Here is a 125530-nt window from a genome sequence, read left to right as displayed (position 1 = left end):
GGTTTTCTGTTAGAAATATAAGATAATGTGCTTATTTTCAGTTAATATTTGCTTATCTCAAGTGCAATTGCTGCATGTGCGGTTATAAAAAGGGGCTGAAACCCTAGGTGAAGGTACGCAGTTTCTAAGACTGAAGCTAACATACATTCTTGGTGTTTCTTTGCCCTAATACTGACTTGAGCGTCGGAGTGCAAACGGTCGCTAAGGCACCCCTTTGTCTTTGTAGGTGAGTGGTTTCTTGATCAAGAAAGTACGATTCTCATGCGGAGATAGAAGAGCTAAAGGCTACCGTTGGAGTTAACCGGCGAAGCGAGTCAACCAGCAGGAACAATAATAACAAATAATAAATAATAATAAAACGAAAGCTAATAATACATAAACACAATTACCTCTTAAACCTTTTCAAACTTGAATCAAAAGCACAAAATTGGATACCTGCAAATGAACAGAAGAAAACGAAAGCGAAATATTTGCACAAACAAAGAAAATGCTAAATCATAGTAATAGTAATAATAGACATTTTATATGAATCAGAAAGGTAATTAATGATCTTGGAATTGTAAATTTTTAAAATCTGAAAGAATAAATAAAAATAATTAATAATAATAAATAATATTAATAATAAAATGAAAGTTAATAATACACAAACACAATTACCTCTTAAACCTTTTCAAACTTGAATCAAAAGCACAAAATTGGATACTTGCACTTTACACTAGAGTTTATGGCATTTGAACATGTAAAAGAACGTCTTCTTGGATCCTCTTGGCCATAACTCTAGGGTTGACCCAAATCTACCGTTTGGTGGGCTTGCATGTGGGCTTGTGCTTGGGCCTCTTCCATCATCCCCTCCCTCTTGAAAAGGATTTGTCCTCAAATCCAATGCTTCTTCTTCTTCAATGTTAGGGGGATGAATGTGGCTGGATGGTGTCCATCATCTCCTCCTTCTTGAGAAGATCTATCCTCAGATCTACAGGGTCGATCTCGAATAGCAGCCTCTTGCTTTGACAACTATGCTCGTCCTCCCGGATCAAATGTCCATATATGGGAATCATTAAATAAAGCAAATGAGTTAGTTTGAACAGTTGTATAAAAATCAATTTTATGAAGTTGCCATTTTTGTTTTTCTTTTGTTTTTGGCAACTTTTTACAATATTTCTTTTTTGGTCGTTGTATGAGTTCTCTAATCCTCTTATGCATTTTAAAATTTTCAATTTTTGTTACTTTTTCCTTAGGCACAAATCCTTTAGGAAATGGTAACAACTCAAAAAGAGAAAGAGGATTAAGCCCACATACAACCTCAAATGTAGAAATATAAGTAGTTTTGTGAACTACTTTATTATATGCATGCTCATCTCTAGAGTTGTGTTTGCCTTTTATGATTACTCTAGGCATAGTAGAAAGAGCTATGTTTTCAATTTCATTTTGACCATTCTTTTGAGGATGATAAGAATTTGAAGAGTACAACTTAGTTCCAAGTTTTTCTAAAAGTATCCCCAAAAAATGGTTTTCAAATTTTGGAGCTCTTTTCAATACCATGCTTGGAGATAAACTATGAAGTCCTATTACTTCTCTAGAGAAGAGCTTATCCATAAAAATGGAATCAATACCTTTTGTTGTCCAAGGAAGCTCTAATATAAAATCTAGGCTTATGTCTTCCCATGGATCATTTGCAAAAGGTAAAGGAGTATAGAGTTCATGAAACATTACCTTAGATGTATTTTTAAAACAAGAAATGTATCTAGGGTAATGTCTTTGAACATCTTTTCTCATGGGTGACAAGAATTTTCCTTTTAAAAGCTCTAGAGTTTTATCAACTCTAATTTGGCCCATGAGTTCTTCTTCATGAAGATTTTTCTTTGTTTGTGTGAAGGTAGTCTCATTGCTACAACCATTGTTCTTGAAAATTCTTTGCAATGGTTGTCTCAATAAGACATGACAAGTTTCTTTAGGCACTACCTCACATAAAAATTTATTTTTGTAGATGCCTATAGATAACTTGACCTTCACTTGGTGATTTTTCAGCACATATGAAAAATAATCTACGACATCTTTATCTATGCAAGCCTCTTTTAAGGATTCTTCTTTTTTGACTATGCTTGCAAGTGTTCCTTTACAAAAGGTAAGGCTAGGTTGTTCAACAAAAAGCATATTTTCAAAGGTATTTTTAATTCTTTTGTCTTGTTGAATGACCTTGTGGGAAGGAACACTCTTCTCCCACGCCTTTTGTTCCCTAAGAGTCCTCTCTTTTTCTATTTTTCTTTTCTCTTCATCCCTCTTTTGTTTCATTTGTATTTGATTTCTTACCACTTGGGAATGTGGTAAAGGATTAAGTACAAACTTCTTGTGCTCATGGGTGAAGGAAATCTCGTTAGTTAGACCATCATGCAAGGTTTTCTTATCAAATTACCATGGTCTACCTAATAAGATATGACAAGCTTCCATAGGTACTACATCACATAAAACTTTGTCTTTGTAGTTACCTATAGAAAACTTGATTTCCACTTGTTTATCTACACTTAGTTCCCCATTCTCATTGATCCATTGTAACTTGTAAGGTTTGGGATGAGGAACTACTTGTAGATTTAGTTTCTCAACCATCTTAGTGCTATAGCAATTGCAGCATGATCCACTATCCACAATGAAAGAGCATATATTTTCTAAAACATTGCATCTTGTATAAAAGATGTTCTCTCGTTGTGTTTCTATGGATGCACTAGGTTGATTGTTGAAGGTTCTTTGAATCATCAATAAGTCCCCCTCTAAAGGATTTACCATCTCACCATCCCCCTTCCTCTTCTTTTTCACTAGGCTCATCCTCACCACTAGTATATTCATTTTTACCTTTTAAGAACAAAGATCTTTGGTTTGGACATTGTGCTTGCACATGTCCTCTTCCAAAGCATTTAAAGCATTAGGTGTCCTTAACTCGAATGGGTGAAGTGAAGGTATCCTTTACTAAAGGTTTGGTAGTTTCTTTTGGTTCCTCTTTAGATGAACTACCCTCCCTTTTATAATCTTTCTTGGGATAAGAGTTAGGATATGAACCTACTCTTTGACTTGAAGCTTTTCTTAAATTTTGTTGTTCAACTTTAATGCAAAGTTGAACCAAATCATTCAAGTCTTGATAGGGGAGAAGTTCAACCTTATCCCTTATCTCAAGATTGAGCCCACTTAGGAACCTTTCTATGGTGGTGACCTCTTCCTCTCTAACAGAGGCTCTCATCTTGTAAAGCTCCATTTTTTGCCTATACTCTTCCACACTCATATTTCTTTGTTGGAGTCTTTGGAGCTTGTCCATTAACTCCTTATTGTAGTAGGAAGGTATGTGGCAACGTCTTATGACTCCCCTAAGGTCATTCCAATATTCTATGGGAGGCTCCCTATGAAGACGTCTATCTCTCTCTAGAGAGGTCCACCAATACATGGCATTTCCTTGAAAGCTAAGGGTGGCTAAGGGTACTTTCCTTTCTTCACTCACCCTATGGCAAGCAAAAAGTTGCTCTACCTTCATCTCCCAATCTAGGTATACTTCTACATCTTCTTTACCATAGAAATGAGGTAGATCTACCCTATCCTCCCTTGGGCTTTCTTGCTCTCTTCTTCTACTTCTCCTAGGGGGTGGTTGATAGTAATCATTGATTCTAAGACTTTCCTCCCCTAGAGAATCATGATCTTTGGAGTTAGATGCATGCGTATGTGATTTTTTTGATTTTTGAGAATTCTCATCCTTTGCTTTAGTCAATTCATTGATTTTGGCTTCATTCTCCAATTGTCTATATGAAATTAATTGAACATCCTTGGAAAGTTGTCTAAAAAGAGATTTTAAGGACTTCACATCATTTTCAATAGATTTAGAGGAGTGAGAAGACATGACTAAAACTTTGTGTTTAGAAATGCTTTACTTTAAGAAGGAAGAGGAAAGTTAATGAACGTAGTTTTCCAGGTAAGAGAGGTGAGTCACAAAGGACTACTTAAATACCAAGTCTTGCCTTAGCCAAAAACTATCCCTCAAAATCTTCACACAATTCTTTCTTTAGGTAAATCACTTAGAACACAATGAGGACGGAGAAATCAAATTTTATGCAAGAAAACAATGCAAAGCTATCTAACAACTACAACAATTTATCAAAGCTTTAAAAAAAGATAAGCATAAGCAAATTAAAGCAAGATTAAGCAAAAAAAATGACGTAAGGAAAAACTAGCTAAAACAATTAACAAAGGCTAACCTAGAAAGCTTAAACTAGTCGTTCCTAGGTGAGGCTTCTTAGACACTTTGAGCCTTAGAAGACACACTCACCGTCTAATTCGTGATTAATCCACTAATTAACAAGAGTAAAATGTAATTACAATTCAAGAAATGCAAAGAAATTAAATTGCACAAATTAAATTTCAGCAAGGCACTCCTTTGACTTGTTGTTACTCTTCTTTGTTGTGTCCTTCAAAGTGTATGGTGTATTTTGGTATTTGTGTTTGTTGCTGCCCCTTGCCTTGATCCTCTTATGGTTTAAGCAATTAAATTCTCCAAAACAGTACCTACCAGGTAGAGTTAGACTCTCCTCAAGTCAATTCCCACTCAACAAGCACCAATTGATATTTATCCACCAACAATTTTAGAGGTCAAGAAAAGAAAGCAGGAAACAATTAAAATTTAAAAACATCACCACTGCAATTGGATTTAATAATGTGACACAACTAGAAAGAGTTCAGAATGAAATTGGACAAGCAAATAAAATAGGCACTCAATAAAGGATGGCACACAAAAGGAACCTAAAGATTGGCACTAGATTTGATTTGAAAAACCAAAACAGCACTACTGAAAATATTGTGGTTCAGAAAGCCTGACTTCAATGATTTATGCTGAGCTGGCTATTTTTTATTTTCTTCTGAAAATTTAAACACAAAAAATTCAGTTTCTTAACAAACATTTGGCGTTGGTTTCACTCCAAGAACATGCACCAATTAATTGTGATAATTTTTCTAAAATCAGTGTCCAATTACCGCCAGTTGTAGCGCCAGAATGCATACTTTTTTGTGTGATTTATCTTTTTTTCTTTTTTTTTCTATTTTGCTTTTTCAACTGATTCTTTTTGCCTTCTTTTGCTAACACTTCAATCCATCGAAATCCAGAATCTCATAATTTTCTTTTGACGTATTTAATTTTCATAAAACAAAACAGCCAGAACAGAATTTGTTAAAACAGAGGATTCTAAATTTGGAATTAAAAACAGAATGAGATACTTCAAAAACACAATGGAATAAATGTGATGGAATTTGTATGGATCTAACATACAAATATGAACTCAAACTAAAAGGAAAAATGCACCAAAGGATCAAATCAAAACAGAATTCAGATTAAGCACTCAAATCAAAACAAGAAACAAATGAATCAAGAAAAGTACTACTAAGATTTGTTGACAAATTTGGAATCACATGACTAGACAAAACTTATAGATTCAGAAAATAAAATGACTCAAACACATCAATGAACCAAATAGAAATTCAAGCAAGACTCAAATATCCTAAAATAAAAACAACAACACAATTCACCATAGAATCCTACACAAAATTGAAAATAAGGTGCTCAAGAACAAATTGAACAATTTCTACTGATTGAAATGCTTAGAATAGCATCTAAATCAAATTAAAAATGTAAAAACAACAAGACAACATGAACACAAGATGAACAACATGAAGATAAGAAGAACTCAAGCAGAAAAATACAAAGAGACACTTATCTCTTGAAGACCATAGCTCTAGATACCTAATGATGGCATTGAGCTCTTCTCCTTGCGGTTTTTGTGGTGGTTTTGGCGGAAGCTTCAATGGATTGAGGTGGAACGAGGCTCTCCTAAGAGTTGTGGCAGCCTTGGAGGTGCATGAAGAGTAGGAGAGTGAGAGAGGTTCGGCCAACTCTCTTTGTAGGTGAAAGGTTTGAAGATTAGAGACCTAAATCTAAAGAGATTTTAGGCAAGGGAGTAAGAATGGCACATTTTGGCAGCATTTCATTACTCAAATTAATCTTACAAAATGAGAGCCAAGCACCTCAATTTATAGTGTTTAGAGGGCTGGAAATTCAAAAGAAAGTGGAGGGAAATTCAAATGAATTCCCTCCCAAAAGTGGAGCCTAAATGAGCACATAGGGAGGGGTGTGTCTAGTTTGTATGCTCACCCCCTCCATGGGCTTTCTAGACCGGCCTTGGTAAATTTAGAGGTTTTTTTAGAAACTCTAAGTTTACCTAGGTTGGTGTTTTAGGTGCCAAAATTAATTCTAAGAAAAATTACAAATAAAGTTCCTATGCTAATTTTGACAAGAAATTAAAGTCTACTACACTAGAGTTTATGGCATTTGAACATGTAAAAGAACGTCTTCTTGGATCCTCTTGGCCATAACTCTAGGGTTGGCCCAAATCTACCATTTGGTGGGCTTGCATGTGGGCTTGTACTTGGGCCTCTTCCATCATTACGTACCTAATTAGAATGCTTGTGAGTGGAGGATTGAATCTTTGAAAATTAAATGAGTATAAGTTATTGTCTTTTGTTGGGTTTTGTATAGAGATGAAACTATTGACCATTATGAGACATATAAAACACACTTTAATTAAATAGATGATTCTAACACTATATTCCTAGATTTGCATATGCGCATACTATCACCCCTAACAATAGACACTTGATAAAGCATGAAATTTTTCTCTCCCTTGGGTCATGTTTATGGTTCAAATGCTGTAGGAATTTAAAAATTCTTTATCCTTCAATGGCTTTAGAATGTGCGGTGACATGTTTTTCACAACTCCAAATTTTGGTATCACTATAGTTCGATTCACAACCATTCAAAGTTGTGCGATATTCCAATATAGAGAAAACCCTGGTTGATATTAAACACCTTGCTTTCAATGTCATAATAAGGAGCAAAGTACATTTCAAAGAAAAAGTGTTATTTAAGTCATCCCAAATTTCTTTTGCAAAGGACTAAGACATATAATTTGGACTTACTCAGGAACCACAAAATGCCACATACAATGTGGTATGACCTTGATCATTATTTTAGAATTCCTTAAATGTACTGGCTCCACTGCAAATAATTTTTAGCCATAGGGATGCACCATATTTGAAAGATCAGTAAAATCCACATGACGGATGCAAGCATGCTTGTAGTAGCGATGGTAGCAGATTAATGCCATTGATCAGATTAGGGCATATGAGTTGCATGTGCCAACACCAATACTGGTGCATGATGTTTTTGTAGGTGACACTAGTGCAGAAAGGAAAAAAAAGGGGCCTTATTAAGTGTGGTTTTACAAACAAACGCACTCGTACAAAACGCGGTGACATTTTTTAAATTAAATTCATTTACAAATGCGGCTATTTGTAACAACCGCACTCGTAAATCAAGCGCTTTGATTTATGAGGGCGGCTATAGTAACAACCACACTCGTAAATCAAACCTTTGATTTACAAGGGCGGCTATTACAAATAGCCGCATTTGTAAATCAAAGCAATTGATTTACGAGTGCGGCTTTTATTATAGCCGCACTTGTAAATCAAAGCGCTTGATTTACGAGTGCGGCTGTTACAAATAGCCGCCCTCGTAAATCTTTTTTTACCCTAAACCACTTCAGAAGAGTGCCATTCACTACTCTTTCTTTCTCTAGAAGCGTTTCGCCATTCACTGTGCTCTCATTTGCACTTCGCGTTCCTCTGTTCTTGAAGCTTTTGTGCCTTCATGGTAAGTTTGTGAGCTCTCTTTCTTCTTCACCAATGTATTTTTCAATCATACAACGTTATATATATTGTTCATATTGTTGCATTGCCTTCATTGATACTGTTGCATTGCCTTCGTAGGTTTCTTTCTTCTAGCTTGTGTGCTCCGTCGCTGCTTCCGCGTCCACTGCCTCGTCCGCTGCCACCGCAGTGCCACCTTGGGAACGTTACCTTCACACACAAGGTTGGTTGTATTTTTTGAATTTTTTTTAATGTTATGATTTTTTTTATGTATTATAATTTTTACTTTTTAAAATTTATATTATTTAGTGTTGATTTAAATTTAAATTTAAATTATGTTAGTTGTTAGTATAGAATAGAATTATCGTGCTTGTATTGAGTCTGAGGGTGTTCCACCCTCGACAATTGATACGTGTTGGTATGAGTCAGGGGGTGTTCGACCCTCAGCAAACGCGTTAGGTAGAACATTGATTAAAAATTACTTGCATGACTATTTCAGAATAGAATGGATCGAAATTGGATTAATTATCTTCGCATAAGTGATGAGTACGAAAGAGGGGTAGAAGAATTTATACAATTTGCACAACGTAACGCGATTAATAGTGGTCATGATGGAGCAAAGATCAGGTGTCCGTGCGTTAACTGTTTAAATGGAAGGATACTAGATGTTAAGATAATGAGGGAACACCTTCTATGTGATGGGTTTCTTCGATCTTATAAAACTTGATATGGCATGGTGAATTGTTAAATTTACAACGTGTTTCCGTAATTGAAGAATATTTGGGGTCCACCATGGATGATGTAGTACATGGTGATGTAGATGATGATCGATTGAAGGACATGATTCGTAATGTGGGAGTTGAGTCTTTTGCAGAAGCGCATGGATATGGAAGTATGTCAAGCGATGCAGAGACTTCATTGTATCCTGGATCAACTGACTTCACACGGTTGTCGACGGTGTTAAGATTGATGAATTTGAAGGCAATAAATGGATGGACTGATAAAAGCTTCACGGAATTGCTTCAGTTGTTGAAGGATATGCTTCCAGAGGGAAATACTCTACCTAATAGTAATTATGAGGCCAAAAAGATTCTTTGTCCAATGGGTATGGAGTATAAAAAGATACATGCATGTCCTAATGATTGTATATTATACCGGAAAGATTTTGAATTGTTGAAAAGTTGTCCAAGGTGTGGGTTATCACGTTTTAAGTTGAAACAAAAAGATGATGATACTATTGAAGATATAAAAAAGCATGGACCCCGAATGAAGGTTATGGGGTATCTTCCCATCATTCCAAGGATGAAGCGTTTGTTTGCAAACCTAGACGATGATAAGAATCTTAGATGGCATGTAGATGAGAGGAAATGTGATGGCATGTACCGACATCCAGCTGATTCTATTCAGTGGAAGAAATTTGATGATGAGTTTCCAGAGTTTGGTAAAGAATTAATAAATATCCGACTTGGTTTAGCTACAGACGGAATGAATCCGTTTGGTAATATGAATACAAATCACAGTTCATGGCTTGTTTTACTAGTTATTTACAACTTACCTCCTGGATTATGCATGAAGCGAAAATGCATGATGTTGTCTATGATGATATCCGGTCCGAAACAGTCAGGGAATGATATAGATGTTTATCTAAGTCCCCTAATTGAATATTTGAAGTTAATGTGGGACCAAGGTTTTGAAGTATTTGACGGATTTGCTAATGAAACTTTCAAGCTTCATGCCATGTTATTTTGCACCATCAATGACTTTCCAGCATATGGTAACTTATCAGGTTATAGTGTTAAGGGTCATAAAGCATGTCCAATATGTGAAGAAGACATTGCTTCTCAACAGTTGAAACATGGAAGGAAGATAGTATATCTTCGGCATCGAAGGTTTCTTAGAAGTCATCATCCTTACCGGAGGTTGAATAAAGCCTTTAATGGACACCAAGAGGCTAGTGGTCCACCAATTCCATTAACTGGTGTTGAGGTTTACAAAAAGGTAAATAACATAGACCACACCTTCGGTAAGTCAAACAAAAAGTCATCTGTGACAAACATTTGGAAGAAGAAATCAATCTTCTTTGATCTTCCGTACTGGTCGAGGTTAGAAGTCAGACATTGTATAGATGTAATGCATGTTGAGAAGAATGTGTGTGATAACTTAATTGGTACACTTCTTGATGGAGAAGTGCCTTCATTGTTTGTAGAATTATTTGTGATTGGTGGAAGCTTCATGGAGTGAAAACGAAACAAGATCCTCCTAGGAGCTATGGTGACCTTGAAGGTGCATGAAAGGTAGGGATTGAGAGTGGTGATACCAACTCTCTTTGGTAAGGGGGATTTGTGAAGATCAATAGCCTAACCTAAGAGGTTTTTGGGCAAGAAGTGAAATTGGCACAATTTGGTAGCAATTCACTAAGTATATTAATCTTGTAAAACTAAGAGCCAAGGCACTCCTTAAATAGCATTGGAGGCCGATTTACGCAAGGTGAAATGGGAGGGAAATTCAAAGTTATGCAAAGAGTGAATTGGCGCTTAAAATTCAGCACATGGGAAGTAAGTTCTAGAATCTAGCATGTGCAAATAGATCTAGAACTTACGCTCGACCTTGGGCTAGCTTGGGTCAGTCCTAAGTTTAATTAAGAGTTTAGGAAATTCTAATTAAACTTAGGTTAACATTTTAGGTACCAATTTGAATTTTTAACAAAATTACAAAAGAAATACTCTATGCTAGTTTTGGCAAGAAATTAAAAGTTATTCTACACTAGGAGCTATGGCGTCTTTGAGCATATATAGATAGGTCTCTCTGCCATCAATTGCAGTGTTCCAATCCTCTTCAAGCTTCCTAGCCATGGCCCTAGTGATTGGCCCAAAATGACATGGTGGTGGGCTCTCAGTTGTAGTGGTGCTTGGGCCTCTTCCATCACTTCTTAACATTAACAAGAAAACGAACGATGGTCAAATGCTCGTTTATATTTGATTGAGATGAACATACGAGGCAACTTGGCACCCATAGAAATGGGTAAGCGTACATATTTTCCCCCAACCTGTTATACAATGTCAAAAGATGAAAACAATAGCTTTTGTCAATGTCTAAAGGGTGTGAAAGTGCCATAGGGACATTCCTCAAATGCAAGATTTGAAGTTAATTGGGTTAAAGTCTCATGATTGCCACATCTTGATGCAACAGTTGTTGCCAGTAGCTATTCTTGGGATCTTACCAAAAAATGTTAGACATACCATAACCCGTTTGTGCTCATTCTTCTCTTCCATCTGTTGTAAAGTCATTGATCCATTAAAACTAGATGAACTTCAAAATGAAATTGTTGTTATCTTGTGTGAATTGAAGATTTTTTTCCTCCATCTCTTTTTGACATCATGGTTCATCTAGTGGTGCATCTGGTAAGAGAGGTTAGATTGTGTGGACTAGTGTACTTAAGATGGATGTATCCTGTTGAGTGGTATATGAAAATTTTGAAAGGTTATGTGAAAAATCACTATCGTCCAGAAGCTTCAATGACTGAAAGGTACATACCTGAAGAAAGTATTGAATTTTGTTCAGAGTACATGTCAAAAGCAAATTCAATAGGTCTTCTAGCTAATTCATGGCACCACAGGCGTTCTACAAGTAAATGTTTACGTGGTGTGAATATTGTAAGCAAATCTCGATCAGAAGTCTTGCAAGCACATTTGTATATATTGAATAACACAAATGAAGTTATACCTTACATAGAAGCTCATAAAGCCATTGTGAAGGCAAATAACCCAAGACAAGCAGAGAAATGGGTCTTGATGGAACATAATAGAACTTTCATGCCTTGGTTTAAAGACGAGGTGTTAAAGGATTCAACGACATCAGAGACCTGAAACTGGTTGGCTGTTGGATTGAAGTTTGATGTCATTTCATGTAAAGTGTACAAAGTGAATAATTGTATATTTTACACGAAGTCTGTGGATGAAAAGAGTACATTTCATATTCTGGTGTTACTCTTGAAGCCAAGTCAATGTAGTTTTCGACCTCAAAAGATACAAATCCAGTACTTGGATCAATGGCATACTATGGGTTTATAGAAGAGATATGGGACGTTGACTACACTAAGTTTTTCGTTCTAGTTTTAATTTGGTGATGTTTGTAAGAAAGTATGGCTTTAAACTAGAGGGGGAGGGGGGTGAATGGTTTAAAGAGGGTTTTCGCAAATTTTTTTTTAGTCTAGAATGAAATTCCTTTGAGAAAACTTGATTCAGAATCCAGTTAGCCAAAAACACAAAGCAATTTAATACAGCACCAGAAAAACAATCAGTTGTTTATACCAGTTGAAAAATATGCAAACTGAAATTAAAGAGTTTAAGGGAGAGAGAGATTGCACACACAGTTTATACTTGTTCACTCTTAAACCAAGAGCTACATCCAGTTTTCCCAAAAACCACTGGGGAATCCACTAAGTAACCAAACCTAGATTACTTACACACACCACCAAAGAAGTGACCTTGATCCCCTCAAGAAACACACTTCCTTTGGTTCAGCACATACACCACCAAGAATGTTGATCTTGACAACCTCAAGAGCACACAACACTTCTTGGCCTATCACACTAGAGTTTACACAAAGTACAGAAGGATTACACTTGTTACAGAATGAACTAAAATCAATACAAATGAAATCCTATTCCACTCTCTCTTGATCAAAGCAAGCTCAAAGTAATCTTTAACACTTGAAAGCAAAATCAGTGAAAAACTCAAATCTGTTTTTCTATTATTAAATCTCAGTTCTTGTTTTTTAAAAAAGATGAACAAACTCTTTATAGCTTTCAAAGAATGGTCAAAGCATTTAAAACAGGAATGCATTCAGTTACAAAATCATTTAAAGCTCAGTCAACACATAAAACAGTTTTCTGTTATGATTTGAAAACAAACAATCGGTTGAATGTGCGAATCAATCGGTTGTTTTGGTTTGACAACAAGTCAACCACCAAAAACAGTTTTCAACCTTTTTCAAAACACCTAAGAGTAAAACAATCGGTTGTTTCGACAAAACAACAGGTTGTTTTTCACTTAGTTTGAAAAACACTTTCAATTCAAAAGGTTTGAAAAACACTTTCAATTCAAAAGGTTTGAAAAACACTTTAGCTTTGGATTCAATCAAGAGTGGATTTTACAAAGATAATCTACCCCAGATCCTATTCTAAAGCACCTTAGCAACAACAAGCACATCCAGCTTTCCATCATACTCAAAGGATTTCGATTCTTCAAAGCTTGAACACACTTGATTCAACAATGTTATTTTCCAGGCAAACTTTGAAATTCCTGATGTGGAACCGCTTCGATCAAAGATTATATCCAATATCAGACTTAAATTTCGTCACTTTAAGTCAAGACTGACTTCGAGATATGTTTTTGGCGACCATAAAGACGAAAATCCATGTTTAAAGTACAAACATATTGATGAAGAGACATGACGTCTTTTTAAAGAAAGCCGTGAAAATGAAGCTTGGATGGTAAGTGAAGTAACTTAACTATTTTTATTTATATAACATTAATAAGTTTATCTTATTTAATTCACTTTGTTTATTTCAATTATGACAGGATCGTCAGAAGAAAACTCAAGAGATAGCTTTGAAGAATGTTACCCCGCACGTACTCTCTTGTTCGAGGTATCAGAAACTTGAGCAATCACTGATGGTGGAAAAGGAGCAATCTGGATAGGGAGCATCGTTTGAGAATATGGAAACAGGGGTCACTTCTCCTCCATCACCACCTTTTCGCCATGTAAAATGGAAGAGGGCCCAAATTAAGAAGTCGGGTGCACCAAGTTTTGAGCAATCCGGGGTTATCATCGAAAAAATTGTAAGTTATTTTTAGTTTTTTTTTTCATTTATTTTAAAGCATTAATTATATTAAAAACTTATATGATTTTTGTCTCTTGCAGGATTCCTTAGAATCTCAAGGTAATTTTGTTCCTGAAGGTCGTCATGATATCCTGGTTGAAGCAATTGGATGACTTAAGCCCTGTGGTCGTGTTCGTGCAGCTGGAAAAGGGGTTGGAATTAAACTATATTTTGGAGTTTCACAACGACAGTCATCCTCCCCCAAAGAGAGCGAAGTAGAAATGAAGACTAAGATACGTGAATAATTAATGGAGGAGGTGAGAAAAGAGACTGATCAGATGCGGCTAGAGATGAGAAAGGAGAATGATCGAATGCGACAAGAGTTTCTATCGCAACAACTTTGTGCTAAGCCGATTCAACCCCTTGTTAGTCCCACTCCCAAGATCACAAAGGGGAGTTGTGCGGCTCCTACAACATCAGGGGAGGATATCATTGGGCAGACGAAGGAATGTGAGCTACTGGTAGCGGGCGACAAGCTTCCTCAGGTGGTGGCCCTTGGAAAAGTCTATGAAGAGGCCACCACCTTACATAACGTTCCTCTCTCCCCTGATGTGGCGAAGGTAATAGTTGAAAGAGTACGAGTACCTGATGCTCGTGTTCCACTACCTTCAGATGAGGTAACCACTATGGCCGATGCCTTCTAGCATTCATTGTCTGGCCCAAACACCTCATTCAATTTATGCCAAAATCTCATGTAATAATTTCATTTCATTATATTAATTTATATTTATATATTAAATATAATCGAATACAAATGTTCTTTATTTTGTAGAAACCTCGTCGGAAACCAAGTCCAGAAAAGAAGCATCAGGTTCCGGTTGACGATCCTATAGCTTCCTTAGCTCTAGCTGCTAGACAGATTGGTCATGATCCTTTTGAAGTTCCCTGGGATGATAAGTTTTTTCAAATAAACACTGAACTGCCACTGTACATGTACAACACATATTTATTAGAATTTGTAGCTAGGGATCAGGAGCTCAATATAAATATAATTCAATTTTTTATGATATAAGTATCTTTACGTATATTTCAATTTACTTTATGTTAAATTATTATTGATTATGCTTTAACTAATAACTTGTAGGTTTTTGCATGGAGTCTATCTCACTGAGGAGAAGGAAAATGTGTATGGATTCTTACATCCTGCATATACTAATCCCATTGGACCAAAGGCAATTGAGACCCAATCATACATCACTAACACCCTGGAAAAATAAGGAAAACAAATTTATTTATGCCCTTATATTAATGAGTAAGTTTAATTATATGTCGTCAAGTATCACTATTTCACGTTTTGAATATTTACTAACTCTTTTCATGGATGATATAGGCGTCATTGGTAGTTACTTGTCTTATCAATGGTTGATAAGACTATTGTGTGGTTCTTTTCCATACACAAGAAGATACCCACAAATCTTAAGAATATCATTGATACGTAAGTACACTATAAACTTAACTTTGTATGTTACTAATTGTACCGACCCGTCCTCGGGCGTTGACCAAAGTCAAACATACGATGGGACCCACCAATGGGCTCCAAGGAGGAAAGTTAGTGTGTTGACCGCTTTGGGCATCGCTAGGTATGGGCGTCGCCAGGTGTGGGCGTCGACAGGTTTAAGCGTCTCCCACCTTAAAGGCGTGACTCGTTGTCCTAAGAGTGTGCTTTGGCCCAGATGGTGACACCCTCCGATACCCACGGGTAGGGAAGACCGTGGAGGGGGCGGCACAGTGAGATGCCACGGTACAGACGAGGAGGCCTCGGGCCCCGGTACCTCAGAACAGTAATAAAGAGAAGAGAAAGGTGGCTTCAAGGTCATGTTCCCAGTACCAGCAGGGAGTGACCTGACTCGTGAAGTACCCATGCATGAGGTGTAGGGACGTGGCTACCCACGCCACCTTTGGAGAACCGCTGGGACAGACACGACCCGGGAGAGGGCCACGTCCCAGGGGTAATCTATGTGCATGGTGCGAGAGGAAGGCTGATACACTCCCAGGGCGAGTGACTAGAGGCTGCGGCGCATGAGTTGGCACCCAGGTAGTCACCCCCTGCGCCGGATGCACTTCGAGGAGGGAAGACTTACGCGCTGGGATTTCCCTGAGTTGGGTTACAGCGTCGTAAGGCCTTCCACGTGGAGTTGCGCTTAAGTCATAAGTGACACGTGGCAGTAACACTAAAACCCAAGGTATATAAGCTTTTCTGAAATCTTAGTGAGGTACGTTCTTACACTTTACACACGCTTGAATCATTCGCTAGCTTACACACTATACGCACGAGTGACTTGAGCACGAGAGAGAAGTTCGTTAGAATACAGTTACGCGCCTTCAGAACATCAGAGTTACGGTGTTCCGATACGGAGGTGCATAGTGTTTTCTGCCTACTGACTTGAGCGTCGGAGTGCAAACGGCCGCGAGGGCGCCCTTTGTTCTCTCTGTTTCAGGTACTCACGACGACGAAGGGTGGTGATCTGGAACAAAGAAGAAGGAGTCCCTGATACGCGAAGTCTTAGCTACGCACGAAGCACGATCTTGTCAACCGGTAGGAACACTAATTAACCATCTACTGACGAGGTTTTTTGTATTAACCAGTTCATGGCGTGGATATAACATCCTAAAAGGTCGATCCAGTTCAAAAGAATAAAGGTTTGTAATTTTTTTCTTTCTCTTTTCATTGTTTATCAATAGACTAACTTTTACTTTTGATTGAATTATAGTGTAATAAACAACCAAGAAGCTATGAGTGCGGTTATTACGTTATGCAATGGATGATTACCATTGTAAGACTAGGTGTTAAAACTGGTTGGAAAGAGGTATCTGTTGAATCAAGTGTGTTCAAGCTTTGAAGAATCCAAACCCCTTTAAAGTTGATGAAAGGTTGGATGTGCTTGTTGTTGCTGAGTTGTCTTTAGATAGGATCTGGGGTAGATTTTATGTATAAATCCACTCTTGATTGAATCCAAAGCATAAGCAATCTCAAACCTTTTAATTGAAATGAGTTTTTCAAACTAAATGAAAAACAACCTGTTGTTTTGTCGAAACAACCGATTGTTTTATACTTAGGTGTTTTTCGAATGGTTGAAAACTGTTTTTGATGGTTGACTTGCTGTCAAACCAAAACAACCGATTGAATCGTGAAAACAAGCGATTGTTTGTTTTGGGACCATAACAGAAAACTGTTTTGTGCTTTGACTGAGCATTAAATGATTTTATAACTGAATACGCTCCAGTTTTAAATGCTTTGACCAGTCTTTGAAAGCAATAAATAGTTTGTTATGTTTGTGTAACAAACAACTAAGTTTTAATCAAAGAAAAACATATTTGAGTTTTTCACTGATTTTGCTTTTGAAAGACTTAGAGATTGCTTTGAGATTGCTGGATCAAAGAGAGTGTGATATAGGATTTTCATCTTGTATTGATTTCAGATTTGTTTTGTAACAAGTGTAATCCTCTGTACTTTGAAAGAAACTCTGTGTGTATAGCTGAGAAGTGTTGTGTGTTCTTGAGGTTGTCAAGATCAACATTCTTAGTTGTGTTGTGCTGAAGCCAAAGGAAGTGTGTGTCTTGAGAGGATCAAGGTCACTTCTTTGGTGGTGGTGTAAGTAATCTAGGGTTGATTGCTTAATGGATTCCCCAGTGGTTTCTGGGAAGACTGGATATAGCTTTTGGTTAAGAGTGAACCAGTATAAACCTCTGTGTGCATTCTCTCTATCCTTTAACTCTTTAATTTCAGTTTTATATGTGTAAACTGGTATAAACAACCGATTGTTTCTGCGAAACAACCGATTGTTTTTCTGGTGTTGTGCTTATTTGCTTTGTGTTTTGGAAAACTGATTTCTTAATCAAATTATTCTCAAAGTAATTTCATTCTAGGCTTAAAAGTTTGCGAAAACCCTCTTTAAACCATTCACCCCCCTCTAGTTTAAAGCCATACATTCTAACAGTATCATGATATGTTAAATTATTTTTATAATTCTTGAACATATATGTATCTTAAAACTAATTTATGTCAACTATATTTTGAAATGCAATTATTCACGTAAGAAATACCAATGAGTTTGGAAGCCATAGCATATGTGAGACATTCTTGGTCCACATATTTCATAAATTTTTATAACTCTAGGATAGTTGATAAATAGTGTAGGGATTACATGTAATTTGATTAGTGTTTGTAATGTACATTTTGATCAATATATATTTGATTCTATGAATTTATGTATTTGTCTGGATGGGTATATATAATTGAACAGGTTAATTTATATGGGAATTAGTGATGTAAGAGTGCCTTAATCCTTGGAGGTTTGTTGGTCGAATTTGCAGAAGCTTAATGGAGGTCTACAGTCAAGGCTCTCCTAGGAGACGTGGATGCCTTGGAGGTGCAGGTTAGGTATGAAATGAGAGTGGTGAGGCCATCTCTCTTTGGTAGAATGGAAATTGAAGATTACTAGTCTAACCTTGAGATGTTTTTGACAAATAGTGATATTGGCTCAAATTTGACAGCAATTCACTATTATATTAATCTTCCCAATACATGAGTCAAGCCCTCTTATTTATAGTGTTTAGAGGGCTGGAAATTCAAAAGAAAGTGAAGGGAAATTCAAATGAATTCCCTCCCAAAAGTGGCGCCTAAATGAGCACATGGGGAGGGGTGTATCTAGTTTGTATGCTCACCCCCTCCATGGGCTTTCTAGACCGACCTTGGTAAATTTAGAGTTTTTTTTATAAACTTTAAGTTTACCTAGGTTGGTGTTTTAGGTGCCCACATTTAATTCCAAGAAAATTAAAAATAAAGTTCCTATGCTAATTTTGACAAGAATTTAAAGTCTATTCTACACTAGAGTATATGGCATCTTGAACATGTATAAGAAAGTTTCTCTGCCGTCAGTAGCAGCATTCCAATCTTCTTGGATCTTCTTGGCCATAGTTCTAGTGATCCAAATCTCCTCTTTGGTGGGCTTGCACGTGGATTTGTGCTTGGACCTCTTCCATCAATTAGCACTAAACAAATTGCAGTAAAAAAACCACTATTTACAAGAGCGGTTATTTACCATAGCCACACTTATAAATCCAACTCAGGATTTACAAGTGCGGTTATTACCATGCCGCCCTTGTAAATCACATTTACATTTACGAGTGCGGCTATGGTAATAACCGCACTTATAAATGCATTACCCTAAACCCTGATTCATAAGCATATACAAGGACGACTACCAGAAATAGTTGTCCTTATAAATTGTATTTACAAATGTGACTATATAGTCATTCTTGTATCTCTTCAATTTATGAATGCGTGTTGATCAAATGCGACTATATAGTCACTATTGTAAATGTAAAATAGTTGCTCTTATTTAGTCTTTTTGTACTAGTGTGACATGATTGTCAACATTGTGATCGTTGATGAGACACATCTTTCTGTCCCACCACCATCTTCAAGAATAACGACAACAACTAGCGAAACAACTAGCGAATGACACTGGTAGTAGTAGAAACAAAGTTCCCAAGGTTGGAAGCTCTAATACCAACTTGAGTCATGAGAAGGAATAAAAAAATATTTTATTAATTACAATCATGCTATTTACATTTTTAACTCCTCTATTTCTAACAATTTTGAGCCCTAACTAATGACGTCTTGGTTAAAGTCGTGATGATAATATCATGATCGAAATTGAGTCAAAGTGAAAATATGAAAGATAAATACATGAATTGGAAAATCCTTAATTCATTTTAGGTATAAGTTAAAATCATCTAACTTTAAATAATCAAATAATTTTCATAAATTTCTAAAATTTTAAATTGTTTAAAAGTTCTATACCTAAACTATTTTTTTAACATAAAACATTTCAAAGCATTTTAAAAAAAAAAATCTAAAGATTCTTGTTTATAAACTTTAAAGATCAGAATTCCTAGCGATTCACATGATCGTTTCCCCAATAGGTTCAATTCTCTCCTAGTAATTAAGTTTTATGTGGTTAGGAGCTTAATGTCACATACTAAGTCAGATCTCTCAAAAGACTTCCCGTCCCTCCTATAATATTATGTTGGTCAATAAAAATTGTAAATATTTTATTTATTGTCTTTTAACTTCCTTAAAATGAAAAACAATAATCCTTAATTTCTCTATTGTTTTCGCTAAAATTCAACGAACCACTTCAGTGGAATAATTTTTTCTCCACTACCATGCTTTCTTCATATATTTTCATGAAGCGTTGGAAAAGTCTAAATTGCTTACGATCTAGATTTTGATAGTAAAATTATGTTTAGATAACAAAATTCAAAATATTTTTCAAAATATATTTTTAGATTTAGTATAAGAATTAATAATGAACAAGAGGAAGACATATAATGATTGTATTGAGATTTCTTTATAATTTATTGAAATGTTTATTACAAGATATGAATTGAATGTGGATTGATTAGTGTACTTGCTACTTATAACACATATCATTTTATATTGGCATCTAACATGTTAATATGTTAAATGACTATTTACCCTTGATAAAGTAGAAACAAGGTTACATTTAAGCTGCACCCAACACTTAACATTGCCACGCTGCATTCAGTCCTCTTGATCATTAAGGCTAGGGCGGAACTTAACATATCCGCAATTCCATACACACAACTAGCGTTCCTCGAGACATGACGATAAAGACAGAGAGCGGCAGCGTAGCGAGAAGGAGGTAAGGTATCGTTGACAGAGGAGGATACGTAGTGCAAAACAGTAAAGTTTCATAAATTCTGTGATTTCCGAATTTGTATATTCGGAAGTGTGTTATTGTGTTCTGAAAGTGTATATCTAGAGAACTTCTGCATGGTTATGTTCGGAAGGGTTTTTTTATTAATTGCTTCTGGATTCGTATGGGTTTTAGATGAGAAAATCCTAAAGATAGTGTTTTCGAGTGGTTTTGGATGTGGAAATCCAGAAGTCAGTGTGTGTGCGTTTTTTTGTTATTGATTTGATGGTACTTTATGATTAGGAACATGGTGAGGACTAGAGGAGAAGGATCTTCTAATGTGGACCGTGTGCGACCAACTACATCTGTGAGAAGAAGGGTGGTGGTCCTATTACTTTAGTTCCAAATGAGGACTTTGAAGATTATATTGAACAAGAAGAAATTGAAATTGATGATGAAGACTATCCAAGAGGGCCAATGGATAAGTCATTGCTGATTAATTATGAAGATCATGTGGTCAGACAGTTATGAGATGGTTTGGTAAGTAATGAACATTAATTTAGTTTCTTATAATTGAGTATCTTATGTATCTATGTATGTATGTATTTATTGATGATATATGTTGATTATTGTAGGATCATGATGAGCTGAAGGTCGTTTCTCATAGGAGAAAGATAAATAAGTTAGGAGCACCTCATGAGTGCATAGAGGTTGTAGTAGACTTGTCTGGCTTAGGTGGTCTGGTTCATGCTAGTTATGAGAATTAAGACCGAGGATTGCTTTATGCATTAGTAGAGAGGTGGCTTGTAGAGACAAACGCATTTCATTTACCTATTGGGGAGATGACCATCACTCTTGATGATGAGTCAAAGTTGTTGCATTTGCCCATTTTTTGCCAATTTTACACGCACCAGACCTTAGATGCAGATGAAACGAATGATTTGTTAGTAAAATCCATACGTGTTGACCATGAAGTTGCATCTGAAGAGACAAGACATTTTTTAGGAGCTCATGTACACCTGAGTTATTTGAGAGATGTGTATGAGGACGCATGCTCAAGGAGGCAATGGATTGTAGCAGCCAAAGCTTATTTACTTCACCCTGTTGGTTGCACTATCTTCACCGACAAGAGTGCTACTTCGGTGAATGTGATATATCTTGGATTTTTTGTCGATCTGAGGCTGGCTGGGGGATATGATTGGGTGACAATTGTGTTAACCCACATTTATGAGCAACTGTAAGTACAAATGACGGACGAAGTTAAATGAAGAAAGCAAATGCAAAGTGCAAATGAAAGGTTATCAGTGGTTGGTACCATTGACATGAGATCAACTATAAATGACTTTTCCAATTATTCATATCATTCATCACCACCAAACAGTTCAACATATTTGATGGAAGAGACCAAGCACAATCCCACCAAAGGGTAGATTTGGGCCAACCACTAGAGCCATGGCCAAGAGGATCCAAGAAGACTGGAATGCTGCTACCGATGGTAGAGAAACCTTCTTAGGATTCCTCTGTTTTTGATTTTGTGCTGGCTGTTTTTGCTTATGAAATTAAAATTCGTTGGAGAAAAATTATGAAATTCTGGATTTAAACAGATTGAAGTGTTAGAAAAAAGTGAAAAAAAAATTGAAGCCAAATTCAAAATAGAAAAAAAATGATAAATCAAATACAATCAATGTGAAATTCTGGCGCGAAAAAAATGGTGACATAGCATCAGTTTTAAAAAGTTTATCAAAATTAATTGGTGCATTGTTTTGGTTTGATTCCAGTGCCAAAATTTATCTAAAATCTTGAACTGTTTGTGATTCAAATTTCAAATTAAAATTTGAACTATACAGCTCAGTATAAATATTTTAAGTCACGCATTTTGTGCCTCAAAATTCCAATAGTACTGTTTTGGTTTTATTAATCAGTTCTAGTGCCATTCTTTAGGTTCAATTTGTGTGCCACCTTTTGTTGAGTTCCTTATTTGTTTGATTGTCATATTCATTCAATACTCTTTCAAGTTGTGTCATATAATTAATCCCTTTGTTGTTGTCCAATTCCAAATTGATTTGTTTCTTTGCTTTGAAATTTGTTGACCTCTTTGATTGGTGGTAAAATTTTCAAAAGCGGTGCTAGATTAAGTTGGAGCTAACCTTTGTGGTGAGTCCATTGTCACTTAGTAGGTGCTGTTTTGAAGATCTAAATTGAATATTTGTGGGAGGTTGAACAAGAGTGCTACAACAAGTGAGTTCACAAAATACACAAAGAGTGGGTGCCAATAGCAAGAGTAACAACAAAAAGGAGTGCCAACAAGCAAAAGAAGAACATAAAATAGGATTTCTAATTTTTGTCAATTCAATTTGTCATTGTATTTCTTTGAGTTGTAATTGCATTAAAATTTGATTAATTAGTGGAATAATTACGCATTGAACGACGAGTGTGTCTTCAATGGTTCTAAGTGCCTAGAAGCCTCATGATCCGGTCGGTCATCGGTAGTCGATGACGTCAGCAGCAGATAACCACGTGGACCACTCGCAGGGTGACACGTGGATCAGGTGGCAGAGAAATCAGGGAGGAGATCACCCAGAACGGTGATCGGTGGTCAGTAACCGAGTGGCCACCGACAGATCAGTTCCAAGATAAACACCTGGGGGGAGAACGCGAGAAACAATGGAGCACCGATCAGTCATCGGGTGCATGGTCATCGGGGTTTCGTGTTACACGCAGTTAAACTGGGACTGAGATTCCCAGCGAGAGCGTTACGCATGGACCTCGCATGATCATATCTCAGAGAAAGAGGAGCTGCTCGCCGGTAGAATCGTGCACGAGAGTGGCCTGAGGGAGTTAGTAAACCGGTCAGTGATTGGTGACTCTCTTAACCCATTACGTGCATGACATCGTGAAGGGGAAATCGTTTGTGCAGAGAGCAATGCTTGGTGAGTGTGCCTAGTCCAGCCACACTTGGCGTTCTCCTGGGAGTGTGCGATTCACCCAGATGGAAGAAACGCGCTAAGTTACTCCGCAAGGGAATAACTTAGGCGCACAAAGAGATGCGCTAAAGCCCTTCAGGTAGTGGCACGTGTACGGTTAGATGTGAGTTGCATGCCTCCACGTGTCACCATCTGAGAGAGGCGCGGCCAAGATAAAAGTGCACTCCGCGTCGTGAAAGGTACACACACCCACGTTTTTACTCATTTTGGGGTACGTTTTCGCACCATAGCGTAACAGAATTCTGACACACGCAGAGGATAGCGTAACAGAATTCTGTTAGGCACAGACACAGAGAGAGAGAAAAAAGAGAATCAGAGAGAGATTCAGTGACATTTTTGTTGGTGGTTCTGTGACCTAACTTGAGCGTCGGAGTGCAAACGGCCGCTAGAGGCGCCGTCTGTGTTTTTTGCAGGTTGCGTTTGAAGTTCCCGGAGGAGGTTCTAAGAGCATTCTTGCGGATAGCACAGTTGCATAGGCGGGGTAAGGAAGCGACAAAGCAATTCCTCCACGCTTGAGTTGGCGACAGGATCACCTCACCATAGGATTCGTCTAGCTTAAAAGCTTTCTAGTTAGCTACTTCAATTATGTTTTTGTTAATTGCTTTGCATTGTTTACTTGCTTTGTATTGTTTAATTGCTTTGCATTCTTCTTGCATAAAATTGTGTTTTTCATCCTTAATTGTGATCTAAGTGAATTACTTAGAAAAATATTTGTGAAAAGTCTTGAGGGATAGATTCTGGAAAGGAAAGACTTGGTACTTAAGAGATCCAAGTGATCCACCTCCCTTTCCTGGGAAGCTACCTTCATTACTCTCCTTCTCTTTTTTAGGGTAAATTACTTACAACACATAGCTTTAACCATGTCTTCTCATTCTCGTCATTCTAATGAAAGTGAAGGAGAATTTGTCAAATCTCTTTTGAAAAAAATAGCACAAGATGTTCAAGCACTTTCATATAGACAATTGCAACATGAGACCCTACTCAAAGAAAGGGATGCTCAATTTGCTTTGATACAAGATGAATGGAAAATGGTTAAAGAGAGAGATGAAAATACCAAATCCAAAAATAGTTCTCATGCATCTAGCTCTAAGGGTAATGAATCTTTTAAGGAACTAAGCCTTAGAATTAATGAATACTATCAACCATCCCCTAGGAAAGCTAGAAAGGAAAGAAAAGAGAGCCCAGGAGAGGTTAGGGTAGATCAACCTTATTTCCATGGAAAAGAAAACGTAGAAGCTTACCTAGATTGGGAAATGAAGGTAGAACAATTGTTTGCTTGCCATAGAGTAAGTGAGGATAGAAAAGTACCCTTAGTCACTCTAAGTTTCCAAGGTAATGCAATGTATTGGTGGACGACCCTTGAGAGAGATAGGCGTCTTCATAAGGATCCTCCCATAGAGTATTGGAATGATCTTAGGGGAGCCTTAAGACGCTGCCATATTCCCTCCTACTATAATAGGGAGTTAATGGACAAGCTCCAAAGACTACAACAAAAGACCGTGAGTGTAGAGGAATATAGGCAGAAAATGGAGTTATATATGATGAGAGCCTCAATTAGGGAGTCTAAACCCACCACCATATCAAGATTCTTAAGTGGGCTTAACCTTGAGATTAGAGATAGAGTTGAACTTTTTCCCTACCAAGACTTGAATGATTTAATTCAATTGTGTATCAAAGTTGAACAACAAAATTTGAGGAAAACTTCAAGTCGTAAGGAAGGCTCATACTCTAACTCTTATCCAAAAAGGGAGTATAAGAGAGAGGAAAGTGTACCTAAAGAAAAACCAAGAGAAACTCCCAAGAGTGTAGGAAAAGATGTGCTCACTCCACCCACCCTTAGTAGGGGTGTTAAATGCTTTAAATGTTATGGTAGAGATCATGTTCAAGCTCAATTCCCAAACCAAAGAACTATGTTTTTAAGAGGGGTAGATGAATATAGTAGCCATGATGACGAACCTAGTGGGAAAGAGAAGGAGAATAGTGAGGGAGAATATCCATGTGAGGGGAAGTTAATGATGATTTGAAGAACCCTCAACAATCAATATAGCGTGAACCAAGAGACACAACGAGAGAAAATTTTTCATACAAGATGCAAAGTTTTTGAAAATGTTTGTTCTCTCACTGTGGATAGTGGATCTTGCTGCAATTGTTGTAGTGCTAGAATGGTTGAAAAGCTAAATCTACAATTAATACCTCATCCTAAACCTTACAAACTTCAATGGATCAATGAAGATGGGGAATTAATTGTAGACAAGCAAGTGAAAGTCAAGTTTTCTGTGGGAAACTACAAAGATAAAGTTTTATGTGATGTAGTTCCCATGGAAGCTTGTCATATTTTGTTGGGTAGACCTTGGCAATTTGATAAGAAAACTATGCACAATGGTCTAACCAATGAGATTACCTTCACCCACAAAGAAAAGAAGTTTATACTTTATCCTTTATCACATTCCCAAGTGGTAAAAGATCAACGTACAAATGAAACAAAAGAGGGATGAAGAGAAAAAAAAACAAAAATAGAAAGAAAAAAAAGCCCTTAGGGAGCAAAAGGCGTGGGAGAAGAGTGTTCCTTCCCACAAGGTCATTCAACAAGAAAAAAGAATTGAAAATACATTTGAAAACATGTTTCTTGTTGAAAAACTTTCAAGCCTTTTAATTTGTAAAGGAACACTTACATGCACTGCCACACTTGTTGAGACTTGTATTCTACCTCCTCAAGTAAAAGAACTTTTACAAGAATTTGATGATATATTCTCTAAGAAAGGTCCCATAAGACTTCCTCCTTTTAGAGGTATAGAACATCAAATCGATTTAGTTTCGGGAGCTAGTCTACCCAATAGACCATCTTATAGAACTAATCCCGAGGAAACTAAGGAGATAGAATCATAAGTACAAGATTTGTTGGAGAAGGGTTCGATTCAAAAGAGCTTAAGCCCTTGTGTTGTACCTGTCTTGTTGGTGCCAAAAAAAGATGACAAGTGGAGAATGTGTTGTGATTGTAGAGCCATCAATAACATCACCATCAAGTATAAGCATCCAATTCTAAGACCAGATGACATGCTTGATGAATTGCATGGGTCCATCATATTTTCTAAAATTGATCTTAAAAGTGGATATCACCAAATTCGAATTAAAGAGGGTGATGAGTGGAAAATCACTTTTAAAACCAAATTTGGATTATATGAATGGTTAGGGATGCCTTTTGGTCTCACTAATGCACCTAGCACTTTCATGAGGCTCATGAATCATGTCTTAAGGGATACGTAGTAGTTTATTTTGATGATATATTAGTCTATAGTCAAAGCCTAGAAGACCACCTAAGACACCTTAGGGAAGTTCTCTTAGTGCTTAGAGTTAATAGTTTGTTTGCTAATAGTGATAAATGTACCTTTTGTGTTGATAGTGTAGTGTTTTTGGGTTTTATAGTTAACAAAAATAAATGGGGTACATGTTGACCTCGAGAAAATCAAAGCTACCCAAGAATGGCCAACACCACAAAATGTAAGAGATGTTAGGAGTTTTCATGGTCTAACAAGCTTTTATAAAAGATTTGTGCCGAACTTCTCAAGTCTAGCTTCACCACTCAATGAGTTAGTGAAAAAGGACACTCCATTTTGTTGGACCGAGAAGCAAGATCAAGTCTTCAAGAGGATAAAATCTCAACTCACTAATGCACCCATTCTAGCTTTACCAAACTTTGCAAAATCTTTTGAGCTAGAGTGTGATGCATCGGGAGTAGGCATGGGTGTTGTGTTGTTGCAAGGTGGACATCCAATTGCTTATTTTAGTGAAAAACTTCATGGAGCCACCCTTAACTATCCCACCTATGATAAAGAGCTCTATGCACTTGTGAGGGCCTTAAAGACTTGGGAGCACTATCTAGTTTCTAAGGAATTTGTCATTCATAGTGATCATGAATCTTTAAAATATTTGAAAGGTTAACATAAGACACGCCCTCTTTTCAAAACTTGGAGCCCTAATTCTTGGATTTGACAACATAATTGAACTTTACAAAGAAGATCATGATTTGCATCCATCTTTGCTAAATGTGAACATAGAGCACAAGGAGGATTTTATGTGTCTGAGGGATATCTTTTTAAAGAAGGAAAACTCTGTATACCTCACGACACCCATAGAAAACTCCTTGTAAAAGAATCTCATGAAGGAGGTCTCATGGGCCATTTTGGAGTTGATAAGACTCTTGAGCTTTTAAAAGAAAAGTTATTTTGGCTACATATGAGAAGAGACATCCAAAGACATTGTTTTAGTTGCATATCATGCTTAAAAGCTAAGTCTAAAACAATGCCTCATGAACTTTATACTCCTTTACCTTTTGCAAATGCTCCGTGGGAAGACATTAACATGGATTTTATTCTAAGACTTCCCAGGACCGCAAGAGGTTTTGATTCCATTTTTGTGGTTGTGGATCGATTTAGTAAAATGGCACATTTTATTCCATGCCACAAGGTGGATGATGCTCAAAATGTTTCTAAACTCTTCTTTAGAGAAGTGGTAAGACTTCATGGGTTACCTAGAAGCATAGTTTCGGATAGAGATCCAAAGTTTATCAGTCATTTTTGGAGAACCCTTTGAGAAAAACATGGCACTAAACTACAATTTTCAACGTCTTGTCATCCTCAAACGGATGGCCAAACGGAAGTAGTCAATAGATCTCTTTCTATTATGCTTAGGGCAGTCATGAAGGGTAGCCATAGATCTTGGGATGAGTACCTTCCCCATATTGATTTTGCATACAATAGGGTAGTTCACAAGACTACTAATATTTCTCCATTTGAAGTTGTGTATGGGTTTAATCCTCTTACTCCTTTGGATTTGTTGCCACTTCCTAATCCACACACATTTGTGTATAATGAAGGAGCTACAAAAGCTGGATTTGTTAAGAAAATGCATGAGAGGGTTAAAGAACAAATACAACATCAAAAGAGAGAAATAATTTTTGAAGAAGGAGACCTAGTTTGGCTTCATCTTAGGAAAGATAGATTTCCAACTAAGAGAAAGTCCAAACTTAGTCCCCGAGGTGATAAACCTTTCGAAGTCCTCAAGAGAATAAATAACAATGCATATAAACTTGATTTACCTGTGGAGCATGGGGTACATGATACATTTAATGTCATTGATTTAACTTCTTTTGTTGGTAACAATGAAGAAGACGAAGAAGAAGCATTGGATTTGAGGACAAATCATTTTCAAGAGAGAGAGGATGATGGAAGAGGCCCAAGCAAAGCTCACATAAAAGCCCACCAAAGGGTAGATTTCGGCCAACCACTAGTGCCATGGCCAAGAGGATCCAAGAAGACTGGAATGCTGCTACTGATGGCAAAGAAACCTTCTTATACATGTTCAAAATGCCATAAGCTCTAGTGTAGAGTAGACTTTAATTTCTTGTCAAAATTAGCATAGGAACTGTATTTGTAATTTTTCTTAGAATTAATTTTGGCACCTAAAACACAAACCTAGGTAAAATTAGAGTTTCTAAAAACCTCTAAATTTACCAAGGCCGGTCTAGAAAGCCCATAGAGGGGGTGAGAATGCAAACTAGCCACACCCCTCCCATGTGCTTCTTTGGGCGCTATTTTTGGGAGGGAATTCATTTTAATTTCCCTACACTTTCATTTGAATTTCCAGCCCTCTAAACACTATAAATAAGAGGGCTTGGCTCATGTAATTGCAAGATTAATCATATGAGTGAATTGCTGCCCAATTTGAGCCAATTGCACTCTTGTCTCCTACTCTCCCTAGGATAGACATTTGATCTTCATTCTTCACCCTCCAAGTGATTAGGCCTCACCTATCACTCATCATACATCTTATGCACCTTCAAGGATACCACACCTCTTAGAAGATCCTTGCACGCCTCTTTCATATGCTCCTGCCACCATCATTCTGTTGAAGATGGTTGCTGCCCCTTCAAGATTGTGTTTGATGAAGACTTATATGTACATTTCATTTGTATTTTGCTTTGCTTTAAGTGTGTCTTAAGTAGTGCTTAGAGGTTGTCTAAGAGTGGGCTTTTTGCTGAGTATCTCACCTCATAACCACTGGCCATGTGATAAGAACAAGCATAAGTTTTCTTAAACTGTTTTTCACATGTTTTACAAAAAACACGTTTACTGCATAAAAATAAATCTGTTCTTTTCTAAATAAACAGATTCATTTTTACACTGATGTCTTGGCTAAGTCTTGTAAAAATTAGTTTTTGTGCATCAGGTATTTTGACTAAGTCTTCTTCTTTTCAAAACGACTGAGTTTTAAATAGTTAAACTTTCTCTGTTTTCGTTTTGAAAAATAAATCTGTTCATCTGTAAATGAATAGATTCTTTTTGTCTCTGGTGCCATGTCAAGCTTAAACGTTTTTCAGTTTTATCTCAGCACCAGAATGGTTGACTAAGTCTCCTCACTTAACAAATTCTCTAACTGCTTTTGAAAATAAATCTGTTCATTTTATTTTCAATCTGTTCATTTTATAACAGCTTTAACTGTTTTTCAAAAATCTGTTATAAGTTGGTTTTCTATAAAATGCAAACTTGTTTCTGAGTTTAATACCAATTCATACATTTGCAAAAACAAGTTTTGACAGCAGAGAGTTAAGTGTTTACAAAGGATTAGCATTTGTTCTTCAAAGATTTAAAAAATCACAAAGTGCTTGTTCTTGGTTTGGTTCCAAAAGCTTGGTGTGAGGTGCTGCTACTGTTCTAGCAATCTTGCCTACTGGTTTAAGGCAGATCTTTGTATCCTCAATCAAGTGTAATCGTTTCACTTCTCATTTCTTGTAATTGTTTGGTTGAACACTCTTCTTGATAGGTTTTCTTGGAGAGTGTGTGTGTGAGCTGAAATAGGTTTTTTCAGCAAGAGTACCTAAGTTCTTGTAGGTTTCAAGAACAGTGGGAATTGTACTTGGTTGTACTGTTTTTTAGTGATTTCCACCTGGTTTTGGTGAAGACTGGATGTAGCTCAATTGAGTGAACCAGTATAACTGCTTGTGTTCATTTTCTCTCACTCTTTGCAATTTCGTCTGCATAATTGATAAAACAGCAAAGAAATAAATCTGTTCAATTGAAAATAAATCTGTTCTTTCTGGGCACTGTGCATACTGTTCTTAATTTCTGAAAAGTTGTTTGAATCTGATAAGAACATATAAAATCTGCTAAAAGCCACTGGAACAGATTGACTGGTATAGGTTGCTCAAGAAATTGTCAAAGCTATTAATTGAACCTTAAACAATTGCTTAAAGTTGAAGCTTGCTGTTCTGTGATTCATTGTTCTTAATTCCTAGTAAACTGTCTGATTTCAATAAGAACACTGACAATCTGTTAAAGGCTAATCAAACAGGTTGTGTGTGATAAATTGTCTCACTAATTGTCAAGCCCTTAACTGAACCTAAAACACACGAATTGGAATTAAGGTTTGCTGGTTTTTGTGTTACACTGTTTTTCAATCTGATATCTGTGTGTGTGCATCTGTAAATTCTATCTGCATAATCTTGTAATTAACCTTGCTGAATTAAAAGCTTTTCAAACAAAAACAATGCTGAAATAAATCTGTTCATTTTCACATAAATCGATTTATTTTCTGTAAAACTGTGTTAAACACTGTTTCTGCGAGAAAGTTTTAAAAGGTCAATTCACCCCCCCCCTCTTGAACTTTGGCACTATTAAACCCAACACATTCAAGTTTCGTCAAACATGAAGGCACTTCTTCCATCAATATTGTAATCTTCATTCACTTAGTTCTTTTAAAAAAATCATTCGAACAACAACCCATGACTCCTCTCCCATACCCAATTCGGCAGCAACAACAAGGTACCCATAGTGGCCATCAGCCTTAACGTCGACAACATAAAAAATGTACGGGTGATACCCTATAAGGAACTGATCAAGCAAATGAATGGATTGTGTTGGTAGAATTTGTGGTATCTGTCTTTCACTAGATTTTTTACTCGAACAACTATCATGTTGTGAGTGAATGAAATCCACATGTTCAAAGAAAGAAGGGATTCACTTGGTTGAGCCATCTTTACAACATCTTTTGTTTTGACCTTATCATGTGGTGCATAGATAGATGTCTTCTCTAAAAAGGTAATCTCTTGTAATTTAGTTTTAATGTTAACCTTACCTGCAACGTCCAACTCTTTAAAGCGCTTCGAGATCATCCCAAACTCTTTCTCAAATGACAACTCAAATGAGCATTGTTGAGTTGCAATATCTTCAAAGCTTAATCGAATCCATATAACATGTATTGATTTAAGTGGTATGCTACCCATAACAAATGAAGCCAATTGACACGCACACGAAAGATCATGAGTACATGTAAGAGTACATCCACCACACCTACTTTTATCAAACCCCATAAATTTAACTCTATCAAGCTCTTCAACAACAAGGTTCAAAGCATATTTAGACACAAAACCTAACAATTTTTTGTATGTTGTAACTTTAAACCGATGTCCAACCACATGTAGACTCTTTTGGAATGAAGCTTTGATTGCATTATGTTGTAAAATAATCATCTTGTTGATTAAATTCCAACAAAAACATAAATCCCCCGTGGAGTTTTGAAGAATTCTCTTTAGGCTCCAATGTGTTGCCTAAACCCTATTACTTGTTGTGTTTCCTAAGTGTATCACCTTATTTGTCCACACCTTTACTAATTTTTCTTTATGTGGACATAACCATGTACCCATTACATAATCAACAAATATAGGTTTTGGAGAACAAACAACTTGAAAAGCATTGACAAAATCTTAAAAGGCCTCAACAATATCACAATCCACAACAAATCCTCAAGCTTGCATTACTCGATCCCATGCCTCTCTTGGATGCACCAACATTTTACATTTTGCTTTCACATTTTTATCAATGTGAAATCGACAAAGCAAATTATAAGCTTCAAGAAACACAATTCTGATTGCATTCATTAAGGCAATATCTCTATCACATACTACCACCCTAGGGTATGAATCAACTATAAAAAACAACTCTTTAAGTCTGTCTAGGGCCCACACAAAATTATTTTCCTTTTCAGCTACTAGTAAACAAAATGCAACAGAAAAAGTCAAACCAGTTGATGTAATCCCAACAATCTCAAGTAACGACATCCTATACTTGTTCATTTTGTACGTACTATCCATCAATATGATAATGTTAAAGGAGTTCACTAGCTTTACTAAATTTGGGTGTGTCCAAATCATATCTTGCATGACATTTGAAACCTTTTCACACCTACACCAATACACATACATGTCTCACTCCAATAACAACATGAACTAATGCATTTTTGTTTTGTGACCTCGTTGTGATCTTTGGTGAACATTCATTGCATTATAAACTTATTTTATCGTTGTCACATTCTTCTCATTTCTCTCTTTCATGGTTAGTAAAATATTTCTTGGCTTTACTAAAGTCTTAGTCATATCCTCAACCATAGCCTTTTCCTCAACACTTAACCTTCCAACATAAAAAATGACCCACTAATGTCTCTGCCAAATCATGATTGTGAGAACCACAAATTAATTCTACCCTTGACCACCTTTGACGAGTTCGTCATGCAATCTGAAAGGACACTCACATTTCCTACTTCCAGTTCAACTGGTATCTACATCTTTTTTTATACTGTCTGTATTTACCTCCTCTCTCACAACCTAATAATACGTACGTCATCCTTCCTCGTTGTCTCATTTTAGTATCTCGATTAAGAAATACTTACAATAACATATGTCAAATTTTTTAATCATTTATAAACTACAATTCACACGCATAACATTTACCTTACCTCATTTGTAGTAAACGCCTCACTACACTCAAGTGCCCTATGTTCATTATCTAATGCGTTATAAGTTATTGACTACTCCATATCAACATCATCTAATCCACCTCCACATATCAATCTTTCCTAAAATTCCCATGTATGAGCCCACTGTATCCATTGTCAATGGTGGAAGAAAAACATATCAATTGCCTTTCGGATATTAATATCCATAATCTTCATCAAAGCATTTTGGATATAGCAATCCAAAACTCAGAAAACACTTATGGATATAAATATTTAGAACTCAAAAACCATTTATGGATATGAATATCAAGAACACATACCTCACTTCCGAAATGTGCATTCAAAACCTTAAATTGGAAATCAAAATTACCTCCCAGATTGTTATATCTGGAGATCGTGAAAATGGCTTCCGAATTCATGCATCTGTAAGCATATATCCAAATATCGCATCGAGAATATCTCAACTCAAAAATGACAAAAACGAACATGCATGATGATTTCTTATCTCAGAAAAATGTACACCGCAACTAAAAGTGAAAGCTACCCTCCACACTGCACAACACCAACTCCTCTGTAGCTAAATAAACACCAAGCTTCTCTATAGCTTTTTCCAAAATAAAGGAGACAAGGACAAAGTTGGATTTAAAAAATTATGTAAAATGGATATAAAAAATGATATGATGCAGAGAAAAATTGCCTATAACCAAACCGTCCTATTTTTTTTTATTATTTTACATAGGTTATGGTTAATTTGATGGTTGAAATTGTGCAGTGAGGGTGATTTCGGATTGTGTTGGATGGGGGCTTTAATAGTGAGCAAGGAAGCATAAAGAAGGGATGCAATTTATGAGGGGCTTTAATGAGAGCATGAATGTTGGGATGTTCAATAACTGATTTTAGGAGTTTTGAAATTGCTTTATTGAAAGAAGTTACTTTGCTGTGTTGTTAATGCCTGCCTTCGAGAAAGAAGATTGATGATAACAGAAATGAATTTTGACAAGCAAAGTTGGAGAATATTTTGTGGCTATCAAACACCATCAGAAATTGGAAATTCATGATTCACACTTCGAAGTAAGGTACTACTATAAAATTGATGTTGGTTACATTTCCTGTAGTTAATTAATAACCAAAAGACAAGTCACATTTTTTGAAATGGAGGTAAAAGGTCAATGGTTTTAGGTGGAGAAGCTGAAAATGTACTTATTTACTTTCAGGCAGAAAAGGATATTTATCTCACTGGAATTATAACCTAAATATTTTATTGTTTAAAGTAATTTATAATCAAAACTTTAGCAAGTCTGATGGATATTTAAATTTATTTTGTATTTAAAACTCATCTTGCAAAGATGAGCTGAAAGGAAAAATAAAGAAATAAAAGATTATTTTTCTTCCAAAATTCAAGTTATAGGAAGCTTGGCGATGGATAGAAAGAACTACAGCTGCATCAGAATAATTCGAAGTTATAATTTACGTTCCAATTTGGCAAACAAATCATGCAAGGTATTAAATATCTGATATCTTCAATAGCGATTATAAACGGATATCTAATTAAGATGTACACTATTAGCTAAATATTTTTTACTCTTAATTTTGAAAAAATTATGAAATTATCTGTTCATTCCATGTTTTATTCAACGTTCTTCCCTTTTTTCTCCCACAGTAAGAATAGTATTATCGAGTCTAGTAACAACTGAAGAATTTGGAGTATCGAAAATATCATAATTTTAATTGTTAAAGTAAAAGAATACAAAAAATACAATGCAGTGTAAAGCTTCACCCCTCTCCCTTAATGATGAACTAAGATTTACATTTGATACTTCCAAAATAGGAGCTCACAAGTGGGAGTCATCACAAAAAGTAATTGGAAAAAGAACTACGAAACAGGTTATAGATAGAGGCGTCATCGGGGGATAAAACACACAAAATTGGCATGATGTATTCATAATCACAAACATCTGAAGCATTTGTGAGATGTACAGACCATACAGAGTATTCCTTTTCACCTTCCCATTAAGCAAGATTATCTGCCTTAGAAAGGGGCAAGTCACATGATTTCGTAGTTTAGGCACCAGCTTGTTCCAAAAAAATTCCCTGCCAATAAGATCAGGATCATCAGTGGGCAAGTAAAATAACCTGGTAATAGAAAACCTGCCACCAAAACCTGAATCATGCTTAGTTCTCAAAAAACCAAAACTTTGGATCAGATACTTGCAATCAAAATAATTAGTGATAGATAAAAAAAAATTCAACTTCGATCAAGGTATAGCAATTATCATTATAAATAACCTCAGCTTTAAGAAAGAGCAACAGTCCATGAAGCTCCTGGCTGGTGAGGAATGGAAAGGATAGATGTAAGCCTTATCCCCATAAGGGGACAGACTGTTTCTATGATTTGAACCTGTGACCTTCCCATTCACAAGTCAGAAACCTTCTCATTGTGCCACGGCTTACCCTCTAAATAATGTGGCCACTGAATTGCCAGTCACTTAACAGGGTTGAGCAGTTTGATACAGGCATTTTTCTCTTATTTATAATTTATAGTGTTACCAATATGAAAGTTCCTTTAGGGAAAATTTGAAAGTTTGGGTATTTGTAGATAGGTATACCAATGCAACAAAAAATAAGCAGAGAATTGATATAGGTTGCTCATACCATTCAACTGTTAGTTTTTAAGTGCTTGCAATTTCAGCCTTCTTGTGCATATGAAACCAAGTTTTTTCTAGCAAGTATCATCACTTGTCTCTGCTTGAAAATATTTTGGCTCAGTTTTACGCCTCTCCACTAACCAAACTGCTTTCATCTTTGACAGACCCACTACCAACTGCTTTGTTGCTACTCTTCTTTGTTTTGTCTTTGTTAGTGAAAGGCTTATCCTCGGAAGAGCTGACCAATCTCCTGACAAACTTTTTAGACGGAAGTACTGAATCATCCTCTGAACTCCTTTTAGAAGAGGCTGTGATTTTGGGAGTGCTAGACTTATCCTTAGACTTTTCAGGTGATTTTGATGAAGTTTCTGTGTCGTCAGCTAGTTCACCAGTAGACTGTTTAATATTTGAGTTGTCTGGATTCGTATCAGGAAGCAGTGCCCGGTGACTCAGGCGCAGCTGGCCCTTTTCATTTATCTGCAGTGCATGCTTAAAATCATAAGACAGAATACCTACCTCACAATATGGTAAAATCAAATCAAGAATCATATTTGTCAGATATTTGAAAATCAGAATAGAATATTCTACATTTTCTGTGCAGTAGTTTATCAGCAAGAAGTCTCTAAATTAAAGAAACGATATATCTTGATTTTTAACAAGATAGAGTAAAACGACATAGTTAATACTTCATAAAAGTGGGTCTGGAAGTAATGAAAAGGTGGTTAACTTGACCAATTTTACCAATTTCATAAAAAAAATTCAATCTGTAAAGCAGAATATAGAAAAAAATTAAAAATTAAAAATGAAGAAATTTCAGTTTGTAAGAATGTCTCTCACGTGTAATAGCTGACAGATAATTCTTCCATAATTGAGCCGATTGTCAGAATCCATTACAACAAATCAACAACTCACAGGATTGTCTGTTACAACAGACTTGCCAATAGCGTTGGTTATGATTCTTAGCCAAATGCATAAAAACATAAGAACTGTATTCACTGATCAGAGTTCATAACAGTAAAATGGATTACTACAGACATCACTAAACAATGTCTGATAGTCTTTAGGCTTTCCTTAATATTCTTACTGAAACTGAAACTGCCATCCACAAAGGCATGGATATGGTTAAGGCAAAGAACTGACTGTATCTATTATTCTATCAAGTACTGTTTAGCTCAGCTTCACTTCCACTTCAGAGAATGGGAAAGGAGATGTATAAGATGTCTTGTATTGGCTACAAATATGGAAAAAATACTGACTCAGAAAATGCTCTCCCTTGGAGCTAGATGCTGGGATGAATTAGGTTCAGTTCCTTTCTAATGGGTAAGTTGAAAGCTAAACATGTATTGCAGGAATTTAAGGGATAGAAACCCAAGATCTGATCATTCATATAAAGCAAATAACATTAAATATAGTGACATTAACCACTGCTCTAAGTTCAATTAAAACAACCACTTTTCTCTACCAGTTCCTCCCTTTGTTTTCTAGTCATGGAGGCAGAACGAGCAAATTAGAGAGCAGAGCAGAAAGAATGAGGTAAGACAATTCGTACACATTACAGTAAAATTGTACTTTACATAACCTATTCTGACAGACTTCGTATGTAATTAAATCTCGTAAATATTTTAATTAGGATAAATTTAAGTTTCCGTATTGTTTGGTATATTTTAGTAAAGCAGACATGCAGATTTTTATACATTGTAAAACCTTGAACAGTTGGATATTCAGAAATTTCAATACTATCCTTTCAAGTCCCTGATCATCAAATTATACTAAATTACATGAACAAAATAATATGATTACCATATGTTTCTCGAAGGAAATAAAGCACAAATCATGCAGTCAATTATCAATAGAATATTACAAACACCCTCAACTCAAAACATGTATGTAACTCACTAAAATAACCCACTAAATTTGACAAACACCAAATGAAGGCATAGCTTGGCTTAATTATAGCACCATTAAGAAAAAAGAGTTACTACAACATTGCATATTGAGCGATTGGTAAATTTGAGCATGATTCATAACTAACATCTAGTAACATGATATACCTCTATAAGCTTTACATCAATGTGATCTCCCACTTTGAACACCTGCAGGGATGCAAGTCAAATATTATTCCCGCATTATTTGCTTATGCTGTTAATTTTATTTGGAAAATGTAATCAAAAGAAAATGCTTACATCTTCTGCCTTTGGTAGCCAACTTGAACTCAGTTCACTGATATGACAAAGTCCCTACATAAAATAAGAAATGTTGGATATGGTTAGAAATATGAAAATTTTCTGATGATATTATTTTAGAATATTTTAGCGTGCTTAGATTATGTCTTAGGATTTACTTTCTTTTATAATTCATGATTTGTTTTCTTATTTAATTATCACTTTTTCATTGTATAAATTATAGTTGTTGTTTACTACCATAAGCTTTTTTGTTGACAACCCTAGCTCTATCTTTGTCTCGGGTGCATATATTGGCTCTGTTGGAGATTTCACATTAACTAGAGATGTGATCATATCTCAATATATAAGTGGGCCTTGTGTCACCTACTATTGAGTTATGCCTAAATGCCATGCTTGAGATGTCCAGTCTTCAGCATGAGGAGATGTTGAAGAACTCACATTGATTAGAAATAAGGTTAAATTATAATATATAATTTGGTTCCAAATCACACCTTATAAACCAATTTTATGAGGATGAGTTAGGCTTAAACTCGCTTCTTAATATGATAACAGAGCTTATTCTAGTAAAGTTCATTGAGGCTATTGTGGCAGTTATCGAGCTCCTATTGAACAACCTACAATCTTATGCTATGCTTGATATGTTCATTCTTCAGTGTGAGGAGGTATGTTGGAAATCCCATATCAAGTACGAACAAGATTATCAAACTCGAGAGTCTAAGTAAACTCGTGGGAGCTCCATAGACTCAACTCATATATGAAAAAAATTATTTAAATAATATAATTAATCAAAGTAGTTAAAGCAAATAAGTCCATAACTAACTAAAATAACTATAAGTGAATGAGAATTATATAACTTCAAAAGTATCCCAAATAAATAGGTTTACACAAATATTACAAAAGTTAGGTTGTTAAAGTCATAGAAATTAAATAATTACAAAATGAAAAAAATGTCAAGTTTATGTCCAATTCTCTAATGATACTTGAATCTAAATATTCCTACACTCACAATCTTTAAACAATAATTATCTTTCACCCTTTTACCAATCCCATTAATTTCTATTTCGTGCTTCTATCCAAAATCTGATTTATTGCATGGAACAATTTTACTTATACTTTCAATAGATGAAAATATGGATTGTCCCCAGTTGAATTTGATTCACTCCCAGACACATACCTTAAAAAATCATGAATTTAAAAAATAAAATATTCTGAAATTAAAAATACAATTCAATTGCAAAATAAATTCAAAATTTTCATAGTCTGTAATATGGAGATATGCACTGCTCAAAACTCCCTAATTAATTGCAGTTTTGGCTCAAATATCCCTAAGTAATTGCAATGTCTGCTCAAATCTCCTTAATTGTAGTGTTTGCTCAAATCTCCCTAATTAATTACAGTGTCTGCCCTAATCTCCCCACTTAGAAAGAAATATCTTGCACCAAGCAAAGAAAACACAAACCAACAACACCACGTCTTCTCTTACCTAATAAGAGAGACCACCGCAGATTGAAACCCCGACGACATGATCATTGTGCCAGATGAACGTGACAACCACCACCACCACACCAAATGAACACGACCACCACACAATCACGAATGCAATCATCGCACAACTGAGACGAACACGATCACAGAAAGAGACGAGGCGAGCGATAAAGGAAACCATAAATAGGATGAACCCTAACGCGGGAACCCTAACACGACATTGTTTTAGGTTTAAATCTGGACTTGCCAACTAGAAAACAGACTCGCGAGTTCAACCGAGTTTACGACAAGTCTACCGATTTTGGTCCAAAAACGAGTTTGCTTTCGAGTTAACTCGGCTAGGGTGAGTGGGAACGTAAACTCGGACGAGTTAACTCGCGAGTTTGATAACCATGAGTAAGAATAAGGCCAGTTTATAAGACACACACACACACACACATATATATATATATATATATATTTATTTATAAGCTAAACCTCAACTTAAAAGTTGGTTTTGTGAGGTTAAGTTAGGCATAAACCCACTTGCTAAGAGCCTTTTCTATGTCCTAGATGCAAATAGGGCGTGTGAACTGCACATACCAATACCGATAGTAGTGCGTGCCATTTTTATCGGTGACCCAATTGTTGGTGTTGTGATCACTAATGAGATGCACACTTTTGTCCCACCACTAACAGCAACAACTAACGGATGATGGTGGCAGCAGCAGAAACAAGGTCCCAAAAGTCGGAAGCTCTAACACCAACTTGAATCATGGGAAGGAATAAAAAAGTATTTTATTAATTACAATCATGCTAGTTACATTCTCAAGTCCTCTATTTGTAACCTTCTCTAAAAAGAGGAATAAAATCAACTGGAACAAATGTGTAGATTCTAGGGATATTTTTCCTTATTACTACAGATATTAGGATAATTTTATCCTAATAGTCCCCTATTTACAACAGTATATTATAGCTAAGGTCAGGGGATTTATTTTTAATACATTCAACTCTTCTAATTATAGGGGTACAGATTTGTTCCATTTTAGTATATAATTTGATTTTTTCTTTCAATTCTTAGGATCCTGATTAATGCATATACTTCTCTAATTTAAACCTGCGTTGTATCCAAATAGTGGTGATAGAGTTTGAGATTTCCGATCAACAGAAGCAAACCCCATTTTCTTTCAAAACTTTTTAAAGCATTTACTAAAAATTTGCAAACATCAAAAAGGAAATGCTTTCTGATCATCTGATAGTTATTAACATAATAACATGAAGTATAACTTCAAAACATTTACAAGGTTTAAGAAACAAAACACAAATGACACAACTTCACTAGAAAACCCAAAATTGAATTAAGTGTAAGAAGCAATCAAATGATATCTGCTTCTAATTATCTATGTTTATGTTTTTGGCAACAACTAGGTGGAATTATGTACCTCTCGTCCAGGTGCTATCTCTACAAAAACTCCATATGAAGCTATTGATTTGATTTCACAGTTCCTGAAGTATAGAAGGCAGCACAATTATACATACAATTTATCAATAGTTCTCTTTTGCAAACAAATTAGAAAATAATTAAGGAAAAGAAAGAGGAATATTTTTTGGCTAAATTATGTTTTGAAAAGCTTTAATATTATGAATTTTTATTAGATCCCTCATTTTTAAAAGGTTGTAATTTAGACCTCATTTTGCTTATTTTCTAACCTCTCTAAATATCACTCATTTTCTGTTTGGTCCCAAAATAGAACCCAAACAAAGAGACTAAATGGGTACAAAAAAAGTAAAACTAAGGAATTCCGGGGAACAGTTGTGAGAATCATAATAAGAAAGAAATTTGTGAGAAAAAGAAAAATAAATGAGGAAACACATATAATCAGAAAAAGAAGTGATAGCTACCTATATATGTCACCAATAGTTGGAACCATCATCAAACTACTAATAATAGCTTTAGACCTCTCTAAACTTAGCAAATCTTTTGCAAATATTTTCACCTGCAAAAGCCCAAGAAGACTTATTGTATACCAATAGAATAGTTAACTGTAATAAATAATATTGTAAGAGCATGTCAACAAGCTGATTGTTCTCGTACAGTGCCATTATCGTCTGCATCAATAGCTTCTACTCCAGATTCCTCGATAATGCTCTTGATTTTTTTCCCACCAGAACCAATTATAAGATTTACTCTATCTGGATTTACCTATAAAAAATGAGCACGTGATAACCCATAGATGATAGAGTGATAGCCAATGAAGGAGAAAAAGGAAAGCAAGAAACAGACCTTCATAACGTATATCAAAGGAGCAAATTTGGAAAGCCTATTTGCTGGAGGAGGTGAGCAATTCATCATTGCTTCTAAATTAGGTAACAAAAGGGAGAAAGATATTTAAGATGTCAACAATAATCAAAGAAAATTAATTTAAAACTTCAAAAATATAAAAAAGTTTTTTTTTCTTCTGTATTCACACACATATTATACAAGTTTCAACGTTTGATTGATCTGACTAACTGCTGAGTACAGAGATGCCTGTTTACAGGCTATTTTGCTGAGTACATAAAAATTACATTCTCTTCCCAGAACTCTTCCCAAATGACACTCAACCTCCATTTAGTTTTTAGTTAGACACTTACCTATCTAGTGTTTATTATCAAGTTACATTCACATCCCTATTATTTAAATCAAAGCAATAAATTTAAGCATAATGTTGAAATATGGTGTAAATATGATGCATTTACTGTACAATAAATATAGATTGATTGGATAATAAATATAGATTTGTTTGTAAGAAATCCCTAAAATTAAGAGATTGAGATTAGGAGTTTATTTGGTAAAGTTTCTGTAGATTTAGAGTCTTTATGTCTAGAGATTTATTTCCTTTTATTAGGATTTCATTTTTCCTTTACGTACAAATATATTGTTTTTTTAGATCAAGAATAATAATTCCATAATTATTGCTTAATGCCAACACTTTTTTTAACATGGTATCAGAGCCCTAGGTTATTCCTGGAGTTCTGGTTTCTAATTTTACCACTTATGACCATCATTGCCTTTATATCTTCAAGAGGGTGCAGCCTTACTTGCTGCAGTTTCATTGCATTGTTGTTTCCTCCTATTTGTAAAATCACCCATTAGACAACCAGTTGCTGATTTGCATCAACATGATGTCTGAGCCAAAATCATAGAGTGAGGACTCAATATTGAGAAGATAGAAAGACTGAAAGACCTATTGGGAACACTTGATAAACTCTCTGAATTGTACTCTCTTACTCTTTCAAGTAATGTTTCTTATATGAGTGTCTCATAGTGCTAACTCTTGAATTGTAGATTCGGGAGCTACAGATCATATGACATACTCACCTCAACTCTTTCCTTCTTATACCCCATCTCCAAGCTGTAGGAAAATTATTATTGCCAATAGCCTTTTAGCTACATTTGCAGGATATGGAGATATCTATTTATCTTCCAACTTATTCTTAAAAATCTTCTACATATCCGAAAATTTTCAACAAGTCTTATCTTTGTCAAAAGGCTAACATATGACCTCTTTTGCCTTGCAATGTGTTCTCCATCTTTGTGTGTTTTACAGGAGCAGGATTTGGGAGGAGGATTAGACTTGCTAAGGAAAGAAATGGACTTTACAACTCAGAACCATCTCAAGAATCCAAACCTAACCAATCCATGTCTCTACTCAACATATAAAATAAAGACACTCTTTAGTTATACCACTATCGCTTAGAACATCCTTCATTTTCTATTTTAAAAATTATGTTTCCCCATTTATTCGAATGTCTAGATACAACAAAGCTGCATTGTGAGACTTGCGAATTAGCAATAATAGAAATCACAACCTTTCCAATTAATATAATGATATATGGAGACCATCTACTATACCAAAGATCTCAGGGGTGCATTGGTTTGTAATTATTATTGATAATTGCAATAGGGTTATTCGGCTCTATTTCCTTAAACAAAAATCTAATGTGAGCACTATTGCTCCCTGTTTTAATTAATGATTCAAAATCAAGTTGGGGTCAACATAAAAAGATTTAAGTCTGACAATGCTAGGGACTATTTCAACCAAATTGTGTCTACTAAATTTCAATCCAAGAATGATTGCGTTTCAAATAATACTTGGTTGTTTAGGAGTGACTAAGATCCAAAGCATAGTCGTCTTGTATTTTGCAGCTAAAGTTTACCTAGTGAAACACAATCAAATCGATAATCTTTGTTAACAGACAAACCAATATAAAAATATAAAGTGTAAATCCACCTTTACTCTTAACACTGAGATGGGATATTATTGAACTATAATCTAACCTTGAAGAAGAAGAGTCTTAACTAGATTTGAGAAAACATCTTGACAATGAGTTTGTCCAATTAAACTTTATCTAACTATTTTTAATCAGACGAAGATTTTGCGAAAAACTACAATTCAACCCTCCCTTGTGTATATCACCTGTTTTTCTCAACTTAGAAGTAATGTTTACGGTAGAATAATAACAACGCAAGTGAAAATTGGAAGTTCCAATAGTGCCTTTAAAAGTAATAATTGTAATCTTGTTTAATCAAACAAAAAGATGGGTGAAATTCAAAAAGAATACAGTTGAAAGAAATAGATGAAATATATTTTTGAGATTTTTTACAAATGTGATTACAGTCTCCAAGAGAAAGACACTTGCAGACAGTAGATAGAATTATTCAGTACTTACAAGCCTCTCCAGGAAAAGGATTGTTATTCAAAAAGGGGGAAAACTTATCCATGAAAGTATATACTGATGCTGACTATGCAGGATCAATTGTTGATAGGAGATCCACCACAAGGTAATGCATGTTCTTGGGTGGAAATCTGGTGACATGGAGGAGCAAGAAGCAAAATGTAGTTACAAGATCAAGTACAGAGGCAGAATTTAGAGTCATGGCTCAAGGGGTGTGTGAACTATTATGGATGAAGATCATACTTGATGACCTAAAAATAAAATATGAAGCTCCTATGGGCTTGGCGTGTTATAATAAGTCCGCTATCAGTATTGCACACAATCCGGTTCAACATGATCGAACAAAGCACATAGAGATAGATCGACACTTTATTAAGGAGAAGTTGAATAATGGTCTTATAGCCACTGAGTACATCCCTTCAAGACTCCAATCGGCAAATATGTTTACTAAGGGACTTCTCACAAAATAATTCGAAGGTCTTACTTGCAAGTTGGGAATGATAGATATACATTCACCAACTTGGGGGGAGTGTTGCATAATCAGAAGAATTATGTTATAATTAAGTGCAGATTCCATTCTATATTTATTATGAAAGATTTGTTAGTGATTTGATTTTATTTGATTTGTACAACTTTAAACACCCATTATTTCTTGCTTTCATTACCTATTATTTCTTTCCTTAATTAGGTTGTAAAACAATCTATAAATAGAGACTGTAATCACATTTGTAAAATATATCAGAAATACATTCCATTTATTTCTTTCAACTGTTACGAAATGTACAAATTCATTAATTGCAACATATAAAACTCAAGTTTTAACTTTACCAAGTATATGCTTCCTGCCCTCTCTTGCTTGTTGGAGTGCCTTTCTCATTATGGGCAAAGTGATTCCAGCCACCTGCAACAATTAGCAAACAATAACATAAAAAATATAGACACTAACTAAAATAACTTATTCAGGACAAGAAATGAATAAATAATAAGTAAAAGGTAGTTAATCAATACATAAATGTTCTCCCTTGAAAAACGTAGGCTTTCAAAATCCAAAACAAACATAAAAAGAGGAAGTGAGCATATCAAGATATATAATTAAAATGTTCATAATATTTACCTTAATGTCCATTTGAAATGCTGTTATGCCATCTTCATTTCCAGCAACCTGCATTTTATCATTGTTGTTATAAAATAAGAGAAATATCTAATGATATACTTTTTATATTTAGAATATTTTAGAGTATGCTATACATGATTTCTAGAGAATTATTCTTCTTTTATATATTATGAATTCTTTTCTTCTTTGTATTTATAGGCTCATTCATAAGAATCAGATTTGTTAGAGTTTGATACATAGGTATATCATATCACATATAGGTAGGAATAAAATTTCCAAATTATGAATATAATTTCCAAATTATTTACAAGTTATTGCGAACATCCTATATAAACTGGACTTTGTTCTTTACCCTAGACACTATTTAGCTTGTCCAATACCTTTTCTCTCTTTCAACATGGTAACATACTGGTACCAACCTCTTTGACCCATTTTGTCACTATTTCTATGTCGAGTTCCCAAAGACAAAAGAAATAGAAACTCCAACCATTCATTATGTCTAATTATGTTGTCAAAAGTTTATTGTTCGCTTGACCCTTCTTCTTGTCATCCACAACCTCAAACAGCCACCATCACTGTGAACTACCCACTTTCATGGTACATCTTCCAATATCCTTCTTCATTGACCACAACTTTTCTCGTGACATGTATATATTAGTGGCTCTTAAAAAAAGTGGACTAGCATAACTCAACCTTACAAAATCAACTTATAAAATGAAGTTTGTACCTACTTATATACTATGAAATGTCTTTATCTTTAGTCGATGTGTGATGTCCAAACCCTCCTCCACTATAAGTCTAACTCAACCGTATAAAACCAACTTATAACATTATGACTAATTCTTTTCCAACTTCCCACGGCTAGAGAATGTTATGCCACACTTTTTTTTAAACCAATTTGCAATTCACTTAAATATTTTGAAACCTAATGACTCATTCTCTTCCAACTTCTCCCACAGTACTCACTGAACAGTTGCTACCCCATAATTAATTTTTTCTAAGCCAATTTATGGACTCCTTCTCTTCCAACTTCCCCACTGTAGTGATTGGATTCTGTTGGAGATCCCACATCGACTAGAGATTAGGACATTTCATTGTATATAAGTGGGTGCAAACCTCACTCCATGAGTTGGTTTTATGGAGTTGAGTTAGGCTTAAAGTCTACTTTGTAATATGGTATCAGAGCCATTTCGAGCCTATCTTAGCAAGTGTTTGTTGGGTTTATCAGGTCATCCGCTATCGGGCCGTTATCGGACCACCCATAATATGTTATCCCACGCACGAGTTGTCACTCTCGGCGTGAGGGGGTGTGTTGGAGATCCCACATCGACTAGAAATTAGGACATTTCATTGTATATAAGTGGGTGCAAACCTCACTCCATGAGTCGGTTTTATGGAGTTGAGTTAGGCTTAAAGTCCACTTTGTAATAATTCCAAGAATAAAAAGTCATGACTCCCACTCTCCCCTCCCCTCATCTATTTAATTTTACTGTACACTGCATTCCAGATGCAATTTTCTTTCTTCCTTTGTTTTTCTCACCACAACCATAGTGCAATTTTCTTTTCATTTTTTTTTCCACTGCACTGTACCCAGACTGCAATCTCGAATTCCCATCATTAAAATGACTTCTACACCCGTGACGAAAACTCCAAAAATGCTCCAAGAAATAGGAGAGATATTGCTTGGACCACTATATTTAAGTTGTTTGTGATACTAGAAAACTTCTATGCAAATACGGTCAAAAGGTATTAACATGGAGAGTTTATCAATTGAAGCATCACTTGCCTGGTACTCAAAAGGATGTTAGAGCATGCAAGGATGCTCCTGATGAAGTTAAAAAGGAAGTGTGGGAAATTGTTGGTTTGCAACAAAAATTAAATAAGAAATAAAGCCTTAATATGGATGATGAGATGATAAAAGCTAGTGAGGAAAGAAACAACAATGAGGAATATTTCTTTGTGTTTTTAAGGATCTAGCCACAAGGAACACTATTGGAATTACTAAAGAGCAGAACGGGTTATATTATTTACAGCATGAAGCAAATAAAAAGTGTGCTAGACTACAAGCACACACTTCTAATCTTCAGCAAGGTCGTGAATCTTGGTCAACCTCTCAGATATGGCTTCAACTCAGACGTCTTGGTCATCCTCTCAGAAAGACACTTGCAGGCAATAGATAGAATTATTTAGTATTTAAAAGCCTCTCCAGGAAAATGATTACTATTCAAAAAGGGGGGAAACTTATCCATGAAAGTATATACTGATGCTGACTATGCATGATCGATTGTTGATAGGAGATCCACCACAGGCTACTACTGCATGTTCTTGGGTGGAAATCTGGTGACATGGAGGAGCAAGAAGCAAAATGTAGTTACAAGATCAAGTGCAGAGGCAGAATTTAGAGCCATGGCTCAAGGGGTGTGTGAACTATTATGGATGAAGATCATACTTGATGACCTAAAAATAAAATATGAAGCTCCTATGGGCTTGGCGTGTTATAATAAGTCCGCTATCAGTATTGCACACAATCCGGTTCAACATGATCGAACAAAGCACATAGAGATAGATCGACACTTTATTAAGGAGAAGTTGAATAATGGTCTTATAGCCACTGAGTACATCCCTTCAAGACTCCAATTGGCAAATATGTTTACTAAGGGACTTCTCACAAAATAATTCGAAGGTCTTACTTGCAAGTTGGGAATGATAGATATACATTCACCAACTTGGGGGGGAGTGTTGCATAATCAGGAGAATTATGTTATAATTAAGTGCAGATTCCATTCTATATTTATTATGACAGATTTGTTAGTGATTTGATTTTATTTGATTTGTACAGCTTTAAACACCCATTATTTCTTGCTTTCATTACCTATTATTTCTTTCCTTAATTAGGTTGTAAAACAATCTATAAATAGAGACTGTAATCACATTTGTAAAATACCTTAGAAATATATTTCATCTATTTCTTTTAACTAAAACGAACTAGAAACAAAAAACACGGAAGGAACCCAACTTAACTTCCAAAATATCATCAAAATAATCACGTGAAAAAATAAGTATCACAAGTTCAATGATGTAAATCACAACCTTGAAATCCATATCTCCAGATGCATCTTCAGATCCAACTATGTCAGACAGAATAAGCGGAGTTCCATCCCCACCAAATTCTTTGGTGTCTAGTACCAAACCCATTGCAATTCCAGCAATGGAACACTTAATAGGAACCCCAGCATCTTGCAATGCTAAGCAACCTCCACAAACAGAAGCCATGCTATAATAAAATAAAATAAAAAATTAATATTAAACATGGAAACTTTAAAAGCTAAGAGAAAAGAACAATAGTATAGTGTGCAAAAATATAAGAATGTTTATTAATAGGATTACTTGTAATTGTGTGTTGCGTACACATGTGTACAAATATAATAATACCAGTTACAAAGATAATAAATAACTACTACTACTTCCTAAGGTACAAACTAAGCTAAACACAATAACTAAGCTACTTGGAAGAGTAATACTCAATAAATGCTCCTATTTCCGGCAATGTGTGCTCCGTCTCGAACAATGGTATTCAAGCTTATTAGATTAGATCAAGCATTAGTTATTACATTATTAGGATGGAGATTAGTGTCTGATTAGCAAATATTAGAGTCAGTTTGAACAAGTTTCTTCATAAAATCCTTCTAGATTAGAAAATAAGAAAAATTGAGCATAGCTTCTACATAAGCTAAAACTAGTTTATGCATGAGCTAATTTGTAGAAGCTCTCTCATATAGCTTTTCTATTTTTTTATTTTTAACTTGTGCACAAGCTAATTGTTGCATAAATAGGAGAGAATTATTCTGAAATTAAGTGCAGATTTCATTCTCTATTTATTAGGAGAGATTTGATATCTTTTAGTGATTTGATTTGATTTTTATAACTTCAATTACCTATTATTTCTTTTCTTAATTAGGTTGTAAACTGTTTATAAATTGAGACTGTAATCACATTTGTAAATAAATCTCAGAAATACATTTCATCTATTTTTTTCAAATTGGTATTAAAGCCCTAATCTGAGAGACTCTACTTCTGCAAAAAAAAGAAAATCTGAGCAACCTTCATTGCTGCAATTATTTTTCTGGGCAGCATTCATTGCTGCAACTATTTTTGTTCTTTTCTCTGTTGACCACCACTATGTGTCGTTTACCGCCACTACAAGCCCCGACATTCACGGTTAAGCGCCGCTGCTGGGAAATTTTTCCGGCAATTTTTTTCCGAACAGGGACAACCTCTAGGTTTTTTTTTCAATCTGCAAAGCCCAATCAGTTTTGTGTCATTGCTGTGAACTCTTGCCTATGTCGAATAAAAAGACAACCCCTCTTAGGTCGAATGATCTGCAGGTGTTACAAAGAAACTATCGTCTGGATGGAATCAATTACTTGAAATGGGCCCAGTAATTTCGTGCTACCCTCAAGGGAAGGAAGAAATTGAATCACCTAGAACGGAACCCTCCAGCCAATACTAACCCTAAATATGAAGATTGGGACGATGAAGACTTTCTTATCATGACTTGGTCATGCAATTCTATGACACCAGAGATTAGCCAAAATTGTATGTTCTTCTCCACTGCTAAGGAGATTTGGGAAAACCTTTGTCAAACGTACTCTATGAAAAAGGATATTGCAGCATGTTACGAGATAGAAAACAAGATCTTCAATACCAACCAAAGCAGCCTTTCAATATCAAACTACTATAGTATGTTGAATGGTTTAAGGATCGAATTAGATCAACATCAAAATTTGAAAATGAAGTGCACAAATGACTCTATCACACTAGTATAGTTCCTTGAAAGAGTATGAATATTTAAATTTTTTGTTGGATTGAACCCTAAGTTTGATCCAATTCGGATTCAGATTTTTGGGTAAGGAAAAACTTCCTTCACTCTCAGAGGTTTTTCACATTGTAGGAGAGGAAGAAACTTGGAGGTCAGTAATGTTGGATGGAGCAACTCCGTTGATAGTTCAACTCTGGTTGCTGGCAACTTTGTTGCTAGTTCAATTTGGCTACTGGAAAGGGCCCTATAAGAGGTCCATTCCCTTCATTTGGAAAGCCTCCCACAAAGGCTAATCGTGATGATCGTTGATCCAACTATTGTAAGAAGACGGGTCATACTAAGGAAAGGTGCTTCAAACTTCATGGAACGAAGAAGGTCTTGCAATGCAGCAGAGGATTCAAAGGTACCATAGAAAGGCATGCTAATCAAGCATCATCTGACTCTGAAATTGCGGAAACCCAACCTTCCCCTCCCGTAGCAAAGGAGGTCCCAACTCTGTACAAAGAAGAGTTGGAACGTTTATAAGCTCTCATGAACTCACTTAGTAAGACTTCTAGTTCTTGTTCTTTAACCATGAGTGGCAAGAGTTCTAGCATCCTTTAATGCTTCTAGGACTGAGAATATTTGGATTATAGACTCAGGTGCTACTGATCATATGTAACCAATATGTTACTGTTGCTAATGGTTCCAATACCCACATTATTGGTTGTGGTAACATCCACCTTCAACCTTCCTTTCCTTTAAAAATTGTTCTTCACATTCCCAAACTTGTCTATTCATAAGATTATGCAAAATTTAAATTGTGTAGTGATATTTTTATTCCCATTATGTTTTCCAGGATCTTACCACAGGCAGGACGATTGGAATTGCTAAAGAGCAAGACGAGTTATATTACTTACAACAGGAAGATAATAAAAAGTGTACTAGATTGCAGGCACACACTTCTAATCTTCAACAAGGCACTAAATCTTGGTCATCCTCTTAGATATGGCTTCAGCACAGACGTCTTGGTTATCCTCGTTTTAGTACCGTAAAGTCTTTATTTCCTGTTTTATTTACAAAATTATCGGTTGAGTCTTTTCATTGTGATGTTTGTCAGTTTTCTAAACACAATAGAACAACTTTTCTTCTGAATAATAATAGAAGTTCTAAACTTTTTTTATTTTATTCATTTAGATGTATGGGGACCTTCACCTATTCGTAACATCTTGGGTGCAAAATGGTTTGTTTCATTTATTAATGATTATACTCGCGTTACCTGGATATTCCTCATGAGAGATAAGTCTGGAATTTTTCACTTCTTTGTAAATCTTTACCATATGGTTCAAACACAATTTGAAAGTCCAATTAAGAGATTGTGTTATGATAATGGAAGAGATTATATAAACCAAAACATTTCCAAGTTCCTTAAGGAAAATGGAGTTCATGAATTAAATTGTCTGGACACTCCTCAACAAAATGGGGTTACCAAGAGGAAAAATCATCATCTCCTTGAGGTTACTAGAGCTTTACTTTCCAACCAGATGTTTCTAGACTTACTTGGGGAAGCAATCCTGACTGCCATTTATTTGATCAATAGATTACACTCTCGGGTTCTAGAGGCTGTTAGCCTTGTTCAGCTTATTATCACATGCTATCCTTCTATTCCCATTACGACTAGTCTTCAGAGTCGTGTCTTTGGTTGTCCTATTTTTGTCCATGTTCATAGTCCTTATTGGGGTAAGTTAGACCCTCGGGCCATCAAATGTGTCTTCCTTGATTATGCCTCCAACAAAAAGAGATACAAATGTTATCACTATCAAAGTCGTAAAATTTATGTTTCCAAGGATGTCACCTTTCAAGAAATAGACTCCTTTCCTAGTTCTCAACTTCAGAGGGAGAGTATTCAAGAAGCTGAGGTCCTTGAGTTGCCACCTTTTCCCTTGTTGGAAGATTTCATTCTTATGGAAAATGATAAAGACCCTACATCAACATCATTACCAAAGAAGAATAATGAGGACAAATATTTTGGGAAAAAATATCAGCGAAGGCAACAAGAACCCGTCTTGGTAGAACAACAACTTCAATTGTCCGAACCGAAGTAAGAACTCATACCCGTGAGATTCTTGAGGACACCTATGATCCTGTTTTTGAACCTAACCTAGATGATTTACCTATTGCCTTGAGAAAAGAAAAAAGATCTTGTGCCAAATATCCAATATCCGAATTTGTGTCTAGAGAAATCTTTCTATGCAGCACCGGAATTTTCTTTCGGCTATTGATTCTATCAAAATCCCTACATCAGTACAAGAAGCCTAAAAAGAAGAGAACTGGATTGGAGCCATGAATGAAGAAATGAGTGCATTAGAAAGGAATGAGACTTGGGAGATTATAAAGAGACCAAAAGATAAGAAGACAGTGGGTTGTAGGTAGATATGCACAGTTAAGTATCAGTCTGATGGCACACTGGATCGGTATAAGGCAACATTGGTTGCAAAAAGGTATACTCAAACCTATGGGATAGATTATGAGGAGACTATTGCTCCAGTGGCAAAAATGAATAGAGTCAGTATTATTCTCTCCCTGACAGCACACTTTGGTTGGGAGATGCATCAATTTGATGTTAAAAATGTCTTCTTGCAAGATCCAAGAGAAAGACACTTGCAAGCAGAAAATAGAATTATTCAGTACTTTAAAGCCTTTCAAGGGGAAGGATTGCTATTCAAGAAACGGAAAAATTTATCCATGAAAGTATATACTGATGCTGACTATGTAGGATCAATTGTTGACAGGAGATCCACCACAAGCTATTGCATGTTCCTGGGTGGAAATCTGATGACATGGAGGAGCAAGAAACAAAATGTAGTTGCAAGATCAAGAGCCGAGGCAAAAATAAGAGCCATGGCACAAGGGGTTTGTGAACTATTATGGATGAAGATGATACTCGATGACTTTAAAATAAAATATGAATCTCGTATGGGTTTGGCGTGTAATAATAAGTCTGCCATCAGTATTGCACATAATCCAAACCCTTCAAGATTGCAATCGGCAGATATGTTTACTAAGGGACTTCCTACAAAAAAGTTCAAAAATCTTACTTGCAAGTTGGGAATGATAGATATACATTCACCAACTTGAGGGGGAGTGTTGTATAATTAGGAGATAATTATTCCATAATTAAGTGCAGATTTCATTCTCTATTTATTAGGATAGATTTTATATCTTTTAGGGATTTGATATGATTTGTATAGCTTTAATTACCTATTATTTTTTGCTTTCATTACCTATTATTTCTTTCCTTAATTAGGTTGTAAACACTCTATAAATTGAGACTATAATCACATTTGTAAATATATCTCAGAAATACATTTCATCTAAACTTCTTTCAACTCTAATTTTAGCTTATGCATAATGAAATTCATTTTTCCTTTCTTATTTTTCTCTCCTAGAAGGGCTTATGAAGAAGCTTGTCCAAGCAGACCCTAACTCTTGTACTCACTCGAATTGAAAGTTAAACTATAAATACCAGAACAAATGTGTACCCAAACAAACCTTTTCATTCAATCTTGATTTTTTAGAATAATCATGCCAATTGACAAAGAAATAATGAAAATGTGAAGTTGAAAACGAAAAGAAAAAAACACTCACCTTGAAGAGCCATTGCTTTCTGTGATAGTACTCTCTAAACGTATAGTGTAAGGGAAATCATTTTCAGAAGGTAATATTCGTTCAAGGGATCTCTCAGCAAGCATCCCATGGCCAATTTCTCTTCTGCTTGGGGCACCAATCCGACCAACTTCCCCAACACATGAAGGAGGAAATGAATACTGCACAATTTATGAGGTAGAGAACAATTAGCATTCTGATATTAAGGGGAAAAAATATAACACAAATATATCTCATTCTTTCTTAGTACACAAGGTCCCGCATGCGCAAGAAGTATAGATGGAGACAAGGTTGGATTATGTCATATTTTCATCTAGTTTGCATGGGAAGAATACTTGAGAAAGATACTCGAGAATTACATCTAGTTGAGCTTGTTTGAGGTGTAGTTTTCACAAACAGGCTTGTTTAAGTTGTAGTTTTGACAAACAGGCACATCCAAACAATTTTAGAATGTTATACTCATGTGCGAATTTGAAACAATAACAACATAACAAACCTTAGAGTTGAGAGGAGCAGCAAGAAGTTTATTTATGATATAGACGGGAATAAGAAAGAAGCAAGATCTGATATTCTTGATACCATATTGGATATACAAAGAAAGAGAGAGAAAGATGCTAAGCTTTTAACACTATATATATGAACAGCCTAACAGAAAGCTATAGCTACAGCAGTGTCAGTTATAGCGTCATGATGTCGAAAGCTATAACAGCCTAACAAAAAGAATAACAGACAGCAAACAAGATAGAGCTAAACAAAAATAACAGGTATTAACATTCTGCCACATTCTCCGGCAGATCAATAGGAAATATAGCCTTTAAATATGTCAAAACAGACATGATTCTCTATTTATAATGATCAAGAATAAAAAATAAGGAATCAAAATAAAGAGTAATGAAGGATATAATCCCTGATTTTAGCTATACATATTTTCCTAGAGTATCTCCCTATTTACAAAGTATCAAATTTTTATGTCGACTTTTCTGGTAACTCTAGCAACTCTTCAGTGAGCATAAAAAAAAATAGAGAACCGCTCCAATAACCCCAGCAAAACCAAATGGCACTAAGCTAGATAAACAACAGGCACAACATGTAGGGTGTTCATGGCTCAGTGTGAATTATATTTAGAAAAAAATGAAATTTAAACCAATCAGTTTTCCTTGGTTAGAATTTTTCAATTTCTTTTAGCAGAATTAAAGCTTCCAATTTGTCCATTTTTTTAGTACAAGTCAAAGCTTCCAAATTTTCAAATTCACAATTCAAAACCATACCAACCTGATCAAGAATGGGCAAAATCATATTTTGAATAAAGGTAATATCCAAAAATTCACAATGATTCTATCATTAAAATTTGTAAAGAATGTATTTTATTGTAATTTGGTTGCATCAACTAAATAGAAAATATCACACCATTGGTTTGGTTTGTGTTTATCATATTTGTAAATAACAAGTATCTGATACCTGAATTAATAAATATCAGATTTGATTCCTTTATTTTGGGTTGGGTCCAATTAGGCTAAAATTATGAACCAATTTAATTAACTTTATTAAAGGAAAAGAAAGAATAGGGTAAATCCCTTGTGTATATTGAACACATAGGGTTATGTTTATATAGGAAAAAGAAACATATGGACTAAGCCCATTACATAAATATGAGATATCTAACAATATCTATAATATCTCATAATATCAAATAATATCTAATTATATCTAATAATATCTAACACTCCCCCTCAAGCTGGTGCATATAGATCATATGTACCCAGCTTGTTACAAATGTAATCAATCTTAGGTCCTCGTAAGGGTTTAGTAAAAATATCTGCTAATTGATTATTTGAATTATCAAACTCAGTCTTGATATCTCCTGATATAATCTTTTCTCGAATGAAATGACAATCAATCTCAATATGTTTTGTCCTTTCATGAAAAACTGGATTTGAGCTAATATGAAGAGCAGCCTGATTATCACATATCAGTGTCATTTGAGTAACCTCTCCAAATTGCAATTCTTTAAGTAACTGTTTAAGCCAAATAAGCTCACAAGTAGCCGAGGCCATAGCTCTATATTCTGCTTCTGCACTAGATCTTGCCACAACACTTTGTTTCTTGCTCTTCCAAGAGATCAAGTTATCACCAATGGAGACACAATAACCAGAAGTTGACCTTCTATCAGATGGAGATCCTGCCCAATCAGCATCTGAATAACAAACGATTTTAGTATGGTTATTATGACCATATAACAAACCTTTTCCAGGAGAGCCTTTAATGTACTTCACTATACAAATGACTGCATTCCAATGATCTTCACATGGAGAATTAAGAAATTGACTCACCACACTGACTGCAAAGGAAATATCAGGACGAGTAACAGTGAGATAGTTCAATCTTCCAACTAATCTCCTGTACTTCTCAGGATCTGAAAGAGGCTCCCCCTGATTGGGTAGAAGCTTGACATTGGGATCCATGGGAGTATCAACAGATTTCGAATTCATCAACCCAATTTCCTCCAAAATATCTAATGCGTATTTTCTTTGAGAGATAACAATACCAGTATTGGATTGTGCTACCTCAATCCCCAAGAAATATCTGAGTTTGCCAAGATCTTTGGTCTGAAAGTGTTGACAAAGGTGTTGTTTTACTTGTGAGATGCCATGGTGATCACTGCCTGTAAGAACAATGTCATCAACATATACTACAAGATAGATACACCCAGCACTCGAGTGACGATAAAAAACTGAATGATCGCCTTCACTGCGAGTCATACCAAATTGTTGAACAACATTGCTAAATTTTCCAAACCAAGCCCTAGGAGACTGCTTGAGGCCATATAAGGATTTGCGAAGACGACATACCAATCCAGAAGACTCCCCCTGAGCAACAAAACCGGGAGGTTGCTCCATATAAATTTCTTCCTGCAAATCCCCATTAAGAAAAGCATTTTTAACATCCAGTTGATAAAGAGGCCATTGTTGAAGAGCAGCCATAGCTATGAATAAGCGAACAGAGGCCATCTTTGCAACTGGAGAAAAAGTATCACCATAGTCTAAACCAAAAATTTGGGTATAACCCTTAGCCACAAGACGAGCTTTGAGACGATCAATAGTACCATCAGGACCAACTTTGATAGCAAAAATCCACCTGCAACCAACAACAGATTTCCTAGATGGTAAAGGAACAAGTTCCCAAGTTCCATTATTCTGAAGCGCATTCATTTCATCAAGCATGGCCTGACGCCAACCAAGATGGGCTAAGGCATCACCTACAGATTTTGGAATGGATACAGAAGAAATAGACGAAAGGCAGGTATAAAAGGGTTGAGATAGTCTATGGTAACTCAAAGCAGTATAATGTGGAGAGGGATTACGAGTAGAACGTATACCTTTACGGATAGCAATAGGAAGATCAGGTTCAACAGTCGGAGGTTCAACTATAGGAGCCGGAGGGGGATGAGGTGTTGGCACCAGAATAGAGTCTGCTGATGGACGATGAGACGGTTGACGACGACTATACACCTGAAGAGTTGGCGGCGGTGGTAAATTGTTAGGTGCACTAGGCACAACAAGAGGAATATTAACTTGATTAGATGAAGAAATTGAAGGAGAAGGACAAGACTTAAAGTAAAGGGAAGATTCACTGAAGGTGACATCTGCTGAAATAAAATAACGGTTTAAAGACGGTGAGAAACATTTATATCCTTTTTGTGATCTAGTGAACCCTAAAAAGACACATTTGTGTGACCTAGGAGATAATTTATCAAGACCAAGACTAAAATTATGAACAAAACATGTGGACCCAAAAACTTTGGGAGGTAAAGAGTGGAGAGGGTCATGTGGAAATAAAATAGAATGAGGAATTTTGTTATCTAAAACTGAAGATGGCATGCGATTAATGAGATAACATGCACTAAGAACAGCATCACCCCAAAAACGCTGAGGAACATCACCATGGATTAAAATAGTACGAGTTGTTTCAACAAGATGTCTATTCTTGCGCTCAGCTACCCCATTTTGTTGAGGTGTATAAGCACATGAAGTTTGATGAAGAATACCATGAGAAGCCATAAAATTTTTAAAAGAATGAGAAAGATACTCACGTCCATTATCACTGCGCAAAATTCGGATGGAAATTCCAAATTAATTTTTAATTTCATTGTAAAATATTTGAAATATAGAAAACAACTCAGAACGGTTTTTCATTAAAAATACCCAAGTACATCTTGAATAATCATCAATAAAAGTAACAAAATACTGAAATCCTAAATTAGACTTAATACGACTTGGTCCCCAAATGTCAGAGTGAACTAAGGCAAAAGGAGATGAAGCACGTTGTGAGACACTACGAGGAAAAGAACTACGAATGTGTTTCCCTAACTGACACGACTCACACGATAAAGTAGACACATTAGACAAACTTGGAACAAGCTGTTGCATCTTGGCAAGACTAGGATGACCCAACCGAGCATGAATGAGAGATGGAGAATCCATAATTGCGCCAACATGTGCAGAGATCTGTAGTTGATAAAGTCCATGAGACTCACATCCGGTGCCAATCATCCGTCCCGAACTCCGGTCCTGTAAAGTAACAGAATCTTTGGTAAAAGAAATAACACAGTCAAGGGAACGAGTGAGACGACTAATGGATAATAAGTTAAATGGAGACCCAGGGACATAAAGAACATTATCAATAGATAAAGATGAAAAAAGATTAATAGTACCAACACCATGTGATGGTACCCTATATCCATTGGCCATGGTAACTGAAGGTAAATAACCCGTAGTAGATAGGGAAGAGAAAAAAGATTTATTACCAGTAATGTGATCAGTGGCACCTGAATCTAGAACCCAAGGGCCATGGGAAGTGGAGTGAGTGAGGCCGACAAAAGATGTACCTGAATGTGCAACAGAAGTCGTGGAACTAGGGTTCTGACGATCCTCATACCATTTAAGAAATTCATTGAAAATAGCAGGCTGGCTTGGGGTATCAATTGAAGTATGGTCCATGGTAGAAGGTTGCACAGGGGCAATTTGAGCAACCGCAACAGATCTAGGAGGACGACCATGTAAGGCATAACATCTGTCAATTTTGTGGCCAAGTTTGCCACAATGGTCACACTTGTGACGCCCTTTGCCCGGCTTGTGAGGGCGAGTACGATCATTATGCTGAGATACTAAAGCAGAAGATTCATCAACATGAGACGTTATATCAGCGGTGTGTTTACCTGGCACGCGCAAAAGGGTAGAACAAGTGGAAGTAAAATTGGGCACAATAGGAGATCCCAAAATTTGATCACGAACGTGAGAATAATCATCAGGAAGACCATGTAAACCCAATAACATGAAGAACTTGGATCTTTGTTCTAGTTCTTGAGAAGGAGTAGAGGCAGGAGGTAATAACTCATTAAAATCATGAAGAAGAGCATGAAGTTTACCTAGATATTCTGCCATTGTACCATCAAGACGTTTGGGAGCAACAATTGTGAGAAGATTTTGACACACACCATAAAGACGTTGAGTATCATTGGTGTATAATAATTTTGCTTGTTCCCAAACTTCTGAACATGTTTCATAGGTACGAAAAATTTGTTTTAAAGATGAGTGAATGGTCGATTTGATAACAATGCATAATTGAGCATCAATTTTCGACCAACGAACAACCTCATTTTCAGCAAGAGTAGGATGAGTAAGATGATTAACATAACCTTGACTCTTAAGCCATAATTTAATATCTGATGCCCAAGTGTCATAATTGGTTTCATCCAATTTGTCAATGGAAAGATGAACATTGACGTAATTAGTATAAATAGATGAATCCGGCATAATGATTGAAGAAGAAGCCATAGTGGCAGCGGAAGCGGAAGAAGCCATAAAAGATAAGGACAAATCCAGTCACCGGTTAATTGGCGGGAGCAACAAAGATGAAGGCTCCGACAGCGATTCCGACGAGATTCCGACGGCGTCTCCGGCGAAGGTCCGGCGAAGTTCCGGTGAAGGTCCGGCGGAGGTCCGGTGAAGGTCCGACGAAGGTCCGACGAAGGTCCGGCGAAGGTCCGGTGAAGGTCCGACGAAGGTCCGGCGAGACAGTGGGGGTGGTGGCTGGAAAATTCCAGTGAATAGTGGATTCACCAATAAAAATTGAACCCTAAACCCTAAACTCTAACCTTATGCTCTAGATACCATATTAAAGGAAAAGAAAGAATAGGGTAAATCCCTTGTGTATATTGAACACATAGGGTTATGTTTATATAGGAAAAAGAAACATATGGGCTAAGCCCATTACATAAATATGAGATATCTAACAATATCTATAATATCTCATAATATCAAATAATATCTAATTATATCTAATAATATCTAACAAACTTGATTTGGATTCTTGTGTTAATTGGGTTAATCCAAACTAGTTGAGTTTTTCACAGGTCAAGCCAGTCAATCTAGTTGATTTTTCAAATATGCTCAAATTTCTCAGAATAGGTAACATCCACAAAAATATAAAAGAACATAAAAGTTGCAGAATTTTAAGAGACCTGTAAATAGAACCTCTTTAATTCATCATGACCATCAAGTCCATCAATTCTTTGTGCCATTTGTTTATCCCCAAGTGTAACAACTGCTAGTGACTGCCAACCAGATAAGCCAAGTAATCAGTCAGGTTAAGATGCAGATATCAGTATCACTTACTAGTACTGAAAGTGAAACTAGTAATAAAGTACAAGAGTAGAAAATTATAGATTTTTTTAGTAATCATGAGAGGTTCTACTACACAATTGCAAAAATGGGGCAACATGAAGACTAGTGACCAGACCCAAAAATTGATGATGAAGAAACAAACATACTCTTATGATTTTAGGTAAAGTCAGAATGAAAAACACATGTTTTTCCATGTAGAAGCTTCTTAACACAAGAAAGTCAAAATTGAAGTGTCTGGCATTCTTGAAGAGCATTTGGAGAAAATAACTCTTCCCAAGGTGGTTATGTTTTGTTGGGCATCAATTAAGAGTAGTAGTTTATACATAGAAATAAAAGATAGATTATAAATTATTACTAAATATGGTGTTCTACGCAATACACAAGGCTCAACAGATAACATGCTATTCCTTCATCATTAAGGCTGAGAAAATATAGAATCCCATCCTTCCATATATTGTTCCAATCCCTTGTGATAAAGGTCCAAAGAGTCAATATTATTAGTTTTGTTCCTCCTTTGTATTTGTTCATTATATATCCCTTCTAATAAAAGAGATAACAAACTAAAAGAGATAACAAGACTGGACAAGCATTTATAGACACCAACATACATCATCCAAAGCATAAACTTGTAAACAAATAAAGTTGGCTCAGACCTGTGTTTCGCCTCTTGTAAAAAGAGCACTTCCATGTGCTCTAGGTAGTAGACCACATCTAGAGTAGATTGGACGTATTCCATTTGGTGTCCGCCCATCGCTCCTCTTTCCCCCCTATAGCATATAGAATATAAATCAATAAGCATGAATGAAGTTAAAGTTTTTGTACTAAAACTGTAATTTTTTTTTCTTATTGTACCAAAAAACAAAATATGTCAATACTTTTACTTTCTTACTATACCAAAAACAAAATATGTCAATACTTGTTGTACTAAACCGACTATCTACCCAATTTGAATATCTTTTTGTATTTCCTTAATGAAATTAAAAATCAATTTGGCAAAGTGGTCAAGATCTTATGGAGTGATAATGACAAAGAATATTTTTCTTTTAGTTTTTTCACTCTTTTAAATTCACATTGCATTCAACAGCAGTCCACTTGTCCTCATACACTTCAGGAAAATGGTATAGCATAGAAAAAAATAGACACTTAGTGTCAATAAGTTGTCCATCATTACGGTGATGTCGTTCTTACTTCGAGTTATCTTATTAATGAATGCTCTCTACTTCTTTGGAGCATAAAGTTTCATATTCTATTGTCTTTCCAGATGAACCTCTATTTTCCATTCTCCTCAATTTGTGTGTGTTTGGTACATGTGTCTCCAAGTTTGGACACACTGTCAACACGAGCTATCAAACGTGTCTTCTTCGGATATGCTACATGAGACTTAGTTCCTCTTCCACTTGGGCAGAAGGTTGTTGATTATTGTTTGTTGTTGGGTTTACACCATTAAAGTTGGGCCAAATGGTGAAGTTAATCGCCTCAAAGCTAGATTGTTAGCCAAAGGATATATTCAAATCTAAGGCCTTGATTATGGTGATACTTTTTCTTCCATAGTCAAATTGACTATTGTCTGTTTGTTCTTTGCCATGGTAGTTATACATCATGGCCTCTCCACCACCAATTAGATGTAAAAAAATGTTTTCCTTCATGATGATCAAGAAGAGGAGATTTACTTGGAGAAATGTCTTCTTACATCAAGGGAGTCTCGCTTGGTTTTTAAGTTACAGAAGTCTTTCTATGGTCTCAAGCAATCTCCTTGTGTTTGGTTTGGAAAATTCAGTCACATTGTTCAAAGGATTGGACTAAAACATAATGAGTCATCATTCAAAAACAATTGTCATATGTAAAACATGTTTACTTAATTGTGTATGTTGATAACAGTCATTATAAGGAATGATGCCTACTAGAATCTCAAAGTTAAAGGAACACCTATGCAAAAACTTTCATACCAAAAAGACCTTGGATATCTCAAATACTTGGTAGGCATTGAAGTGACTCAATCAAAGGAAGGCATTGTAGTTTCTCAAAGCAAATATGTTTTAGATATCTTGGAAGAAACATACATAACTGATTGTAGACAAGTAGATAGCCCTATGGATCTAAATAAAAAATTAATGGCAAATCAAAGTTAACCTCTCTCTGACCTAGAGAGATATAGAACACTTGTTGGGAAGCTTATTTATCTCACCGTTACTAGACCTAATCCATCATTTGCAGTTGGTGTGGTTAGTTAGTTTACACAAAATCATTGTATTGATCATTGGAATGTTATCACTACATCCTAAGGAACCTCAAAAAGGCTTGTGTGGGTGAAATAATTTCTTCAAGAATTAAAATTGTGACATGCATCAAATGAAGATGTATTGTGATAATCAAGCAGCTCTCTACATTTCCTCTACTTTGTATTCCATACGAGGACCAAAGACAGTTAATTATCATTTTATTCAAGAGAAGCCAAACAATGATCAACTTGCAAATGTGCGAACAAAATCCGTAAGAGGACCTTAGATTCAATTTATATGTTCCAAACTTGGCATAGACAATTTGTATGTTCCAATTTGAGGGGGGGTGTTAAATTAATTTATCTTGATTATATAACTTGTTTCGATAGGTTAAGTAGTCTGTCCTAAAAAGTTGTTTTGCTTATTAATTACCTAGATATAGCCTTTTCCTTGTACACCTCTTCCTATTCCGGATGTAATTTTCTTTAATAAATAACATGGATCAGATAATTGATCTCTTAATAAAAGGTTGTAGAGAGAAAGAAAGAGAAAACTGTATTATTCAATATTTCAGAATATTACAAAGAACAGAAAAGAGTGGGTATTTATAATACCTAATTCTGCATAAGATGCAGGTAAAACAGTTTTAAACTGTTACAACTAACACTTAAACCTGTTTATCATGTTTTTCAAAGCATGCAAACAGCATCCATAAAAATAAAAGTGTTGCATTATCGCATCCCCATACAGGTACTACAGATATGTTTATCTGCTATTTTAGCATCCAAAAATATTGCAAAAAGTGATGCCACTGCATTATCTTTTAATGGTAGAAACAGGAAATGAAAAACAAAAAAGTTATTTGAACATCTCTGGTGTAAATATTAATTCCATATCAGACAGTATGTCAAAGGAAGATACCAAGGCCCACACAAAGCTGAAAATGAAATACAAGGAGAGGATACAAAGTACAGACATACCATCCATTTGCAAAGTTTACTATGGGCTGCACATAGAATGCAATAACTGTCATGAGACAGTGACTATGGCAGTTATTATGACATTAATATTAAGAATTTAGAGTGCTATAACTACCATGAGGCAGATATTGTTAGGATTATGAATTACGAACTGCCGTACATTTCCATATATGAAGCAATTGAAATTTGACAATTTTAATTACAGGGATAACCGAGCGCTCAACAACATCCTCAAGGGCAAGTCAGAGTGAGTGTATATGTTGAAAGGGTTTACTTGTAATTGCATCTTGTACACTCATGGATACTCTTATTTATAAGACCTTTTACTAATGATAGGAATATTTGTTAAGATATTTTCCTATTTGATGTAATCAAATCATATCACATTTCCCTATTTAATGCAATCAAATCATACCTTAACACTCCCCAAACTAGATCATACGCATCATGTGAGTCAAGCTTGTTACAAAATCTTATCACACAAAAGCCCTTGAGGAACTTGGTGAACTTGTCAGTCAATTGGTTGCTGGACCTAACAAAGTCAATAATGGCAAAGCTTCACGCATCAATTTGGTGCAGGTGTGCCAACAGAACATGTTGGCGGGTGGCCGAGAGGCAGCATAGTGGTAACCAGAGAAGGGAAGCTCTGATTGCGAGGTAGCATTTGAGGTTGAAGGACGCAATGGCTGGAGAGAAAAAAAAATGCTTGGAGGGCACAATGACTTCCAAAGAGAAAAACTGCTTAGAGAATTTGATGGTAATATGGTAAATGAGCATGGTGGTTGCCGAAGAGAAAAAATATTTGAAGAGTACAATAGTTTTGAAGAGCAAATGGCTTAGATAGTGCGAAATCTGACAGTAAAATTGCTTGAGGGCTCACAGTAAAATTACTAGAGAGCAAGGCTGCGCTGCTTGGGAACAAAAATGATTGGAGGGTGTGGCTGGGTAGAAAAACATAATGCAATGGGTGTTTTGTTTACCCAAGAGGGGCAAAAGTTAGAGAGACAAAGTCAATGAACAACATCTATGAATCGAAGTGGCACAAAATCTTAGACATGCTAGAAGAGGTCACTAATTAGAGTTGCATTCTTTTTTTCTTTTTGTTTAGGGAACTAAACAATGAAATATTGACAAAGCAAGTCATAGAGGATAGCACCACAAGGAAACCATATAGAAAAAGAAAAAAAAATTGTAATTGTGTGTCCTATACGCACGTGAGTACTGTTACAATGAAAAGAATCAGTAATAAGGAACAAAGATATTTCCCTATTTGTTGTGATAAAATCATATAATATTTCTATATTTGATGTAATCAATTCAAACCATATTTCCCTACTTAATGCAATCAAATCATATTTTTAACAATGTTTAAAAATATAATCACTTGATGATGCCTTTTGTTTATTAGGACCAACTCAAACTAAAAGCTTAATAAGCTAGCCCCATGACATGGAATAGTTTTTGTTGCATAATCAGGAGAATTATGTTATAATTAAGTGCAGATTCCATTTTATATTTATTAGGACAGATTTGTTAGTGATTTGATTTTATTTGATTTGTACAGCTTTAAACACCCATTATTTTTGGCTTTCATTACCTATTATTTCTTTCCTTAATTAGGTTGTAAAACAATCTATAAATAAATACTGTAATCACATTTGTAAGATATCTCAGAAATATATTTCATCTATTTCTTTCCACTTGGTATCAGAGTCATTTCGAGCATATCCTAGCAAGTATTTGTTGGGCTTATCAGGCCACCCGCTATCGGGTCGCTATCGAACCACCCATAATATGTAGTCTCACGCACGAGTTGGCAGTCTCGGCGTGAAGGGGGTGTGTTGGAGATCCCACATCGACTAGAGAGCCTTTCATTGTATATAAGTGGGTGCAAACCTCAACCTCATGAGCCAGTTTTATGGGGTTGAGTTAGGCTTAAAGTCCACTTCGTAATATGGTATCAGAGCCATTTTCGAGCTTATCCTAGCGAGTGTTTGTGTTGGGCCTATCGTGCCACCCGCTATCGGGCCGCTATCGGACCACCCATAATATATAGTCTCACGCACGAGTTGACAGTCTCGGCGTGAGGGGGTGTGTTGGAGATCCCACATCGACTAGAGATGAGAACATTTCATTGTATATAAGTGGGTGCAAACCTCACTTCATTGAGCCGGTTTTATGGGGTTGAGTTAGGCTTAAAGTCCACTTCGTAATATGGTTTGTTTCATTTATTGATGATTGTACTCAGGTTACCTAATATTTCTCATGAAAGATAAGTCTAAAGTTTTTCACCTGTTTGTAAAGTTTTACAGAATGATTCAAACACAATTTGAAAGTCCAATTAAGAGATTGCGTTCTGATAATGGAAGAGAATATGTGAACCAAAACCTTTCCAAGTTCCTTCAGGAAAATGGAGTTGTTCATGAATTAACATGTGTGGACACTCCTCAACAAAATGGGGTTGCTGAAAGGAAAAATCGCCATCTCCTTGAGGTTACTCGAGCTTTACTTTTCCAAACATCAGTTCCTAGATCTTATTGGGGGGAAGCAGTCATGACTGCCACTTATTTGATTAATAGATTACCCTCTCGGGTTCTAGAGGGTGTTACTCCTATTCAGCTTATGACCACATTCTATCATTTTATTCCCAGGTTGACTAGTCTTCAGAATCGTGTCTTCGGTTGTCCTGCTTTTCTCCATGTTCATAGTCCTTATCGGGGTAAGTTAGATCCTCACGCCATCAAATGTGCCTTCATTGGTTATGCCCCCAACAAAAAGGGGTACAAATGTTGTCACCCTCAAAGTCGTAAAGTCTACTTTTCCAAGGATGTTACCTTTCATGAAATAGAGTCTTTCTTTCCTAGTTCTCAGCTTCAGGGGGGGAGTATTCAAGAAATTGAGAATCTTGAGTTGCCACCTTTTCCTTTGTTGCAGGATTTCATTCTTAGGGAGGATGACAAAGACCCTGCACCAACATCATTACCTGAGAAGAATAATGAAGACAAATATTTTGGAAAACAATATCAGTGAAGGCAACAAGAACCCGTCCTGGTCGAACAACAACTTCAATTGTCTGAACCGGAGGTAAGAACTCATACCTGTGAGACTCTTGAGGACACCTTAAATACTGCTTTTGAACCTAACCTAAATGATTTACCTATTGCCTTGAAAAAAGAAAAAAGATCTTGTGCCAAATATCTTATATCCTAATTTGTGTCTACAAAAATACTTCCTATGCACCACAAGAGTTTTCTTTCAGCTATTGATTCTATCAGTATCCCTACATCGGTACAAGAAGCCTTAAAAGATGAGAACTGGATTCGAGCCATGAATGAAGAAATGAGCACGTTAGAAAGGAATGAGACTTGGGAGATTGTAGAGAGACCAAAAGATAAGAAAGCAGTGGGTTGTAGGTGAATATACACAGTTAAGTATAAGTCTAATGGCACACTGGATCGGTATAAAGAAAGGTTGGTTGCAAAAGGGTACACTCAAACCTATGGGATCGATTATGAGGAGACTTTTGTTCCAGTGGCAAAAATGAATACAGTCAAGATTATTCTCTCCCTGGCAACACACTTTGGTTGGGCAATGCATCAATTTGATGTTAAAAATGCCTTCTTGCATGGAAGCTAGGAGGAAGAAATATACATGGAGATTCCACCTGGTTATGGTGCCACTAATGAAGGGAATAAGGTGTGCAGACTTAAGAAGGCCTTGTATGGTCTTAAACAATCACCTCGTACTAGGTTTGGAAATTTTACTCAAGCTATGGTATCTTTGGGGTACCGACAAAGCCAAGGTGACCATACTCTGTTTAAAAAACATTCTCAGAATGGTAAACTCACTCTACTTTTGGTCTATGTAGATGATATGATTATTACAGGTGATGATGAGATTAAAAAACAAAATTTGAGGGAGAGACTAGCTGCTCAATTTGAAATGAAGGATCTTAGGAAGTTGAAGTACTTCCTTGGGATAGAGGTTGCTTACTCGAGACAGAGCATATTTATTTCATAAAGGAAATACATCCTTGATCTTCTCAAAGAGACTGGTAAGTTGGGTTATAAGCCCACTGGAGTGCCAATAGAGCAAAATCATAGGATTGGGAATGATGAGGAAAACCCAAAAGTGAAGAAGACACAATATCAAAGACTTGTGGGAAAACTCATTTATCTATCACACATTAGGCCAGACATAGCCTATGCAGTTAGTGTGGTTAGCCAATTTATGCATGATCCAAGAGAAAGACACTTGCAGGCAGTAGATAAAATCAATCAATACTTAAAAGCCTCTCCATGAAAAGGATTGCTATTCAAAAAGGGGAAAAACTTATCCATGAAAGTATATACTGATGTTGACTATGCAGGATTGATTGTTGATAGGAGATCCACCACAGGCTATTGCATGTTCTTGGGTGGAAATCTGGTGACATGGAGGAGCAAGAAGCAAAATGTAGTTGCAAGATCAAGTGCAGAGGCAGAATTTAGAGTCATGGCTCAAGGGGTGTGTGAACTCTTATGGATGAAGATCATACTTGATGACCTAAAAATAAAATATGAAGCTCCTATGGGATTGGCTTGTGATAATAAGTCCACTATCAGTATTGCACACAGAGATAGACCGTCACTTTATTAAAGAGAAGTTGGATGATGGTCTTATAGCCACTGAGTACATCCCTTCAAGACTCCAATTGACAGATATGTTTACTAAGGGACTTCCCACAAAACAATTCGAAGATCTTACTTGCAAGTTGAGAATGATAGATATGCATTCACCAACTTGAGGGGGAGTGTTGCATAATCAAGAGAATTATGTTATAATTAAGTGCAGATTCCATTTTATATTTATTAGGACAGATTTGTTAGTGATTTGATTTTATTTGATTTGTACAGCTTTAAACACCCATTATTTCTGGCTTTCATTACCTATTATTTCTTTCCTTAATTAAGTTGTAAAATAGTCTATAAATAGAGACTATAATCATATTTGTAAGATATCTCAGAAATATATTTCATCTATTTCTTTCCATTGTTTTACATGAAACATAACATTTCAGTCTAATACCATGTCACCAATTGTTTAAGCTGTTTAACATGCACGCCTACAACTAATTTTATATCCAACAGATTGGTGTTTGCTATAATAAATTCATGATAAATAGTTATCCATTTCCTACCTAATTGCCCGTTGAAACTATAAATGCATTTTGATAGCATGGAATGGAATAACATCACACGTTTAAATTTCAATAGTTGAGAACAGCAACCCTGTTAAGACTCTTTTGAAGGAATACATGTTCCATTTGTGCTTCCACAAAGACTAACAGATGTGTTTGCCACGATTATTAGATTACTCCCTTAGGCTCATAACTAAAACTTTCAACACTAATGAAAGAGCTTTTCCATTATGAAGAAAACAGACACTTAGAGACTATTTGACAGAACTCTCCCATAGACAACAAAAAGCACACATAATATTTTGATGGATAGTAATCTTAATTATTTCATTAGAAGTATTCATACCTCTACTATGCGCTTCCTCAAAAATCTGGATGTAACTTCCTTAAATACCAACTTGACATCTACCTCAGAATACTGTAGAGGGAAATGAAATAGATAATGTTAAATAGTAAGACCAAATGGGTTCAGAAAAACAGATATACAAGAGGGCAAGGCATGATCTCTACATGAATCAAGGAACAAAGTATAAACATTAAACAATTCAAATACACAAAAGAAATTATAAAGAACAATGTCAATTGCCAGAAAGATTGACCTAGACTAGGATACTGCATACACAAAACAAAGAAAATATAACATGAGTAATATCCTTTTTTTGTCTCAGTTCTTGGGGGGAGGTATAAATAAAGACATATAAGAGATAGAACAGAAAAAATAATATGACGGAGTAGGGTATCATCATAAACAGAGAAATTTAAGGAAAACAAAACCAAAGGGGTAAAGAATGTAGCAAAGAATGGTATTTAACCTAAAACAATCACAAGCAGAGAACAAGAGAGGGGAAACCTATACACTAGTAGAAGAAGCATGAACACTTAGCTAGGTGTTTGTCAACTCTGACTGAAATTAGTAGATTGTTAGACACATTTCAATCTAGGATTGCTGAAGCTGGGGAAAGCACATCCTGATGTATTCAGTCTAGGGAAGAGAAGCTTTCATCACAATGCAAGCCATGTTTGGTTTTTAAAAATTAAGTGTAAAAGTCCTTCAATATTTCGTACACAGATCCACACATTCAACTACACTTTTCTGCTGCACAAAGTTCTCTTACAACACATTAAGAATTTTAGGGAGAAATCATGAACAATTTTATTAAATTCCTTAACAGAAAAATTGGGAAGAATTATGTTTCAGGACAACTTTTTAGTAGTAGCTGTAGCCTCCTAATTTCTTTCATAAATCATGTCAGCAGTAACATATTCTGAATCCCTAAAGAACCTCGTATTGGCAATCTTCCTTTCAGAAATTTTAGTAATCCTTTAATCAACAGATAACATGAGGACCTTCCTGCACACAAGCAGAGGAGAAATAACAAAAACATTTGCTAATACAGTTTTAGCAAAAGAAATCATTAAGAAAAAAAAGAGAGAAGTACGATTAAGCCTCCTAAGGCTACAAAGAAACTACAGAACCAAAGAAGAGAACAAGAAAAATCAACTTATTTGAGCAATCCAGTCTGTTTGCATGTATACCTTAGAAATGGCCATAAAAAATAACTAAGAACTGAGAGCACTAAGCCTAAGTTAACCATATATGCATCACTTAATACATTTCAAAAAAATAGGGAATAAATTTAGAAATGTGCATGGTACTTACTAACAGTGCTGGTTTGTGTGAAGTCAACTTTATATGAACATCACCTTCGTCAACTTCACCATCAACAATTATTTCCTCGTCTTCATCCTCATCCTCAAGAATCTCCGCAATGGTCTCGGAATTACTCCTCAGTTTTGAGTCATTTGAGACAAACCCTTTTTCTGTGAGTATATTCAGAACCTTTTCTTCTAATGATGAAAGCGCTTTTCTTCTGGGTATTTTGTTTCTAATCTGAAGAACTTTTACTATTTCATCACCAGCAATTTCCTGCAGATTCCCTCTCACTTCAGTATCTATCCAAACACTATTCAACAAAACTATTTAATGAAGTCTTCAATTATCTTGTCTAACAAATATTAATAAAGTAAAAGTATAGTCCTCTCATACATGAACATGCAAGAAGTGATAAATCTGGCCTAAGTCCAAAGAAGTATATAAATGGTACTGAGTCCTTTCAAACTCTTCCCAGAATCTCAGCTTGAGTTTCAATGGCAAAATTTCAGTATGACACAACTTACACAAGTGGAAGAATTGTCTTTGGAATGAGGTCAAATGCGAGGCCCAAGGTATTTCAAGGCAGAGTAGACAACCACAACAACATAGCTTTATCTTGAGACTATCCCAAGAAAATAAATTCAAATCAAGGAAAAATTAGTGTTTTTAACCCCTGTTTATCAAAGTGGCCAAAACAGCCACATTTGTTTCCATTATAGTGGCTGTGATTAAGCACAGTGGCCACATCCCACAAACGCAATGAATTTGAGCACCTGTTGCAGCCACCTGCCACTACTTGACAGCACTATAGTACCTCTACTGCCCCCAATTGATAACCCTGATTCAAGGAAGTCTTCTTTGGGCCCACTGCCCAGTGCGTATTGGCACTAGCCCAACACATTTTAAAAACATCCCAGAAGAAGACAACAGAATGCAGAGTTGTAACAGTAGAAAAAGAGATGCAATAAGGGTTAAAAGAATTTATTATTATTAGCACTTTTCTTCAATTGGGGTTGTGCCTTTTGTTTCCCTGTCCCCAAGGCATTAAAAGCCATTAGCCTCTTAAGGACACCTAATGCCTTTGATGACCTCATTACATTAGCAATACACATGATTGGTATTAGCATAAATAACATAGATCTTAGTGTTTTTTGCATAATTTAACTCCAAATTAATATTATTCTAATAATATTGAGCAATGTTATTAAATTAGTGACTAAAATCACAAAATTGCACGATTTAACGGGTATGAGGAGGAATCAGTTGACGCGGAAAGCAATGCAAACAGCACAGATCATAGCAAGTACACGATGCTGCTCACTTAATCGGGGGATCGTTGGGCCATGTCGGTCCTTCTCATCTTCTATTGGTAGGGTTTGAAGCCTAACTATTGCTTAAAAAAACAAGATAAGGCCCAATTTGCAAAGAGTATGTGGTGCTATATGCGTACCTTTTTCTCTACTAGGGTCGCATCGCAAATGAAAATTCACAACCCCACAAGGCACACGGTACATGTAAAGAGTCACAACCATCGCTCGTCGCCATTGCAGTCGTCAAAGCTCACCATCCTTGCTTCTTCTATTATTGTTCTTGCTTCTTTTTGTTTTACTCATCACTTTGTTTCTCTTTGTTCCTTTTCCTATGGTGTTTGTCGCTACTTACTTTTATTTAGATTTTGAAGGTAAAAAAATGCATCTATGTGGTTTAGGTGATGCAACTCGAAAAAGAAGTGGAGTTTAAAGTTGATTATGAGGTGAAACATGAAATGTATGATTGTTTGGATAGGTTGGTGGGAGACATTGATGAGATAACAAAGATTATGCTCATATTGAGAGTTTCAAGAGCAAGTCTAGATTTTTTGGTAGTCCAATAGCTCAAAGTGCACTCAACCAAAACTCCATGACAATTGTGGGAATCATATGATGATGAACATCTAGAATTACAAAGATTAGCGATTAGAGTATTGAGTTTGACTTGTAGTTCATTTGGTTGTGAGCGTAATGGGAGTGATTTTGAAAGGGTAAGAATTTAAATTTTAGGATAATATGATGTGTTAATTAATTTTATAATTATTTAGGTCCACACCAAGAAAAGAAACTGTTTAACGCAAAAGACCATGAATGATCTGGTGATTGTGAAGGCTAATTCAAGATTGAAGAAGAAGGATGTTAGGAAAACAAAAGACTATAACATTGATGATCTTGCTTCTAATGATAAATGGATTATGGAGCACAATGAAGCAAAATCAAGATTAGATGATGAAGCATCTTAGTTAAAGTTAGAGAAGATGAAGATGTTGTAGAGAAGATGTTGCTGCACCGATGGATGATTTGGAGGTTCCTCCAATTGCTGATAATGATTGTTGCATAATTAGGAGATAATTAGTCCATAATTAGTGCAGATTCTGTTTTCTATTTATTAGGATAGATTTAGTATCTTTTGGTGATTTGATTTGATTTGTATAGCTTTAATTGCCTAATATTTCTTGCTTTAAATAACTTTTTTTTTTTCCTTAATTAGGTTGTATATAGTCTATAAATTTAGACTATAATCACATTGGTAAACACATTCAGAAATATATTCAATTTTCTTCTTTCAACTTGGTATTAGAGCTCTCGATCTGGGAGACTCTTTCTGCAATTATTTTCTTTTTTTGGGCATCCTTCATTGCTACAATTACTTTTTACGGGCAGCCTTAATTGCTGCAACTGTTTTTTTCTCTCTTTTCTCCATTGATCACCACCTTGCACCATTGACCATCATTGCCACCACCATTGACCGCCGCTGCCTACCACCATCGGAATCCATGGGAAACCGATGTCAGAAAATTTTTTCCGGCTAACCTTTTTTGTGTGAACACGACCAAAATTTGCCCATTTGCAAAGCTCAGTTGGTTTTGGCTCTCAAGACTCCCTTAGTAAGACATCTAGCTATTGTTACTCAACTATGAGTGGTAAGAGTTCTAGTTTCTTATCCTTTAATGCTTCTAGTACTGAAAATATTTGGAATATAGACCCTGGTACTACTAATCATATGATACCTCATTCCTTTTATTTTTCATCCTACATTGTTTTATTTGGTAACCAACATATTACGGTTGTTAATGGTTCCATTACCCTCATTACTGATCGTGGTAACATCCACCTTCAACCTTCCTTTCCTTTAAAAAATGTGTTTCATGTTCCCAAACTATCTAATAACCTCTTGTCAATTCAAAAGTTTACCCAAGATTTAAATTGTGCAATTGTATTTTTTTCATTTCCATTGTGTTTTTCAGGATCTTGCCATAGGGAAGACTATTGAAATTGCCAAAGAGCAGGCGGGTTACATTTTTACATCAAGAAAAATACAAAAAGTGTGTTGGACTACAAGCACACGCTTCTAATCTTCAGCAAGACCCTGAATCTTGGTTATCTTCTCAGATATGGCTTCAACACAGATGTCTTGGTCATCCTCCATTTAGTACTTATTTCCTGTTTTATTTACAGCAGTGTATGTTGAGTCTTTTCATTGTGATGTTTTCCAGTTTGCTAAACACCATCGGACAACTTTTCTTTCCAATGGTAATAAAATTTCTAAACCTTTTGATCTTATTCATTCAGATGTATGGGGACCTTCACCTATTCCTAATACCTCGAGTGTAAAATGGTTTGTTTCATTAATTAAAAATTGTACTGTGTTACCTAGATATTCCACATGCCAAATAAGTCCGAAGTTTTTCACTTATTTGTCAATTTTTACAAAATGGTTCAAACACAATATGGAAGCCCAATTAAGAGATTGAGTTCTGATAATGGAAAAGAATATCTGAACCAAAACCTTTCCAAGTTCCTTAAGGAAAATGGAGTTTTCATGAATTAACTTGGGTAATGGGGTTGCAGAAAGAAAAAATTGTCATCTCTCCTCCGAACGTCTATTCCTAGATCTTACTGGAGGAAGCAGTCTTGTCTGCCACTTATTTGATTAATAGATTACCCTCTCGGGTTCTAGAGGGTGTTACTCCTATCAGCTTATGACCAAATTCTAGACTTCTATTCCCATTTTGACTAGTCTTCATATTCGTATCTTTGGTTGTCCTGCTTTTGACCATGTTCATAGTCCTTATTGGGGTAAGTTAGATCCTCACGCCATCAAATGTGTTTTCATTGCTTATGCCCCCAACAAAAAGTGGTACAAATCTACAAAGTCGTAAAGTCTATGTTTCCAAGGATGTCACCTTTCATAAAACAGAGTCTTTCTTTCCTAGTTCTCAACTTTAGGGAGAGTATTCAAGAAGTCAAGGTTCTTGAGTTGTCACCTTTTCTTTTGTTGTAGGATTTCATTCTTAGGGAGGATGACAAAGACCCTACATCAACATCATTACCAAAGAAGAATAATAAGGACAAATATTTTGAGAAAAAATATCAGCGAAGGCAACAAGAACCCGTCTTGGTCGAACAACAACTTCAATTGTCCGAACCGGAGGAAAGAACTCAAAACCAAGAGACTCTTGAGGACACCTTAAATACTGCTTTTGAACCTAACTTCAACGATTTACCTATTTCCTTGAGAAAAGAAAAAAGATCTTGTGCCAAATATACTATATCCCAATTTGTGTCTAGATTTCTATGCAACACTGAAGTTTTCTTTCAACTATTGAGTCTATCAAAATCCCTACATTAGTAAAAGAAGCCTTAAAAGATGAGAATTGAATTCGAGCCACGAATGAAGAAGTGGATGCATTAGAAAGGAATGAGACTTGGGAGATTGTAGAAAGACAAAAAGATAAGAAGGCAGTCGGTTGTAGGTGGATATACACAGTTAAGTATCAGTCTGATGACACATTGGACCGGTACAAGACAAGGTTGGTTGCAAAAGGGTTCACCCAAACCTATGGGATCGATTATGAGGAAACTTTTGCTCCAGTGAGAAAAATGAATATAGTCAGGATTATTCTCTCCTTGGCAGCGCACTTTGGTTGGGAAATGCATCAATTTGATGTTAAAAATGCCTTCTTGCATGGAAGCTTGGAGGAAGAAGTATACATGGAGATTCCACCTGGTTATGGTGCCACTAATGAAGGGAATAAGGTGTGCAGACTTAAGAAGGCCTTGTATGGTCTTAAACAATCACCTCGTACTAGGTTTGGAAATTTTACTCAAGCTATGGTATCTTTGGGGTACCGACAAAGCCAAGGTGAACATACTCTGTTTATAAAGCAATCTCAGGATGGTAAACTCACTCTACTTTTGGTCTCAGGATGATTATTGCAAATGATGATGAAACTAAAAAACAGACTTTGAGGGAGAGATTGGCTACTCAATTTCAAATGAAGGTCTTGAGAAGCTGAAGTACTTCCTTGGATGTGGCTTACTCTAGACAGGACATCTTTGTTTCTCAAAGAAAATACACCCTTGATCTCCTAAAAGAGACTAGTAAGTTGGGGTGTAAGACCACTGAAGTGCCAATAGAGCAAAATCATAGGTTTGGGAATGAAGAGGAAAGCCCAAAGGTGGAGAAGACACAATATCAAACACTTGTGGGAAAACTTATCTATCTATCATACACTAGGCCAGACATAGCCTATGCAGTTAGTGTGGTTAGACAATTCATGCATGATCCAAAAGAAAGACACTTGCAGGTAGTAAATAGAATTATTTAATACTTAAAAGCCTTTCCAAAGAAATGATTGCTATTCAAAAAAGGGGAAAACTTATCCATGAAAGTATATACTGATGTTGGATATGCAGGATCAATTGTTCATAGGAGATCCACCACAGGTTATTGCATGTTCTTGGGTGGAAATTTGGCAACATGGAGGAGCAAAAAACAAAATGTAGTTGCAAGCTATTATGAAGTGGACTTTAAGCCTAACTCAACCTCATAAAATCGACTTATGGGGTGAGGTTTGCACACACTTATAAAGAATGAATTACTCCAATCTCTAGTCGATGTGGGATCTCCAACACACCACGTCACACTGAGACTGATAGCTCGTGCGAGGGACAACATATTATGGGTGGTCCGATAACGGTCCGATAACGGGTGGCCTGATAAGCCCAACCAACACTAGCTAGGATAGACTCGAAAATGACTCTGATACCGTATTATGAAGTGAACTTTAAGCCTAACTCAGCCTCATAAAACCGGCTTATGAGGTGAGGTTTGCAGCCACTTATAAAGAATGAATTATCTCAATCTCTGGTCGATGTGAGATCTCCAACACAAGCTCAAGTGCAAAGGCAGAATTTAGAGCCATGGCTCAAAAGGTTTGTGAACTATTATGGATGAAGATCATACTCGATGACCTCAAAATAAAATATAAAGCTCCTATGGGTTTGGCGTGTGAGAATAAGTCCGTCATTAGTATTGCACACAATCCAGTTCAACATGACCGAACTAAGCATGTCGAGATAGACCGACATTTCATTAAGGAAAAGTTGGATAATGATCTTATAGTCACCGAGTACATTCCTTCAAAACTCCAATACTCCAATTGGCAGATATGTTCACTAAGGGGCTTCCCATAAAACATTTCAAAGATCTTACTTGCAAGCAAGCTGGGAATGATAGATATACATTCACCAGCTGGAGCTGGAGGGGGAGTGTTGCATAATTAGGAGATAATTATTCCATAATTAGTGCAGATTTTGTTTTCTCTTTATTAGGATAGATTTAGTATCTTTTGGTGATTTGATTTGATTTGTATAGCTTTAATTACCTATTATTTCTTGTTTTACTTGTTTATTTCCTTAATTAGGTTGTAAATAGTCTATAAATTTACACTGCAATCACATTTGTAAACACATTCAAAAATATATTCAATTTTTCCTTTCAACTATGATGAAGGTCATGGAGGAAATAACATTAATGAAAATGAAGATCATGTGGAGGATGACAATGATTATCCTATGTTTAATATGAAGGATTTCCTTGGTTAGTTTGTTTGTATAAAATATTTATGAATTTATTAGTTGTTTTATGCATAAACACTTTATTAATTACGAAACTATTTTTAGTTGTTATATATTGAATCTTACTACTTAAAGATTTATTATTATGTATGGTTATCTTTATCATCTATATTATTTTTAATGGATGCACATGTTTATAAATATAATTTTTCATATACTAGTAACATTTATGAGTCGAGTTATGCTCCTCAAGTTATGATTTTTTATCCCATTTCTGATCCTCTTACGATCCTCAAGTTTCATAACATTGATATTGAGAGCTTCCTTTCTTTATAGGACTCCTACCTAAACTCAACTCTATATTTTCAACACACTCATTCTACTTCTTAGAATCCCCAAATTTGGCTTAGATATTGCAGTTTGATTTCAGTATTCTTTTTCTTCAGCCTTTATGATTAACTTGCTAATATTTGTGATTTGTCCTATTGTTGGCCACTGTTCCCACCCACGTTAAGTCAATAGCATTAATCTTGTGAAGCACTATTGTCCAAACAAACAACAAAATCATGTAATATACAAACTATAGAGGAGCTGTCAAGTAATGTAGGAATTGTTAAGGGGAGAATAACAAGCCCTTAGATAGACATTCACAAATGAGGAGTAATTCTAAAGTTTTGGACTAAACTAATAGCAGAAAATGATAAAGGATAGTAAGGAGTATACTTCAACATGTTCATAAAGTTCAGGAGGAGGTAACTTGATGGCATCCAACATCTTTGGCTTCCCACACTTCTTAACCAAAGCATCTACCTCATTACAGATTGCTCTTACTGCATCCTGATAGTGAACAACAGGAAAAATATAATACAATCAACATTAAGCAGGCCTATTCATAAACTATCAAAGAAAACAGATCACACAAAGATGGAAATGTCTAAACTGTAAACATCACAATTCCACTATAACTAAAATCCTGCTATGGATGGAGGCACATAGCTTACTCTTGCACTACATAAGCTTTTTTAGTGAAATATTCATATGCTCCAAGCAATAATAGTCATGGAAAAATGAATTGAAGTTTTTAACAACACAGATAGATGTAGATAGCAAAAAGGTTGTTTTGAAATATTTTCAAATTGTTAAATTTGTAAGTAGATAACAACAACAATTTTAAAGATCAAAATCCTGTGCGGAGACTCTTTGCTTTCAGTGCTCTATATCAAATGGCCACAAATAAATGTCTTGCATGATGCAGCACAAATAATAATTTAAGAAACAATGGGTTTTATAAGCTTATCTACATAGTACTACTATAAGGTAATAACCTGACCAACTTCGACAGCCCTGAGTAACTTTTCTTCTGGAATAAAATTGCTATAGCCCTGCAATGAATATATATACCAGTTGAGCCAGCATAAAAGTACAACCATAAGAGTTTCCAGAATCATGATTCACATTCAACATATTTTAGATTCTGCAATGATATGATTTTATCATTATTATTTTATACCAACCAATGCAATTTCCTGCAATTTGACTCTAAGACAGCTGAAAGTGGTGAAAGGTCTTGGCTTTCAAAATACTGACAAATTAGAAGGGCAGGAAAAATTTTGAATCTCTTCTCGGCTGACAGCTGCGGGTCAAGTAAAAATAATTGTTGAGATTGCAAGTACTTGATTTGGATAAGGATTACAAATATGTTAATTATGAGTTTCAATTATTTGAACTTAATGACATAAAACTTCATCTAACATCTGTTTTCACGATTAAATTTGTTTCAAAATAAATATCCTAAAGGGTAACTCAGCTGGCCTTCCTGAAAGTCTCTTCATTTTGCAGTTCACAGTTGGTCTTTATATGTGATAATCTATTTATATGCCAAGTTGAAACAGAAAGAGAATGTGAAAATGAGACAAATTTTAGAACTCTGAATCACTCCCAACCAAATTGCAGGCTAGGTAAATTATTAATCTCAGCAAGCAGGTTGCAAAAGCAGGTGTTGAAATGCAATGTTATTTTATTATTATTTCTTTTGTATGTACCCAGCTTTAGGGTTAGGGTTTAAGGTAAGTGACTTGCCTCTTTTTATAACCTATATATATCCATCAATAAAAGGTACAATAGTGTAGGTTGAACACACTGCTTTCTCCATGTTATTTATTCAAGTGCAGGAATGAGGATACTGGCCTTCTTGTATATGTATTCTAGCATCAAATCATGGCAAGCTATTTATCATATCATTTGCCTCTAGGCTCATCCTTTGAGTCTGAGTGATCAGAGTTTATCATAATAACTGGGAAAAAACGCTAAAGCAAAACATATACAGAACAAATAGTTGTATTGCATGAAGAGTAAGATAATGTCTATGACCTTCATAGATATTTCTATTTTCTAGTTCCAAAATATTAGGATAGCTATACAAGCATGATTTTCTATTGCAAGCAAGTTACAAATAATTATCTAACATGCTCTATCAGTATATTGGTATTCCTATCATGCTGTTGTTCACATGAAAGGACAATGTTTTACCTCTATCATCAGTATTGATCCATCTGTGCCAGCCAGCAAGAGGTCCAATTCAGAGTGTTCCATCTCCTTAGTTGTAGGATTTACTATATACTTATCACCAACAAGACCAACACGAACCCCAGCAACTGCTTTTGACATTGGTACTTCTGAAAGAGCACTGGAAATTAAACGATTAAGCTTAATAGTCTTAAATGTGAGTTTAGACATATCACAACCCTACCAAAAACTGTTTCTAAAACAAAGTTTGTCCTCACCTATATAATATACTATATAATTTGACCATAACTCTAATCGATGTGAAATCTCCAATAAATAGCCATGAAGAGTGCTAGTGAGCATGTTTAGATAGCACAATGCATGTGACAAAGATATCTCAGGACTACTGACGTCTATCTTTGTTTGTGTCAAAATACATATGTGCCTTATTTTTACATCTTATATTGGATTATCCCATCATCTCATCCTCCTTTCTTCTTTTGTTTATTTCCCCTTTCATTGAATTATCATCGGTATTATGTATTGGCAAACAAAAATTAGAGTAAGAAGTATTTTAATAATTTAAATAGGAAATAAATAGCATTTTGCATGGGGTCTAATGTCCTTCAGTTGCCAGCAAACAGAATGACGAACTTACACTGCTATACCAGCTGCAGTGACAGCCAAAGAATCAGGGGAGTGCAGTCCATCATAGCTCAAAACCTAAAATTTACAGTAGACAAAAAGCATGTGAAATTTCCACAAGGTACAGTCACTACAATACACCAAATAAAAATGAACAAAAGCATGACAAATACATCATTTCATAATAGCAGAGTAATGAAATAAACATCATTCAGTTGTTAACAGACAAAGAACAAAGCAAAGGGTGATAGCGGTCCTGTTTCACATGCAGGTACGAGGTTTTCAACATATGGTATTTCCTAAAACCTACTTTGAAGCCAACAAGAAAATAATAATAAAAATTAATGTTTTCCCACAACTATTTATCTATAAATTTTGTAAAATGAATAAACAAAATGGATGAGTGTCTATGACAAAATGGTATTGCTTAAGCTTAAATGAAACCTACAACAACTTTAAAACATGTGATATTGTATGGAATTGATTGTTGAAGAAATAATTAAGCTTGAAACGAGAAGATCTCAAGGATTACAAAGTTTTTGCAGTCCAGTAGTAGTCATGGCCGGAGTTAAAACTAAAAATCCAGTGCAATGGTCCAATTCTTGTGGGATGAACATAGAGAACTCCAAAATTTGCTACACATGTGTAGAGATTAACTCAATTCCATTCTTTGGACTTTCACTAAGAAATGACAACGCCTTAGGAGTGTCAGAGCCTATCCCAAATCTATTAAAAGGACCAGTCACCGTATTATACCATGAACAATAGTATTGGATGTGAGAAAGTATTTCCCTACATTGACCAAAGATAATGTAAAAATACAGAATATAAGTGAGGCATTACTGACCTTACAGAGTTGAGTTAAACCTAAACCACTTTGTAAGAATTGAAGAAGATAAAGATTAACGGGACAATGATGGCTATCACAATCATGGTTTAATAGTTTGCTAGAAATATGTAGAGTGTGACTCAGTAGTCAAAAGTATAAAGTGGCATGGACAGGCTGCCTTCAAAAACCATTACAGGGAGAAAATACAAGTGAGATGGCCATTACTTTAACCTAAGTAGATTATTAGTACATGACGAATAATTTTTAAATAAAAATAGTACTGCTAATGCATCACAACGAGGAGGGTCTTGCATATTAGGTATTCACAAATAGAGAGAGGCTGAACCTTTGCTTTAAAAGAGGTTTTAATAACAACCCTGAATTGGTCATGGGAGAGTGTTCTATGTAAGATGTTAGATATTATTATATATTATTAGATATTATGAGATAATATAAATATTATTAGATATTTCTATTTATGTAATGTACTTAGCCCATATGTTCCTTTTTTTATATAAACATAACCTTATGTGTTCAATATACACAAGGGATTTATCCTATTCTTCTTTTCATATTTTAATATGGTATCTAGAGCATAGGGTTAGGATTCAATTTTTTTTTGGTGAACCCACTCTTCACCAGTATTTCTCAGTCTCCGTCCCTTAAGTCAAACATAAATCACAGCAAAGACCACCAAAAAAGAATCTCTTGTGATTTTTGTCATGCAACGACTGCAACCCCAAGGTCTAATGTGATGCAACCTTCCCCCTTAGGGTGCGGTGCACTGGTGTGAATGCACACAATTGACTACTCTGATTGGACTATTTTCTTTTGGTGTTTTAGCTTCGTGCATTGTAACTTTAGCACATGTGAGATTGTGACTCATGAGGAGCATGTGACCTACTAATGCATTTTCAAAAAATTATGGATCCAGAGGAGTAGAATTTCATTATCTAGTTTTGTAATCCCATGGATTGCATACTTTTCCCTATTTTCCATTCCTAGGTAGGATCTCAATTTTCACAAGTTTTAAAATTATTGATAATTTATTTAAATATATAAATTGAGTCAATTAAGAAAAAATTAACTTCCTCAATCTGATATTTTTCTTGAAATTTAATAAATGGTCAATGGATGTTATATCTTTCTAAAATTTTGTAATATAATTGTTGAACTCTTTTAACAGCAGTTCTATCCCAAGACAATAAATTTGGACCACGAGCACATAAAGCAAAGGTAGACACTAACAACAAAATTTTAAGAAGTGAAATTCTAAGGACTATACCCAAGATAATATTTGAGTATCATGATAGAATCCCTTTGGCATGGTAGGACGTAGAGGCCTATCAATTAATCTACAAATAAGAACCTGCAAGCAACAGATGGCGATGAAAAGTTAAGGACAAGAATTAAAAAGAAAACCTTTTACAGATAACAAAACATTTATATAAATAAGATATCACCTTCTCTATAAAATATATTGTAGAAGACAGTTCGTCCAAATTGTAAATAAAACATAGAAGCCAATATTAAGTGAAGTTGAATCAGTCAAAAACGCTTAGAAACTTCCCAACCACACCAACTCCTAGTACATAATCATAGAACTGGTTAAATCTATAAAAAGATTTCTGTAAACATAGCCAATCTATTGATGATAATCTCCAGGGAAACATTCCCAAACAGAGATGAAAGAACAGAGACTGAAAAAGAAAACATGAAAGGAAGAGTATAAGATTACTACGTGTTTTAGAGCCTCCCAACCAATTACACACTGATTAACTGCCCCCCTTTCCTTCAACTTTCCTATTTGTTAGTTTCATAGATTCTAGACTACAGCCCAGGCCCAATTGTATTGCTGGGCTTCCTCATTCTATAGGTCCACTTGGTGGGAGGTCGATGACTGACAACTTCAAGTGGCTTTTCAGAATCATCATTTCAAGCCCATAAGAAATTCAATCACGTTTTCCAGCTTCAACACATGAAATGCATGCTTAACAGGGGTTTATTTGGACTTCCAGCTTCAACACATGAAATACATGCTAAACAGGGATTTATTTGGACTCTTTCCATCAGCAGCATGGCCTCTTTACCTAATTCAGCACTCCAACTCTTGAAAAGCAACCACCGAAAATATTTTTTAAAATCATTATTCTTAATTGATAATAGAGTGTTGAGTTAGGAGAAAATATTTTGTTGAGTTACAAGATACTGTAATCATTACAAGTGTGGTGTTGTAAGATATTAGAGATCTTATGTAATCATTACTTTAGGAATAGAGATCGCTATATACATCCCCATGTACTATTTCAAATTGAATCAATTCAATAAAGATCCATTCTCTCATATACTCAAACCCTTTTCAAGTTGGTACTAGAGCCCCCGATCTAGGGGCTCAGCTTCCTCGTATTATTTGTTGTCGCCTTAGTTGCGGTCCCTTGATTTTTAGGGTTGCCTAAAGTGCACCCATTTCTTATGTTTATTTGGGTTGCTTAAATAAAGTACATCCAGTTATTGTTTCATTGCACTATCACATGCTTGTTGTCTCATTTGTGTAGAAAAACTAAAACATCAGTCTTTAAGGAAGGCTTATCTAGTAATTTCTTATCAGGCTTCATTCTTGAAGGCTTGGGAACCAAAGATAATATCCATAGACAAATGGCTACCTCGTGTCTCCAATCTTGCCCTACTTCAGAATCCTTTCAAACATGGTTGTCACACTCGCGAGTCTACGTAGACTCGACTCATACATTCGTAAGAGTTTACTTTTTATATTCGTAAGTTCATACAAATATACAGCTCCTCCAAATTCAATTTATGCCCAAAAAAAAAATTTGCAGCAACTTTTACCAATTAAAAAATACAAACATAATTTTGCAGCTCAACTAAATAAAAAAAATCCAATATGAAGCCCATCTTGTATTCTGCAGCCCAATTAAAAAAACTAGGGGTGGCAATGCGGGCTGGCCCGCCCCGTACTTGGCCCACAAAAAGCGGGTCGGGTCGGCCCGCCCCACATAGAATTTGCGGGCTAATTTTTCTAGCCCGTCCCGCATAAGAAATAATTCTTTAAAAAATATTTTTTAAATAAAAATTTTGATTTTCTTTTATTTAGATGTATTAGGTAAATGATCTCATAATACTATTTTCATGAGACATGAGTAGTAAAATGTTATTAAAAATTTCGGAATGTGAAATATGAGGCTACATGAAGAAAATATGGGGGTGCAAAAAAAAATTATACATTTTAAAATTATGCGAGTTATACGGGCCAACCCGCCCCACCCCACACTAGGCCCGCGCGAGTTGCGGGTTATGTGGGGCGGGCCTAAGCGGGCCAGTGGGTTGAAATAAGCAACCCGCCCTGCGTTTTTTTTCAGCAGGCCGGCCCGCCCCACTTTGCCACCTAAAAAAACCAAAACCCTAATCCCCTAAATCACACTACATAACCATTAAACCCTAATTTTAGTGAAGTAGATCATTCAGTTTTTTATCGTCACTCGAGTGTTGGGTGTATCTATCTTATAGTATATGTTGATGACATTGTTCTTACAGGCATTGATCACCATGGCATCTCACAAGTAAAACAACACCTTTGTCAACACTTTCATACCAAAGTTCTTGGCAAACTCAGATATTTCTTGGGGATTGAGGTAGCACAATCCAATATTGGTATTGTTATCTCTCATGCGCATTGGGTATTTTGGAGGAAATTGGGTTGATGAATTTGAAATCTATTGATACTCACATGGATCCCAATGTCAAGCTTCTACCCAATCAGGGAGAGCCTCTTTCAGATCCTGAGAAGTACAGAAGATTAGTTGGAAAATTGAACTATCTCACTATTACTCGTCCTGATATTTCCTTCGCAATCAGTGTGGTGAGTCAATTTCTTAATTCTCCATGTGAAGATCATTGGAATGCAGTCATTCGTATAGTGGAGTACATTAAAGGCTCTTCTGCAAAAAGTTTGTTATATGGTCATAATAATCATACTAAAGTTGTTTGTTATTCAGATGTTGATTGGGCAGGATCTCCATCTGATAGAAGATCAACTTCCGGTTATTGTGTCTCCATTGGTGATAACTTGATCTCTTGGAAGAGCAAGAAACAAAGTGTTGTGGCAAGATCTAGTGCAGAAGCAGAATATAGAGCTATGGCATCGGCTACTTGTGAGCTTATTTGGCTTAAACAATTGCTTAAAGAATTGCAATTTGGAGAGGTCATTCAAATGACACTTATATGTGATAATCAGGTTGCTCTTCATATTAGCTCAAATCCAGTTTTTCATGAAAGGACCAAATATATTGAGATTGATTATCATTTCATTCGAGAAAAGATTATATCGGGAGATATCAAGACTGAGTTTGTTAATTCAAATAATCAATTAGCAAATATTTTTACTAAACCCTTACAAGATGTAATACTTGTACTCTCATTTGGTCTTTATCATTTTCAAATATATAGTATGTCCTCATCCATGCGTTTAGTACAAATACAATGTCTGCATGATGAGTTTCAGCCATCCTAATTGCTTATCACTTTCAATTATATATTAATAGATATTATGAGATATTGTTAGATATTTCATATTTATGTAATGGGCTTAGCCCATATGTTTCTTTTCTTATATAAACATAACCTAACACAAGGGAGTGACCCTATTCTTTCTTTTCCTTTAATAAGTATCTTTGACTGAATTTCCTCTATTATTTACTTTTATGTAAAAAATGATATAGCTAACCTTAAACAGTGGTAAGGTTTTTGTTAGTATTTACTTTCACGTAAAAAGGAGAACAATGGGTCCTCCTTAAGCAAAAGCATAATAGCAACACAGAGGAGGGGGAGCAGCATAGTCAGGCATCTTCCAGTCTCTCCACATTTCATTGTTTTGCTGATTGGAAACTAGAATGCAAGTGTTGATCATAATTGTGAGTCTAATACTCTGTTTGACATGTATTGAGTCTGTCAGTGCTGTTGTTTCAGTGAGAAAGTTGTTTTTTGTTATAGCAGCAGTACTGTTGGCAAGTGTAACTGTTCTATTAGACAGTTACAGCTAACTTGTAACTAAGCTCTGTATATATAGCCTTATGTTAACAAAGTCTCATATTCATCTAGTATCTTTTACCCTTTTCATAATAAGAAATCAGTGTATCAGTTTTCTATCAATAATTGACCGTGTAAGTAAAGTGAATCTCAAGCACAGAGGAAAGCAAAATGCCAGTATATGTCACAAATTGTTGAAATTTAAGATGGGTGTCCAGGATAAGATCATTTGTCAATTGACATTACTGTAAAGCCACAGTTAATGGCTAGAAAAACAGTACCTCATGGTCTCTTGTCTTTCCTTCTCGCTTAAAAAACCCTCCACTGAAAAATTGTAAATTGAAGTATTAAACAACTAAATAAAAAAAATCATGCAATAAGTAAAAAGAAATCTGGAAACAGAAATGTATATGCCATACCTAGTACGACCAGCTGCTGAAAATCGCTCTTGATAATGAACAGAAAGGGGGAAAAAGTCAGATGGTTCACTAGGAACATCATCCAAGCAAACAGTAGTGTACACAATCTACAATAATAAAAACAGCAGCTTGAATTTTCAAAAGAATAAATGCTGAATTTTCCTTTTATGGCAAAAAAACAGTACATTTTCTACTTGAGTAGGCTAATAATATATTTGCAGAATGTACATAACAACAAATTTTGACCCAATTTTTAAAGAATGTACATAGAAAAACTAACCATATTTTGAACCCACAATACAATAAATTTTCTATAATTGCCTTTTTTGTAAAAGAAGAAAAATATTGGACATGTAAACTAGTAAAGAAAAGATGAACTCTTAAAGTTCAAAGTTCAAAGTTCAAACTTGGCTTGCAAATGTGATGCTTAAGCTTCACAAAATTATTTAAACAAGCCAAATTTAAAGCTTAGACTTGACTAGTCGAAAAAATATGAAGCTTCAGCTCGTTTTTTGTAGGTCATTTAAAGTTTGATCTTTTACTCCTATTATCAAATACATTCTTGATGGAATTTTCAAATTTATTAATTTATTAATTAAAAGACATTTTCATTATAGTAAATGAAATATTCTTGGGTTATTCATGAGCAAGGATAGAGTTATACTCAAGGTTATTAGACTTGAGAGTCTACGTAAACTCGACTTGTTGACTCATAAGAGTCTACATTGTCTGAAAAAAAATATAATATACTAATTCAACATTTCAACATCATAATTAATCAAAATAGTAAACAATAATTCCATAATGATGAAATAACTAAGTTTACTAGTGCACATGACTACTATGTAAATTGAAACTACACCAAAATAGATAAGTTCATACAATTACATAACATAAATTCTTGAGGCACAACAATTAAATAACTAAAAGTGGGAAAAAAAACTCAAGTTTCCATCTCCAATCCTCTAATAACATCATCTCCAAAATCATCATCATCTTCATCACCATCAAGCTCTTCCTAGGATAAAAAGTGTGCATCATCAACAGTAGCATCAGAAACTATATTATCAAGATCAAGTGCATCAAGAGTTGGACCAATTGAACTTGGTCCAACTAATCAACATTTCCACCATTACCTTCACCTTGAACTTGCTCAACCTCAATATTATTTCCCTCTAAAATAATCTATTCATCATCAGACTCAATATCTCCCTCTTCAACAACTTGAGCATCAACTTTTCTTTAATCCCTTTTCTGTACAACTGATTTAAAGTAGCTTGTACATCATCACTTGATTTTTCCTTTCCTTTATTTTTGAACATGTTACTACTACATTGAGTGGTACTCACCCCTTCACTTTGTTCATCATCAAACTCTTCAATGTTATTCAGCACTCTTTTCTTCATTGATGCCTCCTTAGTTGATGCCAACACTTTCATCATTGCAATTTTAACTTCATCCAGCACTAAGGTACAAGGTTCAAAATCATATCTAGTACCGGCAAGATGATGCTTGAATTTGAACATTCCTCCATTGAATGTCTTTGACCAATAATTACAATTAACTTTTTTCCATTGCCCAAAATGTCATTTCCACGTTTCCACCCAACATTTATCATGTCCTACAACATTTTTACTTCTAGGTCTAGGAAGTGAGGATGCATTTACATTGGCCTTAGAAGAATTTAAACCAGTCCCACTTCCAAACATTGTAAAATTTTTGCAACTAAACAAGAAATAGAAAAAAAAATACAAAATCTAAAAACAAACAGATCCAACATAGAGAATAAATAATAAAGAAAGAACAAAGTCCGCTACTAGTATTAAAATTTTAAAAAATAGATAAAAATATAATAGGAAAAATTAAATAGAGAACAATGTGGTGGTGGGCAAAACAAAACCCTCACACACCCCTCTTTGAAGAGATGAGAAAAGACACGACTCAGAGAAGATGACAATGTCAAAGAAATATTTGTGCAGCCAAAAATACTAAAGAGATAATGATACTAACCAACAATGTTCTTGGATCACATAAATTGCAGATGATGCTACCTATATTAAAAACTTAATTTTATGAGGCAACAAGAATGCTAATGGAATTAGAATTTCCTTCGATCTATTAGACTCTTTGTGTAGTGCACACCTCCAATCTTGCATTGAAAAATATTTGTGCAACCAAAAATACTGAAAGAAAGAATGATAGTAACCAGCAATGTTCTTGGATCACAAAAATTGGAAACATAATTTGTGGTGTACTCTATGAGATTATCAATGTTCAATAACTTCAACTCTTCAAGTTGCTTTTTGTTGCTTCGACAAGATTTTCTCCAGCCATAGTTATGCTTAAGAGGTTTAGAAGTTAGTAAAAAGAACTTTAGGAGATGGTTATTAGTGATGAATGGTCTTGATGAAAACTCATCCAGCCTCGAAACATTTGGCTAAGAAGACTGGAAGCAGAAAAGGAGCTCAGAAGACTCTCATCTCAAGGAGAATTAATTGTTGTCTCTCTTCCATTTTTCTCTAGTTCTATAAACATTGTATATAGTATAGGCTTTATTTTGGGCTTGTGTATGGACCATTTTCTTGGGTCATGTTTTGGGCCATGTATTGGGCCGATTAGAGTAGGGTGTAAATAGAAAAAAAAAAGTCTAGCTAGAGTTACAATTGAGCCTCCTTGGACCCATTGACACTCTGGAACATCTAGGGTGCACAAATAAATTACTAGAGTGCAAATAGAAAGCATGGAATGGCAAGGAAGGCATGAAGGTCCACATGTCATCCCCTCAATGGAGAGGATTCCTACCAATGCTAAAAGGCCATTTGTCTTCATAGGAATGGAGAGGATACTCTCCAATAGAGGAGGACACTTGTCAACCTCTAAGTTGAGAGGATTTGCTCCAATTAGAAAGATTCACTTGTCCTTCTATGAGTGGAGAGTTTTTAGGATTAAATCTTGCACCTTGGCTGCCCATAGCACTATAAATACAAGTGTTAGCCCCCATGTAAATTAGCTTTGAATAGACTATTGAATTGCTGCCAAATTTCAGTCTCAACTAGTCTCTTAGCTCACTCCTTGCTAGCCTTATTTCTAAGTGTTTTAGCATGGAACCTCTAACGAGTTGGCCTAACCTCTCTTGAGCTTCATTATCATTCTCCATACACCAATACTTCACGATTTCTTTCACTCATTTTAGCCACCAAATTCCGCACCCCAAACATATAAAACAAAAGACACAAAGCCATGCAAGCTAGGATTGCATCAGGTCTTCTAACAAAGAGAATAATGTGGATAAAGCACAATTTGTGCAAGAAACTTTGTTGGCTGATGATTGATAGACAAAGGTTAATTATACACTTGCATTCACTTTCCCTATTAATGATGTTCTTGGGAAAACATACATGAATACAGTTTCTCTTCACTTGGCATATGAAATTCAATGATTGAAAATGTGAGAAATGTCATATACTAACATGAAAGAAAGACAAAAATTGAGCATTCATCCTTTATGAAGTATTAAACTCAATATAATTGATGGGTAAATAGTCGATTTAGAACAACAAGTATTGGCATATTTTGTTTCTAGTACAACAAGAGAAAAAATTACAGTCTTTGTACAAAAAGTCTTTGTACAAAAACTTTAATTTCGTTAATTTTGTTTGAACTCAGTTGGTTGATGTAATTGAACACGTGTTTGGTCTTTATTAATTGTTATGTGTTTATTGAAGGTAATATTAACATTAATATGCAGTTAACCTTGAAATAAGCCTTTTACCATTTGCTTTTTTCCTTTAATAGACACACGTGATCATTATTAGAGACCAAACACGTGTTCAATTATATTAACCAATAACAAAGTTCAAATCAAACTAGCAGAATTAAAGGTGTTGTACTAAAGACTATAGTTTTTTTTCTTATTGTACTAAAAAAAAATATGTCAATACTTGTTGTACTAAACTAACTATTTATCCTTAATTGATTGTTAGACTAAGAGTATCACATCCCTTCATCAAGGTAATACATTATATTCTTAAATTAAAAATTTATGACTATATTTTGCTATGAACATTTTTATTTATAATATTATTATTGGAGATGCAACAACGACTAGAGATTAAGCCAAATTATAATATACATAATAAGTGGGATGCAAACCCACCTTAAAGTTGATTTTGTAAGGTTAAGTTAGGCATAAACTCATTTCTTGAGATGCTATCAGAGTCATTCAAAGTCTATCTTAGTAAGATGTGTTCGACCTATTGTATCACCCATTATCGAGTCGTTATTGAACCACCCACAATTATCTAATCTCACAATCGAGATGTGCATTCCTAAGCGTGAGGGGCATGTTGAAAGTCCCGCGTTTAAAGATAAGGCCAAATTAGAATATATAAGTATGGTTCAAACCTTACCTTACAAGCTTGTTTTGTAAGGTTAATTTAGACAAAAACTCATATCTTAAGAATTATATTAACTTTTGTTTATATATTTATAATGTTGTAGATATTGTAGTCATGAACGGCTAAGTAAAGATTCAAAAAAACTTCTATATCAAGCAATGGAACTTACTCATGAAAGGAAGAAATGTTTTAAAAGGTACTTTGATGATGTGCATGTAAGGAGACAAGTATATATAGATTTTTGCAAACTTCCCAAATGGAACGGAAGGTTTTGCCAATGTTGACTCTTGTAGGGATAAAGGTGAAATGGATTCAAAATCATAATGGAGATTATTCATGGAACTCATGCACCAACACTTCAAAAGATAGCACTTAAGTTACTTGAACAACCGTGTTCTTCTTGTTGTGAAAGAAATTGGAGTACATACTCCTTTATACATTCCTTGAAACAAAATGGGATAACACCTCAAAATGCAGAGAATCTAGTATATGTTCATCTTCCCTCAAGAAACTCCTCAAAATACAATGAAGAGACAACTAAATTGTGGGATATTGCAAAAAATGACTTTTCATTGGATGATAATGGGATTCTAAGATTGCTAGCTTAACTATTGATGAACCAAACTTAGAAGTTGTTTTTTCATGAGGATGATCAAACATGATAGTTTGCATAAATTTTTCTTTTGTAGAACTTTTCTATAATTGTTTCTCTTGATTTTTTTAGATTATAAAATTAGCACATTTTAATAGACTTATAATCATATAAATATAAATATATATATATATATATATATGATGTCCTATAATTTTTAATTTAGTTGTATCTTTGTATCCATGTCCATGTTCATGCTTCATAGGCATAACCACCCACAAAATACAAGTAGCTCCACCCCTATTCATGAGCTTTTAATATCAAGCTTCGGCTTAACTCATTTATATGATTGAGCTTAACATCAAGCATAAGCTTGTTTGTTTATTAAAACAAACAAATAAACATCATCGAGAACATAATGATCCATTTTCTTTTCTTTTCACACAATTGAGAACATAATGATCAATTTTCTTTTCCTTTAACACAATTGAGAACATAATGCACCCTAAGATATGATCACAGATAGCAATTAGTTTTCTTTTCTTTTAACACATTTTTTATCCATGTGATCATGTTTGCAATCATGGATAAACTAATTACTAGAAGAAATATGGGAACTTACAGTCTCTCCATCTGTAACTGTAACAGAGCCACTTGCCTGTCTTCCTATATGACCAGTCTCAACCAATATCTGTAAAATGCCACAAAACCTAATATGTAAATCAAACTAGTACCGAATGCACCATTTCCATTCTATAAAGATATTGTAGGATATTGCATCAACACCCTAGATACAACAATAATGTAACATAAAAATAAAATGAAGATTTGTCATTTAACAAAAAAATATATGCATTCAAGGACATAAAATCTTGCAGAGAAATAAAAAAAATATATATTAAAGCTACAAAAAGGCAGTCACTTCCATGGACTCAAGTATGCTTATTGCAACAGTCACCTAGTTGATAACCAAAAATTAGGGGTGATTCACATCTTAATCAACAAACATTCCAAACCAATTAAATGTAAGTACTAATGAGCTTGAGTTCAAAAACTTTTCATTTATAAACCCAAACTTACAAAAATAGAACATTAGAACACAAGTCATGATCAAAACTAAAATACACAATAAAACAAGAGCATAACAATGGAGATTTTGCTGCAGAGCTGAATATTCCACCCAGCCCATCCAAACCTTTCTATTTCACTCAACTTTACCTGCTTTCCTGCCAGTCCTTACTCTTAAGTGTGGCATAGGCAGCAAGGTTCCAAGGGAAACTCTTAGTATTTAACTTAAGGGCAATATATTAAGGCAACAACTATTAAACCCAAGACTCTTTCACCTTCCCATGGTTACACAAAGAAATAGCCAGCAATCCTTCTTAAATTTTTTGCTGAGACCCTGGACAGTTTGTTAATCCCCTAAACAGTTTGTCAATCCCATGAACGGTCTGTTAAGCCCATTGACGATTTGTTAAGCCCTTGGACGGTCTGTTAAGCCCTTGGACGGTCTGTTAAGCCCCTAGACAATTTATCAAGCCCCTAGACAGTCTGTTAAATCCCTAGACAGTCTATGACCCACTAGACGGTCTAATGACCAGAAAATCATAAGTGGAGTTTCTATTTTTATGTTTTGATGATAACAAAAACTAAATAAATGGGTTACTTGTATCTTGATTGTTCTAACAATGTTTTGTACAACTACAGTTTTCAGTAGACCCTCTAAGCATCTATAGCATGTGCTCATAATAGACCATATGATAAAACTTGTTAATTGCATAACAGAATTCATACTGAATGTTCTATTTGTGATTTGAATAATCTAATAGTGTTTTGTAAGTATGTAGTAAATCCTCTAAGCGTCTACAACTTTTGTTCATGACAGACAGTCTAATAAATTGTTCATGATAGACAGTCTGATGAACAAAACATGTAACAGGTTCTTGATTATAAGAATTAAACAAAATCTTTTAAATCATATATATCTACTAAAAGTGTGTTCAATCAAAGAGATATTATATCCAAAAATGAAAAGATTTCAATCTACATATTTTGTGGAGTGACTCTAATTGACCCTGATTTTTAAAACTCTAAAATCTATCTTATCCTAAACAAATTTGTTCAAATAAATCTTGCACATATATTTCTAATATATTGCAAATATTTCTAAACCTTTTTTAACAAAAACAATTTGAATAATGAAAAATCTCGAGTACTCTATTTTAGTATGACGTTTCATCTTAAATGAAAAGATTTTCTGATTATGTTTTAATTTGTTTTTACTAATCCATATTGCAAATACTTTCAAATTTGTTTCTTAAACAGGTTCAAAGAAAAAACAAATTGAAACATTGGCAATCTAAGTTTTCTGTTTTAAGCGTCTATCGTCAAAAAGAACAAAGGAAGATTCAAGTATCAAACTAACCAATTCAAGTATCAAAGGACAGATTTGAAAAACTATATAAAGGGATTAGAGGTAAAGAACAAAAGCAAGGTAAGCCAAGTTGTTCAAATGATCTTGCTGAAATTACAAGAGTTATAGTGACCACGTCTAGTCTTGTGGGTTGAGTGTTAAACCATTGTATTTCTTCACATTGTGAAGTTATACCCTTGTGAGCCTTTTTTATGCTCTCTCTGGGAGTATTCTTTATTTTCTTGAGAGTTCTTAATCTCTGGGGTAGGTTAAGAAGGTGTAACCTGAAGATATGAGAATACTCATAACCTGGAGAGTAAGAATACTCGTTATAACCAAGTGTGTTGGTTAGTGGAAGCTCTTATGCCGTTGCTTAAGGGGACTATATGTAATCCAGGTATGGGTGAACCAGGATAAATTCTTGTGTTTATCTCTTGTTACTCTTGTTACTCATGCTTTGTTGGTTACTCTATTCTTCTTGATAAACCATTTGTTAGATGGTTCTACAAAAATGTTTCTATTAGATGATCAGCTAGACAATCTACTAGACTGTTGTTGTTATCCACTGTGAAAAGAGTTAAAGACTCCACTCAACCCCTCTAGAGCCAACTGTACCTAAATTTTCCACTGTAAAACTCTCTTGACATAGCTATTAGAATATTACTATCCATGATTCGATGCAATTCAGCTAGATATTGATTCATATCATAAGATGAATCTCAAATGACTTTGGATCTTACATACAAGTGAATCACTGCAATATCGCATCATCAATAAAAATCAAATACTTCAACGATTCGTAATATTCTTTTTCTTTTTTTTACTTTTCTTTCACTAATTTTCTTGAAAGAAATTGAAATCATATAAGCTTAAATCATTAAAAAAAGGAATTGAAGGATAAGTTCCAAACTTACCCTATTTGATTATTTCACTACTTTTTTTGCTACTTATTCACTTAATGCATGCACTGTTTGGCTGTTCATTGTTTCATTTCATGTCCACTCTTCTAAAATAAAGGCTTCACAAACTTAAATATAATATAACTAATAATATAATTTCACGAGACTTATGGTTTAGTTGTGTTAGCTCTTAAATTCAACCATATATATGGTCCAATATTATATATTTGAATGAAGTCTTTTTCATTGTTTCTGAATCTTACATTCGATACAGATTATGATTCATGACTCAAAAATTAGCCTCACAATTCAGAACACAAATATGGATAACTTTGGCTCTTTAGACTTTCAATCAGACCTAAACAACATTAAAATTGCAATAAATCCTTTACAAGAAAAGATGCACAACTATCAAGTATATTGATAATCTTTCAAAGAGACAGAAGAAGGAAGCATAAATAATTATACGCAGTGTTTGCCCAGCTGGGTTTGGACTTCTCTTCTCCTTGGAAGAAGAAGCAAGGCCAAACACATTTTCTAAAATGCTTTAAACAAATTTAGTAACTTAACTTTTACAAAAGAAAAGTAAAAGTATCTTTCAATAAAAGAAAAGTTAGCATCTCTCTCACGTCAACGCTTTAAGCTGAAAAAAATTAAAACTTCTAAAATATTTATAATTTATATTAATACACACACATATATATATATATAGAGAGAGAGAGAGATGATAATAAGTATTTTGGGTTGAAATGTCTTCACCAATTAGTACCCGATGACTACTCCCTTTATTTACCTGACTATAAATATATCCAAAATTTAAATCCTGTAGCTCACTATGCTATGAGAAACATTTTCAAATTTCAGTCAACAGTTAAAGCAAAACCACTCTCTTACAAGACCAAACAATCAAATTTCAATCTGTCAAGTACATTTGAATAATTGAAAAATAATTCAAACCTCTAAGTCCACAACCCAGTCCCAACCAAAACAAGCCAAACACTTCTACACAGCGCAAAAACAGAAAGAAATTCAAGCAACCAAACTCACATGTCTATCACCGACGGGAATCTTCACGGAATACGGTTGCAGTGCGCCACCGTCGCCGACGACAGACTCCGACACCTCCGGTGAGTTAGCGGATGCTCTGACCGCGGAGCGGCGGCTAATCCTGCCAGAAAGAAGCGAGCGGAAGTTGCATTTGCGGGAAGTGGCCAGTCGAGGAGAGGGAGGGAATAAGAGCGAATTGGAGAGGAGAAAGTGAGGTGATTGTGAATGGCGTTGCAGCGTGGCGAGGCCATGGAGGGAGCTGCTAGGACATGCTAGCATCGTCTTATTATTCTTTCGCTGTTAGGGTTTTGGACTGTGGAGCGAGGTGAAGTTGTTGCTTCTCAGAGTGAGAGAGTGGTGAGAGTGAGAGCGGAACAGAGAGTGATAGATAGAGAGGAAAGAGAGAGAAGGAGAAAACGCTGCCGTTATCCGCTTCTGCTATTTGGTTCAGACGCGCGCTCAGGTTATGGGCTTTCTTATTCGGTATTTCATTCATACTTCCTGCACCCTTTGTATTTCTTCCTACACCTCTCTTAACTCAAAAAGATTTCTAAATCTCAAAACTGTTGATATTTGTCCACAATCACTCAAATCAAATATAAAAATTAAATTTAATTAAGTTTTAATTTAACATAAAATTTAAATAAAAAATAATACTTTATATTTTATCTTATATTAGTTTTTTAGTTATAAAACTGTAAAACATTTTTACAAAAATATATTATAAAGTATTTTTACATAAAAAATGTAAAACTTTTTGTATAAAAGAATTCTTAGATATTCTATGATAACAAAATTTAAATAAAAAGATAAATTCTGAATTTTTTTTATATGATTGTAGTTATATATATAATTTTTATTTCCTTCCATATTAATAAATAAATTATATAATCTTATAGTTGAAAATTATAATACAAATTTATTATCATATAAATATATTGTAAGTAAAATACAATTATATCATAAAATAACATTAAAGAGACATAATCATATGAGTTTTTTAATTACTAATTAATTTAAATATAATTTTGCATCACAAAATTTTGAAAGATCTAATGATAATAAAGTACGACCAAGTAATATACATGTTAATAATATTGAATATGAGTAGTACACTTTTATCACCAACATATAATTTACGATATTTTATTAATTCGTTTATACCTCTCTTTTAATTTTTCTAAGTATTTCAATTTAAAGATTGTTGCATTAAAAAAAATAGTTTTAATTGAACGTGATTGGTACACTTTTTATCACCAGCATATAATTTATGATATTTTACTAATTTATTTATATTTCTCCTAATGTAAACTTTGTTTTAATATAAAATTTAAAAATATTTTATACAATAAGTACATATTCAAATTTTTTTATATTCTTTGTAATTCATGTTAAGAAAAATAATTAATTAATATATTCTATATATATCATTAATTAATTTTATAATATATATTATGTGTATTTTTTGTTTATTTAACATGACAAATGATAATTTTGTAGAACAAAGATTTCAAGGATCGAATGACAATGAAAAATGACTAAGTAATACACATGTAATTGACATTGAATATGGTTAGTATACTTTTATCATAATATTTAAGTTATGGTAGTTTAGAAAAGTACTTTTACTTCTCCTTTAATATGCAATTCTATTAAAAAATACAAAAAAAATTTATTCCAAATTATTAAGAATGTAGAAATGCAACATAGATTTCAACATACGCATAACAATGCTCGAAACTTTTCAAATATTATTGCAATGATGAAATTTCGGTTGTTTTACCATGAATCACAATATATGTGTTGCTTAGGTGAAAAAGTGTTATTTTCGGATGTTATTGTTCTAAATGTGTTCTTCAAATATTTTATGGTTGTTCGTCTAAAAGTAGACATTTTAAACAATATACCAGAAGTTACTATATGCTTTTATTGTCATATGATGAGATTGAAGGAGACACACAAAATTTATACCAAAAAAAGTTGATCCTGCCTGTTGACCAAAACGCTAGAGCCTTGCCTCGTCAAACCTGGATCGACTTCTGCGCCGTGTTAGCCTCCGTCCTTCACCGCGATCTACCTCAAGAACCTGCAAAAGACAGAACGGCGCCGCTGCGGCCGATCACGCTCCGACGCCCAAGTCAGCGACTGAACCACCAATTACTAAGAGAAAAACTCAAGAACTCTAAGGAACCGTGCAAAGTTCTCTCTCAGCGTACTCTCGTTCTCGCAGTTGTAAAGAAGTAATCTAAACGCGTGCGTACCTCAAAGTTCGTTGGAAACTCTTATATACCTGGGCACTTTCTCTCTCCTGGCAGTTACACATCTGGACACGTGGCTCGCATCCGGCTGTACACGTGCCATCATCTGGAGCATCCTTGACTTGGGCGCCACTTCTTACTCTTCAGGGTTTTGGCTAAGTTACTTATGCATGACACAACTCAGTGCATAATTGCCTTGGAGCGTGATCTCTTCTGGGTGGCGAGTTCGGGTGCCTTCGTACACACCTTCCATGTGGTCTCGCCGGCCGCCTTCATGATCTACTCTTCTTGCTTCACCGTGTATGCTCAAGTGTGCTATCTCCCGAGCTCATCCTCTGGCCGGCTGGGAATGACTATCTGACTTCATCTTCGGCGACGTCCTTGTTTTGGCGATCTCTAATCACTTGGTCACCTGGGCTCACATCTGGCGACTTCATCTTCAACCTGGTGACCGCCGGTTTAGGTATGCTGGAGATCGGAGCATGCCAACTTAATAATTGGCGACTACACGAGCCCCCCCGACTTCCTTCCCTTCTGCCAGCCAGGTGTCCCATCCAACACGCCTATATAATAGCTTGATGCCACGTCATTACTTCCGACTACCAGGGCGGTACAAAAGTGTTTGCACTTCATTGCTTCAAGTGGCCTGTCGTCCCATATTTTAAAGCTTAAAAAAGGTGCATCATTAATATTGTTGTGAAACATAACCCTAAATTTGGGTTATGTAATTAGCCAAGATTATTCTATCATTGGTTCTACATGAACATGTTTGATGTTAAAATATTGACAGGTCATAATGTTGGAAAAAAAAATCTTTCTTACCAATAATTAAACATAAAGTAGAAAGAGCAGGTTTGCCATATGTGTTTCTAAAGAAACAATTTATTGTGAAACTAAGTTTTTCCATTAGTATAAATAAATCACGGGGACAAAATATACCCAATGTTGGAATTTATCTTTCACAACATGTTTTTAATCATTATCAATTATATGTTGCATTGTCAATATGTGTTCCCCAAACTTCAAAAAAATTCTTATTGAAGAATGACACCTTGAAGGAGAAGATGAAAATTTTACAAAAAAATGTTGTTTATAAATAAAATTTTTTATCTAAAAATCATTATATTCCTTTTTATTTATGTGTTACATAAGCATGTATATCTTAATATTTTACTTAATTAGACATATTTAATAAATACTATTTGTTAGATTAAAGGTAATGTAAAATACAAGGAGAACTTACAATTCAATGAAAATACAAAAATATAACATTTAGACATTTGTCTACACAAACATGTAATTGTCAATATATGTATATTACATATATGTATATTACATATATGTTTATTTTGCAATTTATTGATAATTGACATTATTCCATAAAAAATTAAATTTGTAAAATAATAGAACACTTGGAATGATCACCAATCACTAACATTGGTTAAATCAATTGACAATAATGTATAATAATGTTGCATAATGATGATGACAACAACAATTTTTATTAATATGGATCCACTTCTTCATTTTAGGTTCATCGTTTGCAAACTTATTCTATTAGATGAGGCTCCACATTAACAGCAAATAAAACACAATTTTCAAATTTGATAAAAAGAAAATTACTCTCTCCAATAACGAGGTACTATATATAATATGCACTTTCTAAATTCTTTTAATTATAGTTCTTATTATTTATTCAATCTTTTATTATTCACTATACTAGTAATATGTCATAAATACATTGTATTAATTTCTTTTATATAGTTTTTTGTTTAATTATGGATGACATGTTCAACTCAAAAGTACGAAGTGTTTTTTTAAAAGTGGATTTGAAAAGAATGTGTGAGGAAAGTGAAGTTGTTTAAATTAAGTTGAATAGAATGGAAAGTGAAAATTTTTTTTATGAAAAATTGTAATTGATTTAATATATATAATAAAGTTTAAAAATTATAAAATAATATATAACTAAATAAAAATAGTAATTTTATAATTAAGTAATAATCTTAATTTTTTTATTATTACTATTATTTAATTTTATTTATTATTTATAATTATTTTAATTATTTATTATAGTTGTTATTTCATAAATTTATTATTTATTTTAATTATCATTTTATATGTTTAATAATATTTTATATTATTTTAATAATTATTATTATTTATATCATATTATAAAATTAATTAGATTTATTTTACTATAATATAAATATTAATATCAATAAATTAATAAAATAAAAATATAATATATACTTAATATAATAATTAAACGTATATAATAAAATATGTATTTATAATTGATTATGAATTCACATAATCGATTATCATAGCTATGTTTTATTTGCAAATCTTCGCAATTATACATACAAATAATGTCAAAAATATTTTGTCTCTTTTTTTTCATTTTACTTGATCTTTTATTCGTGGATTTGTCTGCTTTCTTCGTCATTCTTCATCGCGGAAATCAGTTGATTTTTGTGTTTTCTTCGCCTAGCAGAAATCAATTGTGAGAAATAAACATACTATTAATTATTACACAATTATAACATTACATATTAGTATTTTCTTTTTAAATATATATATATATATAATTAAATATATGTCATAATTTGTAATAATATTCATAAATTTATCATATATTAATTAAAAAAATACAAATAAACTTATAATATAATATTATTATATAAAAAAATATTTAAAAATTAATTGTATTTACCATAAAACATAACTTTTTTTTGTATGTAGAATTTCTTTTGTTTTTTATATCCTTATCAACATAACTAATTTTATTAATTTAATAATTTCCTAAAAAATTCACGTTAAGTATTAGTTTCTATAATAAAAAATTAATAAAATATAACTATTTCATGTATATATTTGTTCTCGCCGGTTGACTCTGGTGAGAAGCTCCACTTCTGATTTGTCTATTCTGGAGTTTGTTCTACGTTTTCTTGTTTTTCTTGTTGCACTGGAACGTGGTTCCGTTGAAACAGAGGGGGCTCTACCGATTGATCACACTCCGACAATCAAGTTAATAAGAGCATACAAAACAAGAGAAGTATTCAGTTTCAGTCTCAGAAACAACGTACATTTACCTAGGCTCTCATGCCCCTCTTATAACTACTCTTGTAAAAGTTTTCTCTCATGAGAATCTTATCTCTACTGAAAGCATAAAATAATAACAGAAAAATCACCTGCTAACGGGCACCACTTATCTTCAGGTGCTAGCAGCAGGAAAATATTTTGTTTACGTGTGCACCTTTACTCACGGTGCGTCTCTTATTTAACAACTTTATCTTTTCAACCAACAACTGTATGCATGTATTTACGTAACTTAACAACCACGCGCACTTATCTTTTAGGTTAAGAAATATTCTATTAATATCCTTATATTAATATATAACAAGAATATTATTTTAATTATTCTCTAATGGACTTACCAATATAACTGGGCCAAACTTATGACTTACCCTTTGGGCTCAACAATCGAGCTGACCTACCCACGTACGTGCACCGAGGTCCGAGCACTCTGTCCAGTACACAAGCCCCCCCAGGCTCGAGCTGAGCTTGGCTAAGCAAAGAGGCTTCTAAGTGCTTTGGCGGTAGACATGACAGTTTCTTAGTGGGTAGGTGTGGCACAACGCACAAAGCGTTTCTGAGGTGACATTTCACCACACTCAATCTCAAGCGTACACGTGGCACCTCCCTCAACAGTGGGAAAGCATTGCCACTTAATATTCCTTCACTCGTATAAACCAATGTTCGAAAACACATTTCTTTTTCACTGTTTCATTTCTCTAAAACCTCCAAACCCTTTGCACACCCTTTAGCTTCTTCTCCACACTTCCTCGCACACTCGAGTTCTCCCAAAGCAAGGAAAATTTTGTTTTTCGCTTGCTTACTACAACATGTACTTTTTCTTTACCATTATCCCTTATCAACCATTCAATCTTGTTGATTATATTGCCTAAGCTCGTCATATTTCCTGAATTTGGAATTTCTCTTTTTTACTTTTTTGCCGATGTTTGTCGATGATTGCATGGATTTAAATTGCCTGGTCGTTTATATCTGTTTATGCTTGTGTTCTAGATATACTCTGCAAATGGATTACAAAGCCTTGTATCCTTGGGCACCCCAAAATCTCTTAGATGAAACCTGATGGCAAATTTCATGAAGGTCTTCTTGAATCATGTAAGAAAATGGTGCGGAAGCTATGGAGGTGTGTGTGCAAGATCCTCCTAAGAGTGATGTTGATCTTGAAGGTGCATGATAGGTATGAACATAGGGAGGTTCGGCCAGTCCAAGGAAAGGTGAAGGATGTGAAGTTTAGAGCCTAGAGTTCTAGGGAGAAGCAAAGCTTGGCACAAAATGACAGCATAACTTTACTCACAATAAACTTGAAAATACAAGGTGTAGGCTCCTCTTTTTATAGGCTAAAGAGGACCATAATGCAACCCTAATGCTAATCAAAATGAAATGCAAATTTACATCACATGGAGCACATGGCCATGTGGAGAATCCTTCTAGAAAGTGACAAAATCTTTAGCAAATCTAGGTCAAGTCTCATGGAATCAAGTTTATGCTATTTACACCACAACTAATACTAAGCTACCCCTAATGGGCCTTCATGTAGCATAAACAAATTTGCATGGATTCGCTTGGCCATGGGCTTAGCAATTTGGTCCTAGACGCTCCTTTCATTGGCCTAGACGCTCTCCACCTTGAGCTAGACGCTCCTCCCCTTTGGCCTAGACGCTCCTCCCTTAGCCCTAGACGCTCTTGGTTTGGCTTTGGATGCTCATGTCTTGACTTTTGTCTTTCTTGTGAAGTTGTGCTTGACCCTCTTCCATCAAAACCTCTTCGTATACCTCGCATGAACTTATCGTAACCCTAAGAAAGAGTGATTGTCATTTTGGCAAAGAGGATGACAAGTTGAACATAGTTCCATCCAGGGAGGATGAGTCAGTATGTTGCGATAAATCCTCGGACCCAGAGGGTCCATTTTGTTTCTTTTACGCCACTGTCTTCAAAAAAGTTATTTTACGCCTCCCTTTAACCAATTTTGAAAAAAAATTGCTAACTGAGCTAAATGTGGCTCCTGCCCAGCTACACCCAAATAGTTGGGCATTCACACATGCCTTTTCCATTCTTTGTTCCTAACTCGACATTTCGCCGATTGTGCAAGTTTTTCTTTACTTTTTTTAGGCCAAACGCTTGGGTCGCCAACTATAGGTCTCTTTCAATGGTGTATTTGGAAGAGCTTTGCTCACCCTTTTCCATGCTTTGTATAAAAAAAATTAGGGCAAATTTATGAAATTTTGATGTAACAAGAGGAACCAACCCTTCTGGATGGGTTCCCCTTATATTGGACCCACAATTCCAGGGTGCTCAGTGCCTGGAAGATCTGCCCCCCCACCCCCCTTAAATCAGGAGGTCTGCTAGTTCCTCACGAGCCTGAAGGTGGTCTTTGACACTTCCTTCCTCCTAGGTCAGGAACTCTTTCCCAAAGTTGTAAAGGCTTACACTAGTACTTCCCATTCCTTGCCCTTAATGAGACAAACCTTTATTCCTGTACTAACCATTTGCTTGCTTTTCTTTGCAGAGAGGATGTTGTCAAAGTACAACAAGAAAAAGTTGAAAGAAATGGCAAAGAGGATGAGGGTAGCTGCCAACGTGCCCAAGGATTCCTTAAGACTGGAAGCTCTTATCCCCACTCAAGTCCCTACTGACGACGAAGAAACCACTTTGGGGCTGGTTTTCACAAGGAAGAGGAAGGCAGTCGCCACTCCTACCGAGCATTCTCACTCGGATGGGCGTGCTCCCTCGCACCATGATGCTCCCTCTGAAGGTCAAACCCCACTTCGGGATATGGTGGTCATCCAAGAGGGCGAGGCAGAAAGCTTAAGAAGACCAAACTTATGGAACCCCAACCTCGATGATCCCTCCTACCTCAAAAAAGTTTTGTTGCGTACCGAGGAGAGGGAAAAACTCATGACCCGCGATGAAAGCTACTTGATTCGTGAGGCCATAAGGCAGTTTGGCCAAGCTCTTGCCATAAGCTGTTTGACCGCTTCTAAGGTGAACAAACGGATAACAGCTGAAGAATTGAGAATCCAAGAGACCTCAAGCTCCGCAAAGAGGTGGAAAATCTGCAAAACGAGCTCCAACATACCAAGAATTTCCAACAAGAAGGTGAGCGACTCTTGGCTGAGAAGACCAAAGAGTCTGCAAACCAAGCTCAAGAGGTTGCGACAGAAAGGGGAAGGCTCTTGGCTGAGGTCGAAAAACTTAAAGGGGAGCTAGCTCGCAAAGATGAAGAATTTGCTAAGGAAAACGAAGTAAGCAAACAAGACGCCGCCTAAGCTTACCTTGTAGGATTTGAGGCGACCATTGAAGAAGCTTCAGAACTCCACCCCAACATCGATTACTCCCAACTCGGCCTGGGTAAAACCGTGGTTAATGGTCAATTAGTGGAGGAGTAGACTTACTTTTCATTTATATGTAAATCTTTAAGTATTTGGAACAATACATGCCCTTCAATTACAAGTACTTTATTTCATGCATGTTAACTATGACTTTCTTTGCTAGTCTTACTATTTAGCTTTAGTAAATTTCGATTAGTATAAGCTAGTGCATGCCTTGTTATTTAACTTAGTGAACTTCGATTTGCCTAAGAACAACTATTGATCAATTTAACACTTAGGCTTTAAGCTTTAAGTAATAACAAGGACTCAATGCTCAAACTAAACATGCGAAATCACGGGGTTCTCAAGGAACTAACCTTTTAACAAACTATACCCCCTAACCACAAAGAACTGATGCCCATTCTTGACGTACATAGGTGTACTTCACATACTTCGGTAGGGGTCATATACCTTGACCTTTCCAGACATTGCTTCACTTACTCGGAAAGTTGCACCTTCTTGAGTTTGGTCATCTCATACTGCGCTAAGAACAATTCATTTCTCACTTAGGGTATCTAACTCTGATGCTCATTAATACACTGACTCAACCCTAATCTATCATGAACATAAGCAGACACTTTCACCGCGCATTGCTTAATCATTCCACAAAGTGCCTGAACTTGGGTGATCGTCCTCTCAACGAGCTTTACTCGACTTATCATACACTTAGACAACTTAGTCACAATACTCATCTGAAGAGTGCCTGAACCCGGGTGGTCATACTGACACCGAGCTAGGTCGCCTTACCTACCTATAGATGACCATTTTACACACAAATAGCCTACTCAGATCATCTTACCGAGAAAGGCCGTCTTACCTGACAATAGAAAATCAACTTACACGTAGAACGCCTACTTGGATCATCTTACCGAGAAAGGTCGTCTTACCTGAAAAAAAATTATCAATTTACACGCAAGGCGCCTACTCGGATAGTCTTACGGAGACAGGTCGTCTTACGTGACAACAAATAAGCAAAACTAATGCACCACCTTTCAAGAACAATTTTATCATTAGCTGACCTCGTTAAAAAACCCTTTTAAGGGAAAAAAAAAAGGTAACCTTAAACATTACATCGTTCAGAAAGAAAGCATTAAAACAAAATGTCTTAGCTGAAATGAAATTTGAGATTCACCTCATTCCATGTTTGAGGTATAGCTCCCCCCCTCTAGGGTTTCTAGCCTGTAAGCTCCATTCTCGAGCACCTTGACTACGCGAAATGGGTCAGTCTACTTCGGAGACAACTTGTTCTCCAGTTGGTAGGGGTGAGCCTTTCGCATCACCAAGTCAACAACCTTGAACCGACAAGGCTTCAACTTGGTCTTTTGCCTCAACTCCACCATTCTCTTTAAAGCCTCAAAATTAATGCGAGCTTGTTCGCGCACTTCATCTAGAAGATCCAGATTCACCTTCCTTCCTTCGTTAGACTCTTGGAACCAAGGAGAGCTCTATTAGATCTCTACCGGTATCATAACGTCTGACTCATATACCAAACTGAAGGGCGTCTTCTTAGTTCTCGATTGAGGAGTGGTGTTATAAGCCCACAAAATTCGAGGAACTTCTTCTAACCAAGTTCCTTTAGCCTTCTTTAGTCTCATCTTCATCCCTCTGAGCAAGACTCTATTGGTAGACTCAACTTGGCCATTCCTCTGAGGGTGTTCTACAGAGGCAAATATTTGTTTTATGTCGAGCTCTGAAAATAGCTTGTGCAACTGTTGACTTGCAAACTAGGTTCCGTTGTCGGACACCAAGTGTCTAGGGATCCCAAAACAACATACAATGTTTTTCCACACAAAATGTTGCACCTTTTGAGCACTTATTTGTGTGACTGGCTCGACTTCGATCCACTTCGTGAAGTATTCAATGGCAACTATGAGATACTTCATCTGACGTACTGTCAAAGGGAAATGACCTAAGATGTTTATTCCCCATGTATGGAAAGGCCATCGACTATAAATTGATCGAAACTCATCGGCTAGTGCATGATGCCAATCAATATGCTTCTGACACTGCTCTCATCATTGTGCATACTTCACACAATCCTCCTTCATAGTCGGCCAATAGTATGCAGCTCGGGTGACCTTCAACGAGTTAGGTCTTCCTCCGACATGACTCCCACAAATGCCTTCATGAAGCTCCTCCATGATGCGGGTACACTGATCCCCACTTACACAAGTGAGGATTGGATGAGTATAACCATGACAGAACAACTTGCGATCTATGAGGGTATACTTCCCCGCATTCCTCTTAACCGCCTTAGACCCCATAGGTTTTGCTGGAAGCAAACTATCAGCTAAGTAGCGCTGGTAGGGAGTTATCCAAGTCTCTACAGTGTCGACCTGTAGGACCTCTAGAGACTCATCTTCCAACAACCCATAGGTGGTCACCCTGGGAACTTTCAAGGTCTCCTAAGAAAATGACTGGTCCCTTCTCCTTTGTTTCGAGCTTACCCCCAAGTTCTCCACTTGGTTGACCTCGGCTGGCTCCCCTTCTACGGTCCTAGGCGACTTCAAGGTCTCCTGAATGACTGACCTCTATCGACCTCCCTTCCCTGAGCTTGCTAATTTGGACAACAAGTCTGCTTGGGAGTTCTATTCTCTAGGGACATGGACTAGCTCGAACGTAGAGAAAGCTGCTTTTAGAAGCATAACATACCTGAGATATGAGGCTAAGTGAATCCTTGGCCTGGTACTCACCCATGACTTGCCTAGTAGCAAGGAACTAGTCACTCTTCACTAGTAAACTCTGAGCACCCAACTCTTTGCCCAACAACATCCCGGCTATCAGGGCCTCACACTCAGCTTGGTAGTTGTTGGCTTTGAAAGTGAACCTCAAGGCTTGCTTGATTAACAACCCACTTGGCCCTTCTAGAATGACCCCACCTCCACTCCCCTATTGGTTAGAGGATCCATCCACCGAAAGGACCCACTGGAAGTCATTAGGATCAGGTTGGGGACCTTCAGATGATAACTCTACCATGAAATCAATATACATCTGGCCCTTAATCAGCCCCCGTGGTTCATACTGCACATCAAACTCGAATAACTCAACTTCCCAACGGACCATTCGACCTGCTATAACGGGCTTCTGGAGGACCTTTTGAATGGGAAGATTAATCATCACAATCATAGTGAAGCTCTGGAAATAGTGGCAGACTCGCCGAGTTGTGAATACCATTGCCAATGCGGCCTTCTCAATGGCTTGGTACCGCCTTCTGGTCCCTGTAGTACCTTACTCACAAAGTAGACCAACTTTTTGACCTTATCTTAATCTTGCACAATGACCGAGTTGATTCCCAATGTGTGACTGCAAAATAAAGGCGAATGGGTGTACCTGGAAACGACTTACAAAGAATAGGGGGACTAGTCAAGTACTCTTTCAACATGATGAAGGCTTCTTCAAACTCACTAGTCTACATAAAACGGTTGTTCTTATTGAGGCACTGAAAATATGGATACCCTTTATCTCTACTAGCCAACAAGAATCAAGACAATGCAACCATACATCTAGTTAGCTGTTGAACCTCCTTCACGTTGACAGGGCTTCTCATCCCTATGATTGCAACGCATTTTTCGGAGTTTACCTCTATACGTCTCTCAGTTAGCAAAAACTGAATGAACTTCCCTGCTTCTACCCTGAACACACACTTCTCTGGGTTTAACTTCAAATATACTTAGCTATTATCGTGAATAGCTTCTCTAAATCAGCAATGTGCTGATCTTTCTCCTCTGATGTGACGACCATGTTGTTCACATATGCTTGTATGTTTCGATTGACTGACCTCTGGGGCGAGAATCTTGTCCATCAACCTCTGGTAAGTGGCGCCAACATTCTTGAGGCCAAAGGGCATGACCTTATAACAGTAGCTGGCGAACTCGACCATAAAGGCAGTCTTGTTCTTGTCTCTCGAGTGCATACGAATTTGGTTGTACCCCGAGAACGCATCCAAGAAGCTCAACAATCGACAACCCGAGGCATTGTCCACCAAGGAATCTATACTCGAAAGCGAGTAAGAATCCTTGGGACAAGCCTTATTCAGATTGGTAAAGTCGACATACATCCTCCACATTCCGTTGGCCTTCTACACCAACACCACATTTGCCAACCACTCAGGGTATTGGATTTCCCTTATGTGATCAACATTCAGAAGCTTTTGAGTCTCTTCTCTTATGATCATACGCTTATCTTCATTAAACATTCTCCTCCTCTGGACTACCGACCTGACTTTCTCATCCATAGTAAGCCTATGACATAGGAAATCTAGGTCTATCCTGGGCATGTCCACGAATGACCAAGAGAAAACATCCATGTGCTTTGATATCACCTCAGCTACCTTATCCTGCAACTCTTGACATATCGATGTGTCGAGCTTGAACTTCTTCCCTTTTATTTCTCTTTCTTGAACATCATCAGCAGGTCCAGTTCGCCTCTCATTGGCGGCTCCAGCCTCCACGATCCCTTATGGCTCTCCCGCCTGAACAATGATTGAGTATGTTCCCCTCTTGCTCTTCAGGCTACTCTCGTAGCATTTTCGCGCTGTCTTTTGATCAAACCCGATGGTAATTACTCCTCCCTCAGAAGAAGGCAACTTCATCACCATGTGCTTCATGGAGGCTACCGCACCCAATCTGTTCAAAGAAGGTCTCCCCAAAAGCAAGTTATAGGTTGAAAAAGCATTAACAACATTGTACCTTATAGAAATCGTTCGAGATGAGGTGCCATAAAAAAAAGTCGTCATCAGCTCGATGTACCCCAGTACTTCCACCTGATCTCCCACAAAGCCAATCAAGCACCCATTGTACGACCTTAGCTGATCGGGAGATAACTGCAAACTGTTGAATGTTGACCAGAACATCATGTCAATCGAGTTCCCTTGGTCAATGAGAACTCTGTGTACCTTCCTTTCGACGGTGACAACAAATATCACCACTTGATCATCCCCGTGAGGAACCACGTCCTTCAAATCATAGCTCGTGAAGCAGAGAGCGGGCTCTAGTGGGTGGTCGGGCCTCCTCGCCTCCAGGGACATTACTGCTCGTGCGTACTGCTCACGCTTAGAAGCAGAGCTCCCTCCTCTAGAAAATCCTCTCGAGATGGTGTTCAACTCTCCATGGACCAGTATCTCGTGTGCTTGGCCCCTGAGAGCAACCTCTCCCTTCGGCTCTTCTTGATCGGCCTCAAGGTATTCCTTTAAGAACCCTTCCTTCACCAAATTCGCTAGTTGGTGACCCAAAGCTATACACCGCTCAACGTCGTACCCAAATCCGTTGTGAAATTCGTACCATACCTCCTTTCGTGGCCCTAGATTCTTGTCAGTCTCATGAGGAAACTTCAGCTTTTCCACGACTCCTGGCACGCCTAACAATTCCTTATAGGATACTCGAAACTTGGGTCTAAATGACAACTCTCCTCTGGCTTTCTCCTTGGGCACTTTTCTCCTGCTGCGTATGGTAGTACCTCAACTGCATTCTGTTCCCCGTCGAGGTCTCGTTAACCCTCAGAGGTCGGGCTTGGCTACTCCCCTTAGGCTTTGGCTGCCTTGAAAATGAGCTGCCACAACCTCCTGCGCATTGATGTGGGCAACAACCCATTGCCGCACCTCGGAGAACGCCTCCGCTGGATTCCTGATCAACGAATCACTAAATAGTCTTGTCGCGATCCCTTGTTCGAAAGCGGTGACCATTACAACTTCATCTTGGGTTTGGACTGTTACCGTAAGTGCCTAGAATCTGTTCAGGTAATCCTTCAACGACTCCCCCTCCCTCTGCCTCACGTTGAAGAGGTCATACAATATTGGAGGCTTGACCTGGTTGACCGAGAACTGTTGATGGATTTGTGTCCTCCTCTTTTCGGTTTTGGTGATGGTTTGCGGAAGCTCCATGGATTGAAGGTGGAACAAGATCCTCCTAAGAGTGATGGTGATCTTGAAGGTGCATGAGAAGTAGGAAATAGAGAGTGGTGAGGCCAACTCTCTTTGGAAGGTGACGGTTTAGGAAGATTAAGAGCCTAACCTAAGAGGTTTTTGGTAAAAAGTGAGAATGGCACAAATTTGGCAGCATTTCACTAATGTCATTAATCTTAGAAAACCAATAGCCAAAACACTCCTTATATAGGACTTAAAGGCCAGATTACAAAGAAGAAAAAGGAGGGAAATTCAAAGTGATGGCACATGTGTAACTGACGCCTATTTTCAGCACAAATGAAGGTAGGTTCTAGAATATTTCCATGTGCTAGATGGTCTAGAACTTACGCTCCATTAGGCCTAGATGTGGGCCGAACCTTAGTTTAATTAGAAGTGGGAAATTCTAATTAAACTTAGGTTTATCCTTCTAGGTACCGCTTTGCATGTTTTAACACAATTATAAAAAGAATTAAACTATGCTACTTTGACAAAAAGTAAAAACTATTCTACGCTTGAATTAGGACATCTTGGAACATGTAGAGGTAAGTCTCTCTACCATCAATAGCAGTGTTCCAATCCTCTTCAAGCCTCCTAGCCATGGCCCTTGTGATTGGCCCAATATGTCTTGATGTTTGGCTCTCCTTTGGGTTGGTGCTTGGCCCTCTTCCATCAACTGTTCTCTAAACAATCTAGTGAACTGCTCAAAAGTGGTGATGTGGCCATCGGGGAACCCACTGAACTACTGTAAGGCTGTACCTGTGAACGTGCTCATAAGCATCTTATACTAAACAATGTTTGTTCCTCTAGAAACAATCATCGGGCATTGAATGTCGCGAGATGATTTTCAGGGTCTTCCACCCCTGTAAAAATAATCTTGGACGTAATGTAGTGTCACGGCAGAGGCTCATCCATGATCGCTTGCGAAAATGGCCTAGGACGATCCCTCGAGGGCAAACTCAACCCTCGTTGGTCACGCTGCTATAGAGTCTTGTCCGTACACTGAAGTCCGAGCACTCTGTCCAGCACAATATTTATTATAATTTTAATATAAACTTAATTATACTTATAATTTAATGATTATTTTTTTAATTATATATATATTATTAGATAAAAATGTAAAGCATAAGGTCATTTTTCCACTAGTAGAAAATTAAAAAAATATGAGGTGTTTATCATTATTAAATGTATATATACTTTGAAACTTACACTTCTTAAAATAAAATAAGTTATTTCAATTTAAACAAACGGTTGGACTTTTAAAAAAAGAACAAAAAATGGATTTATTTGAAAAGAAAAATTAATTTCAAATTTTTAAGTGATTGATCAAAACAAATTTATAGTTCAATATATAACTTATATATGTACAAAACAGTTAAAATAGAAAATTACATACAAAAGAGGATAAAATACACTTAAATAAAGTACAATGATGTTCATTAATCAGAAAAATAATGATTTAAAATTAGAATAAAATAAAATATACATTCAATAAAAATTTATAACTAATTTATGATGCTAACCTATAATTTTCTGATGAACTGACATTATTGTATGTTCTAAAACATATATTTCCATGGTTCAGAACAGAACTGTCAAGTTCTTTTTAAAACAATGCAGTATCATTTGATTCGTATTTTCTGTATATAACAGCATAAAATTTATATACATAAAAGATACATAATTTGGATTAAGAAAGAGAAACCTGAACAAAAAAATTAAAGTTGAAGTTTTAAACTTGAAAAGACTTATGGTTTAAGGGAAGAACCTGAGCAGTGAAGAGAGACAAGGGTAAACAGTGTGTGAGGGAATAAGTGATGATGGACTACACTTACGATACCAATCACCCCACCGTTGGTAAACCCTCTTCTTTTTTCTTCTTTCTCTGGGAATTGCTTTTCATATTTTATTGTTAACTTCCTTCCATCGTTCCCTCTTGCATGTTCATTCGTTTTGGCCACCCAAGACTAAATAAACTAGTAATTAAATAAATGGGCACTGAACCCCTAAAAGTCAAATGCAAAGGAAGGAACTTTATGTGTTTCTTTGCTTTGGTACTGTGTATTTGTGTTTTCTTGTTGTATCTTATTTGTTTATTTTATGACCCTGGTTGAATAAATGAATAAATAAATAGTTTTTTTCAAAAGGGTGATCATGGAGTCTGAGGTTTAGAGTGGCCGACAGTACTTATGCTGCCAAGATTCTTTGTGACATATAGCTGACCTTTTGGTCACCCCTTTTGAATTTTGTTTCATATATATTTTTCTTTTATTTCTCTATATTTTTTTATGAGAAATAGTTTATTAAAGGATGTAGGGCTGTTTGTGGTTTTATTTACTAGTGTTTATACCTTGACAATCCTGCACCGCATTATAATTGGAAATGGAAATAATTTTATGCTAAAATAGGAATCCCATTTGAAGAGATGGAGCAATTTTCAGATTTATAAACTGATGTCTTTTAGTGTGTAGTTGTGAAAATATTTATTGAGGAATGGACCCATTACTCATTTTATAGCACATGATCATCTGTCACTTTCTATATCATGTCCCACTTGGCTCTACAACATCTGATAGTACCACAAGATGTGTTATATATATAGTTAGTTATGGTAAGGATTGTAATAGCATTTATGCTTTCCCCAATTTAAATTGTGCATGCAACTGTTCTTAAATGCTATTAGTTTTATAAAATGTGTTTGGCTCATGCTTCTCATGTTATATGTTGATTAGTATTGATGCCATTGATTTTTGTCAATGCAAGTAAAGGTTTAGTGCATTATGTGAATTTATATCACTAGATCACTGGGAGTTGATGTAAAATGCAAGTAAATGTTTATTGACCACAGAACCTCATGGGATAAGGGATGTAATGGACTTGGAGCATCAAATCCACTATCTGGAAACTGAGGCTTATAGTTCTGTTTTGAAGGCTTTCATTGCTCAGTCTGATCTTCTTACTTGGGTAAATTAATATTTACTCTGAAACTGCTCTCTGTCATCAAGTTTGGCTCATCTTGAATGTGCTATTGCCAATGCCTCTCTTTGCACAAGGTTTCTGCTGAAAATTTGTTTGTGGCTGCAGGGCAAAGAGGGGCTTATGACTGAGCTGCGAAAGGAACTAAATGTTACAGATATTGAACATGGAGAAATCCTAATGAAAATCAATTCCGATGAGTTAATTAAGCAGATAAGGTGATTGTCTTCTTGTTCCATATTCTGATACGTGGATTTGACTTCTCTAAAGTGACTAAACGTATATCACCATTGATTTAAACTTGGTTAAGTTACGTTGTACTTCGATACTTCAATAACAGTAGATGCACTTTTACTTTCTCTGTTTACACATTTTCTCACTCTTGAAGAGCTAAATCTCTGATGCACATTTGTTTTGATTGTTGTTATGAACTAGGATCTTTACCACTTTTGGCATTTTATTTCACAGGGAGCAGAGGAAATTGTCATCTTATGGTAAGGATTATATTAAAGCCAGTGGTCCTCGTGGTGCTTCTGCTTCAATGGGAAATGCAGTGATGAAATTGAAAACTCCATCCTCTGCTGCAATTTATTCTCAGAAGAAGATGTCACGCAGCCAAACATCTCTTGTTTCTATTCCTATTCCCTCTTCAACGCCTGTGAGTCAATCGAGCCTAATACAAGTATTAAATTTGTATTGCGTTCTTGCTTCATCTGGAGTCCGTTTGATGTAGATTTTAGACACTCATGAAACAAGGCCTGATTAATGAACAGCATGTCAAACGTTTTTTTGCAGAACCTTAGGAGAATTGATTGTGGAGTTTGAGAATTGATGTTGGGGTCTGAAAGTTAAAATGAGAAACTGTTACTTGTCCTTAAAAATCAATTCTCACACTTCCTAACATATTTACATAAATACCCTTATCATGCATTTGCAACAATTGAATGTAAACATTCTTTTATATAATTTGCTATCTGAAGATAATATTTTCTCACTGTGTCCAAAGTTTTACCCTTTTAAGATCAGCTCTTGTACAATCAATTTGATTCTTTTCACTGATCTTCTGGCAATTTTTTTTTTATGTTCTGGATTTTGCAATTCCTAACACATTCTTTGAATAGGGTTGCTTTTCTTCTTGACAAGTCCATTTGGAACTCTAAAGCTACCTCTGTCTTTTATTTGGCATGTACAATACTTTATAGATTAATAATGTTATGACATATTCTAGTTGGAGGCGGCATACATCTTGTTCACTGATTTATGTGTGTGGTGCTTGTTAGGAATCAGTTTCATGCCTGTTCTGCTTCTGTTTCTTTATAGTATTCCTGTTTGGCATTTTTGTAAACTGAATCTTAGGTGTGCCCAGGTCTCTGGATTAGTTATTAATGATTAACTTTCCTGGCTTTGATAGGAGTAAAGAGGCAAAACTTTTGGCAATGTTCACTTTATGCTACATTTTTAGTGCATTGGGTTTGAGCACAACTTGACCTTTTTTAGGTTTCTATGGTCCAACACTTGACCTAAGCATGCTGTTAAGTATAGTTGTCTTTTATTTGATGGTGAAAATGCAAATGCCATTTTTTATGTGGTTTGACTGGTTTCCCTTGTAAAATTATGTCGAGAGATTCCCAACACATCTCTCCATTAATTTTCTCCTCTTTCTTTTATTTGTTTTCTGTTTGGTCTTGGGTTAAAGAATATTTCATGGCCTTCATTAATGAATTCCTTCTTTTATAAAAAAAACTATTCTTACTCAATTAGTTTTAAAGTATGTTTTGCTGAAAACTAGTCCTCCAAAATCTCCCAGTTCACATCATGCCTTCATTTGGTATATCTCATCATTCAAAATTACATCACAAAAAACTGTTGAGCCTCAGGCTTATTTAACTGTGATTTTGTCTGTGCCAGCCAAAATTTAATGATGATCCATTGACTGCCGAATTTGTCCATGGAAAAGTTCAACAATCTATGGAAATGTTCAGCTATAGTGTTCGGTTACCACCTGTTGGTGTAGGGAGAGTACTGAAAGGAAAGCATCTGTTGCAGAAGGATCTTTACAGATCTCACTCTGCCAAGTTCAAGAAAAGATCTGATTTAATTCAGCTTCGTCCAACAGATAGGGTTATTCATGATGTAAGCAAAATCTTTATATGCATGTACATTTTTATTGGCTTTTCGGTATTTTCATTTTCACTCGCTATTCATGGAACTTATAGACATGAAGAGATAACCAGAAAACATACTTTGTAGTGCATAAAGCCATGCTTAGATGTTGATCATCATCGTCTATAAAAAATTCTTAATAAATCCATTGTATCTCTGGATGTAATAGCCTTGTCAGTGTGTGCAATATGATTTTGAAATATTGGATTGAATATCGAATGGGTAAATACAGTTTGAGGGATATGGAGTTAAGAATTCCAGAAAATATAAAGGTTGTTATTTGATTCTGCCTTTTTTATAAGATAAAGTGGTTTTACAGGGACATAAACAAGCTCTGCTTATTCATTTTATTGGATACATCTTCAATAGTTATTTATCATCTAAAGATAAAGGGAGAAAATTAATATAGAAAAGGCACATTACTATATTAATTGTTCCAATGTCTATAATTCTGGAACGGATAATAAAATGATAAACTTTAACCTTAATAAATCATGGGGTAAAAGGAACACTATTATGATTTTTAGTTGATAAAATAAATTGTGAAATGCATTGGTAAAGCATCTGATATAAGTATTGACATAAACCAATGCATTATAATGCATTGGTAAATCCCTGGACTTCATATCTGATTATCTTGTATAATTTGGCCTAGATAAGTTTAAGTAAATCTGTGAGGTTGCTATTAATATTCGTCAGAGTACTTATGTGGATATAATTGAGGATTTTAGGTGACATGTAGGCGGTCATAGCTTCTATTGTAGACTTTTATTGTGTTCAGACAATGATTTGAAGTTATCTGAGATATGACCAGTCTGGAAGAATGATAAATTTTTTTAAGATAATGATAAAAATTGTGTATACACTTCTGTTAGGTTGTTTCTTATTACACTTTGATTTTATTAAAGAAAGAATACAGTTTATAAAGTTTGTTGCGTACCTTCTAGTTTGGAGCGTAGGAAAGTGTTCTTATTGATATTTTTTTGGATCTCATCCTATAATCTTGCACCAACATTGAGTACTTTTTATTAATATTAAATAAAAAGTGCAAAGCAGGGCACGTTCCTTACCTTCCTCTTCCTGTTTTTTTTTTTTTTTTCTTGTTTTCATTTGTGGGGAATCTCAGCCTCTTTTATTGATACAATCTATTTCTGGGGTATACCTGATAGCTGCAATTTTTTCCTGTCAGGACCAATTTTCTAAAGTCATTCAGTTAAAGCCTTTTTAGCAACCTGAACATGAATTATACATTTCTTTTTGTGATATTACTGCATTCTACTGCACATGTAGAAACAAAATTACTCAACTGTAATATGCTGTCAGAATCAGAAGGTTTTATGCCTAGCAAAGGATTTTCCTTTTCTTCTGTTGCATTTTAAAGGGTGCTAATTTTTTCATATTCAACATTTTACAGATTATATTGATGAGTATGAAAGGGTAAAAAGTGAAATATACTGTAAGGTATTGGAATATAAATATTGTGGCGTTTAAGAAGTCTCATTTCTTAAATGAAAATTTGTAAATTACTGAAAACTTCACATATTTTTCGTCCATGGTTTCTTTTTTATGATATGAATGATTCTTACTCAATGAGTTACTGAGTAGGATCTTTTTTATGTTATTTTTGGCAGGTTGAGAAGATGCTTTTCAGTAAAGAGAAACCTGACCCAGTTGATATTGAGATAGCAAGAAGGACTCTTAGGGTACTGTCTTTCTATTGAGATGCATTAAGTTACCTTAAATATATGTCTTCACTCTTTAGACAATTCTAACAAAGTGTGTATCATATTAATATATAATTTGTTCCAGGAACAAGAAATAGATATAACTGAAGCACTTGGTAAAGTGAAGGATGTGTTAGAGAAGAGGGGTAAAGATACTTTGCTAATATTCTTCTTCTGTTTCTTCTTTGTCTATTTTCATGATTGTATGAAACATTTGGTTTTGGCAGGTGATGCACCTAATTAAATGCTGCATTATTAAGTCTCCACAGAATACACCTGGAGGACAAAAAACTGATGATAAATGCTAATTTCCTCAGACTAATTGCTAATGGTAGGTTGAATGAACTTGGGGAATCTTCTGATCTCTGTGCAGTTAGGGTGATGATTTCATGGCTTAGATATGTAACTTTTATACTCTGATTATAGAGGCTGGATTGGTTCACAGAAAGTATTAAGTAGTAGCTAACTGGTGTGAAATGAAAACTATAACAAACACCTTATTTAAGTATATATACTGTTAAGTTAGAATCCAATCTCTTCCCATTCTTCAGGCAATAGTTCAATATTTGTTGTCAGTTGTTAATGCTTCACAATCAGAAATTGCATGCTAGTCTAAATCATGAGGTTATTGGTCTTCTAATTGTTTAAGAGCATTTGTTTTGTATATATGGATATGAATGTGTGGGTTGAATAATTTGTTATTAGTGGGGGATGAGTCTCTTTGATCTTCATTTTACCTGAAGTGATAAATAGTACTAGATACTATACTTATTTATTTATCAGTAAAGATGATAGAACAATGATAAGTTTACATTCCAATGAATTTATAGAACGAGTTGACATACAGTATCTTGTTTTCTCATTCATAAAAACTTATTTGTTCTAATTTTTCCAAAATTATAAGTAGATTCTACTAAAGGAAATTGTGGTCAAGGAGTGACAAACTTTCTTTTCTGCTTTATTTGGTGAACAAGTGGAAAGTGGAACATTGATTTAGAGAAAAAGTAAAATGGTTTGATTTAATGAAAAGATATTAAATTTGAGTAGAAATTTCGTAATATGTGATTGATTTGATTGAATTAATAAAAGTGATTAGGTTGTTTTTTTAGTATAATGTAAAAATTGTCTTTATATATACTATTTAAAATGTAAACATTTTTTGATAATAAAAGCTAATTGAGAAAATGAAAATAAATTATTTTTGAAAATATAAAGGATATAAAATGTTATTTATTAATTGTTGAAAATAACTAAAAAAAGTTAAAGAAAACTCAATAAATAGAATTGTTTTAAAAAAATTAAATTTTGAATATAGAGGTAAAATTAGTAATATATCAAACTATTTCTATAAATCTACTTTTCTTTCTTGTCTTATACTTCATTTTTTCTTTCAAAATCTTTTCTAACTCAAACTTAAGATATCGCTGTTTAAGTTAGAATATTTTAATGTAATTAGAAGAAAAGAAAATTGAGAAATAAAAATGCGAATAACAATGTATGTTCTTTTGTTTGATTAAAGAGAAAAAGAGAAAAAAATATAATGGTATTTTATAGAAAAGAAATTTGAAAGTTTTCTTTTATTCATTTTCTTTTCATTTCAAAATTTTAAAAATTATTTCCTTTGTTTTCTTATCTTTTAAACAAATAGAGGTAAGAGTAACTATGAATTCCTTAATTTTGTTGTTTTGTGTTCGTTGTTACAAGATTAGCTGCATGTGTCATAAGTTTGATGACTATGGTATTAAAAATCAATTGAATATAAAGGGTACTAAAAAAAAAGACTTTAAAAGCTTATTGAAGTGGTCATACCTTTATTATTGTGGTGCAATTGAATATATAGTTTTAGATAAGAAAAGTTGGAATGAATAAGAAAACAAGTTATTAATGTCTACCACAAGTAATGAATGGTATTGGAGCAATTAGTTGGCTTGATTGTAAATGGCCATAGCAAAGATATAAAAACATAAAACTAAACAAATTTTTGGGCGTACTTAGATAGATAGTAGAGACAAATTCTCCATGTACCTCCAATTCTGATACCTCAAATTTTTTAAAATATTGAAATTGTTCATTCTGATTTTTACAATTCAAAATAAAAATATTATATTTCGAATTTTACAATCCAAAATACAAAATTTTATATTTTGAATACAAAATTTGCATTTTGAATTATCTAATTCAGAATATAAATTCGTATTTTGGATTTTACAACCAGAAATATAAATTATGGTTTGTATTTTGAATTATAGAATTTGGAATACAATGTATTCCAGATTCTAGAAAAATTATAGAATCTAGAATACATTGTATTATGAATTCTATAATCTGAAATACAAATTTTGTATTTTGAATTCTAAAATCCATAATATATTAAATCCATTAATTTGTATTTCGTACTTTGCAATTCAAAATATATATTTTTTTTGCTTAGATGGTGAAGGTGAGGGGCTGCAACGGCAATTGCGTTGAACACGGGAGGTGTCGTGATAATGGCACTAGAGGTGGCATTTACCGTGATGGTGGCGTTGGATGTGGAGAGCTACTGTGACGATGAAAGTTGGAGTTGGAGATTGATGTAAAGGGATGCTCAATAGAGAAGGTGAAAAAGATGGTAAAATTGTCATTTCGCTTCTTCTATAGATGTGCATGAATAAGGCATGAAGGTGCATAAGTAATTGCCCCATAATAGAAGGATTGAGAAGGTGAAGGGTGGGAGAAGAAGAAGAATGATGGTGTGGTAATTTGCTTGAATAGTTTAAGGAGAAGAAATTGTTTAATGTGAAAACTAATGGGAGGAGCAACAAGAATAATATTTTAGGATTTGGGATTAAATGGTAAGTGGGGTTAGGATTACACTAATCATGTCTGATCCTGAATCCAAATATTTTTTATCACGTTAAAATGAACCCGAACTCAACAACTTCCTTTTTATTCATCAAACTCGGGATGAGTGCAAGGTTGATACAACCCAATTAGACAAGGAGATAACCAAGGACACAACAGACACTTCACAATTAAGTCAGTCATCTTAGCATCCAAGACAAGATCCCATCAAACTTCAGAAGGACCTCAACAGAAGAAGAACTGGACATAAGCCAGATTATTATGTTCTTTCTTCTGGGCTTTTTAAAAGGCAAGTTTATGTAAATAAGTTGGACCCACTCTAGGATCAAAATAGAAGAATAAGCTAGAGTACGGTGTGCTTAGTAATTTGAGCTTGTGTCAAGCCCACCTTTCATGACATGTTCACTTAGGTTTAGGGTTTCTTTGACCTACCTTTTAGAAGGTTTCTCACAAATTACACTCCTACGCCTCTCACTCTTGCTCCCCAAGTCACTCTGTCCTATATAAAGGGTGTCTTGCCTCATGTATTTTACACATTGAATTTTGAATAGAAAAGAAACTCTGTCAGAGTGTTTAGTGAGCTGAGTCTCCTAAAGGTTCTTGGGTCTTATCTTGTGAGTATAGTGCACTTAAACTGACAGCTCTTCACCACTCATATTGGAAAATCCCATCCTTTCAAGTGGAGTGATCCATCTTCCATTCCATAAGCTTTCTATCATCTTTCTCTTTTTCTTTCTTCCATTATGCCTTCCATATTTCCATTTCCATTTGCTTATTTGTTCTTCATTTTTTATTCGGTCATCATCTTGCTTCCTTCCATCTTATGTGCAATCTTAAAATCAACTCAAATCAAAGGTTTTTTGCCATCACTATTATCATGTTAGCATTGTAGGCTCCAACATTCTTCCCAGCTTCGTTCTGGATGAAGTTGTATAAAAAACTTAATGCAAATAATATAAAGAAACATAAGAACTTATTGTTTAAATGTCACCTCTAAAAGTGTGTGGGAATGAATGGAATGTTAAAAGAAGTTAGAATGGTAATAAACAAGAAGAAGACTATTAATCTTGATTTGCTTTTGTCATAGTAATTTAACTTTGAATATTTATTAAGTATTTCACTTTACATAAACATAATTTAGTTATAGCTTATTCAAATCAGAGTTTACAAAACCAATTAATTAAAAAAAATATACATAAGGACATATACTTATATAATACACACACCATGGTTAATGGTTACGTATCTAGGTTTATCATTTTTTTTTCATGTACCAAGTGCATTCACGATAAGAAGTCATAAAACAAATATCAATAGGGTAAACTATACAAAATTAAGATAGTAATTAATAATTTATAGTACAACATAAATCTAAAGACTCTACCTAATCCATTTCAAAATATTTTAGATCAAATGTAGACCTAATTAAGCTTAAAATGGATACAAGATATCAAATACAAAATAAACATCTTTTGAAATAATTGTATTAAGTACACAAATGTGTTCTAGTGATGCAAAAACTCTCCCTTAACTTCTTATTATTTGACGTCTTAATCTACATGATTTAGACCATCACTGAAGCAAGATTATTTCTTCCAAACATAGGTTCCTGTGCTCCATACTATAAGGTACAAATTGACTCGATATACCATCCCATGTATATGACCTCAAATTATAGAATCCAAGCATAACGTATATAATTCAATGCATTCCTATATAATTATTTAAATTCAACCTCAAATGACTAAAACACACACCCCACACACACATGTAAAATACATCAAGTTAAACTTCAATATACTTCCAATTTATATTGAATATATACATAATATACATCAACGTTCACATTGGGATCGAAAGAAGAATTTTTTCAAATACAATTTAGTCCAAGACATAACTGAATCAATCAAGATAAAATATTTCCTAATCTAATGTCTAAGAACTATGTGAACAAAGGAATGAATGAAAGCTTCAACGATCAGTATCTGAACCAATATATAAAGACCTTGAGGATGAAGAACAAAACGATGAAGCATATGAGCATACCGAGATCATTACATTCTTTCTAGTCTTGATTGTATTAGTGTTCGGAGAGAATATTTCATATATGCTAGAGCATTCATAGTTTGGGGAGTGAACCATATATTGTAAATCCTTCGCTACGTGAAGTTTATCTTGTGAGCTTTCATTGTTTGCTCTCTTGTCGAGGATGTTTTCTCATTTATTGAGAGGTCTTAATCTTAGGAGGAGATTAGAATTACTTGGAGAGGTGTAGAATACTTGTGTACGAGAGAGGTAAGATCAACATTTCTTATGAAAATAATTATCCTCTTTATTTTTTTTTTGATCCTGCCGGTTGACCTGAGTGCAAGAGTCTTGCCACGTCAAAGATCTCTCCTTTGGATCAGCTTCGCACCACGTAGCTTTTGCTCTTCACGTCTCAATTCCTCGCAAGAACCTGAAGAAAACAAAGTGGCGCCTCTGCGGCCGATCGCGCTCCGACGCTCAAGTCAGTGGAAGAATCACCAAAAACTCAGAGAGAATATCTGAACTCAAGGAACCGTGCGTAGTGAATCTCAGTGTACTAGAAAGTATTCTAAAAGCGTACCTCAAAAGTCTGTTAAGCGCTCCTTATATACCTGAGCTTTTCTCTCTCCTGACGGTTACACCTCCAGACACGTGGCTCGCATCCAGCTGTACACGTGTCACCATCTGGAGCTTCCACAACCTGAGCGTCACTTCTATTCTTTCCGCCATTCGACTAAGTTATCCACGCAGGGAGTAACTTGATGCATGGCTTTCCTTGGAGCGCGACCCCTTAAGTGGCGAGTACTGGGTGCCAACACGTGCACCATCACTATGGTCTCGTCTTCCATACTTGTACCTCTTGGAAACCTTTAAATAAGCTTTCCTGATCGTTCGGCGATGTGCCCCTCTCGGCGGTGTGTAAACCACCCGATCTCCTAGCATTCCCCGGCGATCTCTAACCGCCCGATCTTCTAGCACTCTCATACGGCGACGGTGACACAACTCTGGTGACCGTCGGTTACACACACTAGAGATCGGAGAACGCCAATTCAGCGATCGGCGACTATACTAACTTCCCGATTTACTTCCCTTCTGTCAGCCAGGTGTCCCGTTCAACACGCCTTTATTATCGCTTGCTGCCACATCATCACACCCGATGACCTGATCGGTACATTTTTCATTGCCTCTTCCTCATTTATTGTGATCTTTGTAGGAAAATATTTCCAAAGATACTATCTAAATTAAATTTTTAATTCTATCTTTTAAAACAAGTCATTCATTCATTATATACATTGATATTAATCATGGACACTTAATATTACTTTTTTATGTTCATACAATGAACCTGGATTTTCCAGATATTATAGTAATTATTAATATTAAATTCACTAATTATGGTATTATTTCTTTTTATAAATATTTAATTTTATTAAAAATTTCACAAAATTAAAGGAGGAGTGTATATTTTATTTAAAAACTATCTTGTTAAGTTAAGAGGAGAAACAATTTATAAATTAAACTTATGAAATAAAATTTCTTTAATATAAATTTTTGACCTCTTGGTTGAAGATAAGGGAGAAGATGGTCCACATTTATGGTCTTAGTGCTGAATCCTTTACATTGTTTGCCACATCATATTTGGTGCATTGTTTACTTTGACTTATAATTATGTCATCAAAAAGAAGTTTTAATATATTGAAAAGGAATATTTTTTATAAACTGTATATCTATTACATAGATTTCTTAATAATAACTTTTTTTATTTCATATCATCACTAACGATCATAAGTTATAATTATTTCACGATTTTTTTTTGGTATAAATGTAGAATAATCCACTTCTTCCACGTGCAATCTGAGTTGAATTATTGAAAGAATGATGAGTTGAGAAGATAAAAATTGTGTGGCTGTGAGATAAAAACAGTTCACAAAATAAAATATTAATTTGTAGCATCAAATTCCAATATCTATGGCCAATTGTGTATTTTAGGTAAAAGATAACATTCTCTCCTTAGATGTCTGTAACCAGAAAAAAAGAACACAAAGACACAGAAAAGTGTTGATGATTCAAAACAAGAGTATAGTGTATATCAAATTTTCCATGATGGATCAAGTAACACTATCCATTATAAATACATCTTAGGAAATTTCCTTAACTTATTGGAAATCTTAAGGTGAGAATGAACAAAAGAACAAGTTACAAAATGTATCTTTGTTATTGTTCTTGGGAAGTTTCCTTCATTAAACTTATTACACTTTCTACCTCCATGAGTGCATGAATATTGAGCCACAATGGTATTCTTTTTTTGTCTCCTTTTTCTGTCCTCAATTCTACTACTCCTTCAATCCAACAATATCATCATTTTTGTCTCATTTTTCTTATTTTTTCCCTTAATTATAGTGATGCTTATCAATTACTCCTTCTATTCATATATAATGAAAGAAAATTTGATCTTTTTTATACTTTGTTTTTAAAACTTTAAGATAATGTATATATATATTTTAAATTATACTCTTATTTCCACTTTTATAATGCATTTTGAGAGAGAAAACTAAAAGCTGTATTGTGTATAATTGAAAATAAAAAAATATTAAATGTTTTTCTTAATTTAGATAAAACAACCTTGAAAATGCTTTCCCACACTAAATTAATAAACTTATATATATATAATAGTTTTATATAATCTTATAAAAGGTTATGACATTATCCTTCTAATGAAGACAACGAAAAAAGGAACAAAATAAAACTGTTTTTACAACGGACACTAGAAGAAGCTTCATTCACCATTAAAGTGCTTTCGCACATTAAATAAACGCTTTTCATTGAAGCAACAAAAAATTGTCGCCAATCATTGCTCGTCAACTCATAACAATAATTTTTAAGATTAGGAATATATTTTAACTAACTTTTCTGTATGTCAATAATTAGAAGGAAAATTGGAATCGACTTTTATATAAGTTAATTAATATCTGTGTTAATTTTTTAGAACCTTTTTTGTATGATTTTTAAAATTTTAATTTATTTATAAACTAACTAAAACTTATGTAAAGGTCTATTTTATTTTATTTTTAATAAAAGGTATTTATTGGTAAATCCAAGCATATCTTTTTAATTTTAAATATGATTTTGTTAGAATATAGATATAGATAT

At 35.2% G+C, this 125530-nt stretch overlaps 4 protein-coding genes across 6 annotated transcripts; 1 reads left to right on the top strand and 3 right to left on the bottom strand.

The window, feature by feature from the left end:
* Nucleotides 1-2914: 2914 nt before the first annotated feature.
* LOC137815779 (uncharacterized) lies at nt 2915-3874 on the bottom strand. The gene has a single exon (XM_068618892.1). It carries the CDS (start codon nt 3872-3874, stop codon nt 2915-2917), a length of 960 nt encoding a protein of 319 aa, XP_068474993.1.
* Nucleotides 3875-34749: 30875 nt separating this feature from the next.
* Nucleotides 34750-96491, bottom strand: LOC137813823 (polyribonucleotide nucleotidyltransferase 1, chloroplastic). 2 transcript variants are annotated; one of them, XM_068616265.1, is made up of 25 exons: nt 96031-96491; nt 92294-92362; nt 86683-86789; nt 86545-86587; nt 82506-82589; nt 80405-80469; nt 79771-79927; nt 78567-78623; nt 77965-78078; nt 70355-70621; nt 69041-69112; nt 60970-61083; nt 60154-60246; nt 53616-53794; nt 48260-48443; nt 45170-45217; nt 44884-44956; nt 41621-41694; nt 41432-41539; nt 41239-41333; nt 40779-40842; nt 37873-37926; nt 37741-37782; nt 35697-36166; nt 34750-35135 (listed from the first exon to the last, which is right to left on the bottom strand). In XM_068616265.1, exons 1-24 carry the CDS (start codon nt 96307-96309, stop codon nt 35813-35815), a joined length of 2796 nt encoding a protein of 931 aa, XP_068472366.1. In that variant the 5' UTR covers nt 96310-96491; the 3' UTR covers nt 34750-35135; nt 35697-35812. The 2 variants fall into 2 exon arrangements, with proteins under 2 accessions (XP_068472366.1, XP_068472367.1); XM_068616266.1 differs by lacking the exon at nt 82506-82589.
* Nucleotides 96492-109205: 12714 nt separating this feature from the next.
* LOC137815778 (uncharacterized) lies at nt 109206-111247 on the bottom strand. The gene is made up of 2 exons (XM_068618891.1): nt 111205-111247; nt 109206-110104 (listed from the first exon to the last, which is right to left on the bottom strand). Exons 1-2 carry the CDS (start codon nt 111245-111247, stop codon nt 109206-109208), a joined length of 942 nt encoding a protein of 313 aa, XP_068474992.1.
* Nucleotides 111248-112349: 1102 nt separating this feature from the next.
* LOC137813822 (protein EMSY-LIKE 1-like) lies at nt 112350-118071 on the top strand. Of its 2 annotated transcripts, none has more exons than XM_068616264.1 (8): nt 112350-112502; nt 113494-113609; nt 113730-113839; nt 114090-114279; nt 115530-115754; nt 117416-117487; nt 117594-117654; nt 117736-118071. In XM_068616264.1, exons 1-8 carry the CDS (start codon nt 112463-112465, stop codon nt 117750-117752), a joined length of 831 nt encoding a protein of 276 aa, XP_068472365.1. In that variant the 5' UTR covers nt 112350-112462; the 3' UTR covers nt 117753-118071. The 2 variants fall into 2 exon arrangements, with proteins under 2 accessions (XP_068472365.1, XP_068472364.1); XM_068616263.1 differs by lacking the exon at nt 112350-112502 and adding an exon at nt 113121-113256.
* The last annotated feature ends 7459 nt before the right edge of the window (nt 118072-125530 follow it).

The sequence above is a fragment of the Phaseolus vulgaris genome, chromosome 1 (genome assembly GCF_000499845.2).
Source record: "Phaseolus vulgaris cultivar G19833 chromosome 1, P. vulgaris v2.0, whole genome shotgun sequence".
NCBI classification, from domain to species: Eukaryota; Viridiplantae; Streptophyta; class Magnoliopsida; order Fabales; family Fabaceae; genus Phaseolus; species Phaseolus vulgaris.
Note: the sequence above shows the minus strand (reverse complement) of the source record. Positions and strands in the feature narration are given on the sequence as shown.

What these genes read in the sequence shown, in the direction of transcription:
- LOC137815778 (XM_068618891.1), bottom strand. Translation starts at nt 111,247, where the DNA reads ATGGCTAGGAGGCTTGAAGAGGATTGGAACACTGCTATTGATG. An exon ending in TTGGAACACTGCTATTGATG is followed by an intron (nt 110,105 to 111,204) that starts GTAGAGAGACTT and finishes AGGAATTGTTAG; the next exon opens with GCGTGCCAGGAGTCGTGGAA.
- LOC137813822 (XM_068616263.1), top strand. Translation starts at nt 113,166, where the DNA reads ATGATCATCTGTCACTTTCTATATCATGTCCCACTTGGCTCTACAACA. An exon ending in TATATATATAGTTAGTTATG is followed by an intron (nt 113,257 to 113,493) that starts GTAAGGATTGTA and finishes TATTGACCACAG; the next exon opens with AACCTCATGGGATAAGGGAT. An exon ending in AGTCTGATCTTCTTACTTGG is followed by an intron (nt 113,610 to 113,729) that starts GTAAATTAATAT and finishes TTGTGGCTGCAG; the next exon opens with GGCAAAGAGGGGCTTATGAC.
- LOC137813823 (XM_068616265.1), bottom strand. Translation starts at nt 96,309, where the DNA reads ATGCTAGCATGTCCTAGCAGCTCCCTCCATGGCCTCGCCACGCTGCAA. An exon ending in TGAGGAAGCGCATAGTAGAG is followed by an intron (nt 61,084 to 69,040) that starts GTATGAATACTT and finishes TATATGCTATAG; the next exon opens with GGGGGAAAGAGGAGCGATGG. An exon ending in TTACAAGAGGCGAAACACAG is followed by an intron (nt 60,247 to 60,969) that starts GTCTGAGCCAAC and finishes TCTGGTTGGCAG; the next exon opens with TCACTAGCAGTTGTTACACT.
- LOC137815779 (XM_068618892.1), bottom strand. Translation starts at nt 3,874, where the DNA reads ATGTCTTCTCACTCCTCTAAATCTATTGAAAATGATGTGAAGTCCTTA.